Source organism: Eumetopias jubatus, unplaced genomic scaffold (assembly GCF_037043125.1).
Source record: "Eumetopias jubatus isolate StellerSeaLion01/CBP00866 unplaced genomic scaffold, mEumJub1_p1.0 scaffold_2, whole genome shotgun sequence".
Taxonomy (NCBI): Eukaryota; Metazoa; Chordata; class Mammalia; order Carnivora; family Otariidae; genus Eumetopias; species Eumetopias jubatus.
The window spans coordinates 72,062,647-72,206,825 of NW_028274808.1; the positions used below are offsets into that span (position 1 = coordinate 72,062,647).

A 144,179-nucleotide genomic window follows, 5' to 3' on the forward strand; every position below is an offset into this window, starting at 1 on the left:
TCCCAAATAAGGTCATATTCTGATGTACTGGGACTAGGACTTCAACAGATGAATTTGGGGTAACACAATTCAACCTGTAACACTGCTTCACTATGGTTTCCCATGAGAGTTTGTCTGTTTCAGGGAAATCCCCCCAAAAGAACCAAACTCCCCTATGGCAGCCAAGACTACTGAAAAGAACTTCAGGGGCGCCTGGGTGGCTCAGTTGGTTAAGCGACTGCCTTCGGCTCAGGTCATGATCCTGGAGTCCCGGGATCGAGTCCCACATCGGGCTCCCTGCTCAGCAGGGAGTCTGCCTCTCCCTCTGACCCTCCCCCTTCTCATGCTCTCTGTCTCTCATTCTCTCTCTCCAATAAATAAATAAATAAATAAATAAATAAATAAATAAATAAGTAAAATCTTTCAAAAAAAAAAGAAATTCAAGAACTTTGACTGTCATCTCTGAGAAGATCTCAGGTTAGCATGAAAGCCTGTAGGAAGAGCTTTGCCTTAAGACTTCCCAGCTGTTGCCATTCTACCTTAATAAACATTGTGCATCTAGCACACTCATTGCCCAAGTGAACTAACTGAAATTTTAATGATTCACCTGGTTCATGCTCATAGGGCATGCAGATTCCCTTCCTTTGCTTTGAATGTAAATGTACACCTCTGTAACTATTGTCTAAAGAGGGTTGTAAATTTCCTTTAACCCAGGACTGATCTTTGCATCAGTTTGGATAATGAGGTAGACTTGCGGCTGGCAGCCTGATTAGGAAAGTCTTCTCACTTGGAGGAGTACAAGCAACAACTAAGCCACTGTTCAGGCAACTGGCTTTGAACCTCCTTTCTGATACTTGACATGCAAATTCCTCCCTAATTCTTCCTCACTAGCAAACAACAAAATGGAGGACCATTTATCACCCTGCTGAACGTATGATTTTGTCACCATGCTTGTCACCGATTCCCACAGACTCTTCCCTCAAATCCTGTTAATCAGCCCGCAAGACCTTCATACTCCCTCTTCCAGGAAGCCATGTCTCTGTCAGCATCTCATTCTCATTGCCAAAACTGTCAATAACTATGAGGAGTGAGATTTTACTTCGGTTGCAAATTAACAAGTTAAACCACCACAGTTTCATGGATGCTGGGAGAAGACACAAGATTCCTGGGTCAGAGATTAAAGACTTCATTTCTTACAACTATGACAGCAGACAGAGAGCATCAGCTTGATCTTGCACTGGTTCCCTGGGCCCCGATTTCTTTCTTTTTTTTTAAGATTTTATTTATTTGAGAGAGAGGAGAGAGAGCAAGAGAGAGAGAGCACAGAGGGAGAGGGAGAAGCAGACTCCCTACTGAACAGGGAACCCAATGCAGGGCTCCATCCCAGGACCCTGAGATCATGACCATGCCAAAGGCAGACACTCAACTGACTGAGCCACCCAGGCACCCCTGGGCCCCAATTTCTGCAGGACAATGTGAAGAGAACCAAGTGACCCCTGCACATAAAATGGGTCTCATTATAGGAAAGAAGCCCTGAGTTTAGGAACACAGATTTTTATAATGGTCACTAAATATGCCTGCCTTTTTGCTCAAGGGAAACGTCATCTTGATTTTCTAAAGCGGTTTCCTATACAAACATCCTGAAAAGATAGTGTAGACCAAAAGCAGTCCGTACTCCTGTTTCTCTACAAAATACAAAGGCAGTGATGGAAAATTGCTTTTTTAGCAGAATGTAGCTGAGACAAATTGTCCCCAGAGCTTGTACTACTAACCATTACACTTGGATAGACAGAATACAGTTTTATTCTTGTTTAGGTTATTTTTAAAAATTTTGATTTTATGGGTGATTTGAAAACTTTGGATATGAGTTTTATTGAAAATAGGAGCTTTACATATCTAAAGAAATATATTTTGGTTATGTTAATGCCATATTTGACAGTAATTCTTGAAAAGGGATAGCAGTTGTTGGTCCTGTTTTTCCACACTGTTGTGTTGGAGGTTTCTTATATATCGGTAGCAGCAAGATCTACATCAGAACAAATGTGTTTGCATGACTTGGAACAACATTGTTTTACCTGACTCGACAGTTCATTTTTTCTTTTTAAACAGCACTCATTTTAAATTTTAAAAAGGTTTTTATTTAACACTTTTATTACAATATTTATGTGGCAGCAATATCTAACAAGCTTCTGAGACACAGGATAACTTTTTGATAGACTTTGCAACACTGCCAGAAGCAGAACTCAAAATAAATGTGTTATTTAAAGCGACTGTGAAAGTAATAATAAAAGGAGTCTTGTTAGTATCAAGGAGGTTTTCAATGCAAGGTCCAACAGTTGATTCTATTTTACATAGAAGAAAAATGAAAAGAAATAATTAAATTAGAAAAAAAGAAGATACCTGTAGCAATGCACATTTACCAAAAACTGGAGAAAAATAGGTTGATATATTAAAAATTTGCTGAAAAGAAAACTTTAGTTGCCTGTATGCGAAACCCCATGAATCATTCCACAGAATAGGACCAAATAAACTAATTCCCTTAAAAATGGTTTCACCTAAAGAAAAGTCACTGCTTTTTCCCAGTCATACACTTTGCATTTCAAATAGTATTTACATTTTTTCCTCTCTTGATAATAAGTTCTTAAGTTTGAGGGTTCTGCTACCTCACTGGGGTGTTCTAGCACTAGAATCCAGGGAGCCCCCGAAACTCTGGAAATACAGATAAGTCTTAGGGTATAAGGTCATATGCACATTTTAGGATGTACAGTAATGCTTTGTACTTTCATCTTTTATCCAGTTTTCATAGTGATATGGGACTCAGTGAAAATGAAGACCCACTAGCCTATTGTAGCAGTTTCCAAAGTAAAATAAAAAGATGATTCACTGGCGCTAAGTGAAGAAAATACTAGGATTTTTATTTATATTCATTCTCATTTAAAAAATAAAATAAACTTTACCACTATATCATAGTATATCAGATTGAGGGCAACATATTTTATTTATAAATCATAAATCTTAGTAATATTTACATTTATGCTTATGTATTTATAATAGAATGTCAGTGTGCTAAAATATTTTACTAATGGTGTGCAGGAATCCAAAGATTGAAGAACACTGCTCTAGATGAGTGAATATCAAGTTGTCAAAAGATTTTGCAAGCCATCTTTAATTAACATGTGGGAGGAGGTGAAGGAACAGTACATTCTCAAATACTAATATATTTTTATTCACTTCAACTTCCCAAGACACTATTTACTTGGGGAAGAAGGCAGTTAATTGTGATTGAACAGTGCCTAGATGCTGCATATCCCTGCTTCACTGGGCATCACTATTACTGAATGCATAGAATTCCATGACCACTATCACTGTAACTTTCCAGAAGGCTTCAGTTTTGCCTCGTTTATTCTTGCTGTGTAATACATCGGATTGTCCAGCTGCTGTAGCAACATTTTTGTTTCGCTTTGTTTTAATTTCCTGTGAGACTACCTCAGAGTTCTTTCTTCAATACAAATGGATTTGGCAACATTTCAGACTAAACAACCATCTTAGTAGATACTTTAAGGTTTGGACATTATGCAAAGTCATTTCTCTGCCAAGCAAATTTCTTCACAATCTGTCAAGTTTATTTGCAATGTAATATTTTGACATTAAATACTAAAAAATTGAAAGGCAGCACCACCTTATCCAAAATCTTCACCAGAATATCTGGGAAGTCCTAGATCTGCCATCTAAATTTTGTCCTGATTTCTATCCCAGTGTTTAAATCCAAAATATTAATCTTTTCCTGAAACAAAGTTCATTATGGTGGAAAAAGAGTCTGCACTGATGATAAAAGGAGCCTGGCTTTTAGAATATCACCTTTTTTCTCCATTCGCTTAGTTTATTTTTATTTTTATTATTTTTTGAAATGAGATCCTATGCTTTTTAAAAAAATAGTATTTATTTATTTTTGCAGGCACTGAATAGAAGAATTAGGCATAAGAGAATAGCTTTGGATGAAAATGAGTATAGACTGTGTGCGATACAGTCAAAACAGATGCAGGTGTGACAGGTTAAGGGCAAAGCAGCTTCACAGGAAATCTATAGATGGCAACAAAATGTAAAATGTCTGAAGTGGATGAAAGTAACAATACCAAATGAGTGCACATCATCAACATAATAAAAGGAGCACTTAAAAGGAAGCCGCACTTTGTCTAAAATCTGGAAGCAAACATACTAAGAGCAAAAGGAAACAGTGCAACAAAGACGATGGAGGACTAATTACTTCCATAAGCTTATGCTCTTCAGGACAGGAGCGATTCTTCCCCGTCTCACTAGAGAATACGAAGATTTCCCAAGCTTTATGAAGAATCCTAACCACAAATGTACATTTTAACACTGTAAACTTTGATTAAAGTACATTTTGGTGTTCCCAGCTTAATAAAGCAAGCTGGCCCTGCTTTTAGCTTGTATTTAGACAAGGGGATTGCACTTCTCTATGGTCTCTGCAGCATTGTGTTCTGGCTTTGCAGAGGATGGTAAGTCCGTCAACACAGGAATTGTAACTCCTCTGGCCTAGCTCATTCCAGTGACTGCCCTCCCATCTCATACACCCATCATATCCCCCAATCCTTCTACCTTTCAAATCTGCCTTTATTTAACTTTCCAGGTCCAGCATCTAAAGAGTGAAGTAGCACTAAAGTGTGCAGCCAGGCAAAACACACTTTATGCTTTATTATTCAGTAAGGTTAATGATCCATCAAGCCACCCCAATGAGGATGTGTGAGAGATTCCTTTTCACTTTTTAAATAACGATTTATCCAGGTAAAATCCATGCACTTAAAACTACTACAATAACTCATTAACCCATTCTTTTTGGGACTATTAACTGTTGTTTTAACAGCAATTTGAAAGTTACCTTAAAGCATTATATAGCCCCAGACTTCATTGGGACTCTGCATGTAAAGCTCCAGTTGGGCACTTTCCCATTTGGGGAGTCTCAGGGAGCCATGTCTAACCCCGAGACCCACTATGTGGAGTAAACAGTCCCCTTTGTTCACCTCATTCACTTACTAGACCCACCATAGAACACGCTTTCCCATTCTATGACTGCTTCTGACTTAACCATAAGACGTGCTTGGAAGGGTCTACCTGGGCATGACTGGCAATATGAAGTATCTGGAGGAAAGGTTAGTAAAACGTTAAAGCAACTTTTCTTTCCTTCCCACCAAAGGATCTGAAGGACTAATGGCCTTTAGAGTAATATGAAATTCCTATACCAGACACGCCAGCTTTATGTTCATATCTGTGTGTTCAAACTCAGGAAATAGCATGAATCATTTTCTTTTGAGATATGGAAGGAACAAGAAGCCATGGATGGAAACAATAAGACCAGAACAGAAGGAACAGTTCCTGGAATTCCGGGGAATTAGGAAAAACAGGCTGATTGGGAAGCACTCTTGGGACCCACATTACTTTTTCGAAAAGTTAACCTGGCTACAATATTCAGAACCCTCAGCCCCCAACCCTGTCATATACCCTCTCTGTCCATTCTTTCCTACATCCTCAATTTCACTCCTAACTTCAGAGCTGCTAGTTTGATCTCTTACTTTCCTTGAAAACTTACCCTCTAGGCTCTCTGTCCCTGGCTACCATCAGTGGTCTGGATCTGAAAATGTCTCCATAATTGCTACCCTCCAAAGTGGGTAAGCTAGAGAGTAAAAAGGGTTTCCTTAATTTTTTTTAGTATCCACACTGCATTTTGAATACATTCTATCATGGAAATGTATGTTCATTGTAAGATCCCTAAAATATTCCATAATTAATGAGCCTTTGTAGGCTGGCCTAGAGTATCTATCACAGAAGATTTAATTTCTCTGTGAAATTACATTCTTGGTAACTTTTATTTAGGTAAGATTTCAAACTTATGGAATAGTTACAGCAATAGTACAAGGAGTTCCTATATAGCTTTTACTCACGTTTACATTTTCTTCCATTGGTTCTGTATGTGTGTATACAGAGAAAATATTTTTTGAGTTTTAATTAACTTACAAACTTAGAAGACAAATCATTATCAAATGGGGTCTGTTTAAAAATTTGATAAGGAGACATTGTGTTTTATGCTTTTTAATTTCCTTTAATTCATATCATTTTTGCTGTAATAATGGTTCAGTTCCAGAAAGAAAAATGTATTTAAGTTTTTATTTTTCTTTAAAATGTTTTTATTGGGGCGCCTGGGTGGCTCAGTTGGTTAAACGACTGCCTTCAGCTCAGGTCATAATCCTGGAGTCCCGGGATCTAGTCCCGCATCGGGCTCCCTGCTCAGCGGGGGGTCTGCTTCTCCCTCTGACCCTCTTCCCTCTCGTGCTCTGTCTCTCATTCTCTCTCTCTCAAATAAATAAATAAAATCTTTAAAAAAATAAAATGTTTTTATTAACTTCATATAATTATGAGACTATAACTCTATTTTTCCAAGGCCTATGGTACTTTCCAATGATAGGATTGGTATTTAATAAGATACAGTCAGTGCTTCACGAGGTTGGGATTTCATTCACTAACTTGTTGTATCTGTCGTAGTAAACTTGGGATACTAGAGGCCAATCAGTAATCACTTTTTATTCCTAAGGTCACCAGGCTAGTGTATCTATGACTCTGTTAATACTGATTTAAAAATTATAATGTTCATCTTTCTCCTCTTTTGAAATGGAGCTCTTTTTAAAATCAGATCCTTATCCCAAACCAAACTCTGTAGGTTATTTAGTTCTTCAGAGAGCTTAGACTAATATCACTAAAAATAGAAGTTCCAGCTCCAGAAAAATGTTTGAGAATTTTCTTAATGAAATCATAACATCATTTTCTTCATCAATACTAACATTCTCTTTAAAAAATATCATTGAGATCATTCAACTAGATTAAAAACATTCACAAATGTGTACTTAATTAGAGAAAAAAACTTGATGATTCTTAGGACATATATACACACTAAAGTGTCCAACACAAATATTTAAAAATAAGCTATTAGCAAAAAAGAACAAGTCTCATTTCCCACTTCTGAACTTAGATTTTCTCATTGGAACTTTATACGGCTCAGTATGGCAATGCAGAATGTCTGCTCAAATAGATCCAAATTTGTGTGTGTGTGTTTAAATGTTTTACTTCTGGACATTATGGTATATTCCCTGGATTCTTACTTTACTCTCATGTTGCTTCTAATTAAATTAAATTAGAATGATATTATTGCATTTTAATATAGGCTGTAACCCTCTTTTATCCCAAATGTTATGATACAAAAATGAATTAATAGGAATTAAATTGTTAATATGAATTAAAATAGCCTTTACCAAAGTGCAGAATAGAAAAATGTCAAACAAAAGGCAGTATTTATTGATATGACACATTACGTTATGGCAGATATTTTTATAAAACAATCTTTGATATTTATAGAAGAACTACTTTATATTCATATTGCATCTAACCCATAATTGCTTATTTTCTTAAAAAAAGAAAAAGGAAAAGTGCAACAGAAAAAAATACTCAACCTATTTTGTTATATACACCAACAGTGAAATGAAGAAATGTAATAAAATGCAGAGCTGAAAGGTTCAAAGAGCTTATGGTATCAAAGACTCTAATTTCTATTTGGAAAGCTTTTTGGAGGTCACACTATCACAAATGCATTTTTACAACCATGGCATTCCACCATGACACAAGACTGTGTGTCATTCCATCAGGCTGTGCGGGTCAGGACACTGCAATTACCTGATAGATGTACATGTGCTGAATTGTGAGTACAGATAATAAATGGTGGGTATAATAACAGAAATAACCCCCAAATGCCATTTTTGAGGTTTCTTTCCTTTTTTTCTCCCTAAAGACTTGAAGTATCGAAGTAAATACATTTTTGTCATGTTAAGTGGAAGAAAAAGTAGATCGTGACTTAGCTCCTGAAATTTTAATACTGTTCTTAGTCATCTGCAATCGTAAAGTGCTTTTAGAGATTCCACCCATGCTCACAGGAGTCAAAACCCAAGGACTAATAATCAGATATATATTTTGCTAATCTATTCCTGAGGCTTTGCCTAAGAAATTGGCATTGCCATCTTCAACATCTTTCTTCTGGAACCATGGTTTTGAATTTGTTACTGGTTGATAATCTTCCAGGAAATGACAGATTCCAGGAATTTCACTGGGGAAGTTTGGTGGAAGTTCTTCCCTTGATCGAGGGGTAAACACAAAACCAGGGCAGTCTTTGAGTAATCTGAAAAGATTAAAATAAAAGTATTAATAAAGATTAAAATAAAAATATTAATATTAAAATTTAATACTGATATAACTGTCTATGCAAGAAAAAACAACCAAATCAATACTCCTGAGACTACAGATCTTCCTTGACTTATAATGGGGTTACATATTAATAAGTTGAAAATGCATTTAACATACCTAACCATGTAACCTACGGAACATCATAGTTTGACCTGGCCTGTCTTAATGTGCTCAGAACACTTAAAGTAGCCTGCAGTTGGGCAAAATCCTCTAACACACAGACTACTTTATAATAAAATGTTTAATATCTCATATAATTTATTCAATATTTTATTGAAAGTGAAAAACAGAATGGTTGTAAGTGTATTGGTTGTTTATTCCCCTGATTGTGAATAAGAGTGTCATGTGGCATATCGCTAGCTAGGGGAAAGATCAAAAATTAGAATTCAAACTATGGTTTCTACTGAATGTGTATAGTTTTCCCACCATTGTAAAATTGAAAAATCATTAAGTTAATCACCAAAAGCTGGGAACTCTCTGTATTAATAAACCAATCATTTACAGTGTGATTGACAGAAAGATCATAATGATTTTTTTTTAAAGATTTTATTTATTTTTTGACAGAGAGAGACACAGCAAGAGAGGAAACACAAGCAGGGGGAGTGGGAGAGGGAGAAGCAGGCTTCCCGCTGAGCAGGGAGCCTGATGCGGGGCTCGATCCCAGGATCCTGGGATCATGACCTGAGCCGAAGGCAGACGCTTAATGACTGAGCCACCCAGGCGCCCAGATCATAATGATTTAAAAAAAAACACCTTCACAGAATAACAAAGAAGAATCAATTCACAATAACAAAAAAAATTCTACCAAATAATATATTTCACTCATATTAGGAAATAAAATTATAAAATATTTTTGTAAAGATATAACCAATAATTCATATAGCAGTAAATTTACAATAGTGGGAAAAAAACCAAAATAATCCAAAACTCTAATAATAGCAAAAGACCCCCAAACCCATGCATAAACATAGTTTTATAGAATAAGGCTTCCTAAGTTGAAAGAGAAAAGACATTGTCCATTTATTGATTCATTTATTTTGTAAATATTATGGAGAAGTAGTCAAGGGCAAGAAGCTGTAAAAGAGAAGTTCTATGTAAGATATATAGATATAGATATATATCAATAAGATATATATATAATCAAAGAATAACATTTGAATCTCTCAATAGAATTTTTATGAATTCTAGGTTAGTACGACTAAAAGGCGATTTAATTGTACAAACTGACACTCCTCTTACTATCTGGTATTTGAAATATTTCTTCTTAAATGTATCTGTTTACCACATTTTATTATCTGCTACTAACTACGTATCCATTATGGTAAACTCCTTTTATTGTATTTGCTTATTTTTAGTTTATTTTTCACGTTTTTATTCATATCCCAGTTAGTTAACATACAGTGTGATATTGGGTTCAACACTTCCATCGGTGCTCAGCACAAGTGCCCTCCTTAATCCCCTCCACCTATTTCACCCATCCCCCACCCTCCTCCCCTCTGGTGACCATCAGTTTGTTCTCTGCAGTTAAGGGTCTATGTCTTGGTCAGCCTGTCTCTCTCTCCCCCTTTGCTTGTTTGTTTTGTTTCTTAAATTCCACACATGAGTTAAATTCATTTTAAGTTCCAATCCTACTGATGAAGTTACTGGCTCTTCTTTCTATTTGCTTCCCTAGCTTTCTGTCAAATGCAAACTTCATAAGCATTTCTCTAACCTATTATTCAGGCATATGTATTCAGGATGGAAAATGTTGACAGTTCTGGGCCCTAAATCAGCTTCCCCAGAAAACCACTTATATCTGCCCAACCAGACCATGGCCTCCGACTCATCTGTTTGTGATGTCATGCCTAAATGTAACAGAACGATGGTGTTGCATTAGGTTTGGTACCAAGACACCTCTCTACGTACTGAAGAAACCGACCGAATAGAAATCCAGGTTTCAAAAATGACAGACCTCAAGTAGAAAAAAACATGTGAATATTCACTTAGCTAATTTTTAAAAACTCATCAATAAATATGTAATCTGCAAAATAATCAATCAAATGATGCTTTAGTCATGATCCATAAATATTTGAGTGTCTGTTATTTATGAGGCATAATATTTGGTAATATATAATGAGAAGTTACAGAATTCCATAGTATTAAAATTATAAGCTTCTAGGCTGGAATAGCAGCAAAGATGTCAGTTTTCTAGCTTTTAAGATGGAATAATAATAGTACAGGCCTCTTAGGACAGCTGTGGAGATGAAGTAAATAGATTAAACATGATTGGTTAAGCATCAATTAATTATCAGTTAACACTCATCATATTGGTAACATTTAGGGAATAGAAACCTTCATATACTGTTGGTGGGATATAAATTGGTAAGACCAATTTGGACAGCTAATTGATGTTTAGTAAAGCTAAACTGGATATTGCCTATGATCTGGGAATACCATTTGTAGGTATATTATATATATATATATATATAGCTTATTCATACTTTAGAATACATTTTATATCACATGCACATATAGTGACATGCTAGACCTGGCCCATACTGGCTTATGAGAGCCAACAGCTAAACATTCAGGAATTTTATGAGCCAATTAACTCCACCTGTAGCTGAAACCTGCTGTGGTGGGAGTACATACACCATAGAAATCGGTAAATGCTAAAAATCAAAGATTCTCCACTTTACTCCCAATGCTGGTTTACCTGCACACTGCTGCATTAGGAATAGTTTAAATAAATGAACTAGGTTTACAATTCATCAAAAAAAAAATCTCAAAAACATAATATGCAGCAGATTTAAGGCAAGTCGGGAAAGGACATGGATAGGTTGAACGGACATCTATTTTTCTCTGGTGGAACCTAAATGAGAGTTACACTCTTGGCCTCTCTCTGCCCACTTTCTTTCCTGGTAGTGAGTTTGGGAGAAGCTGCTGAGCATGCTCTCCTCAGCGCCTTCCTGCCTCTCTTTGGGAGCCTGCCTGTCTGCGGGAAATGTATGTTCTCAGCTGCTCCTACAAACCCTAAGGGGCATAGAGTCCAACATGTCAGACAGTTGGGGGGGCGGGGCCAGAATATTTTATTTTTTTTATAAAATAGGGATCTGAAACAAAAATGGCAACATACTGACATTTATTAAATATTAGGATTGGTCACATGCGTGTTACATTTTCTTTGATTTTTTTTCTGTAGGTTTAAAATGTTTAAAAATTAATTATAAAAATGCATAAAAATAAAACTAAAAAGGTTTGATAAATAACAATAATAAAATTATAGGTAATTAAGATCTTTCTTTTTTCTGTCCACATCAACCCAGCATCTTCTATTGAATATGGTAATTACAATATTAACTTTACATTTGAGTTCATATAAAATATTCAGCACTTAGAAGTGGCCTTAAAGTATGCCATTTGAATTGAGGTGCCTTGCTCACGAAGGCACATCTGGAGAGCTGTGTTTAGCTGTACAGCATGTATTCTGAATACAAATTCTATGCTTTAAGAAACTTACAGATAAACACAATTAGAGTATCATGAAGTTAGAAATGTTCATTAAATCACCTTCAAGAACAAATCAGATTTTTTTTAAAAGATTTATTTATTTATTTATTTGAGAGAGACAGAGAACGTGCAGGGAGGAAGGGCAGAGGGAGAAAAGAATCTTAGGCAGACTCCTTGCTGAGTGTGGAGCCCGATGCGGGGCTCAATCTCAGGACTCTGAGGTCACCACCCTGAGATCACAACCTGAGCTGACACTAAGAGTCAGACGCTTAATCGACTGTGCCACCCAGGTGTCCCAAAAAGATCAGAATTTTTAAGGAAAACAGTTTGGAAAAATAATACCATTTAGATGAAAGCCTGATGGAAGTCAGACCCAAGAAAAACAACAGTCTCAGGGCAGATGTCCACATATGGTGGGAGTTTTTCTTTATTCTCTCTCGACCCAATACCATTTTCCCCAAATTGCTGTATTAACTCTCCTTTTTTCTGTCATCTCTCCATATTCTCTTTCTTCTCTCTGTTCCTTCCCCTTCTAGAATTCAAGTCCTGTTTCCCTGTTATTAGGTTCTCAGATGTTTCTTGCAAACAGGAGTTCCTGGGTCTACGTCCCCACCCACCCTGGGCAGTATCCATTTATATCCCCCACGAGCCATTTTTGTCTTTAATGATCCCTGGATCACCACATAAACCTGTCTTATTAATCCACTGACCTGAAACTTGGACAATACTTAGTCTCGTCTCCGTTTCCTGCACTGCAGTAAGATCAAACAAGAAGGCAGAACATTGTCCCCGAAAATAAAATTCCTCATGACATTTAGAATAAAGGAATGTATAACTGTCATGACACAGCAACATTTTAAATTACTGATTAGAATTGGAAGTGAAAGGCAAGATTTGAAGTTAAGGACTTTTTGTGCGTGTGGGGTATGTATTCTGTGTCCTAAATTTGCAAGTGTCTCGTAAGTGTATCAGGGATGCTACGTTTGATATTCTTTTATTTTTTGAGAAATGTCACCCTAGATTTCAATGTATTACCAGTAAAGTTCTCCAAAGAAATAATTAGGTTTTATATCTGTACAATTTCTAATGGAGTCTACTGTTTGTCCCGAACTTTAACAGAACTGGAATTATGTCTCTATTTTACAATCCAGTTGTTAAATTTCACAAAGCATGGACTTTTGACTGAATTTAAATTATCTGTTCTCTTTTAAATTTTCCTATCATTTGGAAAAAAAATAAAGTAGTTTTTAAAAGAAAGCCTTTTAAAATGTGGTTACACGTATTTCACATTAAATACTTATTTCTTGCCTAAATAAAGCATTTTAACTACCACTTGCCCTTTAGAGAAGACATAAATATTTCCTATATGAGAGTAAGAGGTAAGTAAATTGAAAAAGGAAAAAACAAATAAACCATACCATATTTTTTTACAAAAGATAGAAATAAATTTAGCAAATGCATTGATGTTCAGTATCAATTAAATATTCATTATCATTTACATAGGTGTATAAAAACACATACTAAGAAATAATGAAAAAACACAAAAATGTGAAGAGTTACTGTCTCTGGATCTGAGATTGAGTTATTTTTATTTCCTTCATAACTTTCCGATATTGTAAATTTTCTAAAATAAGCATATATTACTATTATAATAAAAAATAATTGATTAAAAAAAAGGTGACACTATGTATGGTGTAAAATCCTGTATGTGCATGCCTAATAACATTGACTATATGATGAATCTAAGGATTTAAGCTATGAGCCTTCTCCAGTTGCTGAAAATGTATATCAAAGCGTCATGATCCTCTGTTGGGAAGACAAGAGATCCTAAATAACATTTGGGGAGTAAAAGGAGTAGCTGATATCAATGTCTCCTATCAAGATTTAAGACAACCAGACTCTGAGATATGAAACAAAGGAAAAATTTGGAAAAGTTTTGTCTTATACTGTCTGAAAACAATTAAATAGAAGAAATAGAAAATACACTTTTTTTTATGCAAAGGTTTGGTTTTAAGGATAGATACACAGCCAAGGACTCTTCATGGTGCTCATGCATATATATTATGTTATTGAACATGCAACAGCAATGAATGGATTAGCAAATACTCTTACTAATTATTACTCTCACATCCTCCAGATTATTACTCTCACATCCTCCAGAGAGCAGAGTCCTTTCCTCTAAGGACTTGAGTTCTTATCCTTGCCTGGCTTATGTGGGAAGACTCCAGGGCTATTAACCATTACAACAGTTTCCAAGGACTTTTCCAATTCTCTTGCTATAGTAACTCATTTTCAGATCAAAGAGTGGACTGTCAATCAATCAATACTTACTGCTTTCCTACTGTGTTCCAGGCACTGATCTGGAAAGTGGGGCTATAAAATGTATACGCAGGAGGCTGACACTCTACAAGGGGAGGCAGGCAATAAACACATAAAGAAAACACTGTTTCAGACACAGGTGTGAGCTAAGATGAAAAAATAAAATAACGTGAGGTGTGTGGGATGAAAGTTGTTCCTCTAGCTACGGCAGTTAACTGACCGGTGTGTCTTTGAAGAGGTGACATTTGACTTAAGGTCTAATTCTGAGAAAGAGGAAGACGCAGGATGATCCAGGGAAGAAGTGGAAAGCAGAGGAACAGTCAGTATCCTTGATTCAGGAATGGGTTTAGCAAGTCTGATGAAAAAAAGGAAAGGCAGGGTGGCAGGGTATCAGCGAGTGAAGGAGAAAGTGGAACAAATAAAGTGACACAGGTTGTTGGCAGGACACTGATCAAAGAGGACATTTTAGTCTGTGGTGACATACTTAAATTTTATTCTGGCTGCAGTGGGAAGCCATTGGAGGGGTTTTAATGCAGGAGTGACGAGATCTGATTTATACTTTCGAGAGACAATTTGGCTACTGTGTGGCGGGCGGATGGACGGTGGGGAGGAGTTGTACAAGAAAGCAAGCAGAAGGGTGAGGATGATCCTGGGTTGGCTCTGGTGGGACAGAGGAGGGAGCCTTGCCTTGGGGTGTAGTCCTGAAGGAAGTGAAAAAAGATGTATTCAGGATATAATTTGTAGGTGGATGTGGTAAGTTGTTGGGGGGAGAAAGCAATGATCACTCTGAGATTTAGAGTCGAAGGAACGCGATAGATGGTGGTGCCATTTTAAGGAGATTGATAAAGTTAGTCTGGCTGGGGGGAGAGGATCTCATCGGGCTCTGGTATATGGAAAATCATGTGTTCTAAGATGATCATGTTAATTTTAATTTGTCAATTAGTCATCCAAATAGAAACATAGAATAAGATACACAAGTCTGTAGATCAGTGGAGAATTGTGGGATGGGATAGAGATTAAAAAAAAAAAAAAAAGTGAGTCAGTAAAGTCCAGACATAGAAGACAATGGGGACAGAGCTCTGGACACTTCAAAGGTTTGGTAGGAAAAGAGTAACAACACAAAACACTGAGATGGTGAAGTCACGGGTAATGAGAAAACCAGGTGAATGTGGTGTCACAAAAGCCTAAGAAGAAAACGTTCAACAGAGAGAGTGCTCAAGCTATTCAGTTACCATTGAGATGTTGAGGAAGATAAGGGGAGAGAACTGACCATGATTTTCGCAAGGGACACCGATGACCCTGATAAGAACCATTTCAATGGAGTGCAAGGGACACATGCCAATCGGTGTGAGTCAGAGAGCCAATGGGAGGTAAAAAAAAATAATAGAGATGGTGAGCATGAACAACTTGCACCAAGTTTTGCTGGAAAAAGGAACAGAAATATAGGGGGGTAGCTGAGATGCACTTGGTAACAAGGAATATACTATTTTAAGAGGTCTGATAGTAAGATATGTCTGTATTCTGATGGGAATAATCGTTTCACCAGAGAAATTAATCGTAAAGAGAGCAGGTATTTTCAGGAGACAAGTTTTTGAGAAAGCAAGCGATGTGGCAGCACTCAGAGCAAACCTGGGGGGAGCATCTGGAAGAGGAGCAGGGCGGAGGGCGGCACTGTCACCCCAACAAGTGCCTAAGACCAGGGCCCCGGGGGAGCTAGGTTAATGGGGTCTGCCCTGGAGAAGGTGGTGATGTGCTTATCTGATGCATTTTTGTCTTCTCCTGTGAAATATGAAGTGAAGTTATCGACTTAGAGCCAGGGCTGGAAAGGAAAGGCTGTGGAGTTTTAAGGACAAAGAAAGTGCTATAAAACAGCTGTCTCTGAGAATAAGAACGATAACTTGCTTGGTACAGTTTGGTATGTTAGCTACCACATGTATCTGGAACACGTTTTGTTATTCAACCATTTCCATTGTAATTGGATTCTTTTTTTTTTTTAAAGATTTTATTTATTTACTTGACAGAGAGAGACACAGCGAGAGAGAGAACACAAGCAGGGGGAGCGGGAAACGGAAAAGCAGGCTTCCAGCCAAGCAGGGAGCCCGACCGAGACTCGATCCCAGAACCCTGGGAACATGACCCGAGCCGAAGGCAGACGCTTAACGACTGAGCCACCCAGGCGCCCTGTAATTGGATTCTTAAAATGAGATGAAACGTCTCCCTGTCTGGCACCTGAGCTGAGGGCATGTTGAGGACCATGCTCTATAACTTGTGGGGACCATGCTAAGTCTGGGTGGCTAGTGCCAGGATGGTTCTGCTGTCAGAATAACCATCAAAGTATGGAGAGCATTAATACGTGCTTTGAAAAGAATAATAGTGGGGGGGGGGGGCGCCTGTGTGGCTCAGATGATTAAGCGTCTGCCTTTGGCTCAGGTCATGATCCCAGGGTCCTGGGATCAAGCCCCACATCGGGCTCCTGGCTCAGCGGGGAGTCTGCTTCTCCCTCTCCCTCTGCCTCTCCCACTGCTCATGCTCTCTTTCTCTCTGTATCTCTGTGTCTCAAATGAATAAATAAAATCTTAAAAAAAAAGAATAATAGTGGGGGAAGATAGGACGTGTGTTAAGGGTTACACCTGGGCTACAAATATCTCAGAGTTGTTCTCATGAAGCTGAGTAATTTTAAAAAAGGTGGGGATGATAAAATTATTGCTTTTCTCTTTCTTGTCAGATTATCTAAGCAAGAAAATGTTATGGATGATAATATAAACATGACAACTGTGTATAAATGAAAAGAATAGATTTCAGGCCTTCAATGCAAACCGCACCTGTACGTTGTTGGGCTGACATTGATTTTCCGTGGTACACTGCAGGACTCAAATTTGTTCGCCAAGGTGACATTGTTTCCAAAAAGACAGTAACGAGGCATTTTAACGCCAACGACTCCAGCAAAAACTGATCCAGAGTGCAGTCCAATTCGCATCTGAAAGCCAAAAGTAACACAGTGTCCCCGTCACTGGCAAAATACTTTGCGCTCGTTCGTCGGTACCGTATGAACGCCCTTTACATGATTTTACCCTTCACTGTCACTACACCATTCCACTCTTCCACAAGACTTGCCAACTTCCCTCTACTCGCATCCAATTAAAAATTACTAGTACAAAATCAGTCACACCTCTTAACTCTTCTCCACTACGCACTTAGGTCTGTTCCACAAAGCATCTTTGTTTCAGCTGCCTTCAATGTCTGAAACACATTTCCATGCATCCCTATCACAGTCACCAGAGTGACAAGGTGAAGCGTCTGTGGGCTGTTTACGTGAACCTGCTCTGTCCATCAAGGGAGACAAAATTCCTGGCCCCCAGGGGTTGCTTCCCAACGCACTGTCAGAGAAGGGCAGGAGAAGCCGGCTCTTAGAATATAAAGGATAAAAAGAACTTTATGACAGACACTTCCCCGCTCTTCAGTGACGAACGTGAAAGGAGAAAGGAACTGTGATGTTTAAGTAGAACACATCACAGACAGAGGAAGCAGAGCTGGGGTTGCTTAGACCGGCATCGCAATGACCACAGAGACACTTTTGTTAAACCCGCCCGGATGCAGGGAAAACCAGAGCTGGGCCATTATCTAGATATAAGGTGCGGTCTGGGATATGCTGGGGTAAAAGTTTAGGAATTCTGAAGGTTACCAGTGATTTGGAGAACAATTAAAACAATATTTTAAACTGGCATCTTCTATAAGATCCTAATTCTTGATGATCTCAGGGCATGTACAAATTCTGAAATTGCTGCTACAATACAGTAAGTTAAAGATACAGTAAGTTCAAGTTAAAGTCACATATTTTATATGACAATCGGGCCCCATGTTCATTCGTTTTAAGTCCTCTGTTCAGTTGACCATTCAAAAGAAGTTTCATTAGATATATGCATTTTAAACAAAGGCTAAGTACTCAATGATTTAATGTTGTTCAGAATTCAGAAGACTCCAGTTTAGCTTAGTTTTACAACTGATTTTAGGTATCTCCTAACAATGTTCCAGAATCATTTGCTTATAAGACGTCAAATCATGAATTCTGCACAATTTTCAAACAAAAGCACTATAGTATGAATCAGGAGACCTGCATTCGCAAACAAACTCTGCTAACAATGGATAGTCTGACTTTCTGTGAGTCTCTTTATGTCCCGTTCATTATTTCCTCATCTATAAAATACAGGATTGAATTAGTTTTAGAGTCCCTTCTTTGTCACATTTTCATTTTAATCAGCAAAGCTTAGTTATCCGTTACATCTGGTATTTTTTTCTTTAGGAGAATGTGGTTTTGCACATATACCATCTGATCAATATGAGCAAAAGGCTATCTTCTGTGTATAAATAACAAACACCATTTTAGCACATAAGTTAGATCAGGCTGCTCTCTTTGGGCACTCTCCTGGTTAAACCCGTTTCTCTCTCTGTACTTAGTTATTCTAGCTTTGTCTCTTTGATAAATTTATGATAATTTTTTTTTCTATTTCATAATCAATCAATCCAAACGAGGCAGATAAAGTAAATGCCCCTTGGTTCCTCCCATGCTGCTCTCCCTCCCTCTCTTCCCTTTGCCAGTTCTGAATTTCGCTTTCAATTCCACAGCTTTCTTATCAGGGAACTTCTCAAATTCACCAGCGAATTCACAAATTTCATTTAGAATTCATGAGAAAATGATCCAAAGTTTATAACTTTGGATGCGCAGCACGCCCTGAATGGAAACCTGCTGGGGAAATCTTCCATTTGGGGACCATGTTTGCCACAGCACGTGTCTCATCGTAGACGCCTTGGGAATAGGAAGGGGGGTAACAGGAGTCTGTTTCCAAGTTCAGTTTGCACTTACTGACTTTCCCTGCCACATTCAGCCCTCTGGTTTCTATCAATACTCCACCTGCGGCTTTCTAAGCCGGAGCAGGTGGATGTTAGTAAGGAAATCAACAGTGATAGATGATTTATACATATGGCATGTTGGAGAAACACATAGAGCTTGAAAAAAAGAAAATATTTCCTATTCTTTCACTTTGATTCTATTCCATCGGGTAGCAGGGTAAGAAGGAGAAAAAGGTTGGGCTCAACATATGGCTTCTATTATGAAGAGAGAAAAGGCTACGCTTCTAAGTATTATAGTTTTGTATTTTACATTTTTTCTTTCATTTCTCTATTATTTTATAGCATGCCAGATAGGATTCTATATGACTTCAAAGTTCCATTTCTTTTTTTTAAAGATTTTATTTATTTATTTGAAAGAGAGTGAGAGAGAGAGCATGAGCAGGGGGGAGAGGAAGAAGCGATGCAGGACTCGATCCCAGGACCCTGGGATTATGACCTGAGCTGAAGGCAGATGCCCAACCGACTGAGCCACCCAGGCGCCCTTCCAAGTCCCATTTCTGAAGATCATCAATTGAGAACTGTTCTATAAAAATTAAGTAGCAGATTCACTCAATTAGGACAAATAAAGGTAATCTTCTTGTATTCTATTAAACTATAATGCCAAGCATGGTAATTTTATCTTCTCATCTGTAATAAGACGTTATTCTGAGATAATCTAGAAATTTTAGAGTTTATGTGCTTTGGAAAATATTGGGGTGGATTAGCAGTCAATTTTCATTATAATGTAATGCCCTCCCCTGCAGGGATTGGAAGACTAAAAATGACGTGTTCCAAACTCCCTTGCATTTTCTAGGTGCGTTTCGGTTTGGTGATCAGATATACTTGCAAGCGATTTGGAAGCCAGGCTTTCGGCTATGACTGCAACTCTGCGGCCCACAGTGGCAGCCTCTGGGTTTTCTACGGCAAACTTAGCCCAGTTTCTAGTCCCTCGTCTTGTGAAGGTCATGATGCAGGATTTCCATGTTACTGACTCAAATTATAATACGTGCAGTTTTGTTCTGCAGCCAATAATAGAGGCAGCAGCTTTCTGAACATAGCGGTTTCCTGACTGCGGCTGAGGTGGTATAGTTCTGGAGCCAACTGCTTGATCTTGGAAAAAAACAGGGGCTCTGAAGAGCAGCGTTGGGAGCCATTTTTTGAAGGTTTCACTTATAGATGGCTTTGTTTGTCCTCTTGGTGATTCTGTGAGCCACTGGAGACCCAATTGTAAATGTTTTCTGGCTTCCACCACTTAAGAGATTTTGCTCTCTGCAACCAGACCCTGACGGATGGACTATTCTTTGGATAACTAATTAATAAGCATGTACTCTCCATGACATTTGCTGGGCAGTATATGATCTGCCTTACCTTGATAGGTTCTCCATGGGGAGACATAACTTCATCAGAGAGCTCCATCATCTTCAGGGCCATCAGTGCTATCTGAACAGCATGGGTGTCACTTTCTTTGTGTAATCCCCCAGCCACACAGTATGCGTCACCAATGGTCTCCACCTGCACATAACAGATTTTCCGTATTACAAATACACGTCAGAAAGAAGGAGAGGGAAGGTCATAGAGCAGAAATTGCAGGGGTCAGGCCCTCTGGAAAATCAGAGTAAATCAGACACTCTCAGAAATGGCTTTCTCTTTCACGAAATTCATCAAGTTTAGATGCTTTTACATCAGGCGCTGCTCTGGAGGACAGTGTGGTCCTGTGAGCACAACGTCAGGGGGTAGCTTCTACTCCCAGACTAGCTGCTGACTCAACACAGCATTTCACCTTTTTTTTCCCCCCACCATGTAAAGTGGCTCTGTAGAGGCCAATGATGTAATGTAAAAGATATCTTGTGTTTATGACAAATTGCTTAAAGATACCGGAATCACTTGCTGATTTTATATCCTCCTCGCGTGCAGTGTTTTGAACAGTCACTGCTCAACCAATGTCATATGAAGTTAACAAGAATGTGTGATATGAAAGTAAGACATTATAGTTTTTCGAAAGGATTTGGGGATTCTCAGAGCAACTATAAGTAGGTTGCCATGAGTATCAATCACGAAGTATAGAAATCAAGATGTCAAACGAGGGGGTGCTTGGAAGCCTGTTGAAAATCAAGCTGTTCTACAAATTCCAAGTGTTATCATTGTCATTACAGTTGTTGTAACGGGATTTTTATCTGTCCGTGATGCTGATGACAAAGCTACTGGTTAATTTAAATCCACAAATAATCCACCAAATCTTCATCATTGCGTTTTTCTTCTCCTCTAAATATTTACTGTAGCTAATAAGCTACAGTAAGCTACAGCTAATAAGCTACACATCTAACAAGATCATACCACTTCTCTTATCCAAACCTTCTCGTACGGAGGGAGATGAGAAAGGAAAAAAGAGAGGGAGACAAACCTTCAGTGATTCTCCATTTCACTCAGAATCAATGCTGAAACTCTTAAAATGCCTCCAAAGTTCTTCTGACCTGTCTGCTAATCTCTGATTTTATTTCTTCAGCCTCTCTCTTGGTCACTTTGTCCCAGTGCCATTGGCCTCCTGTTATCCCTCAAACGTACCAAACATGTTCCCATTTGCTATTCCTCGGGCTGGAACAATCTCCTGAAGAGAGCCACTTGGCGTGTCCCTCATTTCCTCCAGTGCCTGCTAAAACATCCCCACGTGAGAAACGCCTCTCGCAACTGCCCTCTATAAAATAGCAATCACCCTTACCTTCTGCACTTCTCCTTCTCAACTTTATCCAGAAGAGCACACCAGTTGGAATGCTATAAATTTACTCATTGGTTCATGTTCCTTCTTTTCCCCAGTAGAATGTTAGCTCTCTCAGTTTGCCTCTTTTACTAACTCCTAAATTTCCAGTGCCCAGTATATTTGCTACCAAGTGAACCAGGTGGCAGTGCCTCTTAAAAGCTTTTCCTCAGCAACGAATATATAAGAAGTGCCTAAAATAATGGCTAACATATCTCATGTGCCCAATAATTGTCACTTAATTAGAAGAAGTGGCGCCCTCACTCCTACTTGGTGTTAGATGCCTATTCTCTACGCTATCACAGAAGCCTGTGTTCTCAATCAGGCTTTCACCTTGTCATATGGAAATCTGGCAGTGGTCAGCCCCTCCCTCCTCTACTCCCACATATGAGATCTTTTCATTCATGCTGGCCAACCCTGGCTGACAGTAAATATGCGCTGAAACAATCAATAAATGAATACCGAATAAACTGAAAAATGAACAACAGACTAAAAGACAACAAGAAAATGAAATTAAATAAAGTCCTGGTACAAACAGGTCCTGGGGGGGCGGGGGAAGCTAGACTATTCCTTGGAAGCCACCACTCACAGGCGAGCAAATGATTACACATTCTGTGCATCTTACATCTATCTCCTGATGAAACCCTTCCTGATTTATTCATAGCTGTCTCCAGGTACTTTCAAGCAGAATCAGAAGTGAAGAGAAAGTGGAAATAAGGACAGAGCAGATGATTCACTATCTAGCTTGGCTTGTGGATGGATTAACCATGGAACTGTGGCTACTATCCATGCGGTAAGGAGCACAGATTCTGAATACTTGTTGGAATAACTGAATTGTTTTAGTTTCAACAAGTAGAAATTTGTAGAAGAGGGCTACTGCCTCTGCTAGCAATCGCAGCAGTTGCAAGCGAGAGTGAGACTTTCTTCTTACAATTCGGAGAAGAGACAATGACAAGATAGAAACTATCTACAAATAAATATAGTAAATTCCACAAGAGGCCATCACGCTTAACCTAACGAAAGCCAATTATTTTATCAGTAATTATACATGGATCTCTCTCCCTCCCCCCACCCCCAGGGGGATCATGGCTCTGTCTGGAATTTCCTGCTGGAAATTCTTAAAAGGAAGGTTTTATTTCTAGTGGCTAGATTGGAACAAAGCAGAGGCTTATGTATTCCCCATAAATAATATTTTTTTCTCCTCAATAATGTATTTATTTCATGTTGAGTGAATCTCTGAAACTCCAGATTGTATGCGACAAACTAAAAGGTGATTCAAGCCACACAAATGAGAAGGGTGCTTTATTCTTAATGCCAGTGGCTAGAATAATGTGAAAGACTTTAAATTAGTAAAAAATAGGTTTTAATTCTAGAAACACAGAATATGAAGTCACTTCATTAGTTCTCTTATGTCGAGTTACATTTATAAAAAGGGCTAGTACTCGTTAAGGACAATTACTGAGCCTCCCTGTGCCTAGAATGATGCCCAGTACGTGGTAGACACTCAGTAAACCCTGCTACATCATGAATAACAGATATTATTTACCATCATCTTCGTAACAGGCCTGTTCATGAGGCTTATGGGACATAAGGTATGTTATTCATGCATCTAAACTCTGTAGGTGGATATTATTTTCTGTTTTAGAAATGAGAAAGTCTATTCCACTTTCTCACCTTACAAAGCAAGTAGAGAACAAGATTTGAAGACTGGCCTCTCTTTGCACCGATGTCTCTGCCCTTGGCCTCTCTTCAATAATGCCTTAAGTCAGTGTTTTTTTCCCTCTTAATCAGCCATACTAAGTATCACGTTAACTCCATATTGGGTTAACCTATTTGACGATAGTTTGTATACTCCTCTATGAAAAGATAGTTTGTATACTCCTACTATGAAAAGTAGTACTACTCCTTATGTTTCTTCTGTACTTTTACAGAGGATAACTTTTCCCCATGCAAGTCATACTTGGAATTATCTCATGCTTGATAATTCAACTCAGTTGCCACAGTCCAGTGTCATGTTCACTGACTTTTAAACGGTACCCGTTCATGGGTCCTACACCCCACTCTCCACTCAGCCTATCACCCCTCCATTCTATGCTTATTCTTTGAGAAGACAATGGGGCAGTTCTTTCATGGAATAATTATCTCTGTTTCTGAGCAGATTCAGAGCTATTTCTGGCTAGAGCACACCCACATGGTTAACGCACAATGCCTGCTCCCAGGATGTGGCTTGCAGAGAAAGCCTTGCATCTGCACGGTACCTCGGTAACTCGGGAGTCCTGGCTACCGTGCTTTTTCTCAGTGTCTTCTGCCTGCCCTCCTCCACCCCTACCTTGTAGACATCCAGCTCGCCGCACTGCTGGTCAAAGCGAGTGTAGAGCGCATTGAGCATGGTGATGACCTGCAGCGGTGAGCTCTGGGAGCAGATGGCCGTGAACCCCACAATGTCTGAGAAAAGCATGGTGACATCACTGAACTTCTTGGCTTGCACAACTTGCCCTTGCCACAGCTGCTGCGCAACCTCGCAGGGAAATATGGAGCACAGGAGATCCACCGTCTTCTTCTTCTCCTCCTCCAGGGCTTGGTGGGCTTGCTCAAGGGTGGCCTTCAGCTTGCCCAGCCTCTTCTTCAGGCCATCTTGCGCTCTGGCCTGCTCCCCTATCAAGACTACATCCCTCAGTGCATTGTGGATCGGGATGTCTGAGAGGTAGAGCCCTCGTCCTGTAAAATCTTCTAATCTGTCCACACAGGGTGACCCCAAAAACAAGATTGCACTGGATTCAACAATGTAGATCATTTGGCCTTTGAGGTCCATAACCTGGGAAGCAAAGGCAAACCAATTGTCGTGGTTTATTTCAGTTTCCAACACCTTTTTGAGACAAAAGGAAAGGCAGAAGATACAGTTGCGATCCCTTTGTGTCTAAACTCGTTTTTTTTCTACCTGCTGAAAAGGAACAAGATGCTTTCTTATAGTTCCAATGTACTGTGCATTCTAAAATGCACGTGGGCATTTGAAGAACGGACAGATTGGAGTAACTCTACATAGAGATCATGATTTTCAATAAACAATGCAAAAAATTCTTGCCTCAAGGCTTTCTCACTAGGGGGAATGCTGATGCTTCTGCTATTATATTCTTTTCATAGTAGCAGATAGCATAAAGGATTGTACCTAGGAAGCCTTGAGAGATGTGAGGTTGTAGGTGATCATCCTGGTTTACTGTATGAGTGAGAACAAATACGTATAAGTGTGTTCCCTGCAGCAAAGAGTCAAAATCAACCCCGATGTCCTTAGGTAGGAGACAAGCATACAATGGAATTGTATACAGTCTTTGGAAAAAGGAAATAGGCTTATACCTCACGACATGGAAGAATGCCCGAAATGTGTTGTTTAGTGAGAAAAAGGAAGTTGCAAGTAGTATTTTGTTTTGTTTCACACACACAAAAATGTATCTAACTAATGTCTTTGATTTTTTGGCTGCAGTGAATATCTTTAAGTATTACCTATTTTGAGCATTTAGTTACATTGCTTTTATGATAAAAAGTGGTAAAACTGTTTTCATTTTTGGGAACAAACTGCACATCTCCTGGAATTATGCACGTTTAAAAGTTATATGCATATAAGCCTGAATATTAGCTTTGCTTGTACCATCAACTATGATTTTGCAAACTCTTTCCTTGAACTAAATAATTACCCAAATTCTCTACCATAAGCACAACCCCCACAACATTCTCTAACAATTAAAAAAGTTATTGATTTTCCATGTCTATTAAATATTGATTAAAAAGTCCATTTAGTTGTCTCCTCTAAGAAACAAGTAGTTTTTGTTTGTTTGTTGCAGAATAATGCCCCTTGTTACTCCCAATTGCCAGCTATTTGATGATGATCGAAAACATATTTTTATATAAATATTTATCTAGTTCGGCTTATAAAATACTCTGAGAGGATTTTAAAAGGTAGACCGCATTCACTAAATATTTGTGAAGTAACGAATCAAGTAAGCAAGCAAATGAATGAGGAAAGGATTTTGTTTTAAATTATTTCAGCCTTAAAATTATACTAGAATTATCTCAAATGTACCAGTGTTTCATCAAAACGTTTGAAGTGATGCCTATCTTCCTACCTTTTTGTTTCTAGTCCTTAAGCAAGAAATGAAATCATTTCTCATATTCCAACTACTATGACATTTTCCTTACCCTTGAAGATTTCTTCACAGAGTTGTCCCACCTCCTCACTCGGACGACAAACTGCATGTTCAACATAGCCATGATTCCACTAAACGTTTGGTTGATTCTGGGAGTCAGAATCTCAAAGTACTCTTCAAAATTCGGCTTTCCTTGAAAGTCTCTCCTGTTCATCAGCCTTCGAATGCCATGGCCAAACTGCAGAATCGTCAAGTCCTTGTCAAACATGAAATGGAAAGGAAAGGTCTTACAGAAGAGGGAAGCGGGGATCACCAGCGAGGACTGGGGTTTGCCCGGGGACAGGGATGGTTTGGTGCTTTTGATGTGAAGGGAGTATAACAGATAGGGCTGATTGACGAACTCGCTGCAATCATTTCGGAAGCAGGGAGGCAGGAGGGACACTTCGACTTCGGTTTCATACAACACGCGCGCAGCAGCCTTAATGATGCCAGGAAGAATCAGGGATGTGGTTTTCTTAGGGAAAAAATAGTACACATTTAAGAAATTCTGATCTTTATCCAGGCACAGAATGGAAGCGTCCTCAAACCCGCCTCTCTTTTCTGCTCCTTGGTAGTGGCCGCTCTGTTTCAGAAGGGTGCTGAAGCTATTTAAAAAATCTTTGAGGGTTCCTCCAACCACACCCAGGATGTGTTCATCTTCCTCGTAACATATTTTGAAAAGCTCTTCCCCGAGAGATTCTTTGATGATCTCCACTGGAACTCCTGAAAGCAAAAAATACCTTTTCTGCCATATCAACTCGATCGTTCTCGGAAGAGCTGTACGGTTAACTACTATTTTTAACACCATTTGATGGGATGAGCTGGTCCCCTTTATGTCTGGTAACAAGAGTTCCAACCAATATTAGTCATCTATATTCAGATTATCTATGTCGGTGAGTTTCTACAATTCTGGAAATGCCAAATAAAAATTCCCCATCAGTTAATTACAAAAGTATGATAAATTAAGTATAATATACAACTTTTAATCTCCCTGAAGAGACTGTTTTTACAAAAGAACAATCAGTATTACAGAATTAGGTTCATTTCAGAAAAAGTTCTCCCATCATTCTGTTAATGACAAACACAGTACATCTTGGTGAAGGGGCACTGTCCCCACTTGGAGAGCCTCCAGCAGTAGGAATGTCAGACAGGAATGAATTTAAAGTCACCAGTGATGAAACTCAATTTTGTCATTTTTTTCTCTAGAGATGATATAAAGTCATTTTTAATTTTTTTTTTAAGCAAAACAGCATTCTTGTTTAATGTTACCTGAATGAGTATTTGGAATTTATTTACTTCCTGTAACTTCTCCTTCCCTAATCTCCTTTATTCTTTAAATTTTGTGTATCATTTTTTTTCTCATCTGAAATTTGGAAGAACAATAGTGCCCTTTCCATAGCACTGTTGTGATGTGGAAAGACTGTGTTTAAAATAGTGCCCAGCTCCCAGGAAGGGCTCAGTATGTCAGCCATCATCATCATCATTAAATTCTTAGTATCTTGTATCTTCAGAAAGATTTAACCCATTGGTCCGTCCATGTCCTCCAACTTTGAAAAGGACAGTACGACAAACTTACCCATCTACTTGCTTCTCTCAAACTAATCATTAATATGAGAACCCTGCTAATCCTTTTTCCCAGGATCACTTCCAACCTTCAAAAAAATTCTTTATTTTACTTTGTTGAATAAAATTTTTCATGAATAAATGAGGAATACTTAGTTAAGTTCAAGGCCAAAGCATGTAAATGTCTATGAGTCAGCTTCCCATGCAACCTTATCTATGTCTCAGCAAATAAACATTATAAAGAAGAGGAAATGTTTTCAGTCAAACAAAAATACACAGCATGAAAAAGAATTACTCTTTATGTTAACACAATACATAATACTGAATACTTCACACTGGAAGTCACCAAAAAATAAATATGAATATTTTAGGAGAAAATTTTAGTTCTACAGGTAAATATTTCTACTAATAGAAAATATTAGTTTATAGGTAAAATATTAGTTCTGTAAGTATAATTACTCCCTAATTACATATACTTAAACAATTCTATTACCTGCTGCAATTGCGTGGTCTGTAATTATTTTTTCCAAGTCTTCTCTTTCCAAAGATTTCCTGAAAATATGTCAACATCTTAAATTATAAACTGACAAATGAATGCTACCACTTCTGATTATAACATACAGACATGATGACAGAAAATAGTTTGAGCTGCCTTTTCTGTAGAGGCAAATCTTGACTATCAAGTTTACAAGAAAGAAGGACATGTGCAACCCCAAAATATACCTGATTTGGAGTGTTTCCTCACTTTTTGAAGCATATTTACCTTGTAAGTTAACTTTACCTAGGCAATACTATAGAGGTTTACACTGGCAGGAAACCAGCGTATGAAATGGGCAAGTAAGTATGGTAATAAAGCCGCCCAGGGTTTTTCTGATGACACAACTAAGAAGAAAAATTTACATACTGATGGATTTCACTTTTTAAGTTCCACTTTTTTCTTTTCTTTTTTTTAAATTTTATTTATTTATTTATTTGACAGAGAGAATGAGAGAGAGAGAGAGAGGGCACAAGCAGGGAGAGGGGCAGGCAGAGGGAGCAGCAGACTCCCCGCTGAACAGAGAGTCCGACTCGGGGTTCCATTTCAGGACCCTGGGATCATGACCTGAACTGAAGGCAGTCGTTTAAGTGACTGAGCCACCCAGGTGCCCCCACTATCTTTGTTCTTAAACAAATACGTAGCATAACTTGCTTCTGAGTTTAAGGTTCTATATAATTTAACTCTCTGGCATTATTACATTGAGCTATGTGTATAAAAATTAGTAACTAAAGAAATCTATTCTTTATTCAATTACTGCATTGGTTTTTACAGCACAGAAGTTGATAATATAATAGCATACATTTTGACTGATAAAAAGTTTTGGTAATTTTGACTAGATAACTTATTGATTCATGTTTGCCTAATTGTTTTTTTGATGATTTCTGATAGTGATGACTTTTTATGACCAAATTACTAACACATATTAAAAGACACCTAAGGTTCCATTTGTAATTCAATTTGCCATTAGATAAGCCATGTTTACAAACAGGCAAAAATCTAAATTTTAAACAGGTTTCAATAAAACACAATACATGTAGAGAAGTTTCAAAACGAAATATTTTCAAGAAGGAAAACTGCTCAGTCCACTACTTTATCACATAAAGGTACATTGCTTATAACTGCTTAAAATGCTAGGTAGAAATATTTCCTTATCTAAATTGGTTGAGGTTCACTATCTAATTTTATATTTAGTTTGAGTCTAAATATCCCCAAACTTCTTGTTATATATTATTTTATGTCAATCATCTTCAGATTTGCTTATTTTTCTCATTTAAGCACTTCCTGTTTTGTTTTCCCAAAGAATGAGAGCATTTCTGCTCAGAGAACGCTAATTCTGCCGATTCCCTGCACCCATGATATGAGATGTGAGCAAAACTGAGAGCAAACAGCACATAATGCAATTAAAAATAAGTTCTCTGGGTGCCTGGGTGACTCAGTTGGTTAAGCGACTGCCTTCGGCTCAGGTCATGATCCTGGAGTCCCGGGATCGAGTCCCGCATCGGGCTTCCTGCTCAGCAGGGAGTCTGCTTCTCCCTCTGACCCTCTTCCCTCTCATGCTGTCTATCTCTCATTCTCTCTCTCTCTCAAATAAATAAATAAAATCTTTAAAAAAAAAAATAAGTTCTCTGTCTTCACCTTAAAAAAAAGAGACTAAACCTGCACATGAGCCAGCAAATGTGTGTGCGTTTGTACACACACACACACATACACACACATGTACACATATACACACTCACACACACATACCAGCCATGCACAGATATGCTGATGTGATCAGAAGATCCCAGGAAAAGAAACAAAGCAAAAGCTTTCTGTGAAACCAACCCAGAGAGATATCACAATGACTGCATTAAAATTCATTCACTAAAAAGGTGGGGAGCAGAGGGCTCCAGTCTTCATTTAGGGACAGTTTATGGTTTAATTTATTGATTTTTTCTTTTCAAATCATATAAGATAATAAACAGTCAAAAAAAGTTATGTTCAGTGGTTGGCAGGCTGACAGCAGTAGAAATGGCAGCTGACTTTCCAAAATGAAGATGGGGGGAAAAAAGGAAACAAAAAATATATCCAAGAGCTAAAAAAAACAAAGCAGAAGAAGCCATTTAGCCTATCAGCAGGCAGTCATGAGAAAAAAGGTTTGTCATCTTATTTCAACAACTGAATAATTATCATTAGCACAATTTAAAAGTATGATCAGCTAAGAAATCAAGGAAATGGCAAAAAAAAGCTTTTCAGATTTCCAAATAAAATGATTTTTTTTTTTTTTTTTTTTTAGTTTTGAGGTATTTTTAAAGAGATACACCACTGGGAATACATCCTACCTGAACCCCTGCAGCCTTTGGCTTGGAACATTTCAGAACACAAAGCCCTGAGAATCAATTTTGAGCCAACTGGCTGCCAAGGACTTAAGCAGACAGACACAGTAGTGTAACTACAATGGCTGGTGGCTATCTTATCAGCGTGACTTAGAATAAAGGTCAGAGGCATTCCGGAATGCTTTTCCTATCACTTGTGTAAACGAAGTTTCTGTCAGACATAGAGATTCACACTCTCTCCTTCTGGACCCCTTCTGACCCATTCCTGGCTTGCCCTCTGTCTGCAGTCTGGGACCAGTTAGTCAACAGGGAAAATGAAGGACAGATAACCCACTCATGAGAAATAGGCAGATGAATGAAAGTATAACATATTCCCGACAACGGTGTTGGTTTGCAAAGCTGCAATGTTCAATTCTGCAAATTTGAACCCAAGTATTTATTCTATTATTTACAAATGAAATAATCCTTGAGATTCCAAGGAATCAAAAACAAGGCCAAATTCCCCGCCAGCAGTAAATGTGCCAAGATGTATTTGAAAAATTAACTCTAGAAAGCGGCTTTAAAAACAAAAACAAAAAACAAACCATCTTATATATTAACCTTTTAAACCCTTTCTTTAAACAAATTTCAAAGACAGAATTCAAGAAAAAAGTATAGATGGAACTGATACTCAGCCAGTGCCTACAAATATAACCAAAGGGGTTACGAAAATGTGGAAACACTTCCTTTAGACTGATAAACAGCTGTTGCTTCAAACCCCTGAGTCAACCTCTCCCTTTTAATTTATTTATTTTTAAAAATTTTATTTATTTATTTGACAGAGAAAGACACAGGGAGAGAGGAACACAAGCAGGTAGAGGGAGAGGAAGAAGCAGGCTTCCCACCTGAGTAGGGAGCCCGATGTGGGGCTCGATCCCAGGACCCTGGGACCATGACCTGAGCCGAGGGCAAACGCTTAACGACTGAGCCACCCAGATGCCCCAACCTCTCCTTTTTAACCACCCTCCCAACTCTGATTCTTTTTCAATCTCCTCCTGCCGCAACAGCTGAAAGTTTAACGTGTGCGGAAGGTGCCCCCCCCTCCCCTGCCCTGGGACCAGGCTGCAGCTTTCGGCAGGAGTCTGTACTGATCATCTGGGATCCCTGCCTTACCTGTGAAGTATTGACATTACCTCTAGTAGGAAAGAATAGGCTTTATAGCTTGTTAAAAGCAGCGGTATATGGCAACATAGTTAAAATCATGAGCTTCTGAAAAACCCAGGCTTGAAACTCAGTTCTACCTTTTCCTGAACAGCTGTAAAATCCTAAACATTTTATATAAATCTGAGCTCAGGGATGTATTCAATGCGAAAAATAAATGCACTTACTTTCAGATTAGTGGCAGTTAAAACACTTAGTCCAGTTTCTCGAATACCACAGTGATTCGAAAAATGTCGACGCATCCACTAAGTGGTGTCTATTTGCAGTAATACCAGTTAAGTGTAATGGGAGGTTCACACAACCTAAAGTGGTTCAATTTTACCTGCTTTCTTTTAGTTTGTGTTTCGCCAATGTCCTCTGAAGTGCAAGGTTCAGACGCTCCAACTAAAAATTGAGAAGAAAAGTTTTAAACATTCCCTTCAATAATTTACTTGAAGATAGATATTTTAAACATTTGTCCTGGAAGTTTTTCTATCAAGCAGAAACATGATTACCTTACTGATGAGTGTGGTGAATTTACGCTTTGGAAACAGAGACTGATTTTCTATAAATTTCTCAACTCTGGGAAGAAACAATGAGCTTTGACTAATTTGAGTTTGGATGATGTGGGTTGTGACTCCCAGGCTTTGCACTTTGTGGGTGGTCTCACTGACAGCCACAAAACAAGGTCAGCCTGAATCGGAATCCAAACAGAAGACTCCAGTTGGTAATGCCAGGTCTTCCACGAAGGAATTGTGAGCACCACTTCCTCTGGGTCAGGAAATCCTCTGGGATGTGCTGCCAATGCTTCAATCTCAGCGTGGCTCAAGCCAAGCAAATTCCTGTTCTCTTCACAAACCCTACACCCGGCCCCCCTGCTGATTTTCTCAACTACAAATGCAAATTTATGTTTCATATTTCATTTACATGTTCTGGCCTAGAAAACTCTGGAGCTATCTCTGTCTTTCCCCTTTTTCTAATACCTTAAATCCAAGCTTTCACCAAGGTCAGTTGATCCCTGATTTGAAACAAATCTTGCATTTACCCAAACTTGTACTAATCTCCTTTCTTTGAACTAATTATTTTCATCAAATACTTACACTTTTACTTTCTTTTATTGATTTTGGAGTATTTCATGAGTTTTTCCACATTATAAGTTATTTGTATATAAGCCTCCGTACTTCATAAATACTTGACGATCTATTAATCTCTGTTGACAGCTTGTTTTCTCTAACTAGTTGGTAAGTAGGACGTAGAGCATTGGTTAGCAAGGCTGCCAATGTTTTGCATTCCATATAAAAACCATATGTATCTATATGTGTATATATAACTGTTGATTCTTTCTGTAGTTTGCCCAGAGGAAAGTAAATTTGGTTATGTTCCAAGTTGGGAAATTCCTTTTTCCCTAAGAACTATTTATATCCCTCTTAGAGTTCCCACTGGTCAAGTGAGGCAGCAGAGTTAAGCAAAATAGAGCAAGCTTCTGTTTTAATAAAATGGTTATGGAAAGAATTTTTAGTTTTAAAGTGCATATAAAGCTTAGGGGAAAAATCTGGAATTTATTGGAGAAAAACAGAAATGAAAAGTTTGCATTGGATGAGCAATAACACCTTTTCAGGCCCTTCTATTCCATTACTCGGGAATGACATATCCCCACTCTAAATCTTCTAAGGATACTTGCCCCCTCCCCCGCCGAGAAAACTCCAAAACAACCCAAAACACCATGACTGCAGAGTTAAATCTAATTATCTAAAACAAGAACTATAATGCTGTCAAATGTCGTTCTGAGTCTCTCCTTTGGGTTGCTGATAGAATTGAAACTAAACACTAGGCTAAGCATTAAATCTGTCCACATAAAAAAGAATCAGTGAAAAAAAAAGTTGTATTTGATCAAAGACATGCTGATGTTTGGACAGTTGATGAAGTGATCTGCACTCATCACTACATAGTCCAAATGCATCCAGCATGTACTGTTATAAGGCAAATGGCCTCAGTTGTCAGAGTTCTAGTCATTAATGCCAAATGTACCTCTTTTACCCCCTAGAGTTCCTACAGCTTTGCCTTCCTTGCTACATGACGCTCTCGTCAAATTTTGATGTTTATTCCTACGGGTTCACAAACACAGATTATTCCAAATGAAGAAAAAGAAAAAAAGGTAAAATATCCTTTAGAGTTGGTATTCAGAATGTTTTTAATATTTTTAAAAATTTTTTGAAGACTTTATTTATTTGAGAGAGAGCACGCACAAGCAGGGGGGATGGCAGGCAGAGGGAGAAGCAGGTTTCCCACTGAGCAGGGAGCCGAATGCAGGCCTCGATCCCAGGACCCCGAGATCATGACCCGAGCCAAAGGCAGATGTCCAGCTGACTGAGCCACCCAGGCAACCCCAGAATGTTTTTAAAAGAGATTCCAATGTGTGTCTGACTTCAATGGCAGGAATTCAAAATTTATGCAACACAATAACGAAGCCAACATGGTAATGACAGGACCCAGGGAAGGCATGGGAGCCCTCCAGCTTTCCCATCCTCACCATCTGCTCATCTCTGTGTGTCTCACTCTGTTCTTGGAAATGAGAGTCCCAACCACTTCCCAGACGATGATGCCAACCAACTCCCTGTGAAGTATGACATCGCTCATCCCAGCCAAAGCTGGCTGTCCAGTAACTGGGGTGGAGTGAGAATAATGAAATATTTCCATGTCAAAGGCCATTAACCAAAGTCCTATTGTGCTAATACTGTATTTGAAGTAAGTTCCCTCAACTCTCTGTTGATTCTAATTTCTCCATCTTCAAGCTTCAGTGCTAGTCCCTTTTTTCTTAGTCACTCTAGCCATACTGTTGACAGGAGTAATGCTCTGCCCTTCGGGAGCTGTGTGACTTTAGTCAAGTCGTTTAACCTAGCTAAGTCCTTCCTAGAAATGCAACAAGATTACCTCTGAAATTCCTTTAAGTTTTTTAAAAGTCAGCAGTCTGTGGTTCTTCAGTGCTCCGCACAAAGGAAAGGGTGGGTGTTGGGTGAATTAAAAATGTTCAGTGGATTATTATAGCTGGAGTCAGATTAGATCAATGTCCAATCTCTCAGATTGAGTTTATATAAAACTGTGAACACTGCCAGAGGGAAGAAGACATCACGAAGACTCGTCAGCTGCTCCCCCTGCAGGGGGAGAGAAGCTCTCCACATATCCCTCTATTCCTAAGATATGTGACTTCATTAGGTACGTGCCCTGTCCCCAGAGTTCTCTTATAGGTGGATTAACAGAAGGTGCTCCAGATCTCGAAGGGTCATGAGGCTACGCAGCTCAGAGAGCTAGATCAAGAAGTGTCCGAGCTAATGTGCAAGCACGGGGCTATGACTCTGACTCAAGGAAACAGGTCAAGCCTGGCTTGTGCAGAGACTTCAGACGCAGAGCTGGAGGAGGAAAAGGGAGATTTTCCCACCTCAACAAATGGCAGGGAACATACGATGCTCTTTGGAATTAGAAGAAAATGGGCAGAAGATAAGTTATTCTTCAAGGAATTTAATTTTAAGATAATAGCTAACAACTAACAGGCACTTATGGTATGGCAAGAGCCATGGATTAAGTCCCTTCATGCTCATTAAAACTCTAGAGAGTAGGTACTGTTATTACTACCATTCCACAGATAAAGAAATTGAGGATAAGAGGGGCTAAGCAGTTGCTCAAAGTCATAAAGCTCATCAGAGTGCAGGCTCTTGTTGAACAGAATTCAAGATCTTAAGCATTGATTAAGATTAAACATAATTTAAGAACATGAAAGCTTTCAAGAAGTGTTTTTATATGTTTCCAGGAAATAGTCCACATTTCTTATAGCCTTGCAAGTGAGAAAGCAAGGGTTAACATTTTCCTTAAAAGATATTCTTTTACAATCTTCAAAATGTCAGTAAAATCTCAAAAGGGCAAGCACTCACCTCGGGAAAAATCAGTTTGCAAATACTCTCCGCTAACGTATGAAGATAGACTCGGCTCCTACTGGTCTTTCTTTGAGGAAGACTTCTTTGTACATTCTTCTCAGGGACATCCTGACAGATGGGCAGAGTTGCTTTGCCACTCTCTGAGCTTCCTGCTATCTCTTCCCCTGGCTCCTTGGGAACCTGCCCAGGTGCCAGTAAGGACAAAGGGCACTCCCCTGTGATCTTGAGATCCTTCAGCTTTGTGCAGAACATGGTGTTAGTAGCCTCTCACTCTGCAGCAGAGCACCTCTGGGTGAGCCGTTCTTCTTATGTGGGACTGCCCAGTGGAAGGCACTAACAGATCAAGGATACTGGTGACTGGGGTGTCTATGGGTAATAGAAAGTCAGAACAGAAAGACACGTGATTTTGTATACTTACGAAAACAGAAAAAGACAGGTGTAAAAAAGCAAAGACCATACATTCATATGTCACTTTCAAATAAGAAGAAAATTGTGGTGGACATGTCAGTTCCAAAATGGATAAACCATTTGGTAAAGGTCTTTATTTGCTATGTGTGCATTTTAGTATCTTAGTGAAATACTTGGTTTTAGTATTTTTCGAATGGAGCATAATTTTCTCCCAAATGTCCCTACCACAAATGACTGATTTCCATTTTTATAGCCCATTTGGGCTAGTTTGATTCCACAAGAGTGGAACTTAATGGTTTTATGACAAAAGCCAAGTATAAATCTATGTCTTAGGGCTAAGTACTAATTCTCATTATGCTCCCCTTACTGAAAAATCAGGATAGCAGAAACCAGTGTCTCCCAATATTTAAAGGAAAAAAATATATATATGTAGTGATGTTCAAGTACATGTTTTTGGATCTGAAATACTGAGTTTCAGATGAAAAAAAGATTAATTGAAATGATTACGGCAAAAGAAGATACTTGTTTCTATAAATAGCAAAATAATTTAAAAATATCATCAAAATGGGGCGCCTGGGTGGCTCAGTTGGTTAAGCGACTGCCTTCGGCTCAGGTCATGATCCTGGAGTCCTGGATCGAGTCCCACATCGGGCTCCCTGCTCAGCACGGAGTCTGCTTCTCCCTCTGACCCTCTTCCCTCTCGTGTTCTCTATTTCTCATTCTCTCTCTCTCAAATAAATAAATCTTTAAAAAATATATCATCAAAATGAAAAACAAATAATTTTTTTTTCAAAGAACTCCTGATCTCTAAGATCATGCCATTGGATTTGCAGGGGCCTCTGGGTCTGAATCTAGATGACACTGGAGTAAACCAAGAAGTTGCTGCTACTCTCTACTTAAAAGTCCTCCCCCAAATCTGTGATCACATGTAATTTATGAATCTTCAAGAAGATACAAGGAAGATCTTATCTATTCACGAGCAGAAGACATTTTCTTCCAGAATAGAATAGGGAGTTCTCTCAGCAGGCTACTGAGTGATCCAAAGATAATTTGGTGATAGAGGGAATGGTTACTTGGGAGTCTGAAAGACCTAGAAATCCCAGGCTCTCAACCACATTTATTTTAAGATTCAATTCTAAGAAAATATATGTTACTCAGTCTTTAATGCATCTGAATGTAACTATTACTATTCACTAACTTCCATTCTCATACATGCTTTAGATCAGTGGACAGTAGACCTTTCTGTAAAAGGCCAGAGAGTAGATAATTTCAGCTTTGTGGGTTTCTATCAGTGACTTAACTCCTGCCATTGCAGCATGAAAGCAACCACAGCTGATATACAAAGGAATGGTATGGATGTGTTCCAATAAAACTTTACTTGCAAAAACAATTTGCTGTGGATTTGGCCCTCAGATTCACCCTTGTCGATTTGGATCAAGCCATAGCTTGCAGACCCCTGGTTATAGAAAGCTGAGCAGGTTAACTGAAGCATTTTAATCCAAACAGAATTCTGCCTATAGGACCAGAGTTACTTCCTCATCTCTACCCACCCCACCTGCAAAATATAGCAGCCTACGTGGATCCAGTTTTGTACAACTTGAAAGTAAAAAAAGGCAGCATAGTAGATAATATTAAATAACTATAAAAATTATAATACCATTATTTTATATTAATTTTCAGGAAAAAGAGCTATATTAACTGAATGCCATGATTTCAGTTATATCAAAAGATAACTATAATAACTGGAAGAAGAGAGTACTCAAAAAAAATAAAGGAAAGCAACAAAAAAAATAAATTTTAGATTGGATCTGATGAAGGTATAGAACTGCTCCTTAAAATAAGTTATTCTGGTACATATCAGAATTTTAGTTTGGGACTTAAGGGTTTGACATAATACAGTTTATGATAAAGTCTCCCACTAAGTTTAACCTTCTCATTAATGTTGGATTTCAACCCTTGTCCCCAAACCCAATATTTTGATTCTCAGCCTCCTATTCAATCTCGCTGCAGAAGAATAAAACCGACCAGTCAACCTTGGAATTCTTTCTTCTCCTATATTGCACAGCACTATAATTTCCAGAAAATGTGTCTAACACTGTTTTTTTATTAAGTAAAAACAGCAACAGGAAACAAGTTGTGCTTTCTTTAAGTTGAGTGTTTAGTCTCATTAAATCACATATGTATAAACAAGCTAATTAGCATTCTTCATCTGCTCAACCGATGAAATTACATTATGAAACAGATGTACTGAGTGCTGATACCTTGGAAACCTATGTTTGTCTTGTGTTTGCCTGCTAGGAATACAGAATACATTCTTCAACTAAACGAGTGATGATTTTCATGTGTAACATTAGCAGTGACTTTGGAAATGGTTTGGTCAGTGGCTGAACTCAGTACATAGCTGGTTGTAGAAATGAGAGTAACATGGTAAGGGGAAAACAAATTAATTAAAGTAATAAACTTGGTGACAAGGCCTTGGCAAGCAGTGGGATATATGTTCTCAGAAACTCGGAGAGGTATTTGCCATCCCCAAGGTTGATGATTAAACAGCCTTCAAATGTATTGAATGCTCTCTGCCTTTTACTAGTAAGTGATTAACTCTGCTATGGTGAGAATAATGACCCAGCTATTGGCCTCATATTAATAACCAGGATGCGTGATTGTTCAGGTAAGGGGGCTGTCCATCATTTCAACTCTAGAGTTACACACAAAATCTTGTTTTCTACTTATACAAAGATCTGAGAGAAAACACCCCATAAGGACTTCGACACAGAAAACCTCTTTTACGACAGCAGGTCTTAAAGAGCAGATTTCAAACTAGAAATTGGGGTGGTGGGAGGAGCCTAAGAACTAAGTCTCTATAGTAAAAGCAAATAGTTATAGCCAATGTCCAATTTCAGACCTAGCACCTAGCCATGCCAAAATCTGTGGTTAAAGAGATGTGTTTTAAGTTCAAATTCCAAAGTCGAAATTTTTAAGAGTAGCTGAAAGGAGAGGAGAACTTAGAAACAAAAAGTGCCTTAGTGAGGGGCGCCTGGGTGGCTCAGTTGGTTGAGCAACTGCCTTCGGCTCAGGTCATGATCCTGGAGTCCCGGGATCGAGTCCCACATCGGGCTCCCTGCTCCATGGGAGCCTGCTTCTCCCTCTGATCCTCTTCCCTCTCGTGCTCTCTGTCTCTCATTCTCTCTCTCTCAAATAAAAAAAAAAAAAGTGCCTTAGTGAGGATAAAGTTTGCATAGAGCAGCAAAGACTCATCACCATTTTCATAAACGGTGTCAAGCTTAATTTTCAGGTAGACCAGAAATCTAAAAAGTCTTTCTTCTTCAAAAACAAACAAACAAAAAACTAATAAAACTCCATAAATCAGCCTTTCATAATATGTTTCTTTTCATTTTTCAATGGGAAATATTTGTAGAACTTTCCCCTGTGATCTATCAGGAAAGCAGGACAAAGTACTAGAAAAACCGGTAAGAATGTCCAAGTCACTCCAGTACTAAGTCTAAAAAAAAAAAAAAAAAGCAAGCCAATGTCAGACTCTTTCATCTCATCCCTGTTCCCCCTTATGGTCACACTTCTTGGAAGATCAGGCCTTAGGTGCTGTGTTCACTTCCTTAAAAAATAATTTATTCCTAAGTCTACCATTCCCTGGCTTTTGCTTCCACTGAGTTACTGACACCCTGACACGATAACCGCTGAAAAGTTAAAGCTTATGAACCTTTTGGCTTTTAACATAGTTGATGAATTCTCGAGTGCCATTTGCCTTTTCTTTTTCATAATCTCTACTCCCACAAATTCTTTGATACTTCTAAGTCATTCACTTTTCATTCTGTTCAACAGGTATTTGCAGTGGCCTATACTATGTCTCAGGCCTTCTTCCAGGCACAGGGACAGAGAAGTGAAAAAAGGACATCGCCTGCCCTCTTGGAGTTCACAATCTGGCAGGAGAACTATTTCCGACATATCAGTTCCACGTGTGATCCATGCTACATAAAGGAGAAGGGCAAGTGAGTGCTCTCAGAGTGCAAATGAGGGATCCAAACCCAGTCCCAGAGGAAGAGACATCTGAGCGTAGTTGTGACCCTGCACCAGGTCAAGAGAGTTCCAAACAGAACAACATGCTTGGGCGCCAAGACAGACCTAGCTATGTTCTAAGGAACTGAAATAATTCCAGCATGGCTAGAGCATGGGGTCAGGGAGAGCAAGGTGATGGTGGAGGGAGCTGAGACAGGCAGAGGTCAAGATTGTGGAGGGCTCTCTAAACCTTGTTAAACAAAGAAAAACTATTCTATGAGCAATCACCTGAAAGACTAAGATGTAAGAATATGAATAGGTTAGATTGTACTTTTAAAGGATTATTTGGAATGGAGAATAAGAAATGTGTTAGAGTTGGACAGGTGGCTGATCTGGGTTGGACTAAAATAATGACCTTAGCATGAAAGAGTGGATCAATTCCAGAGTATTTCAAGTAGAGATCTACAGCCCTTAGCTATTGACTGGATATGGGGGCTGAAGGACAGTGAAGACATATTCCTCTGACTTTACTTCTCCATACCACAGTGAAGAAAAGACTCTAGAGCCCATGGAGAGCAATCAAAAGGGTCCATGATCCATTTCCCATGACTTTGGTTATTCAATCATAAATGAGCCCAGAATTTGGCTTTTCACTATTACATAACACCTTGTGGGAGTCAGTGTGCTCCAACTCTCTTGCTAAAATCTCCTTTTGGAAAGTAATTTCTCCTTCTTCAAAAGCCCAGATGTGGGAAAGCTGACTCCAGTTTATGTTACAGAACAGAGCATTCACGTTCCAAGACTGCATCCGTGTGCAAGTGTAAGGTGTTTCCAGCTATCTTTAAGAAGAGTGTAGGGTACTTACTTTGAATTTTTGTAACTGGAGAGCCCATACAGTCAACCTTCCCAAAACAAAGAACTCAACTCTAAGGGCAATGGCAACCTCAGTTCTAAGGACCAAAATGCCAGAAATTCCCCCTCGCCTGATGGCAACTCACCAAAGCTACAGCATCCATACAACTTATGTTTAATAATAATTATGACAATAATTTTATTTAATACTGATAATTCTAGTTTAACAAACTGTATTTTCTTTTTTTTATGATTTATTTATTTGAGAGAGAGAAAGTGTGAGGGCACGGGCAGAGAGAGGGAGAGAAGCGGACTCCCCTGAGCACAGAGACCCACATGGGGCTCAATCTCAGGACCCTGTGATCACGACCAGAGCCAAAATTAAGAGTCAGACGCTTAATCGACTGAGCCTCCCAGGTGCCCCCAAACTGTATTAATTCTCTATCAAAAATAAGGTGGGTATGATTCACAATCTTTTTTCATTAGACTTGGGAGCAATTCTCTGACATCTTTGAAGTAATAGCAGAGTTTAATATAGTCTATAGTAGGGAGCTTTTAACTCTGAGGTTTCTCAGTTTTTATATCAAAATGTTTATAGAATGTTTTATGCGATTCTCAGCTTTTATATCAAAATGTTTACAGAATGTTTTATAACTAAAGAGCAAAACCTTTGGGACTATAAATCCTAAATCTCTATGTTTAAGACTTTCTAGTGTGACTATCACTGAAATTTGAATACATACAGTTAGTATGTCTTCAAATTAAATATCATTATCACTTACAGTAAGTCACGTAGGTCATAAGGAAATCAGATAAATATTTCAATATTTTGCTCCTGAAATATATAAAACAATTTCCTACAGCTATTTCTGTGATTCCCATCATTGTTTTATTACTAAAATAGTTCCTTAGAGACTTAGTCATTTAAAAATATATTTACTGAACATATGACAATTAGCATGAAAGGAGTTACATGAGAAATGGAATTCCTTTTTACACCATGAAAAGCCATTTTGTTTTTATCTATTTTCAGATAAATCCTGCGTATTTCTGTGATGTGAACTGGCTCATATGCAGTCATAAAGAGGGGAATAATGTCTGTATAAAGTAGCAGTTATGCTGGATCTCTAACCACCGCACGTTCTTCCTCCCAGCTCAGCTGACCTCACGTCCCGTCTTGGAAGTACTTACTACCTTTTTCCTGTATTTTCTTCCTCAGCTCCATAGCTCAGCAGGCTCAGAACTTCCTCATAGTTCCTTCCCATCAAACTACTTTCACCTTTTCCCCTGATGTTAGGCCCATCGTTAATTGCAGTAGTGCACTATTCCTTAGAATTCCTTAGATGCACGCAACCAGTCTTTTTACCTAAGCTGGTATAGCTTTTATGATTGTTATTGCTTTTGTTGGTGTTCATCATGCTGACTGGTTTCACCCTAACACATTTTCTTTCCACAAGTCCTTTTATTTTTAGTGCAGTTTTGCAGCATATGAGGTTTTTCAGGAACGCATATATGGTGTTGTTTTAGAAATGCCTGTACTCTCAACAATGTTTGGTTTAAATTCGCAAGTAAGGCAAAAAGCTGACTTAACTACCTAGAAAAAACACTCAATAAGGTCACATTCTTGAAGAGTCTACAGAGTCCATTATGATATAGGTAATACAGCCCGATGAACCTTTTAAAATGAAAACAAGTCCGTGATGATTAAACAATTGGGCTGATTGATACATTTCAGTTAAGTGGCAAGATAAAACTAATGACCATCTAACATCAGAACTTCTCCATTTTCTTTTCTTTTTAACTTTGGCCAATCAGGAAGACCTGGAAACACATCTTGGATTTCATATACATGCGTACATACACATACATACTTATTTGCCCTCTTGTGCAATGATGACTTTTTTAAGTGTCTGAGATTATGTATTTATATCTATATCTCTGAAGATGATTAGTATGAGAAAGACTTCATGCTTGGAGAGATCAGTTCACACAAATGTTGGGGCCATGCACAGTTGTGCCCTGAGGTAATACAGTTAGTATAGAATGACCGAGCTCAGGCTCTGGGACCAGAGAGTCTGTGTCTGCTTCTTGCTTCTACCATCTACCAGCTCTGTGACCTTGGTTAAGTTCTTAACTTCCACCTCCGCTTTCTCCATCTGGAAAACAGAGATGCTAAGAGCAACTGTCTCATAAATGTGTTATGAAAGTAAACAAATTGATAAATGTAAAGCACTTAGAAAAGTACCTCCTGCCCAACATGTAATGATTAATGTTGACTATCACAATTCCTACTTAGCAGTAGTGCAACACTGGACAGGTTTCTTAATTTCACTGAGTTTCTGTTACCTCATCTCTAAAATGATAAAATGATGATGAAACAGGGATGTATGAAGGATTAGAAAAAAATCTCTGCAAAAGCACTGTACAAGAGAATCATGCTAAAAGAGGTCACTAAATAAAAGACTGACAAATTTATTCTATTTCCTCAGAAAGATCAAGTCATGTCTTATACCTGTGACATCTTTCCTATTTCCTTTCAAAGCCAGTTGAAGGGAACTCTAATATATAGCAGGTGCTTGGTACTCTACAAATTTGGAAAACATTTTCCACTTGAAGAACGTTAATGCATACCAAGAAAATAATACCTATGTCAGTAACTAGGGTTTCTTTTATTGGATTACAAAATAATAGAGTTTACAGCATTACCCAGAAGAGTAAGATTCTAATTTGGTTTTATCTTATATAATTCCGTTAGCTAATAAGTTGCATGCCAAATTTCTTTAATAAAATATTAGAATAAAAATTGATGGACTATGTTAGATTTTAAATCTTTTTCCACTCATGAAACCAAGCCTGTGATATAAATCAAGCAAGCCTTACATCACTGAAGTACATATTATTTTCTGTAAAGCCACATTATTCCCAATGTGGAAAATTTTTTAAATAAAATAAACCTGTAACTGAAATAGAAATTCTGTGGTATCTGATTTTCTTTTCCTAGAATGCTAGGTTGACAAATGATTTGTATTGTTATACAAACAATCTTGCCTTCAATTACTGCTTTCATAAGCTAACTGTTCTCAATATTGATTCAGTGTTAACCCTTTTATGTACTTAACTTCTCAGTGTGCACTTATTTGGTGGAAAGGTTTAAGAGATGGGTAGGGAGAGATTAATTAGCATGTTAATTTTAGGATATTTGTGAAATCAAATTAAGTCACCCAGAGTCTGATTAAAATAGGACATGCCGAGATTTCTAACAAGAATAAAGTGGGTTCTGGTTAGACTGTCACACCTGTAGAGCATTTGAAGTAACATTTTAACAATGAGGAAATATCAAAGTGACCTCATCTTTGATGGGAAGAAAAGGGTGACTGGACGAGCACAGAATTCACCCTCTGGGAGAGGAAAATAGAATTATCTGGGCTTTAACCTGTCATATTTGGAAAGGAGATTCTGGAAGAAGACACAATAATGACCCTCGTGAGTCTTCTAACCCAGCCCTTGAAACTTTTCTCAAGATCTTTGAGAGAAAGGGCTTCAAACTATAAAGCCATGAAAACTTTAAGACTTAACAAGCACCTTCTCTCAACAAAGAGAAAAAACAAGAACAGGAACAAATATATCAATAGTAGAGGCATAAGCAGTGAAGGCAATGCCTACATTGGGCCAGGACTAGGAAGGCCAGATAAAGCTAAACCCCACACTCAGGAAAACATTAGACTTTCAGGAAACCTCCCCCCACCCCGGCTTTTTAAAGAGAAAGAAAGTGTGTGAGAGTGGGCGGGGTGGCAGGGTGGGCAGAGAGAATCTCAAACAGACAGACTCCATGCCAACGTGGAGCCCGATGGGGCAGGAGGGGTTCAAACTCACGACCCTGAGATCATGACCTGAGCTGAAATCAAGAGTCAGATGCTCAACTGACTGAGCCGCCCAGACGCCCTTCTTGGGGCCTTTTAAAGCAGGGGTTGGCAAACAATGGTGAAATCCAACCTGCTGCCTGTTCTTGTTCTGCCCTAGAGCTAAGATGGTCTTTATGTTACTAAGTGGTTGAATAAGCCCAGAGAATACTTCCTGATACACGTACACTATATGAGATTCAAATTGCAGTGTCCATAAATAAAGTTTCATTGGAACACAGCCATGCTGTGACAGAATAAGAAATATATATTTGGCTTCTGCCTGCTGTTTCCTGGCACACAACTGCTGAAACCCAAGGAATCTCCAAAGTGATAAGGCTCCTGGATAGCTTCAGGATGGGGCCTGGTTGCCAGGGGAACCAACCATGTGATTAGAGGGCTGGAATTCTCTCTCCTTTCCTGGGCTCTGGAGAGCAGAGAGTCTGAAGGTAGAGTTAATCACTAACAGTCAATGATCTCATCAATCATGCCTAGCTCATGAAGCCTCCATAAAAAATCCTAACCAGAGGGGTTTTGGAGAGCTTCTGGGATGGTGAACATGTGAAGGTGCTAGGTGGGTAACACACCTGGAGAAGGTATGTAAAGGTTGTGTTTGAAAAAGACCTCCCTCTTCTACAATTTACAATTCACCCAAAAATCCCACCCTGGAGACCCCAGAAAAGATGTTTCTCTGGAAGCTCCTGGGGACATCATGGGTAGTCAGGGGTCTTCTTGGGTTCTCAGTTCAACAGCAGAGCTCTTCTGATTCATGAGACAGAAAATGACCTTCCGTCACCAACAGTGGGATACAGATCCTTGATACTCATGCGGGAACCAGACCAGCAAAAGAAATGCAGCAGGGTCCAGCACAAATTCCATTCTTTCTGAACTTTTACATAATGATTAAATTAAAAGAAATCATTACCAGAAGTAAATTTTGCCTTCTGTATGTGTCTTTTGCAGGTACATATTTGGATACTCACAAAGTAACATGTTGAGAAAGGCCCAGTTCTTTCCCATTAAATCCAAAACCACAACTATATTATTTTAATGCCTTTTTATATCTAATTTATTCAAAATGGGAAAAGTTAAAAGAAGCCTTCCTGTTCATAGTAAACCCTAAGCAAGTTTTCTTCTCCATTTCAGTATCTCCTACATAAAAGTGAACATAAAGTAATAGGCATTTGCATAACAGAAGTTTTGAACTAGAAAACATGTTAGAGACTATGTATTGTAACCCCTCCTACTTGAAGATGGCAGAATAGAAGTCAGATTTCAATGACTTGGCCCAAATCTCAAAGTTACTGAGCTATATGAGTCAGTTGGGAACTCAGGCAGATGGACCACAAGAAGCCCAGAATTTACTCCAATATACAGCTGAACTTTGAAAAACATGAATTTGAACTGCACTGGTCCACTTGTACACAGATTTGTTTCTCAATATATACGGTACAGTACTGTCCATGTATTTTCCTTATGATTTTCTTAATAACATTTTCTTTCCTCTAACTTATTGTAAAAATACAGTATATAATACATGTGACACACAAACTATGTGTTAATTGACTGTTTACTTTATTGCTAAGGCTTCAGGTCAACAGTATGCTCTTAGTAGCTAAGTTTTGGGGGTCAGAAGTCGTGTGGATTTTCAACTGTGCAAGGGTCAGTGTCCCTAACCCCCACATTGTTCACGGATCAACTATACTCTGATCACCCCTTCACCCGAAACGCAGAAAAGCTCTCCTCCTTTTGTGGTTCTCCAACAACTGCAGGGACGGCTTTGAGAAAAATTTAACACTTAGTAATTTTATTTTTCATTTATTTTTATTTATTTTTAACAGTATTTTTAAAAAGATTTTATTTATTTATCTGAGAGAGAGAGTACAAGCAGGGGGAACAGCAGAGGAGAGAGATAAGCAGGGTCCCCGCTGATCAGGGAGCCCGATTCTGCACTCAATTCCAGGACCCTAGGATCATGACCTGAGCCAAAGGTAGCCGCTTAACCAACTGAGCCACCCAGGAGCCCCTTTTTAATGACAATTTTAGTTCAAGTTCCACCCTTAATAATTTTTTTAAAGATTTTATTTATTTATTTGACACACAGAGAGAGACAGCTAGAGAGGGAACACAAGCGGGGGCAGCAGGAGAGGGAGAAGCAGGCTCCCGGCTGAGCAGGGAACCTGATGCAGGGCTCGATCCCAGTACCCTGGGATCATGACCTGAGCCGAAGGCAGGCACTTAACCAACTGAGCCACCCAGGAGCCCCTCTTTAACGATAATTTTAGTTCAAGTTCCACCCTTAATATATTTTTTTAAGATTTTATTTATTTACTTGACACAGAGAGAGAGACAGCTAGAGAGGAAGCACAAGCAGGGGGCAGGAGGAGAGGGAGAAGCAGGCTCCCGGCTGAGCATGGAGCCCGATGCGGGGCTCGATCCCAGGACCCTGGGATTATGACCTGAGCCGAAGGCAGGCGCTTAACGACTGAGCCACCCAGGCGCCCCCCCCCCCTTAATAATTTGAGTTAAAAATACTTCAGCTTAAAAAAAAAATACTTTAGCTTAGTCTAATCAGAGGCTTACATTTCATCCATACATCATTATTAATAATATTAATGAATTAATATTAATACATGCCATCAGACTGCTTTGGCTGTCTGTAGTTTCTACAATATTTCCCCAGACTCCTTTTCATGATTTTCTCATCACATTTTGCAGTTTCTCAAGAAGCTTTCTTTAGTCCTTTTTCAATTCTCTAAAAATATTTTCTAAATAACCTTACTCATGATCCAACCTTTGCCACTTAATTGAAAGTAGGTATGGGGGCGTCTGGGTGGCTCAGTCAGTTGAGCATCCAACTCTTATTTTCAGGTCAGGTTGTGATCTCAGGGTTATCATATCGAGCCCCACTTTGGCTCAGGGCTCAGCATGGAGTCTGCTTGAGATTCTCCCCCCACCCAGTGCTCTCCCTCTCTAAAATAAATTAAAAAATAAAATTGTTTTTTGTTTAAAGATTTTATTTATTTATTTGAGATAGAGAGAGAGCAAAAGAGAGAGAGCATGAGCACGAGCGGGGGATGGGGTGGGGGGGAGGGGCAGAGGGAGAGGGAGAAGCAAGCTTTTGGCAGAGCATGAAGCCTGATGTGGAGCTCAATCCCAGGACCCTGGGATCATGACCTAAGCCGAAGGCAGACGCTTAACCGACTGAGCCACTGAGGCACCCCAAAATCTTTAAAAGAAAATAAAAAGAAAGTAGGTATGTTTCCAGACTTAATCTAACTAGCCAATGTAGATCGCAATTTATTCAATTTTGGACTTCCAATGAGTGTTTTTTTTAAATATTTTATTTATTTGTCAGAGAGAGAGAGAGAGAGAGCACAAGCTGGGCAGGGAGCACGGGGAATGGCAGGCAGAGGGGAAGTAGGCTCCCTGATGAGCAAGGAGCCCCATGTGGAACTTGATCCTAGGATCCGGGGATCATGACCTGAGCAGAAGGCAGGCGCTTAACGGATTAAGCCACCCAGGTGTCCCTCCAATGAGTTACTTTATGCTGTAATTAAATGACAGAACGACTGGCTTGAACTCATCTGTTATAAACATGGAAGGGGTTAGGGTAGCTTAAATCCTTATTATCAAATTCACTCAATTTTTTCATTTTATTTTCACTGGATCTTGTGTATGTGCAGACACAAATACATATATATGTATTTGTATTATACAATACAATGTATTTGTATTATATATATATATATATATATATATATATATAAATGGCATACAGTTTGAGAAGAAAAGTGTTCCAAATGTTTTCCTATATATTTTCCTTTTACATTTTATTCTGTATTTACCATGTTATCTATTTTTTTATTATTTCTTCCCTTTTCTCTTTTCTTACTTATTGTTTACCTTTTTTGGAAAGGAGAAATCTTGTTATAGATAAAAATTTATGAAGTTTACTAAAGTGTGACAAAGAAGCCAACAAGGCTTAGGTAGTCACCTATTGTCTTTTTCCACTTCTCTGTGAAATTAGCTAAGTGAAAAACCATACATGTTTCCTACAGTTCATTTCTTTGTCAGAAGCACTGAGCACAGCATCATATATTATTTGGTATTCAATAAATATGAGCTAATGTCAAAAAAATACACTAATATTAGGCCATTATTATAACTAGTATAAAAGACAAAACAGTCAAAAAGGTATAAAATAGAAGTAAAATGAGGCTAAATTGGAGCTTACAAAATGTGTTGCTTCTTGAAAACAAGTTTTATAATGAGTTATTAATAAATGAACTTATAATTCAATCAATATTTACTGAGTTTCTGAAAAAGATAAAAGTATTCCTTTCTTTAATTTTCTTCAAAGTCTAGTATGGGTGATATATATTTTTGTAAATAGCTATAATAAAAAGTGGAGGATAGGTAGAGACAGAAAGTTAATGATGTTTATAAGAAACATTGCTTTAAGGTAGTGGCAGCAAAAAGGTGATCAGGGATAGCTTCTTGGAAGGCACGCAATTTGAGCTTAGTTTTGAAAATGACTAAGGTTTGGCCATAAAGTCATCAGCAAAAACTCATGCCAAAGAGGGAGAACAGTGGAAGCGAATGCGGGGAGTGAAGGAAGCTGTGGGAAGGGGCAGGAAAGGATGGGTGCTAGAGATATTATAAAATTAAAGTTGACATCACGTGGCAAATGACTAGATCTGAGGAACAAGATGACTTTGAGGTTTGTCTGGAAAGATAATGGTACCATTAACAGAAAGAGGTAACACAAGTAGGCTTGAGAGAAGGGATATTGAATTCTGTTCTGTACACATGGATCTTGAACAATTAGCAGGACATCTAGGTAGAGATACATTTGAAAATTGGAATTTTTAATTAAGCATTAGAGACATGAGTGTGTGGTCCTCCACACTGAGGAAGCTCTTAAAGTCGACTTTAATTCAAACTGTTTAATGTCAAAAGGCTGCAAGTAGAGAGAGAAAACAGCCAAATTCTTTACTCTGGGGGAATATTCATATATAAGAGTTGGAGAAGGATTGTTATGACTAAGATGGAGAAGCAGCAATCAGAAAACTATGATGAGAATGGAAACAAGAAGACACATGTTCAAAAAGAAGTGTATTTTGCAAGTCTGAAAAGGGTAAGGGGGGTCTATTAGTCAGCTCAGTCCGATGTTAACAAAATACCATAGACTGGGTGGCTTAAACCGTCAACATTCATTTTCCACAGTTCTAGAAGCTGAAAGTTCCAGATCAGGTGCCAACATGGTTGGATTTGGTAAAAGCTCTCTTCCTGGCTTGTGGATGGCTACTTTCTCACTGTATCCTAACACGGTGCAAGGAGAGAGAGAAAGAGCAAGTTCTCTGCTGTCTTTTCTTATAAGGGCACTAATCCCATCATGATGGTCTCACCTTCATGACCTCATCTTATACCCAATTATCTCCCAAAGGCCCCCCGCCTCCAAATGCATTGGGGATTTTTAGAGCTTCAACACATGAATTTGGATGGGGACACAATTCAGTCCATAGCAGGAGAACTGAGAAAATATCATCTGATTTTTACATTAGAAAGACATTTATAGCTTTTATGAGACAAATTTCAGTAAGAATAGTAGAGTAAAAGTGAAAGGAAACAAGGAGTTATGGTGAGGAAATACTACAGTGTGATTGATTACAGATTACACTGAGAAACAGCAAGTTTGAAGGAAGGATTTTGAGAATGGGAAATCTCTTGTTCTTTATTTATGTATACTGGTAGTTTTCTATAAACAGAAATACTTAACCACATCTGTATCAAGTTAGCTTAAAGTCAAAGTACAGAGTCTTCACTTCTGATTAGATTATAGAAAATCACAAAAGACTCCTACTCCAATCCCAAGAATGAGAACTAGCTAGACAAACTACATAATCATAGTTTTAAAAATCTATCAGAGGACATCTATATAAACTACAGTAAAAGTCATACCCAAAATTAAAGACTTACCACTTCCTACTATGATCAGAAATAAGGCAAAGATGCCACCACACCTCATCAATTGCATTGAAGTTAGATCCTAATCATTGCAGTAAGAAAGAGAAATAAAAGACACAAAGATTAGAAAGAGAGAAGTGAAACTATCCCTGTTTGTTGTATGTATATATAATTGTTCATGCAGGAATTCCCGAGGGATCTACCAAATATAAGCATATCTCAGAGATATTGCAAGTTTAGTTCCAAACAATGGCAATAAAGCAAAATTGTAATAAAGTGAGTCAAGTGAATTTTAGGTTTCCCAGTGCAAATAAAAGTTATGTTTATACCATACTACAATCTATTAAGTGTATAATAACATTATGTCTAAAAAAATGTGCATACCTTAATTGAAAAGTACTTTATTCTTTAAAAAAGATTTATTTATTTTAGAGAGAGAGCGAGAGGGTGGGGGCGGGAGCAAGGAGGGGCGGGAGGAGAGGGAGAGAGAGAATCCCAAGCAGACTCCCTGCTGAGCGCAGAGCCCCCAGACACAGGGTCTGATCCCACCACCCCAAGATCATGACCAGAGCCGAAATCAAGAGTTGGCAGCCTAACCGATTCAGCTATCCAGGCGCCCCTGAAAAGCACTCTATTGCTAAAAAATGCTAACCTTCATCTGAGCTTTCAGTGAGTTGCAATCATTGATCACAGATCACCATAACAAATGAAAAACTTTGGAATACCATGATCATTCCAAAATATGACATCAAGACACAAAGTGAGCAAATGCTGTTGGAAAAATGGCCCTAGGTGACTTGCTGGATTTGGGGTTCCAACAAACTTTCAATTTGGAAAAACACAGTATCTGTGAAGCACAATAAAGTGAAACCTGCCTGTAACAGCTAGAACTAAGATGTGAATTTAGCAAGGTTGAAAATACAACTATGTATATATGTGTGCTAATCTACAAAAATCTGTTGTAATTTCTGTACTAAGAGTAAACAGCTGGGTAATAATATTTTTTTAAAATCCATATATAATAATATCAATAAATATGAAATACTTAGGAATAAATCTAACCAAAGGTTTTCAAGACCTCTATACTGAAAACTACAAATACCAGTAAGATAAAATAAGGAAGGCCAAAGAAATGCAGAAGTGTATCATGCTTAATATTGTTAATGTACCAATTTTTCCTAAATAGTCTATAAATTCAAAGCAAACCCAATTAAAATCCCAGTTATCATTTTTAGGAGATATTGAAAAAATGATACTAAGATTTAATGGAAGACATAGAATGGCTAAGTCAATACTAAAGAAGAAAAATAACATTGAAAGATATATATACCTTATTTAAAAATTATTATAAAACTAAAGTAATCAAAAGAATGTGATACTGGTTTGAAAGGAGTAACATAGAGATCAATGGACTAACGAGCCCCAAAACAGATCCAGATTTGTGTGTTCAATTATACAACCAACATATCAAGGCAATTCAGTGAGGGAAAAAAAAAAAGTTTTTTCAATAAGTGATGTTGGAACAACTGGATATGCATATGGAAAAAAAATGAACATTGATCCATATTCCATACCACATACAAAAATTAATTCTATATGGATCACAGTCATAAATATAGATGTTAAAATGATAATACTTATAGAAGAAAACAGGAGAAAATCTTTGTGACCTGGTATGAAGCAAAGATGTTCAAAGAGAAAAAACAAATCATGAAACATCAAAGAAAATAATAAATTAGACTTCATCAAAATTTTAAATCTTTTACTCTTCAAAAGATGCCATTAAATAAACAGAAAAATAAGTCACACACTGGGAGAAAACATTTGCCACACATATAACAGCAAAGTAATTAAATCCAGAATATATAAATTTTACTGCTAAATAAGAAAGCAAACAATTCAATTAAAAGTGGGCAAAAGACCTGAATAGATATTTCATTAAAAAAATACATGACTAGCCCATAAATATCTCTTCCTATGTTCAATAATACTAATTGTGAGGCAAAAACCCATTGAAATGTCTAAAATTTAAAAGTTTGACAATGCCAAGACTTAGTGATGATGTGGGATAACTAGAATTTTTTATATGCTGTTGGTGGGAATGTACAAAGGAACTACCACTTTGTAAAACAGTTTGGTGGTTTCTTAAAACGTTAAACATGCCTTCTCATACCAGCCAGTTATTCCATTTCTAAGTACTTACCCCAAAAGAAAGGTAAACATGTTTTCAGACAAAGACTTGAATGCAAACGTTCACAGCAGGTTTTTTTGTTTTTTGGTTTTTGGGGGATTTTTTGGTAGTAATCAACACCTGGAAATAACTTAAATGTCTCTGGTCATGGGAACAAATAAAAAGAGATGTTGTATAGCCACACATGTAAAGGACTATTACCAGCATATACAGGCAACAAGGAAGATAAATCTCAAATTGTGTGAATGAGACCACACATACAAGAATACATTGCTTTCCCATAAAATCTAGATACTGCAAACAAATCTGTAAGTACAGAAAGCAGATCAATGATTGCCTGGGGAACAAAGGAGGAGTGGCGAATTGACAGGAAAAAGACACAAGAAAACTTTTAAGGGGTGATGGGGATCTTTTTTATGTTGATGATGGTGGTGGTTTCACAGGTGTATACATCCATCAAATCATATCCAACTGTGTATTTTAGATACGTGAGATTTTGCATAAGTTACACATTGGCTAAGTTGTTTAAAAAAAAAAATTCAGTGGAGAACTCAAAGAAATCTAAATGAAATAGATTCCAAAATAAATAAATAAATAAAAATAACAGGCATTGGGGGAGATGAGACTCATGGCTATTTTCATCCCAGATGAAGTGGTGGAAGGTGACAGAATCTCCCCCAGGCAGGGGTCAACAAAAGCTGGTTAAATGTTTATGAACCTTTTAACCACTGCAAGTTAGATTAGAACCCAGTGATGCCCCACAATTTATATTGACTCAGTCTTCCACACTTGGAGCTTAATATATATGTGCGCATGTGTAAATAGAGAGTATCCATTGAGAAATGGCAAGCAAAGAAAATGAAACAATTGGAAATGCTAAAAATGAAAACTACAATACAAGCAATAAAGAATTCCATTTAATTGGATAACATCAGAGGAAGGGATCAGTGAACTTGAAGTCAGGTTAATAGAAACAACACCAACAGAATCACAAAGAGAATAAACAGCAACAAACAAACAAACAAACAAACAAACAAAAACACAAAAGAGCACCTGAAATCTATACATGTATTTAGAGTCCCGGGGTGGAGGGGAAGGTGAGGGGATGCAGGAAGAAGAAATATTTGAAATGGCTGGGAATAGTCCATATTTGATAACAGCATTAACTCACAGATCCAAGAAGTTCAGCAAATCCCCATGCATGATAAATACAAAGAAAATCACACCTAAGCATTTAGTTACCAAACTTCTGAAATTCAAAGAAAAAAGGAAAAAAAAAAAGCCAGAGAATCATGGAAACTAGCAAATAATGAAACAAAAAATTAAGGACTGAAGAAAGGAAACAAACCAATCTGTTTCCCTTAAATTATATATCCAACAAAATATTCTTTAAGAGTTAACACATACAAAGAATAGAGTTGCCTAAACATTGCAATCATAACAACTTTAGACTGGTGGAAAATTTAAAGATATTTTATTTTAATTTAACTGAATTTATTTTTTGTTTTGTTTTGTTTTGTTTTAAAGATTTATATATTGGGGAGCCTGGCTGGCTCAGTCATTAAGCGTCTGCCTTCATCTCCCGTCATGATCCCAGGGTCCTGGGATTGAGCCCCGCATCGGGCTCCCTGCTTCTCAGGAAGCCTGCTTCTCCCTCTCCCGTTCCCTCTGCTTGTGTTCCCTCTCTCGCTGTGTCTCTCTCTGTCAAATTAATAAATAAAAATTTTTAAAAAGATTTATTTATTTATTTTTAGAGAGAGAGTGAGTGGGGTGGGATGGGCAGAGGGAGAAGGAGAGAGTCTTTTTTTTTTTTTTTAAGATTTATTTATTTATTTATTTGTCAGAGAGAGAGAGTAAGAGAGAGAGCCAGGCAGAGGGAGATGCAGGCTCGCAGCCCAGTGCGGGACTCGATTCCAGGGCCCCTGGGATCATAACCTGATCAGAAGGCAGACGCTTAACCAACTAAGCCACCCAAGCATCCCTAAGTTAACTGAATTTCTATCAAAATTCTTTCAAATGCATTAATTATCTCCTGTTTCATGCATTTTATTTGGAAGTTCACAGGTCTTTGAAACCTAACTCTAGAGTCTAAGTTGACCACTGTAAAGCAAATATGTTATTGGTCATTTGGAAAATAATTTACAAACCACCAGAAACCCTTTCTATAGCCAGGAAAGGTGGTAAAACATAGTATTTAAGAGGATGGATGCTGCCTAACTACAAACACTGGTTCTACCACTAACAAGGTATGACAGTAAGGCAAATTACTTTTCTGCTCTTGACTCCGTTTCCTCATCTGTACATTTAAGTGATAAGGTAGAACATTTCTCAAGGGGTTCAATAATGCTTTAATTTTAATTCAGTTTTAACAATGCTTGGAATATAATATGTGCTTAATAAATGTTGACTTCTAGTTTCTGAAATTAGGTATAAAATTATTCTAGCGCCTGTATGTTACATTGTTCGAGGCTTGGTTGACCTAAAGCAGTAGTTCTCAACGTGTCATCTGCAGGTTCTTGGGGATGCCCTGAGGCCCTTTAAAGGATATGCAACATCACAACTATTTTCATAACAGTACTGAGATACCAAGTGCCCTTTTCATTCTCATTCTCTAAAGTTATTGAGTGCAGGTTTCCAGAAGCTATACGACATCTAATCATCTAACAATGTCTTAATTTTATCAGCCAATGGAATTTGTGCTTGCGTAGAACTTTCTAAGGTAGTAGATTTCATGTATAAATGTATGTATGTTCAGGGATTAACTCAGTTTGTTCTCAGAACTTCTGCTGTGCTCTTCCCAGAAATCACTGGATATACTTGCTATTATTATCTCTGTAACCTCATCATTGTTCAATAAAGCATCATTTTGAAATTCCCGAGTTTTTCTTACATCTCCATGTAAATACAAAAAATAACTACACTTTGCTATTTTGTTTTGCAATAATATTAAATTATGTTAAGTTTTCTAAATTGCAAATTTTCACTTAAGCTGCTATGTTAGAATTTAATAATATTTATTCCAATTGAAAGGAAAATTTATTTGTATTTTTCATATATTTATGGATGGATTCTTGGCTTGAAAAAATGAGACTGGGAGACTTTCTCAGCCATCACACCATACGTAACAGCTGGACTTTCTACATCTGCCATGGTGAACTCGACAGCTTCCCAATACTTAAAAAATTTTCCGGAGGAGATCAATGGTGATATTGATGAATGTGATTTTTTGATACTACATGATAAAATGTAGAGTGCATCAACCTTTGATAGACCTGGCAAAGCTCAGTGAACCAGTATTTTCCAATGACTATGATGTTACAAAATCGTGCATTAATAAAGATCCATTCACAGAACACAGATTTTTAATGGTTTCTCGTCCCATACTGCAAGTAGCCTTTAGGTTATAATCATGCTTCAAATTTTGAAATTTTTATATCAGAAAAATCCATAGTTATCTGAAAATACTATTAAATCACTCCTCCCTTTTCAACCGTGTATCAGAGTAAGGCTGGAATTTTTTCATAGACTTCAACCAAAACAACCTGAATTTGTTAAATGTTAAAAAAAAATACATTACTTTTGGGGCGCCTGGGTGGCTCAGTTGGTTAAGCGTCAATTCTTGATTTCCACTCAGGGAATGATCTCAGGGTCCTGGGATCGAGCCCTGAGTCAGTCTCATGCTCAGGGAGAAGCCTGCTTAAGATTCTCTCTTTCCCTCTCCTTCTGACCCACCTCCCACTCACACTCTTTCTCTCTCTCTAAAATAAATAAAATATTTTTAAAAAGAAAAAAATATTACTTTTTACTTCAAACAAGTATATAACGATTGTGGGTTCTTTTATCAAATGCATAGTTAGTGCTTTCAATTAATATACTTTAGGTTTATATCTCACAAATCATTTGGGTAATGCCACTTCTCTCTTCCATAGCATTTACCTTAATGTCACACTAATTCTGTATCCACCAACGTATCCTTCTTTCTGATACTGGACAAGACAATGTATTTCCTCTTCAAAGTCTATATACTGCTCTAGACTCCATCACAACATGCTTTCTCCAGGACCTTTCTTTATAATTACTCTAATGTTCCCTTAAAATATTCCCCTTTCTTCTACCTGAATTCCTCAATTTATCCATCCATCCATCCATTCATTCGTTCATTTATCCTAGAAATATTTATTAAGCATCTATGACTACTTTCTAAGAGATGAAGATTCAGAAACCAAAAACAAAAAGAAATAAAAATAAACCAGCACTAGACGCTTAAGGAATGTTTCATGTAAGGAATGGGGTGTGGACAGACTAAAAGCACACACATTCAGTTAAAGTGTGATTTCTCATGACATGTGATGGGAAGACAGAAAATCTGCATCTAAACCTGACATGGTACACTGGTAAATGCTTCCTCAAAAAAAGACTTACGTTGAAGCTTCTAGAATAAGTAAGAAATAACAAGGCATAGAGAAAACAAGAAAGGTATTTTAAGGAGCAGAAAAAGATGTGCAAAAGACAATGACAGAAACAAACAAACAAAAAGAGCTTGGTGACCAAGTACAGTAAAGACAATATGTCCATAACACAGAATCAAGTAAGAGAATAACCAAGACATTGGCCAGCAGAGTTAGACAGTAAAGTAAGGCTGGCAGACTACTTGAAATTATGAACACTGCATGATCTCTACAACACTGAAAATCATTTTTAACACATGGCATGCAGCAAATTCTTGATACTCATACAATGACCAGTGATATTTATCAAGGACAGTTAATGTAAAGAAATGTAGCCAAACACCATTTTACCGTGTGTAAAACAGACTATGACAACCTACAGCTACCAATTTCCACTATGTACTGAAACAGATCCAATATTAAGATAAATATAACTAAATTGATGTTACTCTGATTTGATTTAGATAGATAATCAAGACCACAACATGCTGGTGAGGAAAATGTTCTAACCATCCCCAGTTAGGATAGGGAACAAAAATGTGAAAAAACAACTCTTTTCAGGACCCTAACTTTTTTTAACCTTCCTCTTCCTGTCTGAACACCATATTGTCACCCAAATGTACCCTACTTGTATCTACCTTTCTCATTTATGTCCTACATGCTAGGTCTTTCAGTTTTCTTTTTCTCTTACATTTAAATGTCTACGGTCCAAGAAACCATACTCTTGCTTGAAGGTATAAGGCAACATAATAAATGTGACTTTTGCTATTGGGCAAAAAAGGTTATGCTGTTCTTCTGAGTAAAACAGTTATCCCAGGGCCTCCTAGAGATAAAATCCAAAGGACTACATCAATCCAAAAGAGTTGTCCCTAGGAGAGGACCGGTGGAAGAAAAACTTTTGTGGTAGATGGCCTTACGAAACTCCTCAAATACAACCTTTTTGTCCTTGGCCAAGCCATCAGATGAGTTGTAGGTGGTAACCCAGTCTAAACAGGATAAATTCTTATAGCTTCAAAGGGTGGCAAAGAAAGAGGAGATGGGGCAAGCTAGCAAATTCAGTTCGGATAATTTGCTATCTACCCAAGGAACAGACTCTCTCAAGAAAAGATCACAGCTCTCCTATATACCACTGCTGATTTTTTTAAGCATAAGACAACACAACATAAACTTAAGAATTACTCTAAGCCAGTCACTAGAGAAAAGAACCAGAAATAGATGCATGGGGTATTAAATTGTTATTTGGGGTAGAGGTGGACAAAGAGGAATGTTACTTACAATTAGTGACTGCGAATATTTTAAAACACTTAAAAAATGGAATTTCACCCAAAGACTCTTCACTGGGAAAAGTGTGTTTTCCTAATCACATTTACAAATGAATACTAATCCACTGTAAGAATATCTTGTTTTAAATATTGGACATATCAAGTACTGACAATGTTAATGTGCTTACCCAAATCTCTTCCATATTAGAGTTGTAATCCCCTAAATACTCCACCAATTGTGCTATCTTTGTTAAACTTTATGCTCACAAATATACGACTTAAAAGTTTATATTATACCAATGGAACATTGAAATTCCTTGCCCTGTGTGTTATTAACTTAATAATATAAACCACATAACATTTAACTATTTATAATAGCATCGGAAGCTGCAAAATGATTGAAAATTGAGAACAATCAGCAGCTAATAACTTCAATATCCTACAAATAAAATTAGACTAGTAAAATAACAAAACTTCTTTAACAAAACGAATGGCATTAAAGTTATGGGGGCTCCTCAACCTCACAGATGCAAACACCTGATGCAAGATAAGGAGCCAAATAATTTCCTTGTTAAATCTAGAAAAGCATATCAAATTTTGAATAGTTTGAATTGATTTACAGAGGTCTAATTAAAAGTCATGCATGTGCCGTATCCTGTCCCTAAACTCAAAAAACAAGATAGTTCTACATTACCTAATAAAGCAAAAACTCAGCCTGGTATCCTGGTCTTTTGTAATCTAACCTCTCTTTACCTTAAATCTTTTTATAAATATGCCCCAGCATAACCTCATCACTCCAAGCAGGCCTGTATCATATCACACATTTTTACTGAGTGCTTAGGATCCATGGGACACTTCTATTAGGTGTCTATGAATAGAATGAGAACTAGACAGAAATGGTACCTCCTGCCACCGAATAGGAGTGTACTGGTGAAAACAGACAATTCACCAAGCAATTACAGGGTAGTATAATAATATGATGGGGGAAGCACAGGGCATTGAAGGAAAACATAACAGAGCACTTAACTCAGGCTGGAAAGGTCAGGGAAAGTTTCTGAGAAGTAGAGCCTAATTTGAGATTAAAAGTTTGAGTAGCTATGGGCCTCTCGAAAACTGAGCAAAGGGAAAAGAAATCTAGAAATGGAGGGGGATGGTAGTAATATATTGCACAAAGGAATACTTCAAAGGTGTTCTTGAGGAGACTTGCTGTTGCCCCTTCTCCCTCCATACCCTGGTTCCTCAGAGACATGCACGCACGTGGACGCACACACACACACCCCACTCACCCACTTCCTGTTCTGCGCCTTTCCTATTCTCTGCCCAGAACACCCTTCCCACTCTTCTCTATATTTAAATCCTACAGGTCCTGCAAAGTCCCACATCAGTCCTCTTTTAAAATCTCAACTAAGAGCCAGATCTTCCCTAGAGAGCCTTCAGTATTTCCACCCTGCAAAGCTCTCTCCTTTAAGTTCTTCAGACCTTACTAAAAAGGCACCACTCATATTAAGTTCATTGATAGGTGCTGATGTGTGTAATTCTGAGACTACTTCTGGGTTCTGTTATCTCTACATGCAGACTTTAAATTCCCTCAAGTCAGGGACTGTGTCATAAACTGTGTTGTATGTCGCTCAGTGACGAACACAATCCTTAATAAACTTTATTGCATGAAGTACACAAAAGTGACTGAGCCTCTGAGAAGAGTGTCATAAAATATAAAATAAGCCAAAGCTTTCAAAAATTACAAAATCAAAAAAAAAGTTCTTTTAAATCTTTTAATTTATCTTTCAGATAAAGTGGAGATAATGGCATTTATATTGGTATAGGAAGAGTTCAAGGACTTGAGGGGGACGTGAGGAAATTCAAATGATGGCACAGGACTGGTCAAGCAGAATTACTCTATTTTTGTTTTGTTTCATCTCCATTCCTCAAGAAAATAATATTCATACTGGCAAAAGAAGACCAAAATCAAAGTAATAAATTTAAGGCCCAAGGTATAGAACGATATGAAATGTTCTAAATGAGTTTAAATCTATTCATGTGAAGAAACTGCATGACGAAGTACTGAAAGCATTTGTGGATGAAATAAGGGAATAGTTAAAATCATCTTTAAAAATATTACAATGAAGAGAAGCGTTGATAGAGAAGGAAGAATCCAGCCATTGTCTCAATTTTCAAAATAGAGAAGGTGATTCCATCAACTCCAGCCTAGAGAACTTGACATTCATTCCAGGCATGATTCCCAAGAGATCTGTAAAACTATGGTATGTGAGTATTCAAAATGTGATGTGTTGTTACCTACAAGCTAGTGAACATCGCAGGGAGCATATCATTATATAAAAATAATAACTTGGTATCTATTCTGCAGAAAGTAGAAATGCATTTTCCCAAGGAATTTGACCAAGTCTGTCACAGTATATTCTTGGGCTACACAAAGGAATGTAAACTCCAAGAAAGAGATATTGATGATATATTTGGCTGGACATCCTCATAAAGAGGACTAGTAATTCATAGACTAATGTAAAGCAAGAAGAAGGTGTCTAGGATCTAGGATTGTGCCAGATATTCTTCCAGTTCAGCATTTTGCAGTTACTTGGATGAAGATCTTAATTGTATCCTAATCAAATCTATTAATGCCACTAAATTGGGAAGAATGGCTAATCTTTATCAAGGAATCAGAATCCAAAGATACCTTGACCTTCTGGAACAATAGACTAACTAAAGGTAAAGATTACATTTAATTGCAGTAAGTATTTTTAAAAGTCCCAACTCAAGTGGCCAAATGTACAACTGAGGAGAAATATATCTGCAGAAGAGTACGGACAAAAAGATGCATAATTAAACAATGCAGTGTGGATGCAAAAAAAAAAGTGGGGGAAAAACATATTAGGTTTTAGGATGATTTATTATACGATATCCAGAGGACTTAGCCAGGTATATCTAATGATAGCAGTCCGCTCATCTATGTTCAGCTCTAGGGTCCACACTTTAAGAAAAACAGGAGTGCATCCAAAAGAGAAGTTCCCTGATGATAATGAGACTTTCAAGGCATGTCAAATAAGGATGAGTTGAGGGAACTGGATAGTACCAATAGAGACACAAGAGTTGTCATATATAAAAGCATTTTGTGTAAGTACTCTAAGAGGTAATAATCAGGATATGAATATCACAGAAGATAACTAGTATTGTTCAATATAAGAAAAGAGTTCTTATGCTCAGGACGGGTCAAATAAAGAAATGCCTCCTAAGTTCCAGATGAATCTTGATAAATGATTTGCCTAAATTGGTCTTAATATTCTCTGTGAATATGGAAATAAGGTCATCTGCTAAGAGTGAAAAGAGTAAGGCTAATGTGGGCAGATGGAAAACCTAGAAAAATCTGGAACAAGTATTATGAGGAGACTTGCTCATACTATGAGAGAATTTGATATGGAATTATCCAAGAGAGGATAAACTAACTTCTTAGCACTGTTAACCATCTCTTAAGCTGAAGTTAGAGTGAATCAGATTCTGGTAGCTCTAGTGGCAAGAGATCTGAAGTCTGAAACAGAGTTGACATTGCTGTTCAAGATGAGTGTGGTAAGTAAAGAGGAAAACATGAGAAAATTGGGGGCAGCCAACAAACAATAATGGGAGAGAAGGGTGTTGGGTAGTGATGAGTGAGTGGAATTAGGGGAGGGATAAGAGGTTGTTGGTAAGAAAGACTATGAAATGCTTAGCTTTTCGTTCAGCCAGGACAATCCTGAGTGATGAGAAGGCCCAAGTGGGTGAATACCAGCGGACTCCCAGAGGGAGGTCGAGCAGGTTATGGTCCTGTGAAAGCTGAATCCGTCGATGTTGAATGAAGCCCTGAACAATGACAGCTGATGAAAACCTCCATTATTTTAGATTCCTAAGGAAAGTCGAATGTTCAGGAGGTCAAAAAGCACAGGGTAACACAAGTGAAAGATGTAAATTTAAAAAAACAAAGGGTTATTGGACGATGGTGAAAGAAGTAAGTTTACAAGCAGTTCTGAACAGGCTGAAAGCCAAATGAGAGACGAGCACAGCAATGTCTCTGGATGATCAAGACCATAATATTCCATTGAGCATCAGTGCAAAACAAATATTTCTTTAAAAAATCGTATTCTTGAACAGAATAATTTATAGCATCAAGGCATAAAAAAAACCCTTAATTCAGTAATTACAAAGACAACACAATTAATCTTCTTAGACACCTACTATGTGCCAGGTACTGTGGATCCAGTGATGAGTATCCTGAAAGAGATCTGAGTTCGGTAGGCAATATAGACATATTTACAGGTATTTTTAATGTAATGCCACATAGAGAAAGGAGACATGTAGATAGGTCAGACCTGGAAAAAAAAATTCAGGATTAAGAAGTTTTTTTTGGTCTGCCCAACTTCCTTCCCCCCCCCCCCCCCCGGGGTGTTCACTCCCAAAGCCATTGTCTTCTGTTGGCTTCTTGCTAATTCTTACTATGGTGAGTAGGAGGTGGTGGTATGTGGTGAGTTAATTAAATAGCCTTTGATTTTCTGAAAGGGAGGGTTCATATTATAAAACAAGTATTAATTGCCAGAGCATTTCCGGTAAGTGATATGAGTAACTACAAGCAGTGAAAATCACATTTTTGTGGAAAGGGGTAATCATGCCCCAGAGACCCTCAAGTTTTATAAGGTAATCATTCTTTCCTACTGTAGGCTGAGGAGGGAGCTTACCCAAAGCTCTTCACTCCTTGCAAATAATTCTATTCATGCTCTATAACCCTCATGACTATAGGAAGAGAAAATCTGTTGGTCTGAACCCAGGAGAGAGAAAAAAATATGAAATAGGTCAGACACTTCTAAACGGTTTGAGAGAAATAAGAAAAGCAAATGTGATTCAGGATAGCCAAACATTATTGCAACCCCAAATAAGTCGAGTAGTCCATGGACAGCCAAATTTGTTCATATAAAAACCTAAAAATTGTCAAAAACTCTTCTTGTATCAGGTCAAGGTAGAAATGCTCAAAACTATTGCATAGGCACCTAACAAATACCTACTGAATAAATCTAGATGGTTTAGAGACTAAAAACTAAAATTATTGATATTTTACGAAGAAAAAGATCTTTCTACAAATATACAGAAAAGTAATTAGTAGTATTTAAGAAAAGTAGCTTGGGTGAATATCTATAATTAAATGGTATAAAAATCAGTGCCATAAAAGTTATTTACCCCAGCAAAAAAAAGAGAAGCTAAGCAACTTACTGGCAAATCTGACATACAGAAAATATTCTCAATAACTAATTTCCTCCAAAAAATTTTCCCATCAGTAACATATTTTTTGATTTACTCAAATACTGTTTTAGCTTTCTACTTCTCCTTACCTGGAGAAATTAATTCTTGAGGCTAATTTGATTTTTAACTAGAGATTTTTTCGGTACTGATACTATTAAAAAAATAAACATTTTCCCCCTACAGTCATTATTAATTGTTACAAATGTAAATACAGGATTTAATTTCCCTGATATGATTTCTGACAAAATTCAAGGTTATCCAATCTTAATTTATAAAAAACAAACAAACCTGGTATTAACTAAAGATTTAAGTCTTTTTGTTTGAAAAATATCTATGACATAACAGTTGACATTTAGGCACAAAAATATTTTATTGATATATTCATAATAGAAATAATTTCACTTTAGTTATCATTTCTTTAGTTTTTAGTGCCATATTAAAACAGTTTTTCCTAAATAATGCCTTAAAATAAGATTGTTTCATAAACCATAGTTATAAGAAATATAAGGACTAAGACTTATGAAGTTTCCCACATTTCTTTTTCCTTTGATGCTGCCAGATATAAGTCAAATACCTTTATATTTTCTTCCACATTCTCTAAATGACAGAAAACTATCTTAGATATACTATACGTGGACATCTAAAAACATGGCTTTTAAGGGATAATTTATATTCACACACTTTGAAACAGCATACCAACTATAAGTACTTTATATTTCTGTTGGGTTTCAAATAGTGAAAAATACAATTTTTATTTTCTATGTCATACTAGAAAGAGATCTTACAGCCGAAGAAACAGAATGTACCTATATATTCATCACAAATTTCTACTAAATAAAGTTCCCCTACCTAAGATTCCTGATACATTTAAAAACATACAAGTGGGCCTATCTTATATGAAATGTTTAATTATTATAACAGGAGTTATTCTAGAAATTTTCCTACCATTTTATGTCTGCAGGCTTTATGTAGAAAGCCTATTGTTTTGACAAGAAAAAGTAAAGCTCATATATTTTAACTTTGTGGTTACTTTTCTATTGGGTCAAAGATCCCTTTGGATATCTGAGAACTCTGGACTATCGCCCTAAAAATGCAGCGACTCAAATGTTTAAATACAATATCAGGGGCTTCATGACTCCTTGAAGAAGATCTACCGACCCAGTTGTTTAATAATTTAGCAGAACACAGACTACACAGACAATCTCACTCAAAGAATAATAAAGCTTATACAGCTTTCTGACATATTAAAGTTTGCTTTGGAATTTTAGATTTTCATATTGTTGTTATATTTTTATTGTTACTGATTTTTTACCACTCTTCATAGTATAGCACCTGACATGACCACTCTTGAAGAGAAATATAGCCATTTTAGGAAAAGCAACAGATAACTTCCACATTATGAACTAAGATATAAAAGTCTCTACCATTAAGCGCTTGGACGTTTATGTATGTAACCAGAGGGTTAATGATATTCTCACCAAGACTAGTTCAAGTAAGTAGGTAGACATTTAACGATATCACCATCAGAAGACTGACCCTGAAAAATCCCTACTGATACAAAATAAATGCGAGCGCGCGCGCGCGCGCACACACACACACACACACACACGCACACACACACAATATGGCCTGTTGTATTTAAAACTCAGATGAGTTTTCAGTATGTTGGAAACAAGGTGCCTCTGACCGGTTACCATTAAGGGAGAGGTACAACCTGGATTACTTCAGAAGATACAAACTTCATCCATTGCAAAATGAAGAACCGTAGGATAAAAGTGAGCAAAAGAAAGACGCACGAAATCCATAGCCTGAAATCACATGACCACGATGCAAGGCAGCCCCTCACACAAATGCCACTGTGAGGCTGCTCAGCTCGGTGAGCACAGGGTGCAAGCACAGACGCGACGCGCAGAGACGGTTGTGATCCCCTGCTCACCATCTCCCCATCTCCCCAAGTGCTGCAGTCATAATGAGAACAGAAAATTGGTCTGCCAAATTAGACCGCGCGCGTACACACACACACACACACACACACACACACACACACACTCTCTCTCTCTCTCTCTCTTACTCTTGGGTCCAGCCCCGAGCAGCCCTGCTGGAAGTTTGCTGGATGCTTTCTCTAAGCAATCGAGCGATCGCAGCTGTTTGCTCTCTAAAAGGGCGAATCGCTCGCCTACGCAGCAGCCGGCGGGGTGAAGTTGCGGTGAAGCCCGGGCGCGGCCTCGAGCCCCGGCCGGCTCTCAGGTCCCGGCGGCCCTTTGCTGCCGCAGCTGGCCCTAGCGTGCGCCCGAGGCCCCGGCGCCCCGGCCGTGGGAGAGCAGCGGCCCCAGCGCGCCCCGAGCGTTCTCACGCCCCGGCTCTCCGAGCGCCGCCGCGGGCGCTGCGCGGCCCGGCGCCCACCCCCGTCAGTCCTCTTCCCTCGGGCCCCGCAGCTCCCCCGGGCCCTGAGCCGGGCCCCCCGGGCGCCGTCTCCTTTGCTCCCCCGCTCCTCCCCGGCGTGGGAACCGGTCCCCGGCCCCCAGGGGCTGAGCAGCTGGGAGCGCGCGTAAGTCTTCCTAGCGAGGGGAAGGGGGATGAGCCCAGGCCAGGGGCCGGGGGAGAAGGACTGCCTCTCTGGAGAGCCCCGAGCCGCGTGGGCACTCAGAGACCACTTACTTGATGGCTTCGCAGACCTCGCGGCTGCGTTTCCGGATCTCCGGCAGCTCCAGGGTGCGCCTGGCAAATCCCCACTGCGAACGCAGAGAGAGTGGGCGTCAAGGACAGGAGGGTGAGCGGGAGAGGGACCCTGCAGCCGCACCTGTCAGTCGGGGCGCGAGCGCAGCCACCAAACATGCGACCGCGGTATTCACACTTGGGCTCACTCCGGTCTACCTGCTCAACAGGCTGGGCGGGACGCGACGTGCCTCGCAAACCGGATTCCCGCTCTGCTCCCAAACACTCAATCAGCTCTGGCCGTGGTTCCGCCCTGTCTCCGTTATCTCTCTCTCTTCTGATGACTCCAAAGGATCCCTTATAATCCCTTTCCCTACGGCATTCAAGTTCTTTTCAGAATCCTTCCCCTTCCCAGCACCGAAAGACTGAAAAAGAAAGTAGCGACTAAAACGCACCATGGTGAGGTCACTCAGGGTCTGGGTCCCGCCGATGCTCGTGACGCTCCCCGCCCCCTCTCCCCCTGCAGGTGTCGGTCGCCTGGGGCGGCTCCCCGGCTGCTCTTTGCCTTTTGCCTCGGATTTAGCGCAGCCAAAGTGTCGGAAAACTGCATAGAAACCTGCTTTGGAAAAATCAGCTCTCTGTGTTGGAGTCCCACCCACTACGCTCAGACTAGGGCAGGGGAACTGAGTCCTGGCCTCTCCAGCCGCCCAATCGCCATCCCAGCAGTCACTGTGTGGAGACAGGGAGAAGGGACGGGGACAAAGGAAGAGAAACAAAAAAAAAAAAAAGGGAGGGAACTTAAGGAAAATTTGGCTCACTTAGAAAAAAAAAAAATCTCCAGTACACACTGGTCCAGAAAAACTATCGTTTACAGTAGTTAAAACCCCCAACATTTCTGCTCAGAAGTTAGTACCGCACGGACGGTTTTCTTGTCCTGGTTTACAGGTTTAAAACCAATCTACGCCTTTGCAAATGCAATTCTGCGATTGCAAAGCTTACACATCTTTCCAGTAAAGTCCTAATTCTGCTTGGTTCAGTGCATTTATTTCTTGTGTGTGTGTGTGTGTGTGTGTGTGTGTGTGTGTGTGAGAGAGAGAGAGAGAGAGAGAAAGAGAGCGAGAAAGAATTCCAGCACAGAAAAATAAGTTCTGACATTGATTTTGAGTCAGTTTCCTGACTTAAAAAAAATCTCATTATGCTGTTTCATTGTGAATTCATAATTAATCCTGATTATTATGTGATCCTTCTTCAAACCCAGGAACTCTGAAACAAATCGTTCATGGTTATCTGAAATTCTTATATTTCTTGCAACATACAGCACATGATCTGGTCCCGTGTTAGGCTCACCACATTTGCAAAATTTTCTCCCAGCCTTGTGTACTATGTTCTCCTCATGGCAAACATGAGTGAGAATAAGCAAAGAAGGGGGGAAAAAAGAATTTAAATTTGAAAAAAAAGCATTTAAGTAAACTTTGCCTTAGTATCAGGCAAAAGTTCAGAGCTATAAATTGGCATTTTTTGGTTCTGCCATCTCTGAAACATTCTCCTCCTCTACACCCAACCCATGTTAATGTCTTAAGTCAGTAGGCGTTTGTCCTCACAGCTCTTAGAATTTAAGACCTAGAATAAAAAGTAAAAATAAATACCCAGTGATGCACTGTGCACTAAAATTGCAGTAGGTGACTATGTCAGCCTTGTGTGATTGTCTCAGGTGATCTCAAGGAAAAATCAAGAACAGGAAGAACTGGAAAATCAGTTAAGTAGAGGCATGCAAACAATATTTTTAAACAATCAGATATAATAGAAACATAATGTATTAAGATGACCTAGAGGAAAAAAATAAAAGATGACCTAAGGGTCTTTCTTGTGTCTATTTAGAAAGCAGAAAAACCATTATTTTAAAAACTGTATTATATTTACAACTGTAGTACATTTTACAACTGTATATATATTTTTGCAACTGAATTATAACTTGTGATGTGCAAGTATTTGAAGAACAAAGGGTATGTACCCTTTCTCTTTTGTATCTATAATCCCCTGTAGCTCACAAGCTTTGAAGCAGTTCTTCAGAGCAATCTGAAACACTGTACCAGGCTATAGTCCTCAGGGAGACAATGAATAAGGCATTGACTAACCTACCATGAGGTTGGCTTTCTTTCAGTGGACAGCATAATTGAAAGAGGACCTCTTACTATTTTTTAAAAATAAATTCAATGATGTGAAAGCTCAGAGGAAGAAGAAATATCTTCTGATAGAAATACTTTATAATGGAGCAGCATTAGAGTTAGTACTTAAAAATTTGGCCACTATGAAAGATGAAATAGAAGAGATTTTTCTGTTTTTTTAAATTTTTTTAAAATTAAATTCAATTAATTAACATATAACGTATTATTGGTTTCAAAGGTAAAGATCAGTGATTCATCAGTCTCAAATAATACCCAGTGCTCATTACATTGCGTGCCTTCCTTATTGTCCTTCATCCAGTTACCCCATCCCCCCACCCCTCTCCCCTCCAGCAACCCTCAGTTTGTTTCCTATGATTAAAAGTCTCTTATGGTTTGTCTCCCACTCTGATTTCATCTTGTTTTATTTTTTCCTGTCTTCCCCTATGATCCTCTGTGTTGTTTCTTAAATTTCACACATGAGTGAGATTATATGATAATTGTCTTTCTCTAATTGACTTATTTCACTTAGCATAATTCCCTCTAGTTCCATCCACATCGTTTTAAATGGCAGGATTTCATTTTTTTGATGGCTGAGTAGTATTCCATTGTGTGTGTATATATATATATACACACACATACTTATATATATATATATATATATATATATATATATATATATATATCACCACCATATAAATATATACCACCTCTTCTTTATCCATTCATCTGTCAATGGATATTTGGGCTTTTTCCATAGTTTGGCTATTGTAGACATTGCTGCTATAAACATTGGGGTATAGGTGCCCCTTTGGATCACTACATTTGTATCCTTGGGGTAAATACCCAGTAGTGCAATTGCTGGGTCATAGGGTATCTCTATTTTCAACTTTTTGAGGAATCTCAAAACTGTTTTCCAGAGTGGCTGCACCAACTTGAATTCCCACCAACAGTGTAGGAGGGTTCACCTTTCTCGTTTCCTGACTTGTTAATTTTAGCCATTCTGATTGGTGTGAGGTGGTATGTCATTGTGCTTTTGGTTTGCATTTCCCTGATGCCGAGGGATGTTGAGCACTTTTTCATGTGTCCGTTGGCCATTTGGATGTCTTCTCTGGAGAAATGTCTGTTCATGTCTTCTGCCCATTTCTTTTGATTGGATCATTTGTTCTTTCAGTGTTGAGTTTGATAAGTTCTTTATAGATTTTGGATACTAGCCCTTTATCTGAGAAGACATTTGCAAATATCTTCTCCCATTCTGTCTGTTGTCTTTGGGTTTTGTTGACTGTTTCCTTTGCTGAGCAAAAGCTTTTTATCTTGATGAAGTCCCAATAGTTCATTTTTGCCCTTGCTTCCCTTGCCTTTGGCGATGTGTCTAGGAAGAAGTTGTGGCTGAGGTCACAGTGGTTGCTACCTGTGTTCTCTCTAGGATTTTGATAGATTCCTCTCTCACATTTAGGTCTTTCATCCATTTTGAGTCTATTTTTCTGTATGGTGTAAGAAAATGGTCCAGTTTCATTCTTCTGCATGTGGGTGTCCAATTTTCCCAACATCATTTGTTGAAGAGACCGTCTTTTTTCCATTGGATATTCTTTCCTGCTTTGTTAAAGATTAATTGACCAGAATTGAGGGTCCATTTCTGGGTTCTCTATTCTGTTCCATTGATCTATGTGTCTGTTTTTGTGCCAGTACCATACTGTCTTGATGATTACAGCTTTGTAATAGAGCTTGAAGTCTGGAATTGTGATGCTGCCAGCTTTGCTTTTCTTTTTTAACATTCCTCTGGCTATTCGGGGTCTTTTCTGGTTCCATATAAATTTTAGGATTATTTGTTCCAGTTCTGTGAAAGAAAGTTGATGGTATTTTGATAAGGATTGCAATAAATGTGTAGATTGCTCTAGGTAGCATTGACATCTTCACAATATTTGTTCTTCCGATCTATGAGAAAGGAAGGTTTTTCCATTCCTTTGTGTCTTCCTCAATTTCTTTCATGAGTGTTCTATAGTTTTCTGAATACAGATTCTTTGCCTCTTTGGTTAGATTTATTCCTAGGTATCTTATGGTTTTGGGTGCAATTGTAAATGGGATTGACTCCTTAATCAGAGGAGATTTTTCTTTGTTTTGTTTTGTTTTCAGGCAAAGGGAAACTTGTGAACAAGGGCATGGAGGTGGGAAGGCATGAAGGCCAATATTCAAAACACAGAGGGTGATGCCAACAGGTAGAAATATGAAGTAAATGAAAAAAAAAAGTCTAGGAAGATAAAGTAGAAAGATCAGTTGGGGCCAGATGGCCCCATTGGACTGTCCTCCAGTTGCATGCCATGTAGGCTTGCATAAAATCTGTGTTTTTGTTTTTGTGTTCCTTTACTCTTGTCAATATTCATTTCATCCTGGAACATGACTTGCTTAACTCATTCATTTCTGTCTTCACCATCTTCATAACCCATACCACACCGAAGTCCTTCACAAGTACTACATTTAACCTCAGTAATCTCTGTTCCAGGCTACTCAGTTTTACCAAGGGCAGACTCTCAGCTAGAGAGTGCTTGTATTCTCCTTCTCCCAAACTTTGTGACTGTCAGGCAATATGGTATGTGGGAAAAGTAACCAATCTAGGGTATCGGGTGATCATGAAGCACATGTTCTAATCTAGATGTTTGATATGCCCTGAAAAAGTGCTAAGAGTTTCTTGATGTTAGAGAAGTAATCTTTGCAGACTAAGTGCCAAGCAATGAACATGGTTCATAAGAGAAATTCAATAAAATTACTGTCGAGTGGATGAATGAATATATGAGTATTTCACCGTCTTCCAGGTCCATTCTTCCATCTTATAGATAATGTATGGGTTAATACCCACTTGCTTCCACTTTATTGAGAATAGGAAATTTGTCATGACAACTTAATAAAAATATTAACAAGGACAAGTATTGAGTTTAAAGCAATCCTTGGTAGTCCTGTCAGCTTTGTCAGAAAAGCTCAAGTTTTTCTTCTCAAATGCTTTGTTTTTTCCTGTGCCCACAATTGACAATGGCACAAAAACCATTCAAATGTTTATTCTTTTCACACTTGCAAATGACAATGGCAACCAGTGATGTGCTCTCACTCCTTGCTACTCAAGAGTGTGGTCTGCATATTGGCAGCATTGGCATGACCTTCCTTCTGCCAGAAATATAGAGTTATGAACCTCATTCCAAATTTATGGAATCAGAATATTTATTTAACAAAATCTTCAGTTGATTCCTATGCATATTAAAGTTTCAGAAACACTGATCTAATATCAATGCATTAAGTATGCTAGACTTGGAAACAGGTTGTATGAATGTGTTTAAACCTAGAGATTTTTAGGACCAGCTTCTTCTTTTTTGTTTTTCTGTGATGTTATTACCAAATCGATTTACATAAAGTAATGGGACTAATAGATTTATCTCTACTGGCTTCTTGGTCTAATTCATAAACCAAACACAAATTCATAAACCAAAGGGAATTGTGAGAGAAATGAGGATGGGAGCAATGAAGCAGGAGGGAAAGATATGAGAAACATTGAACATTATTGTATACTTTTTTAATATGTCAGGGACAGAACCTCACTTTATTTTTTTAGCAAACAGACAAACAACTTGACTGTACTGTTTATCAAATAGGGATAACTTGTCAAACACAAGAAAGATAACTTCATTATCTTTTTCCTCTTTATGACTCTTTTTTTCCTCCTTTTCTTCTTAAGGTGATTTACTTTCAATTTGTTTTAAATACAACTAGTTAGATAAACTTCACATTGGTAACTTGTCATTACTGGGATCATGTTAGTACTCTAAAATGTCTCTTTTAGAATGTAAAGTTTCGGGATGCCTGGGTGGCTCACTTGGCTAAGCATCTGGCTTCTGCTCAGGTCATGATCTCAAGGTCCTGGGATCGAGCCCCGCATCAGGCTCCTTGCTCAGCAGGGAAACTGCTTCTCTCTCTGCCTTCTGCTCCCCCTGCTTGTGGGCTCTCTCTCTCTCTGAGAAATAAATAAATAAAATCTTAAAAAAAAAAGAATGTGAAGTTTCAATTAGGAAAAGCAGACCATGTAGAGTAGGGGTCCCTAAATTTCTCATCCTGGTATCTTGGTATCAATATTTATGAAGCAGTTTGGACTCTAAGAGATTCTAATGATGACAGACATGTTCACTATGTTTTCTCAAACTGATGGTGTTTGTTATCAGTAAATAGAATAATGTGCCCTCCCTGCCCCAAGGTGCTCATGCCACCCCTGAAAACTATGACTATGTTATGTTACAAGGCACATGGCGAGCGGAAGTTAAGGTTGCACATAGAATTAGGATTGTTAATCAACTGACCTTGAGATGGGGAAGATTACCCCAGATTATCCATATGGGTGCACTGTAATCACAAGGGTCATTATAAATGAAAAATGGAGGCAAGAGATTCAGGGTCAGAGTCAGAGTCATGCAACGTGAGAAAGACTTGCCCAGGAATCACTGGCTTGGATGATGCAAAGGTCTTACCAAAGCATGTGTGCAGCCTCTAGAAACTGGATAAGGCTGGAAAACCTATTCTCCCTGAGAGCCTCCGGAAAAGAAGCAGCCCTGCCAACACTTTGATTTTAATCTCGTGAGACTCATTTCAGAGTCTCAGTTTGTGTTGCTTTAAGCAACTAGGTTTGCGATTGTTTGTTACAGCAGCAATGGGAAATGAATACAGATTTTGGTACTGGAGCATGAGGTGCTATTGTAACAAATACCTAGAAGTGTGAAGGTAGCTTTAAATGGGGCAATGGCAAATCTTGGAAGAATTTTGTGGAGCATGGTTTTTAAAAAGCCTAGGTTGCTTTGAATGCACTGTCAGTGAACATATGTATGTTAACTCTGTTAGCAAGGACTCCAAAACATGGTAGAGAAGTGGAAGCATGGTAGAGAGAGCCTGTATCATTCTAAAGAATACATAATGTGTCATGATCTGACTGCTGGTTGAATTATGATGTTAAAAGTGCTGCCAGGGACGACATAGCTGGAAATGAGGTATCTGTTGATGGAAACTGGAGGAAAAGCAATATGGCAGGAAACTTAGCTGAATTATAGTCTGCAGGTACCAGAAAGGAGGAATCTGGACATTGAGGTAAGCACTATTACTATATAAACAAAGTGTTGGAAGGCGTGCCTTGGGTTTTTCTTGCCACTTACTATAAAATGTGGGAGGAAAGAGAAATTGAAAAGAAGAACCATTAAACAAAAACAGAACCAGGATTGGTGATTTAGGAAATCTTCAGTTTATCCAGCCTGCGAAAGATGCCATGCCATCCTTTTCCAGGTAAACGTAATGTCCTTATACTTGGGTGAAAATGGAGAGGCTTTATCGATTCTTGTATTTGAAAAATCTGCAGAACATACTGATATGGCAGATCCCCATATTTTAATTTTATGTCCCAAAGTACTATAGTCATATTGACTTTTTTAGCCCTGATATCATTATACAGCACCAGTAGTATTCCAAGAATTGTGTTTTGAAAGGAGGCCAAAATGGTAGTCTATAGACCTCGATAGATTTACTGCTGTTGACTTCAGGAAATCAAAAAGAAAATGTAGAATGGAGACATTGACATGGAAGTCCTTAAGATGAATGGATTAGGATACTGCAAAACAAAGACTTGAAAAACTTACTAAAGATATCTATTGAGTGTAACTCTACCCAGTAACAAATATTTCCCATGAGTAAAAATTGACACATCTAAAAGGAACAGTTCAGCCCTACAAAGATATGATGTCTATAAAAACAAAACAAAAAGTCCATAGCTATGGTTAATCTCTCATTGTAACTTAGCTCAAAACACACTTAGTTTTCACTATTGCTGTTTCTACTCTAGCTTATTCCCCGCCCCCTGCCCTGCTTTTACAAGATTTCTAGGCTTTCCAAAATAATTGACCATATAGAGAGAGATTCTGTTTCCTGGGCCTTTTACTTTTCTATTTTTTAAATAGGAAAACGAATGCCAGCTTCCAAAAAGATTATTTGGGCTATTTGTAATAGCCTCAAACTGGAAACAACTCAAATATCCAGCAGCAGGTGAATGGATGAGCAAATTATGGTATATTCGTATAATGGAACACCACTCAGCAATAGAAAAGAAGAAACTGCTAATACATGGAATCACAAGGCTGAATCTCAAAAACATTGTGCTGGGGGCGGGGGGGGGAGACATAAAAGTATACATACTGCATGATTCCATTTATATGCAATTCAAGAAAGGGCAAAACTAATCTGTAATGACCGAGGGGAGAATAGCAGTTGCTGGGAGCCAGGATAGGAAGATGCCAACAAAGGGGTACATTTTTGGGTCATAAAAATGTTCTATATCATGATTGTGGTGGTGGTTATGAGAGTATATACATGTATTAAAACTCACTGAACTACATGCTTAAAATGAGTGTATTTTATTGTATGTAAATTTATCTCAGTGAAGTTGATTTCAAAACAACATCCACAATCAAAGTCATTAAAAGAAGCATGAATGACTTCTTTTCTGGAATTCTAACATTTTAATGGTCAAGAAGAATCATAATAGTTGGCATGGTAGGATGTTAAAGTTAAATATGTGCCAAACAGTTCTAAGTACTATGTGCATTAGGTCATTCGTTTCTTCCAGTAATCCTTTGAGGTAAGCACTGTTATTATATTTGCTTAACACATGAAAAAAATTGAGGTATAGGAAGATTAAGTAACTTTCCCAAAAGCATACAGCTAGCAAGTGGCAAAAGCAAGACTCAGACTCAGGCCATCTGGCTCGTAATCCTGAGGTATGAATCACTCTGGTTATCCTGCAAAGAGCTTCTTAATTTTGTGAAGTAAAGAGTCCTAGTGCAAACATATTAAATCAAATTCTTTGGGTACTGGTATGTCCCAGGAACCTGCATTTTGACAAGCACCTGTAGATCATTCTGATGGCTGAGTATGAGAAACAGATATTTCAAGGTAGTAAATTTGTCTTATTGAGAATTCCTTGGACGGGTACCTATTCCTGACACAATTATGTAATAGGTTTGGGTTTTCGGCACTTGCACTTCGAACTGTTTATATATTCTCTTAAATTCTTTGCTTGACATGAGTTTAAGCTGCCAAGTAAGGAGCAGAGAACATGAGTTTCAAGAGCTTTAGTTTTTAATAGAATGGTTAACTAAATAGGGGTAGTATGTTTCCATTTAATTATGTATTTATAAAAAGTAAAAGAAAGACACAAAGAGAAGGAAGGAAAGAAGGGAAGGACAAAGCTAGCCAGATTACTGAAGAGGTAGCCAAAGCATTGGAATTATATTCAACAAAGCACCTTACAGAAGAAACTATTAAGGAAAATACACTCAGGTAATTTTCTACCAATTCTTCAAAAGTCATAAAGGTTGAGTTGTTCCTACTTCCTTTCATGGCAGGGAATGTTAAAAAGTAATCATTGATTAAACGAATGCCTTATACAAAGAGTTGGAAATTCTTTAACACTTTTTATGTCTAGGCACTGAACGTGGAAATGACCCCAGGGTTCCTGTGGTTCAAGCTCCCAAGAATCTTCCTCGACAGGATGACAATACTATTTCAGGGGTTTCCTGTAGAGCTGAGTTAAAATAGAGTTTAAAAATATCACCATCCTAATAGACTATAATTTGTAAAGGAAAGCATTTAATCAAAACGAGAATTTTTATATGCAAATATAAATATGTGAACATCTAGTTGCCCTTAAATCTTAAAAAGAAATATTCCAAGGCAGCATGACCTACCGACCTATAGAAAAGCGAGCTCTTTGCATGCAAAGCCATGTTTGTAATTTTTCTTTTATTTTTTTTTAATTTATTTATTTGACAGAGAAAGAGTGAACACAAGTAGGGGGAACAACAGGCAGAGGGAGAGGGAGAAGCAGGCTGATGTAGGACTCGATTCCAGGACGCCGGGATCATGACCTGAGCCGAAGGCAGACGCTTAACGACTGAGCCACCCAGACACCCCCATGTTTGTAATTTTTCAAATAATGGCGAATGAAATGAAAAGTCAGTAAAGCACCCTCTCTCCTTTTAAATATCATAACACATAAAACCTTGTCTTGCTTCCTCTGTTACTCTTTTATAATTTAAACCTGCAAAAGATGATGTGTGAAAAATAATATGCGTCTCGCTAAGCAGCCCAGTGAGAGCATGGCCTGGTAGTTTTCCTAAGTCTAACACAGGACACTCACCAACTGGGGATTTGCTATGCTAATAAGCTATGAGTGTGTGTGTCAGAAACATCTAATGAATGGGTGTCAATTTTGCTTTTGGTTTTCGATTTACTTCCGAAGCCAAGTTGTTTTCTTCTAGCTTTGATTATAGGAGTGTTTCGCATATCTTTCTCCTTCTGGGAAAAGTGAAGCACATAGATCTCAAAAGTAGAAAAAGCAGCCAGAGAGCCCAAGATGCTCTTAAAAGATAGTCCCACCAGACGGGGCCAAAAGGTATGTCCTGTGCCATGGATTAAAAAAAGAAATTGATTCCAGATTCAAAGTAAAGAGAACTCTGTTTTGACATTAAAAAAAAAAGGCAAATTATGCACAGGCAGACTAGTTGAAATCTCATTTGATGAAAATGACACTTACGGCTGTGCGTCTATATTTATATTTATAAAATAATTTCTTTAAATAGTTGGCAATATTATCTAAGGGAAATTATGTCTTACCAAATCCCTTTCTTCTAACTTTTTAAAGTATTCTATTTTGGTCAGATTATAAAAGTAATGCAAGTAATAAAAGGAGGCCTTCCCTTTCCAACACCATAGCAGATGTGCCTAGAAACTCTTCCCATAACAGAACACTGGATGATGCTAGAGAAAAAATTAAACATGATTTTCGGGCTTAACCAGGCTGGATGTCCAGAAAGGGTAACAAGCTGAAACCAGATGCAGTGAGAAAGAAAGGTTTCCCTGGTAGGCAATCACGGTAGTTGGCAGTTGTTTTGAGGTCATGAGCCTATTCATGGTAGGCCAGAACCTGGGTTATGGGGCAACATGTGCAGGGCACTGAGAAGCCAAAACCAAATGCAAATAAGAAGTGATAACACATGTAATAGGAATCTTAGAGGTGGTGTTTTCACAAAGAACTTTTTCTCTCATTAGATATTGACTCAGAATGGAGCAGGGGGTAGAAAACAGGTCTCTCCTAAGGATTCCTGATCCCAAGCCTGAACTTCCACAGTTTGGGATTGGAAATGAATACAGATTTGGTGGCTTAAACATCTGCAGGCAGAACCTTTAGTTTAAAGTGGTGGTGCACACTGAGTATTTACCCTGAAGATACAAATGTAGTGATCCAAAGGGGCAAGTGCACCCAAATGTTTATAGCAGCAATGTCCACAATAGCCAAACTATGGAAAAAGCCTAGATGTCTATCAACAGAAGAATGGATAAAGAAGATGTGGTGTATATATACAATGGAATATTATGCAGCCATCAAAAAATGAAATCTTGCCATCTGCAATGACGTGGACAGAACTAGAGGGTATTATGCTAAGTGAAATAAATCAATCAGAGAAAGACAAGTATCATATGATCTCACTGATAGGAGGAATTTGAGAAATAAGACAGAGGATCATAGGCAAAGGGAGGGAAAAATGAAACAAGATGAAACCAGAGAGGGAGATAAACCATAAGAGACTCTTAATCCCAGGAAACAAACTGAGGGTTGCGGGAATGGAGCAGGGTGGGAGGGATGGGGTGGCTGGGTGATGGACACTGGGGAGGGTATGTGCTGTGGTGAGCACTGTGAATTGTGTAAGACTGATGAATCACAGACCTGTAGCCCCGAAACAAATAATACATTGTATGTTAATAAAATAAATAAATAAATAAAGTGGTAGTAGTGCATTGGGAAGGCTGCAGGAATCTGGCAGAAGCAAACGTAAATCCTCAGTGGGGGGAATCCACTTTGAAGAAGGTCTTCAAATAATTTCTACAGATAAAGTCCCAGGAAAAATAAGCCTATAATAAGGAAGTCACCAAATACATGAGGGAAAATGCAACCATAAGTGATAGAGAGAACTCAATAAATGAGAAGTCAGACCTACAAAAAGACTACAAAAGTAGAAATTATTCAAAGAAGAATATAAAATAAATATGTTTAATATATATATATATCTTTAGATTTTATTTATTTATTTCAGAAAGAGAGAGAGCACAAGGGGGGGACAGGCAGAGGGAGAGGGAGAAGCAGACTCCCCGCTGAGCAGGGAGCCCAATGCGGGACTCGATCCCAGGACCCCGAGATCAGGACCCAAGCCAAAGACAAATGCTTAATCGACAGAGCCACCCAGGTTCCCCTGTTTAATATATTTTATACATCAAAATGCAGTCATTGTGTCAGAAAGGACCTAGAATATGAAACTTGACCCATTTGAAACTAGAACCAAAAGGAACTTCCAGAAATACAAATATAATGATTGAAAATAACCCTTCTGTTGGAAGAGTTGAAAAGCAGATTAGGTAAAAGTGAAGAGAATATTAATAAACTAAAAAAAAATAGATCTAAAGAAAAAACCACATTTTTGGAAATAAGTTGGATGAAAATATGAGAGAGTGAAGATTTATGAAGGATATTACCAAGAAGGAGCAGAGAGTTAGTAGAAGGTGATATTAAAAGGGACAACTGCTAAGGTTTTCCAGAATTTAATTCAGTCACCCATCTTCTTCTTAGTCTAACAATTCAAAAAGGATAAATACAATTTTAAAAAATCTGTTCATGAAGTATTTGATAAAACGACAAAACAAAAGATAAAGAGATCTTCAAAGTGACCAGAAAAAAATGTGGACCATCCACAATGGGATGACAATTAGGTTGACTGCCAATTTTGCCAGTTTCTTCGCAGAAACAATTGAGGTTAGAAGAAAATAGGTTATTACCTTCAAGGTGCTAGAAAGTGCTAAGAGAAAAAGAGCTGCCAATTTAGAATTGTATATTCAACAAAATCATCTTGCGAGAACTGGCAGTAGGGTGAGAAGAGGAAGATTTTATTTTTTTTATTTTTTATTTTTTTTAGGGACTAACACACCTTTTTAATATGTTTTTAAATATTTTTAAGGTTTAAAAAGTGTTTAAAGTTTGTAATTCCTAGTAGGAAAACATTATCTGAATGAATACCCTAATGGCAAACCACTATAGAATGTTTCAGTTGCATGTGGGGCAGAGGGGTAGGGATTCTCTTCACAGCACCCCAGCTTTCTTCATGAGAAGGTCAGAGGTACACTGGTTTGTATTATTGTGACATCCATTAGGTGATCATTGCTTCTCCTTCAGCAAGGTCTTTATTTGTCAGAAGGGCATTATGCTTGACCTCCAAATTTGGCTGACAATTTACTGATGAGATTCATAACCTTTGGATTGCTCTGATATTTTGACATATTCGCTGGGTTCTGGGCCACATCCTGGAAGGCCACCATAACTTCTGGATCCTGCATGGCTGCGAGAACCTCTGGATCACTAAGAATTTCATTGAGCCCAGGCATTCCTGCCATTCCAGGCATCCCCCTTGCCATTTCAGGCATTCCTCCAGGAAAATTACCAGGCATTCCCCCAGGAAAGCCACCTGGGAAAGAGCCATACTGAGCTCCTGATTTTCGTCTGGCTTCTTCCTCCCTCTGGGCTCTCTCACGTTCTTCCCGAGCCTTCCTAACCCTTTCTATTCTTTCTTTGATCTCTCGCTCTTCACGTTTTCGCTCATACTTTCTCCGATGTTCAGCAATTTTCTGGGCCCTCGGTTGAACTTCTTTCAGCATTGCACTAGCATCTTCATCGTAATCCAGTTTACAAGCAAGGGCAAGATCATGTGCTGCTTCTTCCCAATGGCCCAGAAGTCTGTGTGCTTTCCCTCGCCACTTATAAGGCTGAGCTGAATCAGGATTTTTTCAATAGCTCTGTCACAGTCACGAATGGCAGCATTTGGCTTCTGTAATTTGATGAAGACACTGGCTCTCTTGGCATAGAGAATGGCCAAGCGAGGATTCAGTTTGATGGCATCTGTGAACAAGTCAATGGCTTTCTGTAGTTCGCCATCATTTAGGGCATCAATGGCAGCCACTTTTTTATCATTTGCCTGATCCATCATTTCCTCGGTTATCTCTACATTTTCATCTCCCATTTCTTGAGGGGCATCAGTATCTGGTTCAATCACACCTTCATTGTCAATTTCTAGATCACTTTCCTCACTTGATGGTTCATCTGTCTTTGTGTTTTCCTCCGCCTTCTTACTATCTGTTTTTTCTTCCTTGATATTGTCTTCTGATTTAGTTTTATGAGTGGCAGGTGGTATTTTACCCCCCATGCTCTCCACCCACTCCTGCAGGAAGCGCATTTCCTCAGTGTGCACGCTCTGTTTCTTCTTACTGTAATTAGAGCCTGCCCTTTTTTTTCTGCTTACTGACATTCAGGAAAAATGAAAAAATATTTTCTCAGAATCATTCATTCATTAAAACGTTTTTATTGAGTAACAATCATGCAACAGGCACTGCTCTAGAAACTGGGGACTCGGCAAGTATGATAAACAAGGATCCTTGTTGTTGTGGCACTTTTACTATGATGGACAGTTAAAAAGATTAACAAGGGCGCCTGGTTGGCTCAGTTGGTTAAGCGCCCAACTCTTGATTTCAGCTCAGGTCATGATTCAGGAATGTGAGATGGAGTGGGCTCTGTGCTAGGTGTGGAGCCTGCTTAACATACTCTCTCCCTCTCCTTCTGCCCCTCCCTCCAACCCCAAAGAGAGAGAGAAAGAGAAAAAAAAAACATTAACAAATAAAATATATAGGGTGTCAGACAGTGATTTGTGCTGTAGGGAAAAATAAAGTAAAGAAGGATGATGGAGGTGAGGTGGTAAGGAGGAGTTTCAACTCTTCAAATTCAACCAATACTTTTTTTTTTTCGTATCTCAGCTATTGAATATTTAGGTTTTATTGTGACCACTATATCAGAATCTTTTTCTTCAGGAAAACCTAAATCACTTTATGCATTTCAAACAGAAAGAGTGCTAAGAGAACTATTGGAAGGCCTTGAGGAGGAATGTACAGATCAGAGGAAGTATGATCCCATTGATGACGTTAGCTGTCTTCAGGGGGCACCTGGCAGATACAAATCTCACGAGTCCCTTAGTCAGTGCAGGCGCCTGCAGCTGCCAGAGGGAAATAGCACTTCTCTTTTTCTCTGCCATCTGAAGATCACATTCAAACTAAATCCCGCTGGTGAGGGATTCTGGGAACTGTAGTTTCCATGCTCCCGCTTGCATTCCAAGAATATAGGAAGGGGCTGGACTGAGGCTCAGTGGACAAGACTATCTGGTCTAACAACAGAGTTTGAAATAAATTTTATTATTGCAAATACTGCATAAGTGTGTTTTTGATCAATTAGCCCATATAATATATTTGCTATTGGATACTGAATTTACTCATCTAAGATATAAGTAAACCCACCAGTTTTGAGTTAATTAGCCAGAAGTTCAGAGCACAGAGATGGTATTAGGAAAAGAGCACGTCACTCATGTCTCAGAGAAAGGGCTTCCTGGAGCACAGAGGAAATACAAATCATGCGAGGATGGCTTTCAGAGGAGACTGTCCTTGAAGCTGTCCCTGAATTGACAGGTGAGAGAACATGGCAGCCCAGAAAACCAGGCATGGAGATTGATCCTGCAGGAGAAAGGGGTTCATCATGGCAGATGACCTAAATCAATTTCTGTATAAAATATTACCAAGTGTTGAAGGGCTCCATGCTATTGTTGGGTCAGATAGACGTGGAGTGCCTATTATTAAAGTGGCCAATGGTAATGCTCCAGAGCATGCCTTGGGACCTGATTGCTTATCCTCCTTTGCCTTTGCAACAGACCAAGGGAGCAAATTTGGACTTTCAAAAAAACAAAAGTATCATCTGTTCCTATAACACCTAACAGATGGTTCCGTTCAGTTGTTTACCTTGGATGGTGAGTTTCATAGCCAGTAGCAATGCCAGTACTGGACTCGTTGTCAGTCTAGAAAAGGAACTTGCTCCATTATTTGAAGAATTGAGACAAGTTGCGGAAGTTTCTTAATCTGGCAGTGGTTCTGATGTGCACCTTATTTTTATTATAACAGACACAGTATCAATCCAACAATCTTTAGACTACAATAATGCTTGTATCCATGTAGGGCCCCTTTTTCCCCCTTACACTAAAGAAAGAACCTGAGATATAATTTATGGATGGATTGATTATTATCTTTTCTTGTGTAGGGTCTTGTCTTATGTTGAGAGATCTTGGGATACCACAGAAATGGTTCAGTACATCAGAGTTCCCATGAAGTTAAACCCAGTCACCAAATATGCATGAGATTCTGTTCAGTGGATCAGAATCAAAATGGTGCTTGAGCCAGTATGTATTCCTTAATATATAATATGCCCAGGACGGCAGAATGGAAGCAGACACTTTTTATTGCTAATAATAACAAGGACATATTTTTCTTTATATTGTTTTATTTCTTTGCATTGAATGTGAGGAAGATAAAATGGCATGGTAAAAGTAATAAAATCAGTACAACCACAAAAAAAAAAAAAAAGGAAGAAAAAAAGAAAAAGAGCAGGTCAGAGGAGAACATTGTGGAAAGGTGGATTTGAGACTGAGAGGCAAGACAGTTCTGTTGCCATGCCCGTATGAGCTGTTTGGGGGTATCAAGAAAACTTAAAGCATCAAGAGCAATAGGAACATTACTTCAATCAATTATATTTCAGATTTATTCATTAAGTTCACATATTGAAACATTCTACCATTTCAGGAGATAAACTAATGCCATTAATGATAATGCTTCAATTAATTGATTCTTTCACTTGGTTCAATAATATGTCATTAGTTGTTTATTGACCTAACTGTTGGGAATTACAAAAAAAAAAAGTGATCTAATTATGGTCCTCCAAGAGTTCACAGTTTAAAAACGGAAAGGAAAATTGAAAAATAATTGCAATACAGGAATGCAAAAACTAGGATAGACATGTTCACAAGGTGCTTTAATAACCCATGAAGAGTCATGAACAATTTCAAAGAGTCAATAATGTTTGAATCTGAGAATTCAGGGCTGTCTAGTAATTTTCTAAGTGGAAGTGCAGGTTATTATTCCAATTTTACAGAGTAGGAATTGAAGCTCAGAGAGGTTAAGTACCTTTGTGAAGTCATACAGTGTCTAGCATAGTGCCTGACACAGAATAGGGACTACTAATATCAATATTTATTGAATGGATGGAAGGATGAGGGTGATTTAGTATCCAGCGAAATGGGGATGCAGATATTATTTTATTTACTGAAGTTTTCTAAGGTTTACATTTTCAAATTTCAGAAAATGCTCCGTGCTTGATTCAGATTCTTTTTTAAAGATTCATGATGTATTTTTTTTAAAAAGACTAAATTATTGATGTGATCATAACCTAGCAAACAATACCAATAATAAAAGAAAGAACAAAGAAATTGAACCTGCTTAAAAGACATACATAATTATGTTGGATGATCATAACAAAGGGAACCAAGAAGGCAAGGGAAAACCTTTAAGAAAATTCACAACTATATTCATACATTTTAATTATGGTTTTATATAATTCAACAAATACTATTAAGAATTCCCAAATATTTTCAATCTGCTTTCCCTATAAATTTGTAATCTAAGATAGAAATCAAATATATAAAAACCAGGGGCGCCTGGGTGGCTCAGTCGGTTGAGCATCTGCCTTCAGCTCAGGTCATGATCCCAGGGTCCTGGGGTTGAGTCGCACATCGGGCTCCTTGCTCAGTGGGGAGCCTGCCTCTCCCTCTCCCCCTCACTCTCTCCCTGTCAAATAAATAAATAAAACCTTTAAAAATATATAAATAAATAAATAAAAGGAAAGTAAACAAATATACAAAAACCAACTGAGACTGTTGCTTTTACAGAATAATTATTTTATCCTAGAGGCCATGGAAAGTAAATAGCCAGTGTCCAGGCAGTTTTGATGAGTTATCACGTAAAATTAATTATTTTAATCATAGTGGAGCAGCAAGAGCATTTTTATCCTATTACTTACATGCTTTTCTTCTACAAGTAATGACTCTTTTGGGTGTTAAAACGGGTAAATCAAAGTAACTAGAAATTTCATATGTTAAAGAACAATTGTTTCCTAGATAGAAAAACATAATAATAGGGGCGCCTGGGTGGCTCAGTTGGTTAAGCGACTGCCTTCGGCTCAGGTCATGATCCTGGAGTCCCAGGATCGAGTCCCACATCGGGCTCCCTCTCAGCAGGGGGTCTGCTTCTCCCTCTGACCCTCTTCCCTCTCGTGCTCTCTATCTCTCATTCTCTCTCTCTCAAAATAAATAAATAAAATCTTTAAAAAAAAAAAGAAAAACATAATAATAGTAGTAAAATTATGTCTTAATTTTTCCCTTCTAGAATTAGAATGGTCTTTAAAACCATCAGCTGAAATATGGAAATAATTTATAATGCAAAATAATTTAACATATTCGCTCATAAACTTTAACTGGCATTTCTGTATGGAAAATGAGGAAAACGGGCAGGTATAATTAACAAATAAAAAATCTTGGTTATATTAAATTATTAAAAAATCAGAACTGATGACAGGTCCTAGGTTGGCAGGATGACTTGTCTAAACTGAGTCATTTATGAGAATGAAGAGGTTACTAACAATTATTATGTTGGGATAGTAGACATAAAACAAGAATTTCCCTGGGCCAATTGTCCCCATCTCTTTCTTCCATCAAAACTCCTGAGCCCCCCACTTCCCACCCCACAGAATGTGGTAGGATTGTCAGAGGATACATTTTACTGAACACAAACCCTCTGCTCATGTCACCTATATGCTCTTCTAGACTGTCAGATGTTGCAAATTTGGAATCCTTTCTTAATTTGCTATCTCTCCAGTCTTACCACGGAGGGTTCTCTCACTTCCCATCCCACTCAGGATGTCTTCCCTCATCTCTACAATGTCAAAATCATCATGTACCAGTTAGACATTTTATTCTTGTCTATGGTTTTTGCTGTCAGATGAAGTAAGGAGATTAGCAGTAGCTCCATGTACTACATAAATGTGGCTCATAGAGATTTGGGGAATTGTGGTCAATGGATCTGAGGAAAGGGAAGATGGAAGAACAGGGAACAATGGTCTCTGGAGAATGGGATTTTCTGTATTTGAAGTCACAGTCGTGGGTCAGGGAGAGAGAAAAATTGAAATGAGATTGGACATTTTTTATAATATTAAGGAAAGGTATCAATATGAGATAATTTTATAGAAACCAGAAAAATAAAAGAGAAAGTGAAAACCTAATATGACTTTGTGGTTATGCAAATGAAACAGATGATACAATCTGATGTTAGGATGTCCTTCAAGTTTTGGTAAATCATAATGCAGTAGATCAACTGTTAGCATATTATTAATATTACTATTTTACTTATTTTATTTGATTGTAATTTTTATCTTCTCTTGCTTCAATAAAGACTACTGTAATTTGGAATGCTGCCACTATTAACCTTTCTCAAATATTCATTAATTTTCAGTAAATTATTTGTGTTTTACATTGAGCTGTGCGGTTATTTTTCAAAAATTTTAAATTATTCTTGTGAGCTCTTATCTATAACTATATCATGGTTAACAACTTGACAAAGGGCAGGCGCACCATTTTTTTTTTTTGAGTCAAGCCTTGATCACTACAGCAGTGGTTTTATTTCTGATATACAAAGTAGGATATGTAGGGTATTTATTATTTATTTATTTATTTATGTTACGTCACCATACAGTACATTAGTTTTTGATGTAGGCATACCAATTTTTTAATGAGACTGTTAACAAAGTTAAGGTTTTCAGCATGTAGTGTTTTTCATTGCCTTTGGGGTGGGGTGAGGATGTGGTTGAATCATCTCCATAGCTTCTCCATGTTACAAGATTTTTATCATATGAGTATTGTGAAGACATTTAAGGAGTTGGGATAAAAACCAGAAAAAGTATATTCTTTTTTCATTTCTCTCATATGTGTTAGAAATAGGCATGCATAAACCTAAAGAAGAAATCTTCCATTAAGTAGAAAATAAACATCATAACTTCAGATGCCTGTAATTTAACCTTGGTTAAAATTAGGTTGGCAAGAGAGGGTAAAGCTTCAAAAGCAGACACCTTTAACAGAAGTAAAATAGTTACTGATGCTAATTCTTTGAGAACACGTAAAGCAAAGTGCTGGATAAACATTGCCTTTTTTTTTTTTTTAGGCTAGAAAATATTTGTATGCCTGTGTTCACATAACAAGTATAATTTATATCTGTTCTGAATTTTATATCTAAAAGTTGTTTCATTTTATATTCCCTAAAAGAGGCAAAGAATGTTCTTATTATATGAAGTGTTTGTTTCAATACTTTCAAGAAAATTGAGATGTAATTTTGAGAATATGAATTTTGATGTAGAAAACTTTACTTGTTCACTTAGGTATAAACCATGTTTGTCTTAAGGACATTTTACTCACCAACTTTATGACAATTAATATACTGATTATTTTTTTAAAGATTTTATTTATTTTTTTGACAGAGAGAGACACGGTGAGAGAGGGAACACAAGCAGGGGGAGTGGGAGAGGGAGAAGCAGGCTTCCCGCTGAGCAGGGAGCCCCGATGCGGGGCTCGATCCCAGGACCCTGGGATCATGACCTGAGCCGAAGGCAGATGTTTAATGACTAAACCACCCAGGTGCCCTAATATACTGATTATTATTAACTCATCAATCTCCTTTTGACTAACTCAACCAACATAAAAAAGACTGTGTAGTGTGCTTTAAAAATAGGAAATACTTAACAGTAATTCTCCTTGCCATAAGGGAGTTTTGTAAGAAAATAAATGTGACTCTATTAGATGACTATTATAACAGAGTATGGGATCTCCAGTTCCCATGACAGTTTGGAAGCATGATTTGGGGACAGTTAAGGGTGATGGAATAAAACTTGCTCTAAAATTCAATATTTTTTCAGGTGTAGGTAATTCTTACTCCGTCAGATTTTCTTTCAACAGGGCAGGATAACACTTTATACACCTTCTCTAATGCTTCTCTTTCAGAGAGGAAAGAGCCATTGAAGTAACAGTGATTACTATAACCATTAAACAATTCAAGAAGAGGTATGTCTTAAACTTTCTATAACAGTGCAAAACTGCAGTAACTATTGCCCTGAATTAGTAAAACATTAATTAACATCGGATTCTTAATTTAGTCTAAATTTTCTCTTCTGTCTTCCAGTATAAACTTTATTTTTAGAACTTGCTTCATTTAATCTTGATTTTTTTCCATAACTAAGTGGAATGAAACTTTCTAAAGCAGTATAACTTCTTATACTTGGATTCTCTTAAGAGTTATTTAAATATCCTGGCAAATTGAATATACGAAGCACTAAATAGTTATACGAAGATCATCTTCTGCTTCTATCTTAACTGTTGTAAGGAAAGAAAGAAGTTTTCCTGTTCTTTTCAGGAAAGAACATAGCTCAGCTTTTCTAGTGTTTTCTTTTTTCATTGCAGGTGCCCCCCTTCCTCCTCTTATTGGCAGAAATTCATAGTGAAAATACAAAAGTATTTGTATAAATGTCTATTTTTATCATGGACGTTTGGGGTGAGTACTTAGCACAGGGCATATTTTTGTGGTGATAAAACAATTATCAGAATGTTTTAACTCTTTCTTTAGGTCACAGGACATGAATTTTATCATATTGAGAAGCAAAGTTTACTCATAACACAAGAAGGAAGAAAACACAATTATCCAAAAACTTAGACTGTCCAGAGAACAAAACTAACTCACTCAAATTCCTGACATTCATCTTAGTCAACTAAATTTAATCAGTGTTGAATCATCGATCGTACACCTGAAACTAATATAACACTGTATACTAACTATAGTGGAATGAAAATTTAATTTAAAAAAAAAAAATTAAAATAAATACTTTTAATCAAATGAACATTAGCCCTTAAGGTAATTTGAGATCTCCTTTAGAACTTAGTCTTGTTTTAGATATTTGAAAAGAGAACAAGCTGGGACATGGTTCAGTCAGTTAAGCGTCTGCCTTTGGCTCAGGTCATGATCCCAGGGTCCTGGGATTAAGACCCGCGTCGGGCTCCCTGCTCCGCGGGAAGCCTGCTTCTCCCTCTCCCACTCCCCCTGCTTGTGTGTGCGCCCACTCTTGCTCTCTGACAAATAAATAAATAAAAGCTTTAAAAAAAAAAAAAGAACAAGCTAAATATTACTGATACTGATTCTTTTATTATTCATTTTATTATTATTCAACTACACTCATATTCCTGCAACCTAAAGATGGGGCTATAGAATTCTAAATCTGTAGACCATTTTTTCCTTCAACCATCTCCTGAGAATTACCACATGAATTAGTTTCATAGAGCTACCATAACACATTATCACAAACCTGGCAGCTTGTGACAACAGAAATTTCTTCTCCCACAGTTCAAGAGGCCAAGAGTCTGAAGTCAAAGTGTTGGTAGGGAGGCTCTGAGGGAGAGCCCCTTCCATGCTTCTTTCAGAGTTTCTCCTTGCTGAGAAGGAACAATGCTTGGCCTTCCTTGGCTTGTTGCTGCATAGCTTCAATCACTGTCTCCATCTTCATGACATCCCCCTCTGTGTCACCATGTCTTCAACTTCTCTGTTGCTGATAAAGTTACTTGTCATTGGATTTAGGGCCCATCCTACTCCAGGAAGATCTCATCTTGAGATCCGTATCTTAATTACATCTGCAAAGACCCTTATTCGAAATAAGGTCACATTCTGAGGTTGCAAGTAGACCTATCTTTGGGGGGCTACAATTCAACCCACTATGCCAGAGTTATCAACAATTGGAAAGTTTTCAGATAAACTCTAGTTTTGCATGAAGGTTTAGTGAAGGATTTCAGAACTATCTCGTCATAAACACAGAAACCAGGAATTTAGGAAAGGTGACATCTAACTGTATCCCATTCATCGCTAAGATTCTGTAATTGTGAAAATATGATAATAGTTACATATGCATTTGCAGTATTGATGGTCTTATAAAATTATCACTTCATTTTGTGCTGTATACAAACAATAGAAATAAAATCTATTCTTTATCTTTTCCTTTTCAATGGATTTAGTTTATTATTCTACTGGAAAGATCAATGTCATACTCTCACAGAGTATCATAATTTTAAAGAGATTAATCAGCTTCGAACAAACAAGGGTTACAAAATTGAAAATGAGGACAAGACCAAATTTTACTTAAAATGAATATATTAATTATTAAAATTTATTTCTTATTAAAATATATATTCAAGGTGAAAAATAGACAAGAACTTCAGTTTTATTAAAATGTAAAAAAATATTATGATAATGTCAAATCTCAGGCCTGAGCCTTATTTTGCAGCATATTTTGACTTTTCTATTATTTAAAAATAAACAATTTTCTTATATATTTATTTTAGGAATAAAGTTCTTATTTTAAAAATCCCTAAAATTCTAATTAACCAGACTGAACCAGGAAAATCTTGGCAAAAGAATTTGTCTGCAACAAATTCTTAGGTGTCCACTTACAGTGATATGTTTCTTTGTGCATCAGGATAGGTCTCTATCTGTCTATATAACTACATCTATATCTATATATTTATAATATCTATATTTTGCCACATTTGCTGATCAACAAATCAACTAGTGATACTGTGTTCATCATAGACTGAACAGTACTTCTTCTTCAAACCACTTGTTATGAATCTCCTTTTGGACTCACAGCTCACTCTGTGTGTGTGTCTCTGCCTGTCTGTCTGTCTTTCTCTTTCTACCTCTATTTCTCTCTCTCTCTCTCCACATACTATACATAAAACATATTGCATGTAATTATGTAATTCAGTATATGTCCACATATATAAATTTCTATGTTACTATGTATATAACTCCATTATCCATAACATATATGTAGATTTATATATATATATATGTTTGTCTATTTAATTAACATTTTCTCCAATAAAACATTAAACTTCACTAAAGCTTTACCAGAATGGTTTTTAGCTGCTTATTTCTTAAAGGTATTTCTGCAATTATCTTTGAGGTAAGCTTTTAATTTTTTTCCTGGTTACAATGGTTTTCTTAATAGTTCTTGTTTAAAAGCATATTCCCTTAATGTATTACCAGAGAGCCAGATTAATGATTTATCTCTTTCACATTATTTTCTTTTAGGCTGCTAGCATTTTTCTCTGCAATTTTAATAGCAGTCATGTTCAAACAATTGATTTTATAATCTGAGTTGAGGTAAATTGGTCACTTCTTTTAAAGTGAATTTTTGAAACTCCTCTTATTCAACTTTTAAGTTCTTATATTAACCCTTTTAAATATCGGGCCACTTTATATGCCAATGAAAGAATAAATTTGATGGAAAAGCGAAAAGCCAGTTATTTAAATTGCTTTTGATCATTTTAATATCTTTTGTTATATACAAAAGCATTCCAACTTAAATTCTAATTATTTTTATTGGGATAATTAATTTTCAAGAGCCTCTCTAGACAAAGTGGTTCCTACTAATGTGAAAAATCTCTCATATAGTAAATCATAATCCAAAATCATAATCCAAGAGCACAGAGCCTGTGAAATTTTTCACTGGAAGTAATTCCAACAGATTCTGGCTCGCCCTCCATCAGGGGTGCTGGGTTGTGCTGGGAAGGTACTTAGGAAAGGTGACATCTAACTGTACCCCATCCATCTCTGAGATTCTGTAACTGTGATAATATATTTTGGCTATGTCAGCATGTCAGTATCACCTTGAATTTCAATGTAACATTCATTTATTTATTATTTAATAATAATGCAACACAAATTTACTGGAGAAAAAAATGATCAATATAGAGAAACGTAAAAATAAAAATTAAAATCTCATGTAACATTCACCATTCAGAACAAACCTGTGTCATATTTTGGCAGATATATCCTTACTATTTTATTCACTCACATGTCTACTATAAAATTTCAAATAATGCAGAAATCAAACCATATTTCCCTTCTTAAAATGAGATTACATTCTCCTTACTATTAATCACTCTAAATATTTCTAAACACTCATGAGTAATTACTGCAGATAAATTCCCCAGGAATATAACTGCTGGGTCAAAGATGGTTATTGTTTTTAAGTCACAGTTGTTTTTTAAACAACTTAACATGTTTTGAAAGAACTGTTTCTTCTAGCATTAGCAACAGTCCTCATGGGAAAATGGGAGCACAATTGTCAGGTATAATAATGTTGCCATTATAAATATATAATTAATTATTTAGACAATTTTTTGGAATAACACCAAAGCAAGAAGTCTGTGGACAACAGTTGTTCAGAACCCATGCTGTGTAAAGTGCCACAATATGTTTCTACACATGCCATCAGAGGGCATAGAGAATGGAACAAGTTCAAGGCTTATGGGGGTTTCAGTATTCTTGGAACAATACATACTCTATGCAATGCTTTTGGAACACATAAAATAAGATGTGGTATGATATGATATGATAACTGAAAAGGAAATAAAACAGATTTGTAAAACTCTCTGGACATATTCATTTTCTTCACATGAACCTTGCCATTTCAAAATCATGTCTAGTTTTCTAAAAATTTGTAATCTTTTTTTTTCGCCTATCTTGACATATAAAAATCAAAAAAAAAAAAAGAAGAAGAAGAAAAGATAAGGCCAGAGTTGTCTTGACACCACTTTGCCTAAAGAACCAAAAAATCTACACTGGCTCTTCTCATTTGGAACTAGGACAGAATTAAGCTGTAAGGCCCAGATTATCCATTATATGTAATGAATGATCTCTCCTAGGCACCGAGAATGATACTAATTATATAACATTCATTGAAGAATAGGGCTTGCATGGAATCCTGGTGGAGAAAGGCCATCCTATGAGATTTCTGTGCCTATGTGATCCAAGCATAGGACTAAGGCATGAGAATAGGATGGCCACATGGAAATGATAAGGTCACCATGTTAGCCCTACAGACATCCACACACTGGGTGGTGAGGGAAGGAGCAAGCATGCTCTGGCAGCCTGGCCTGATTATCACCAAAGTAACTGGTATTATTCTGACTTGCACAAGGGCCTACCCCTGTGCTTGCCCCAGCCCCACATAAAGAATATCCTTAATTGTGGGATGGAGAGACATGGATTGTGAAAGGGTCAAGTAGCATGTCTTGTTTACCCCTAGAACTGGGGCACAGCAAAGGTACACCACTGGAACTCAGGAAATGCGTTGCAGAGGACAATAAAACATCAGACACCTTAATTCTGCAGTTTCCACAAACTGGTCACCATTTGAGCGTCTGTTTCTCCGTTTATAAAGTGGAGAACATGAGAACATCTACTTTAAAAGATTGCCTCAAGGCTAAAATTAAATTATGCCAGTAAAGATATTTTTGTGAACTTTAGAATTCTAAATAAGGGATTTATTAGAAAACAGCTTCCATGGGGGCCACTTCTCAATAAGAGAGTAAGTTAATATTTTGTTGTCTGGCTAAATTACAGTACACATTTCCTCCCTGACATGCTGTTGTGTAATCAAGTACATGTAATCTATACCATTAAAATATAATTTTCCCCTTAAGATTCAAAAATATGATTTTAATTTTAAATGAAAATAAAATGAATCCCATAAAAAACTTATTTTCCAAGAATAAACTGTTCCAAATAGGTTGTCTTTAGGGGCACCTGGGTGGCTCAGTTGGTTAGGTGTCTGCCTTTGGCTCAGATCATGATCTCAGGGTCCTGGGATCAAGCCCCACATCTGGCTCCTTGCTCAGTGGGGAGTCTGCTTCTCCCTCTCCCTCTGCCTCTCCCCCCCAACTCATGTTCTCATTCACTCTGCTCTTTCTCTCTCTTAAATAAATACATAATCTTAAAAATTAAAAAAGAACCTTCACATAGGTTGTCTTCAGTTGGTTTAAACCATCTAAAGTTGACTGGTTTTATGCTATTGGAAGAATTTTATTTTTTATTTTTATTTTTTTATTGTTCTGTTAATCACCATACATTACATCATTAGTTTTTGATGTAGTGTTCCATGATTCACTGTTTATGTATAACACCCAGTGCTCCATGCAGAACGTGGCCTTTTTAATACCCATCACCACCCTCCCCTCTAGAACCCTCAGTTTGTTTTTCAGAGTCCATTGTCTCTCATGGTTCAACCCCCCCGATTTACCCCCCTTCATTCTTCCCCTCCTGCTATCTTCTTCTTCTTTTTTTTTCTTTAACATAGAACATATTATTTGTTTCCGAGGTACAAATCTGTGATTCAACAGTCTTACACAATTCACAGCGCTCACCACCATAGCACATACCCTCCCCAATGTCTATCACCCAGCCACCCCATCCCTCCCACTCCCCACCACTCCAGCAACCCTCAGTTTGTTTCCTAAGATTAAGAATTCCTCATATCAGTGAGGTCATATGATACGTGTCTTTCTCTGATTGACCTATTTCGCTCAGCATAATACCCTCCAGTTCCATCCACATTGTTGCAAATGGCAAGATCTCATTCCTTTTGATGGCTGCATAATATTCCATTGTGTATATATATCACTTCTTATTTATCCATTCATCTGTCAATGGACATCTTGGCTCTTTCCACAGTTTGGCTATTGTGGACATTGCTGCTATAAACATCGGGATGCACGTACCCCTTCGGATCCCTACATTTGTATCTTTGGGGTAAATACCCAGTAGTGCAATTGCTGGGTTGTAGGGTAACTCTATTTTCAACTTTTTGAGGAAACTCCATACTGTTTTCCAAAGTGGCTGCACCAGCTTGCATTCCCACCAATAGTGTAGGAGGGTTCCCCTTTCTCCACATCCTTGCCAACATCTGTCGTTTCCTGACTTGTTAATTTTAGCCATTCTGACTGGTGTGAGGTGGTATCTCATTGAGGTTTTGATTTGGATTTCCCTGTCGCTGAGCGATGTTGAGCACTTTTTCATGTGTCTGTTGGCCGTTTGGATGTCTTCTTTGGAAAAATGTCTGCTCATGTCTTCTGCCCATTTCTTGATTGGATCATTTGTTCTTTGGGTGTTGAATTTAAGTTCTTTATAGACTTTGGATACTCTCCCTTTATCTGATATGTCATTTGCAAATATCTTCTCCCATTCTGTCTGTTGTCTTTTGGTTTTGTTGACTGTTTCTTTTTAAATGGGTTTATGAAAACCCCCTAACAACTGGCAGTCATATTCATATATGAAAGCTGGCATTTTGGATATAAAGGGAACATCACTATTGCAAAAGTATAGCTTCAGAGATTACATATATTACTAGATCCAAAAAATATCTTCCAAAGGCAGACCCTCTCAAATTCAGTCTTTAAAATGTAAATAATTTTGTTTTCAGAGTAATAAATGCCTTCGTCTCATATATTTAATTTTGACTGAAGATTTAAACAAAGAAGACATTTATGTTCAGCAACATTATCTAACCTACATTTGTTTAGCTGAGTATTGTGATCTTTTATGAAAATTTTAACATTTTAGAATTTGAATGTGATAATTTTTTAAATTAATTTTTTAAAGACTTATTTTTTTTTAGAACAGTTTTAGGCTCATTGCAAAGTGGAAAGGAAGGTACAGAGATTTTCTTTTAAAAAAAAGATTTATTTATTTATTTGAGAGAGAGAAAGCAAGCAGGGGGAGGGGCAGAGGAGAGGGAGAGAGAGAATCTCAAGCAGACTCCCCACTGAGTGCAGAACTGGACCGGGAGCTTGATCACAACCCTGAGATGATGACCTGAATCAAAATCAAAAGTCCGATGCTTAACTCACTGAACCACCAGACGTCCCAAGATTTTCCATATACCCTTTGTGCCTACACATGCATAGCCTCCCCCTTATCAACATGCCCCACCGCAGTGGTACATTTTTTATAATTGATCAACATTGACACATAATCTTCAAAGTCCATAGTTTCACTGGGGTTCAATCTTGGTGTTGTATATTCCATGTAATTCCATATAACAACATATATCTGTTATTATAGTATCATGTAGGGTATTTTCACTGCCTTTGCTGTGCCTTGATAGACAATTTAAATTATTAGACAGCCATTTTAAAGAGGTCCATCAGGGGTGCCTGGGTGGCTCAGTCAATTGTGTGTTGTTGATTTTGGCTTAGGTCATGATCTTGGGGTCCTGAGACTGAGCCTGTTATCGGCCTGGGTGTGGAACCTGCTTGAAATTCTCTCTCTCTCTTTCTCCCTCTATGTCACTCTCCCTCTCCCTCTCTCTCTCTAAAAAAAAAAAAAAAAAAAGGTCCAGCAGTACCATTCTTTTGTCTGACATCTGAAAATGCATCATGTCAATTTCTAACAGCTGTTGTTGAGAATGGAATAAAAGAGTTTTAAGCAGGAAGAACAAAAATTTTAAGCACTTAAAAATTCTATACCCTTTTGCACTTGTCATATACCTGTTCATATTTGGAAAGTGTAAAAATTGCTTCATAACAGCTCTAGCTAAAAATTCAAGAATATCCAAGTATATTCTACTGTATTTAATGCAAAAAATAAGTTGTGCACATATGTTGTAAGTAGATCATAAGTGTTTTACTGAGCTTAATTATACACAAGATTTGAGGCACTGCATTACACATAGGTAAGATTTTATTCCTATGATATTTTTAATTCTATTCTTGAAACTCTATATGAAGCATTTTAACAGCACAATCTCTAAGGCTCAGCTGGATGAATAAATCTTATATTCAAATATATTGTTATGTTATTTATTCAGATGGGAAATGTTAATAAAATTCATTCTAGTGTAGAGGACCACAGGGAAGGGAGGGAAAACTGAACGGGAAGAAATCAGAGAGGGAGACAACTATGAGAGACTCTGGACTCTGGGAAACAAACTGAGGGTTACAGAAGGGAGGGGGATGGGGGATAGGGCAACTGGGTGATGGGTATTAAGGAGGGCACATGCTGTGATGAGCACTGGGTGTTATATGCAACTAATGAATCGTTGAACTCTACAGCAAAAACAAATGATGTACTATATGCTGGCTATCTGAACATAATAAAAAATTAAAATTAAAAATATTGTGGATTTAGCTTAATATGCTTAATATCTATAATAAAACTTACTTCTTTTAATAAAAAAATCATTGTTATAAACAATGCAAAGCATCTTGATCATGCACACCTTGTAGATTCTTTTTTTTTAACTTTTTTTTTCTAATTTATTTATTTGACAGAGAGAGACACAGCGAGAGAGGGAACACAAGCAGGGGGAGTGGGAGAGGGAGAAGCAGGCTTCCCGCAGAGCAGGGAGCCCGATGTGGGGCTCGATCCCAGGGACCTGGGATCATGACCAGAGTCGAAGGCAGACGCTTAACAACTGAGCCATCCAGTCGCCCCTTTGTAGATGCTTTTTTTGAGGTAGGTGGAGATTAGCCATTTTTCTCCAACCTTACCACAGGTAATAATGAAATCAACTCTCATAAAAGTTCTGCTACACAAACATATATTTGTTAAAAAACATTTATTAGCTAACGAGCACAAAAACAGTTATTATCAACCGGTATATAAACTTGATGAATCCCAGTTTTCTTTTCTTTTGGGAGATATTACCTTGTGTGATAGTTTCATTAGTTCTACAAATGCTTGCTGGAGGCCTTTGTAAAAATATTGTACAAGTAGAATTCTCTTACTCTTATAGTTGGCATCAGGCAGCTAGAATACTACCCAGTGATAGACACAAAATTATTTAGAGATGAAGCCTCAAGCCCCACATTGGAGAATCTAGGATTGCCCCGACAAGAGCGGAAAATGTCTGTATAATATCAGGCAGTTCACTTATCTTTCATATTACTGACTTTGCCAATGAGAGTCCATTTCTAGCATTAATTAAAAAGTAGGACGTAGGAAGTAGGAAGACCACAAATACAGGTTTACCCAGGAGTGTCCCACTTGACCTGTGACTATTCTTCTTTATTCTTATAATCCCTTTGTCACAACTGGATTAGTGTCAATATAGATTTCTCATTTTTAAAAATACAGTACTGTTATTAATCTTTGCATTACAATAATCAGGAACCGGTTTGACAAACCTTCCTTTGTGCTTAGCTCCTGCTATGCTGCTCTATAGTACTGGGTATTCTACCGCAATAGAAAGACTTTTCATTTTAATATGTGGATAATCAAAAAGACAATCAGTGACAATTCATCTCCCTTTTCAGGTGCAGTATAACTGGCCTCTTCCTATTAAAGAACACATATAGGGCACTTGCTGTTAAAGTTGTGCGCCCAGACTAGAAATTGCTACTTTGAAAAGGATTATAGGCAATTTTATAAGGAAATAAATATAGTAATAGCATATAGAATAGTAAATTCTTTAAAAATTACCCAGGAACATAATAATAGAAACAGAGTTGGACACAAAATTGACTAAAGCAGGGCGCCTGGGTGGCTCAGTCGTTAAGCGTCTGCCTTCGGCTCAGGTCATGATCCTGGAGTCCTGGGATCGAGTCCCGCATCGGGCTCCTTGCTCAGCAGGGGGCCTGCTTCTCCCTTTGCCTGCCGCTCCCCCTGCTTGTACACACTCTCTCTCTGTCAAATAAATAAAAAAATCTTACAAAAAATTGACTAAAGCTTGTGAATATATAGCCGTTATATTTATATTTCATAATGCTTATGCTATTCTTTATATAAACTTTTCATTTTAGAGCAGTTTTAGATTTGTAGGAAAAATAGCAAAGATAGTATAGAGTTCTGATATACCCCACATCAAATATCCTTTATTATTAAATCCCATATCAACATGATACATTTGATACAGTTGATTAATACTGATATGTTCTTGGGGTGCCTGGGTGGCTCAGTTGGTTAAGTGTTGGACTCTTGATTTCGGCTCAGGTCATGATCTCAGGGTTGTGAGATTGAGCTCCACGTCAGATTCCACGCTGGGTGTGGAGCCTGATTAAGATTCCCTCTCTCTCTCTCCCTCTGACTCCACCCCCCACCTAAAAAATATATATATATATCTATATATCATATATAGAGATATAGATTAGATATATTCTTATTTACTAAAATTTGTAAATTTTAGTGTGAGACTGCAGCTCACACTTAAGTAGTGGAGAATTATGCTGCATTTCTTTGAGGCTGGAGTGTCCACCTCGATTATTTGAAATTCTTCTGTAGGAGAGATTTGTCTCTTCTCTATTTATTCATTTATTCAATCAATTGTATATATCAGTGTGGACTCAGACATCTATGTTATATTTGGGGTTGTAATCCAATACTACTTTATTTAATTACTCAAGTTTTTCCAGCTTTGGCCATCTTTCACATGACTCCTTTGTCTTTTGACATACATCTATCGTTTTGTTTTTCCAGCACCTTTTTATTTTCTGGCAGTGCAAGATGCTACAAGCTAATGTTGTAGTGTTGTGTATTTCCTGCCCCAGTCCTGGATTCAGTCATCCCCAAGGAGGCTTGATTCCTTTTTTGAAGAATAATATTAGGAACCAAGGTCTGGTGTTGGGTCTGTTCACTGATGCTAGGGTGTTACTGTTTTTAGGCTCCTGAGCTGACTTAGCATGGAAATACATGTGTGCATATTAACCACTGTCTGTACTCAAATCTATTAATATTTCCTTATATAACCATCTGTATCTATATCAAGCTAAACATGAGTTCATACTGATATCTCCGACTCTTAATCTGGTACCATGTGGATCATTCTAGTCTCTTTTCCTGGCTTAGCTGTAACTTCCCGCTCCAACAGTGAGAAAGCTGGCTCCCTGCATCGGCCATCCACTTGCTTTACTGCTCAATTCCAGTATACATGTATGGTAGAATCAGAATTATTAATTTTATCCCAATAGGAAACAACTTTATTAATTATCCCAATTATTAATTTTATCCTAATAGGAAACAACTTTATCATAATGTGCATAGTTTCTCTTGCCTCATCTTACAGACTCCACTCATTTCCAAATTTACTTAGGTCAGCAGCTGTTTCCCTGATTCCATTCAGTGAGGCCTTTTCATACATTTGTAATGGAGTTTGATTATTTCATCACTTTGTGCAGACCATCCTGGGATTCTCCATCCTCCTAAATGAATTTGTTATACTTTTCACGCATTAAGATTCACTTTTTGCTTCCCGGAATCCAGAGTCTCTCACGGTTCGTCTCCCTCTCTGATTTCCGCCCCCCTTCATTTTTCCCTTCCTTCTCCTAATGGCCTCCACGCTATTCCTGATGTTCCACAAATAGGTGAAACCCTATGATAATTGTCTTTCTCTGATTGACTTATTTCACTTAGCATAATCTCCTCTAGTTCCGTCTATGTTGATGCAAAAGTTGGGTATTCATCCTCTCTGATGGCTGAGTAATATTCCATTGTATATATGGACCACGTCTTCTTTATCCATTCATCTGTTGAAGGGCTTCTTGGCTCTTTCCACAGTTTGGCTATTGTGGACATTGCTGCTATGAACATTGGGGTATATGTGGCCCTTCTTTTCACTACATCTGTGTCTTTGGGGTAAATACCCAGGAGTGCAATTGCTGGGTCATAGGGTAGCTCTATTTTTTAAAAAAATTTTATTGTTACGTTAATCACCATACATTAGATCATTAGTTTTTGATATAGTGTTCCATGATTCATTGTTTGCATATAAAACCCAGTGCTCCATGCAGAACGTGCCCTCTTTAATACCCATCACCAGGCTAACCCATCCTCCCACCTCCCGCCCCTCTAGAACCCTCAGTTTGTTTCTCAGAGTCCATAGTGTCTCATGGTTCATCTCCCCTCCGATTTCCCCCCTTCATTCTTCTCCTCCTGCTATCTTCTTCTTCTTTTTTTTTTTTTAACATATATTGTATTACTTGTTTCAGAGGTACAGATCTGTGATTCAACAGTCTTACACAAGTCACAGCACTCACCATAGCACATACCCTCCCCAATGTCTATCACCCAGCCACCCCATCCCTCCCACCCCAACCACTTCAGCAACCCTCAGTTTCTTTCCTGAGATTAAGAATTCCTCATATCAGTGAGGTCATATGATACATGTCTTTCTCTGATTGACTTATTTCGCTCAGCATAACACCCTCCAGTTCCATCCACGTCGTTGCAAATGGCAAGATCACATTCCTTTTGATGGCTGTATAATATTCCGATATATATATATATACGGCCTCTTCTTTATCCATTCATCTGTTGCTGGACACCTTGGCTCTTTCCATAGTTTGGCTATTGTGGACATTGCTAGGGTAGCTCTATTTTTAACTGAAGGTTTTAGAGGGGAAGGGTGCGGGGGGATGGGTTAGCCCAGTGATGGGTATTAAGGAGGGCATGTATTGCATGGAGCACTGGGTGTTATATGCAAACAATGAATCATGGAACACTATGTCAAAAACTAATGATGTAGCATATGGTGACTAACATAACATAAAAAAAAAGTAGATCCTCTTGTAGGAAAAAAAATTCACTTTTTGCTGTACATTTCTGAATACACAGTGAAAATTTGAAATGCAAATTTGAAAATGCATAGTGTCATGTATTTACCATTACAATATCATACAGAATAACTCTAAAAAATCTCCCTGTGCTTTATCTATTCAACTGTCCCCCCAAGAATCTACTGTCATTTTTATTGTTTCTAGAGTTTTTCCTTGTATAGAATGTCATGTAATTGGAATCATACTATATGTAGCCTTTTCAGACTGACTTGTTTCATTTCACTTAAGATTCAACCATTCCTTTTTTGGCTTGATAGCTCATTTATTTTATTTCTGAATAATGTTCCATTATATGAAAGCACTGCAGTTTGTCCATTTTGGTTGTTTCCAGTTTTTAGTGATTATGAATAAAGTAACCATAAGCATTCATATGAAGTTTTTTGGGTGAGCCTAAGTTTTCATTTCAGTTGAGTAAATACCTGGGAAAACAATTACTACAGCCCATGGTAAGATTGCTTAGCTTTGTTACTGCCCAACTGCCCAACTGCCTTCTAAAATGTCTGTACCATTATGAATTCCAACCAGCAGTAAATAAAAGTTCATGTTGCTCTTCATTCTCGTCAGCAACTGGTATTATCAGATTTTTGGATTTTAGCCATTGTAATGTGTGTCGTAGTATCCTGCTGTTTTAACTAGCAATTCCTTCATAACAAATAATGCTTAGCACTTTTCTCATGTGGTTATTTGCCATCTGCATATCTTCTTTGGTAAGGTGTCCATTCAGATATTTTGCCCATTTTAAAATTTTGTAATTTTTTTTGTACTGTTGAGATTTAAGTTCTTGTATATTTTATCAGACATATGATTTGCAAGAGTTTTCTTCCAGTTTATGACTCACCTTTTCATTCTTTTCATAGTGTTTTTCATAGAGTAAAACATTTTCTTAAACGAACTTATTTTAAAAAAATAGTTTTATGTCTCTAGAAAACTTCAGGGGTTATTACAGAAAGTTCCCATATACCTCACATTCCGTGTCCCTTATTATTAACATCTCACATTAGTATGGTACGTTTGGTACAATTAGTAAACCAATAATGATAAATTATTATTAACTAAATTCCATAGTGTAATCATATTCCCTCAGTTTTTATGTGATAACCAGCTTTTTTTCCCAGAATCCCTTCCAGCATGCTCCCTTTGCACACTATACACTCTTTTGACATTTTCTTTCTTGTAATGTTTATCTGGCTTTACTATTAGGGTAACACTGGCTTCATGGAATGAGTTAGGAGATATTTCCTCTGCTTCTATTTTCCAAAAAAGAATTGTTGAAAATCGTTATCATTTATTCCTTTTAAGTTCGGTCAAATTCATCAGTGAAACCATCTGGGCCTGGTGATTTCTTTTCTGGAAGGTTATTAATTTTTCACTAGATTTCTTTAGTAGATATAGGACTGTTAATTTTTCCTTGTGTGAGTTTTGGTAACTTGTGTCTTTCAAGGAATGGATCTATCTCATTTAAGTTATCAGATTTGTGGGCAGAGAGTTGTTCATAATATTCCTTTTTCATTTTTTAATGTCCATGTTGATAACCCTCCTCTCATTTCTGGTATTAGTCATTTGGTATCTTCTCTACTTTTTTTTTTCATTTATCTGGCTGAGAGATTTATCAATTTTGTTTATCTTTTTAAATGGTCAGCTTTTGGGTTGACTTTCTCGATTGTTTCCTGTTTTCAAGTTCATTGCTCTCTGCACTAATTTTTGTTATTTTTTCAATATGCTTTCACTGCTTCTACAAATCTTAATAGTTGAATTTTCATTTTACTTAGCTCAAAATATTTTAAAATTTCACTTGAGACTTCTTTGACCCATCATGTTCGGAAAAGTGTTGTTTAATTTCCAAATATTTGGGGAATTTCCAGCTATCCGTCTGTTAATGACTTCTAGTTTAATTTTTTTGTGATCTGAGAAAATATGTCCTATGATTTGTATTCTTTTAAATTTGTTAATATGTGTTCTGTGGCCAAGAATGTGGTTTATCTTGGCAAATGGTCCACATGGGCTTAAGAAGAATGTGTAATCTGTTATTGTTGGATGAATTATTCTACAAATGTCAATAAGATCAAATTAGCTAGTGGTGCTATTCAGGTCAATCTTATCCTTATTGATTTTCTGCCTACTGAATCTATTGATTAATAAATGAGAGATGTTGAAGTCTTTAACAACAGTAACGGGTTTGTATATTTATCCTTTCTGTTCAATCGGTTTTGCCTATTTTGATGCTTTGTTGTTTTGTACATTCACCTTTAGGATTGTTATGCTTTCTTGGAGAATTGACCTTATTATTGTCAGAAGCCTTTCTAGATCCCTGATAATTTTCCTTATGCTGAAGTCCACCCGGTCTGAGATTCACATAGCTACTAGAGTTTCCTTTTGATTAGTGTTAGCATTGTATATTTTTCTCCATTGCTTTACTTTTAGCCTCTCTGTTTATATTATTGTAGATAACATATAATTGATTCTTTTAAAAATCCATTCATATAATTATTGTATTTTAATTAGTGTATTTATACAATTTAAGGTATTTATTGATATAGTTGAGTTAGCATCCACCGTATCTGCAACTGTTTTCTATTCATTACATTTGTTCATTGTTTCTTTTCCCTTCTTGCTTTCTGCTTTCTCTATGTTTAAAGAGCATTTTACACGGTTCTGTTTTATCTCCTATCTTAGCATATCAATTATATTTATGTTAAGAAACATTTTAGGGGTTGCCCTTGACTTGCCAATATATATTTTCAAGCTTTTTAAGTTATCTTTCAACTAATACTAGATTGTTTCACATGTAGTAATGGTGACTTATAACAGAATATTCCCAATGCCTCCTCCCATCCTTATGACATTGATGTCATTTATCCATATGCTATAATCACTCAATATAATTTTACTATTGTTACTTTAAAGAAACAATCATCTTTTAGACAAATTAAACTAAGAAAAAAATACCTTTATTCTTTTTCAACACTTTATTTATGTGGATCCAAGTTTCTCTCTCTCTCTGAAGAACAGTTGCACATTTCTTTTTTTCATTTTCACATTTCTTATACAGGTTTGTTGCCAATGACTCTCTTCAGTTTTGCCTGTCTGAGAAAGTATTTCCCTTTCATATAAAGGTTAATTTTGCTGTATATATAATTCCAGGTGGGTGGATTTTTTTCACTTAATACTGTAAGTATTTGACTCTATTTTCGTCTTGTGTGTTTCTGATGAGAAGTCCAGTATAATTCTTATCCTTATTCTTCTACAGTTAATATTTCCTCCCTCCCAACCTCTCTCTAGTTTCTTTAAAGATTTCCTCTTTGTCTTTGTGGTTTTGCAGCTTGAATATTGTATGCCCAGGTGTCAATTTTTTGGTATTTATCTTGTTTGGTGTTCCCTAAAATTCCTTTATCCGTGGTTTGCTGTCCTTAATTTTGGAAAATTCTCAACCATTATTATTTCAAATGTTTCTTCTGTTCTCTCTTTCTTCCCCTTCTATTATTCCAATTATGTTATATCTTTTGAAATTTTCCCATTGTTCTTGAATGGTCTGTTCTATATTTTCATTCTTATTTGTTTTTGCATTTTGGTTTGTAAAGATTCCATTAACCTATCTTCAAGTTCCCTGATTCTTTCCTTGGCTGAATCCTATTCTAATCAATTAGTCCAAGTCATTCTTCATTTCTGTTATCCTAATTTTTAATTTCAACTCTTTTCTTTTAATTCTTTTTTAAGAGTTTCCATCTCTCTCCTATATCTGTTCTTGCATGTTGTCCACTTTTTCCATTAGACCACTTAACATACTAATTTTAATTATTTTAAATTCCTGGTCTAATGATTCCAACCAACATCAGTGTCGTATCTGAGTCTCCTGATGTTTGATTTGTTCCTTTAGACTGTGGGGTTTTTTGTTTGTTTGCTTTTTTTGTTGTTGTCTTCTTTTGCCTTTTGTCATGACTTGTAACTTTTGGAAAAAGCTGTACGTATTATATTGGGTAATAGAAATTGAAGAAAATAGGCATTTAGTGTGAAAATTTATGTTATGATAAACATTGGACTGTGCTCGATATTTGTTTTAGCTCTGGGTGCCAGGGGCTTCAAATTCCTTTAGTTTCTTGTTTTTATCTTCCCTCTTGACTCTGGGCTTCCCTAAGTACACCTCCTTAGGGAGAGTTTGCATCTTGTGGCAATTTCAGCTGTGATCCACTATTGTTGTATAAGAGCTCTGTTGGTATGGTGGTGAGATGTGAAAGATGGAAAATATTCTATAATCTTATGATTGAATCTCAGTCTTTAATATGTGACATTGATAGTGTTTATCAAGTGGTTGTATGTGTTCCTCCTTTAGGTAATGCAGAAGGTTGGAGTGGGAGGAATACCCTTCCCCCAGATAAGATATGGTTTTGGTAAAACCTTTACCCTAGAGAATAGGTTTGTGTTATGGAAAAGGCAGTGGGCATTTTTCATAATGATTTCTGTCTTTCCCCCTACTGTTTTTTGTGGATCTTCACTATGAGAACCTGGAGAGATGCCTGGAGGTAAAATTCACAAGTATGGGAACTCTTCTAGACTGTGGCTTTCAGGACTTTCTCACTCTCATCCCAGACCATTCTCAAATCTTGTAATTAATCAAAATAATCATTTAAACGTTCCTACCAGTTGTGTCTCTAGTGGTTTCTGCTATTGGCAAGCAGATCCAAGCTGTGGTCCTCTTGATTCTCCTATCTCTTTGGATTTTGGGATTAGGGTTTGCCATGCCACCTCAGTTCTCTGGTGGGTTTAAGAAAGTAATTAATGTTCAGTTTATTCAACTTCTTCTTTTTTGAATGAGAGTGACAACTTCCTAGTTCTACATGTCAGAGCTAAAATTGACAGTTTGGCTTATATTACATTCAAAGTAGTCAATATAAAAAAGATTAAAATATCATTTTGATTTAATTTATACAAATATGTTACTTTTAAGAAGAAAATACTTTTGAGAATAAACAAATTTAAAATTATGTATATAAATCCACAATATACTAAAACTCTCCTAAAATTAAAGAAAAATTAAACATTTCAGAAGTTATATAATTTTAATTACTTTTAGTATTCTCTTGCACTCTCAAAAATGTTTGATTTGGAGTATAAATTATGTGGGAAGACTCAAGCATCTAAAGTTATAAAATCCTGTGCAAGTGTTCAACTATAATGCCTTTTGTTTTGTCTATGAAGACTCACTGTCTAGTTATCATTACAAATGTTTGGTAAACATAAAATCACCTACATTAGCAAAAAATGGTGTAGACTTGTCAATAACTAAAATATAGTTATCTAAGTTATGTACAAACAGCAAACATTCCCGTCAAGTTGATAAGAATGTTGTTTAACATCTATTTCTCTAGATGGAGCAAATAAATTTCTGTGATGAGGGATTTTCTTGGATTTGTTATTAAGTTTCTTTTAATCCTAGGTGGGAATAGATGTTAGCAATAATAACTTTCTTAGAAGTTATGGAAAAGGAAACATCTGACTTCCTCTGTTTATAACAGAAATTTCCTATGCCTCACATTAGAAGGGCCTGTGGCTCAGAGGTCTTTTCTTTCTCAGAAGAAAATTTTTATAACTGCCAAGTTGGATGCATCAAAAGAACAGCAAAGACGAAAAAGTGGACATTAAAGATTTTTCCCTTAAGCCTTACTCTTGAAAAAGTAGAGGCTCCGCCTCCTCGGGCCCTCCCCCGGCTCCATCTTGCTGGCGACCAGCGTTGGGCTGTGACGCTGCTTCCCGGGGTCAGAATGTCATACCCAAGCTATCCCCCAACAGGCTACCCACCTTTCCCTGGATATCCTCCTGCAGGTCAGGAGTCATCTTTTCCCCCTCCTGTCAGTAGGCTTATCCTAGTGGCTTTCCTCCAGTGGGAGGAGGTGCCTACCCACAAGCCCCAAGTAGCAGCTACCCAGGAGCTGGAGGCTACCCTGCCCCTGGAGGTTATCCAGCCCCTGGAGGCTATCCTGGTGCCCCATCACCAGGGGGAGCTCCAGCCTATCCAGGAGTTCTTCCAGGTCAAGGGTTTGGAGCCCCACCGGGTGGAGCAGGCTTTTCTGGCTATCCACAGCCACCCTCACAGTCTTATGGTGGTGGCCCAGCACAGGTTCCACTGCCTGGTGGTTTTCCTGGAGGACAGATACCTTCTCAGTATCCTGGAGGACAAGCTCCTTTCCCAAGTCAGCCTGCTGCGATGACTCAGGGAGCTCAAGGAACAGTCCGGCCAGCTGCGAACTTCGATGCCATGAGAGACGCAGAAATTCTTCGGAAAGCAATGAAGGGTTTTGGCACAGACGAGCAGGCAATTGTGGACGTTGTGGCCAACCGTTCCAGTGATCGGAGGCAAAAAATTAACGCAGCTTTTAAGACCATGTATGGCAAGGATTTAATCAAAGACCTTAAATCAGAGTTTAGTGGAAATACGGAAGAACTGATCCTTGCCCTGTTCATGCCATCTACATATTACGATGCCTGGAGTTTACGGAATGCAATGAAGGGAGCAGGAAATCAGGAACGTGTATTGATTGAAATTTTGTGCACAAGAACAAATCAGGAAATCCGAGAAATTGTCAGATGTTATCAATCAGAATTTGGACGAGACCTTGAAAAGGACATTAGGTCAGATACATCAGGGCATTTTGAACGTTTACTTGTATCCATGTGCCAGGGAAATCGTGATGAGAACCAGAATGTTAACCACCAGTTGGCTCAGGAAGATGCTCAACGTCTCTATCAAGCCGGTGAGGGGAGACTAAGGACAGATGAATCTTGCTTTAACATGATTCTTGCCACAAGAAGCTTTCCTCAACTGAAAGCTACCGTGGAGGCTTATTCCAGGGTGGCCAATTGAGACTTGCTAAGTAGTGTTGCCCGTGAATTTTCTGGAAATGTTGAAAGTGGTTTAAAGACCATCTTGCAGTGTGCCCTGAACCGCCCTGCCTTCTTTGCTGAGAGGCTCTACTATTCTATGAAAGGTGCCGGCACAGATGACTCCACCCTGGTCAGGATTGTGGTCACTCGAAGTGAGATTGATCTTCTACAAATAAAACAGACGTTCAGTCAGATGTATCAGAAGACCCTGGGCACAATGATCTCAAGTGACACAAGTGGAGATTACCGAAAGCTTCTTCTGGCCATCGTGGGCCAGTAGGAGGGATTTTTTAAATAAATGAAGCATATCCTTCAGTAATTGACCTGCATGCAGTAATATCAACCACCACCTAAGCAAAAGAGCTTTTTACCAAGGACTGTGTCAGGGTATTGTGCTTGGTTTGTACATGTGGTTATTGCCTTAATTCCAATGTTACTTTTTCTCTATATACAATCAGTGTGAAGCCATCTCACAATGATGTACTAATAATGCAATGTTTGTAAGGCATAAATCTCACTGCTTTTCTAATCAGGATCCCAAATTGAATAAAAAATCATAACAATTTCTAAAAAAAAAAAGTGGAGACATTTTTCCTTTGGGTATTTGAGATTATACACTAGAAAGTGCAATAGAAAATAACTAAAACATCTGATTTGAGTAGTCTATGTTGAGATTCAGAAGTGAAGGATGCCACTGAAGTAGCCACAACAAAGGAGTGTATCAAAGATAACATTTTTAAATTGGTTTAAGCATATATTCTGATTTATTAAATAAAGTCTAGGCTAAATACACATTAACAAAATACAGGGGTGAGCAAAATAGTTTAATATTTGCCCACTGCTCCATAGTTAGTGAGATGGGAAACAATAGCCAAATATATCATTGAAAACAACCTAAGTGTTATGAAAAAAGAACAGGGAAGTATGAGAACTTATAAATGGGGAATCTGATTTTTCTCAGATGGGAGGTAGAGATATGGTCAGGGAACCTCCCAGGGGGAGTGAAGTTGAAGCTGAGATATGAAGTGTGTTTGGGAATTTAGTGGAGTGTTGGGGAAGGAAGAGTGTTCCTGGCAGAAGGAACAGGATACGCAAAAGCCCTGAGGATGGGAAACAGAGCATGTTGGAAGAGTGAAAGGGAGATGAGTATAGCTGGTATGGAAACAGCAGAGAGAAACACATGGCCTTGGCAGTGTGTAAGAATAACTTCCGATTTTTATATGTGTTTCAAAGCACAGTGGTCCATGGGCGTCTGGATGGCTCAGTGGGTCAAGTGTACTCTTGGTTTTGGTTCAGGTCTTGATCTCAGGGTCCTGAGATGGAGCTCCACCTCAGACTCTGCACTCAGCAGGGAGTCTGCTGGAGATTCTCCCTCTCCCTCCCCCTCTGCCCCTCTCCTTCCCTCTGTCTCTCTCTTAAACATATAAATAAATCTTTAAAATAAATAAATAAATAAATAAAAACACAGTGGTCCAGGGAGGATCCAGAGATCACATTCTCTCATCTCCATATCCACTTTGGACCCATGTTGCTCTCTAGTCTCTTATAAATTTGTATTTCTTCCCAGAAAGTATTGCCATCTGCAGGATGCGGGTAAACTTGGTTCTGTTTTGAGGAAGCCCCAACCTCAGCCCCTTGTAGACCATTCCATGGAGATTTTTTTCTTATATTCCAGAGAGTAGAGAAGCCAAGAGTGGTATTGACATTCATATGGGTCTTTACTCCCTCCCCTTGCTGCTTGAACTTCCTCTAATGTGTGAAGTCTCTCTTTCTATGCCCAAACGGTAAATAAGTTGAGCATTCTTCTTTTCTGTTTTGCTCATATTTAGGATTTAGGATACTATAGTGCAGTATTTTGTTTACATCTGTCTGCATTACTTGACTATGAGCTGTTTGAGAAAGGACTATGTCATATTCATTAGAAATTCATATATATTTATTGAATGGATGAGTAAATAAAGCTTATGTAGTTACTAAAGAATTAGAACATTGACACTGAATTCATTCCCTTTAAGGCTTTACCTAAGATGAATGGCCTAGTTAGCAGAGGGGTCTTCCCTTACAATAATGATGGAAAGGTGGCCAAAGGGGGCATTGAGTTGAATCAGAAACAGCTGACAATGAGAATCTGCTGCCCTAGGACTTTTGTGTTTTTTGTTGTTGTTGTTGTTTTTCTCTTTCTTATTCTCAAACAAAAGTCTGAACTTCCTTTGACTAATCTGTATTTGTGAGTCTAATTCATTTTTCAGAGCAGACTTCCTCTTTTTTAGTGTCCCCAACACAAAAAAATGATGCGGGCCATGCCCCCCATTCCTGTGGGTCTACGTCTATTAAGGACTGTGGTACAGACAGGAGGGGGCGCTGGTTAGGTGGAGACCAGGGGTGCTTACTATGATGTCATTCCTCACCTGCTACTCAAGAAAACACTTTGAGATGCAAATGACAGTGCCATTGTTGTAGGGATAAACTTGAATCTACTTTATGTTTCAAGCAAATCTTGCATATACTTGAGGATTTTGCTAAAATTAGCCAAATTTTGAATGCACAGCCAATCTTAACAAACTATAATGTTGAACTTCTAACTCATTTGATACAGTCACTCTGAATGGAACCTAGTACATTTTCTCTTAGGAAACTTAGGGCTAATCTTGACATAAATGTGAGAATCATATTAATCATCAAAACCATTAATCAAGACATTGACATCAAGCCATTTGCAGGCTTTTGGGGCTGCTGAAGGTTGTGTAAGTTGCAGACTGCACAGCTCTGGGAGTACCAGCCACATGCACCATTCAAGTGTGCAGCTTAACTCAGAGCTATACACAGTCTCTGTGGGCCTTCCCAGGGTATGATGTGATAATGTCATTCCCAAGTTACCAATCACTGAGTAACCAATATTGGATTTCAGACAGTTCCAAGTCCATTCATTAGATTAGTTTCCTACAATTTATTGATGAGAATATCATTTGAGAAGAATTCAAATTATTGACTATGATCTACTTAAATATATCTGTGACTATATTAAGCTCTTTACTTAAATTTCAAGTAGTTTTTTGTTTAAATGATTGCCATATACTGACATTTCACTAGTTCTATTGTTATCTAATAAAATCTTTATAGCATGTTATGGAGTTAATTGAGAATACCTCAAATTATTGATTTCTGGTTCTGAGAGAGGGAACATACATCTTCCCTGACCAGTATGTTTGAATCATGGAAATTGGACCTGTTAAGTGTTCTGGGGCTTATCAATGTCACACAAATTGTAGCATATGTCATTTTAATTCTCATTTGAGGTATGTGGTTATTCAAGAGACATTGAAAATGCCAATGATCCAGCCCATGGATATTTCTGGGGTGGCATAATATTTTCTATAATAGGATCTATATAGTTCTTTCTACTCAATTGCTTTACAGCAGGTGACTTGTTCAATTAATTTTGTCAACAAACAAGTTAAGTAGATGAACCAATCTTGCTCAAGTTTTTTTGAACAGACTGATTATTTGACTTGAAGTTCCACCAAACTATAAACTCCTTGAAAATAGGAACTGTGTTTTACTATCTTTGTATCTCTAAATCTGGTGGAAGAAGAGGTATGTGGTCGGTGGGTGAAGTTTTGGGTATATGTGAGAATAGGCATGTATATTTTCAAGAAATATTGCAAATAAAAATCACTTAACATTGAGTGAATTAATATATCAGTCCATTTATTCAAGATGTTTAAGTAGTGATTTGCATAAGTAATCTAAATGTATTTTAATGACTATACTACAATGATACCACATGCATGACAAAAAAATCAACAAGCATCAATTTATGATAATTATAATTATTATTATTTTTACATAAAGATCCTTTGATAAGTAGCCATAAAATATTTTCATAGCAAGGATTTATTAAGTTGATTCAAAGTGTGTTTTAAATGGGGACTCTCTAAGAAGATATATATTAAGTGTTGGTACAAAGCCAATATACTAAGATGTGCTTTTAAGGAACCACATTTCTAAGATTTCACATCATAATGCTATAGACAATGAGATATTATTACATTTTTTCATAGCAGTTGGAAATCTATTTGATGCTGTCAACAAAGAACTGTGCATTATAATAAAGTTCCCAAAGGCCCAGCCAAGAGGTACAATGTAACACCAAACAGCTTATTACCTACATCAAAATTACAAATATCAGACATCTATCGTTAAATAAATAATAGCTAAAAGATGAATCTGTTGAAGATCTGAATTGAAAAGGGGACAAATATAAAATGTGGTCCAACAGGTGGAATATTTAAAATAGAAACAGCTGTTTACCTTCAGTCAACCTATTTTCTTTAACAAATGTCATTTCTCAGTCACTAAAACACTTTTTTCAAAGCAATGTACAAAGTCTGAAATAGCTATTTTGTCAACACACATCTGCATGATCTCAAAATCTATCTGGTGTGACTTTACAATGCAATTAGTGGAGTTTCATTTGGAAGAGTCCAAAAGGATGTAAAAAAGAGGGAAACGCCTTTCAATAAGAGGCAAAAGGATGTATTCCAGAAGAATAATGGTAACTTTCCACATTAGTGTATAATAAATGTCCATTTTGTTATTGCTTTACAAATAGTAATGAAAAGATTAGTTGAAATATGAAAAAAGTAGGTTGTAGTCATGGAAGTGATAAAGAGAAGTTTACATAAGATTTTCCTAAATTAACAGTTTATTTGAAATGAGTGCAGTGATAATTTCTAAATAAGCATTTAGTGATTAACAATAAGCAAACACTTTATTATTTCTGGATGGTATGAAGGGTGACAGAATGGGTACTGGTAAAAGAGGAATAGTTTATTATACCATAAGTAGTGTTAATACCTGTAAAAATAGTTGTATAAAAATTTCATGTTTATACTATAATTTAAGTTACAAGAAAGATTTTTTTTACATTCAAAGATCATGGCTATATACAAGATATATCTACTACAAAGTAGGAAAAATACATTTGTGTATTGGCATATATCCCTGAGACTGTTGGTCTCAGAGTGGCAAATCAGTTTCATCTTCTTTGCCAATCCTAAGTGACTGGAAGCGGCTGCCTGGGGCATTGTGTTGAGAAAAATTCTGAGGACTCACTGAGAAAACATATAATGACAGGTTAGTGATTTTGGGGGTAGCTGTGGTGAGTGATGGCCCATATACCTAATATATTTTATCTCTAGAGCTAATACAAGCTAGAAATTAACTGCAAAGATCAAAATTTCTATCGATATATCCCTGAATTTAACATTTTATTCCACAAAACTCAAATTTAATGAAATGTATAGTGAAGTTTTATTTCCTTTTCTCTCTAAATCACAGTACTTTCTCTGGTATATACTAACTTCATATTGCTTTCATATTTGGGGCAATTTTTGGTTGTGAAAATAAAACAGAGATTACAGTAAACTAAAAGTATAAGTCCTACTCTTGACAGAGTATTTAAAATAACACTTAAAAAAAAATAACACTTGAGGTGCCTGGGTGGCTCTGTCATTAAGGGTCTGCCTTTGGCTCAGGTCATGATCCCAGGGTCCTGGGATCAAGCCACATCCTGGCTCCCTGCTCTGCGGGGAGCCTGCTTCTCCATCTCCCACTCCTCCTGCTTGTGTTCCCTCTCTCGCTGTCTCTATCTCTGTCAAATAAATAAATAAAATCTTAAAAAAAAATAACACTAGACATACAACCAAGAGTCCAAACCTTCTTATAAACTGCTTGGATAATGAGTACCAAAGAGTTTTTACATTGGAGTTTACAGGAACAAAACACATAGACAATGACAGTGAAGGTTAGCTCTAATCTAAATAAACAAAAATTGTTGAAAAAGAAGTTGTAATTACGCTTTGAAAATGGAAGTTATAGAAAACACATTCACTGAGCCATTGGCAGTGCAAACACTCAGCTGGTTTCTCATCTCTAGACGAGTCTTCTGGAATTAATTTTTTTTTTAAGTGTAATGATGTTCAAAGTTTTTGGTTAATATGGAGAGCTTCACAAGGAAGATTGCTGATTTGGTAACATAAATGGAAAATTTAACTATTTTATTACCATTCAAATGTATCCACCTGAGGGGAAAAAAAGACAAAGATCAGGGTTAAGGTTAGGGCCAGAGGTCAACTCATATATAAGTAACAGACACCTCCAAAATGAGCAACGTGAAAAACAACAGCCCTCACACGGAAAAGACTTCTTAAAAGTTTTGTTTTCCTTAAGTTTCTATTTAAAAGGAGCTGACCCTTATCTGATCATTGGTTTTCAAAGGAAGAATGAGTCATGTCAGAAATGTTGTCAATTTTTCTTTTATGAAGTTTGGCAAAGAACTTTCTATTTTCTCCATATTTTATGAGACCTCAAAATAGATTTAGGAATTTCCCCTCTTGAGAGTGCACATTATAATACCAACTTGCATTTCGAGATAGTTTTTGGCTTCCAAAGAACTTTCGTCTATACTATTCAGCTTTGCCAGTCCTGACAGCCTTGCTCAGTGTGGAATAGAGGTGTTAGCATCCCTGTGTTGCACAGGAGAGAATTAAGCCAGGGTTGATTAAGGGGTTTTCCAAGGGCACATGGCTGCTATGAGCAAAGCAGGGAACTGAAACCCAAACTGTGGGACTCACTCCTGAATTGCTCTTCTGACCACTATACGTTGAGTGCTGTGGGCCACCCTGAGGAAGCACCTATGGCCCTTCTTCAAGAGCGAAGGCCCTTCCTCTACCAGTCTACCGGTAGACTCATAAAGGTATGGGAAGCGTGCTTTAAATAAAGGCCACAGAAAAATCTCTCCACGAGAAAAAATGTTTGTGTTGTGCTGCGTTAGTTTTTAATCCTTTCTCCTTTCATACCATCACCCTGGATGACAGTCATTCCTTAGCTTAGTTTACAAACAATATCCTGACAACTCCCGTATTTATCTCTCTGGCTTGGATTTTCCTTCCTCCATAACTTTAGATCTAAGTGTGTACCTGTCTACTGGATACTTCCAGTGGAATGCCTTCTAGAAGTACCACACTCAAAATGTCCCAAACAGATTTTCCCATCTTGTTCCCAAACCTGATCCCTTTCTGTGCTTTCTATGTTTGGATTGATACTGCCCTACCAAATGAAACAAAACTTGGGCTGCATCTTATTTCCTTCCCTGATCACCTCTCATATCCAAGAATTCTCCAACCACTGCTGAGTCAGTTTTCCAAACACCATAAATCTTTTTTTTTTTAAACACCATAAATCTTAGTGGCTTTTTCCATTTCTTCTGTTTTTGTTCAGGTCTCGTGATTTTTCACATGGATTAAGGCCCACACTTTTTTTTTTAATCTTTTTTTTTTAGTTTGTGTTATGTTAATCACCATACATTACATCATTAGTTTTTGATGTAGTGTTCCATGATTCATTGTTTGCCTATAACACCCAGTGCTCCATTCAGTATGTGCCCTCTTTAATACCCATCACCAGGCTAACCCATCCCCCACCCCCCTTCCCCTCTAGAACCCTCAGTTTGTTTCTCAGAGGATTAAGGCCCACACTTTCTAACTGACTCCTCTTACTGCAGTCTGGCCCGTTTCCAATCTAGTTTCCATATTCCAGTCAGCCATCAAAGGCTACCCAAAACATTTATGATAAATTTCTCACTTTTTAATTAGCCTTTAGAGCCTGCCTAATCTGGCTGGTGCTTGCTGACTAGCATTATGCCTGATCACTTTCTGCTTCATCATCTAAGCTCAAACTAACTGAAATCGATTTAAGTCTTAAGATACAGAAAATTCTGTATTGGGTCTATCCCTTTGTTTATACCATTGACAGATGATTTAATTCTTCTGCCATTAAGTCTAGTTCTCAATATGATTCCCCTCCCTGCCCATTGGGAGATTATACATTGTTGCCCTGTGGATTTGGCCACACAATTTGCTTTGCCCAGTGAAATGTAAGCAGAAGTGGCATGTGTCACTTTTGGATGATAACTCTAAGAGCCATCTGTCTTCTGCCACAGACATGCAGTGTTTTAGCTGGGGGATGATTCATCGACTTGTGTCCAAGAGAAAAGAAGACGTGGAGCAAAGCTGCAACCAACCTATGATGGACACATAGAAAGAAAGCAAAACAAGTCTTCGTAGTTGTAAACCATTGACACTTGGAGATCTTTCTTGTTATCTCAGCATAATTAGACTACTTTTTTGATACATCTGCCTGGAAGAGACTTCTCCCTCTTTGTCTATCTAACTCTTCTTGTTTCAGCTGAAATTTTATTCTTTTCATAATCCATTTCTATATTCTTGAATGAGTGCAAACTCTTGTGTTTCTATAGCACTCTGTACTTCCGATAATAATAATGCTTATTGAATTGCATTGCAACTATTTGGTTATTGTTCATGTCCCCTACCAGATGGTCAACTCTGTGAGGACATGGCATTCTTTCTTCTTCATCATTTCATTTCTCTTTCTTAGTACCTAGTGCATAAATGATATGCAATAGTCATGTCATATGAACGAATGATAAATAAATCAATGAAGGAAAAGTAGTCCAAGCAGTTCTTGCATCCCTAAGTAGTGTGGAAGTTTGTGTGAGTGCCAACGATACATTTTCTTTCCTGTGGTGACAGATGGAATTCTAAAAGGAAAATGTGGCATCACTGACCTCTTAACACACACCAGTCTCATTTTCTGTTTACCACACATTTTCAAACTATAGAACTCTGTGAAAAGTTTTAGTCATAAATTGTAGCCTGGAGTACATTATTATCCGATGAGTCCCCTGAGTATATTCAGTTTCACTGTGGTAGTCATGCCCCCTAACAACTCCAGAAGCCATGAAGGACAGTTCATCCTTGGGTCACACATGTGAGATAGCAAGGCCATTCTATTTCAGACAGACCTATAGAAGTTTTATAAGAAGATTTTGACAAATCACCATCTTCCTTAATCTGCTTTCTTCTTTATGATGTGTGTTTTCATCAAAAATGTTTGGCAGTCTAATTTTGGTCTAGAACTATGATAATTTTAGTTTTACATTAAAATCACAGTGCAGTTTTAGGTTCATGTTTGTGATATATGTTGTTGACTCTCTAGAATAGTGCCATACGTGCAATAGGTTTTTAATAAGTACTTTTTTCCAATCTACCTCTTGCTACTACTTATATTTTTTCTTTTCACTATCAAATGTCTTAAAAAGATTAAAAGAATAATTTATGTATTTTTACCTTCATTTTCTAACATTTCATTCACATTTTAGCCCATTGCTTTTTAGTTTATACCTTTAGTAGTCTACCCAAACTAGCGTGCACACACACACATACACACACACACACACACACACACACACACAGCAGCCAGGTCAAAGATTTTAGCCTGAGATCATGAAGATCCTATGAGAAAATTCTTCTAAGAGAAATTCCCTAGAATCTTTCTCCAACTCCTATGTATTTTTCGCCCTTCTGCTTCTTTTAGATTGGTTTGCATAGTCTAATTGGCTTCTGATTCAGATTCTTCCTAAGATGATATCTTAGATTATCCTTCTGTGGCTACACATGGCCGAGATAGGGAGAGATGCCTATCCTATAATTGACCCAGGCTCCCAGACACTGTACCTCAACTCTGGCTCAGCATTTCAGATCCTGATTTCTTAGGAAGGGAAAATTGGAGAATGACAGGCTCTTTCACTCCCCTTCAGCAATCTTGAGCACCACTTGGGGGGCTTGTTGAGAACTCTACTTAAATCTAGGGGCATCTGAGAATTTAGCTTTAATACCATCATCTGAAAAACAGGGTCATCTGAAGAAAGGTCATGAAGTGTTAGGAGTAGGAAAGATCCTTTACCACACAGCCTAATGCCTCATCTCATAGATGCAGTCATTGAAAGCCAGGGGATGTTTAATGGTTTACTAGAGCTAATTATTGGGAAGTATGGAAGTAGAACCTGGATCTCCTGAAGTTTTATTAGGTACTCTTTTATTTACAGTATTTCTTTCTCTCTTTCTTTCTCTCTCTCTCTCTCTTTCTTTCTTTCTTTTTCTTTCTTTCTTTCTTTCTTTCTTTCTTTCTTTCTTTCTTTCTTTCTTTCTTTCTTTCTCTCTTTCTCTCTTTCTCTCTTTCTCTCTCTCTTTCTTTCTTTCTTTCTCCTTCCTTCCTTCCTTTCCTTCCTTTCCTCTTCCTCTTTTCTTTCTGAACAATTTTCTTATACCAAACACAAAAATAAATTCAAAATGAATTATAGACCTAAATGTGAGACTTGAAACCATAAAAATCCTAGAAGAGAACACAGGCAGTAACTTCTTTGACATTAGCCATAGCAATTTTTTCTAGATATGTATCCTGAGGCAAGGGAAACAAAAGCAAAAATAAACTATTGGGACTTCATTAAAATAAAAGGCTTCTGCACAGTGGAAGAAACAATCAACAAAACTAAAAGGCAACCTATAGAATGTGAGAAGATATTGCAAATGACATTTCTGATAAAGGGCTGGTATCCAACATATATAAAGAAGTTATACAGGCACCTGGGTGGTTCAGTCGGTTAAGAGGCCGACTTTTGATTATGGCTCAGGTCATGATCTCAGGGTCCTGGGATTGAGTCCCGCATTGGACTCTGTGCTCAGCAGGGAGTCTGCTTGAGGATTCTCTCTCTCCTTCTCCCTCTGCCCCTCCCCCTGCTGTCTCTTTCTCTAAAACAAACAAATAAATATTTTTTTACAGAACTTATAAAACTCAACACCCAAAAAATGAATAATCCAATTAAAAATAGGCAGAAGACACAAAACAGATATTTCTCTAAAGAAGACAGTTGGCCAAGAGACACATGAAAAGATTCTCAACATCATTGACCATAAGGGAAATTCAAATCAAAACTACAATGAGATATCACTTCACAACTGTCAGAATGGCTAAAATCAACACAAGAAACAGTAAGTGTCGGCAAGGATATGGAGAACGAGGAACCTTCTTGCACAGTGATTTGGCTGGTGGGAATGCAAAATGGTGCAGCCACTGTGGAAGATAATATGGAGGTTCCTTGAAAAATTAAAAATAGAACTACCCTATGATCCAGTAATCTCACTATTGAGTATTTACCCAACGAATATAAGAACACTAATTTGGAGAAAGGATATATGCACCCCTATGTTTATTGCAGCATTAGTTACAGTAGCCAAACTATAGAAGCAGCCCAGATGTCCATTGGTAGATGAATGGAGAAAGATGTGGCATATATATATATATATATATATATATATATATACACACATATATATATATATAATGGAATATTACTCAGCCATAAAAAAGAATGAAATCTTGCTATTTGCAATGACATGGATGGAACTAGAGAGTATAATGTTAAGTGAAATAAATCAGTCAGAAAAGACAAATACCACATGATTTAACTCATATGTGGAATTTAAGAAACAAAACAAATTAGCAAAGGGGGAAAAAAGGAGGGGGGGGCAAACCAAGAAACAGACTCCTAACTATAGAGAACAAACTGATGGTTACCAGAGGGGAGGTGGGTGGAGGCACGGGTGAAATAGGTGATGGGGATTAAGGAGAACACTTGTGATGAGCACCAGGTGTTATATGGAAGTGTTGAATCACTATACTGTCCACCTGAAACTAATATTACACTATGTGTTAACTAGCTGGAATTTAAATAAAACAAAAACAGTGCCCGTTTCTCAAATAGTTTCTGAAACTCATTGGACTTACCGTTGACATTTCAAACAAAACCCTTCAGAGGACCTGTTGCAGAGCCCAGGCATTCTGCACATGGGGTGACTAATGGATAATAAATTAAATAAACTCATATCTCAGATGAACAAGTTGGAAGAGAACATAGGAACTAAAGCAGTGATTTATTAAGAATTAAGACCAACTCAAGGTAGAAGGCTGACATTATGTATATGCTTGGGATAATGTGGTATTAAGGTTTTTTAGGAGAAAGGAGAGGGAAGATTATAAGTTTAGGGTTAAATATATTGAATTTGAGATGACCGTAATTTATGCAAGTAGAAATATATAGCAGGCTGTGGAGACTAAAAAGAAGAAGAAGAAAAGTCAAGGCTTTTGCAAGATGTAGGCTAGTAGAGGTATTCTTTAAGTATTGAGTGTGACTCTGAAGAGAAAACTTAGAGACAGGCAAGAGAGGGGAGGCTATGCCTACAATTAGCACTTCTAGCAAAGGAAGCAGAGAAGACACAGCCAGAGGCATTCTCCTTCTCTAAATAATAGTGAAATAGTTTCCTGGAAACCAAAAGTGGAAAGATTCTGTGGAAACAGTCAAGACTGCAGGTAGGAGGAAGCACGGTAATATGTTTGGCTTGTCCCTCAGATGCTCTCTTGAGGAGTGACTTTTGACTCTTGAGGAGTGACACTTTGACTCCTACACAAAGAAGCTTGGAAATCGAAATAAGCAAGGTGTCTGGAGTGTGAGAATAACAGACTGCTTTAGCAATGGGAACTGGGCAGGCAGTGAATCCTGCTGCCAACACCTCTTTGTTCTTGCCAGGTTTCCGGGGCAGGTCTACAGCTTCCCATTGATCATGAGGTCCCTGACTCTGTTAAAAATTCTCTTTCTTATTTCAGATGGCAAGCACCAGATTCTGTTTCTTGCTACAAAGCACCATGTCTGACACACAGGGTGACTTCATATTATTTCTGGGAACATAGAGAAGTATTGATTTCTGCAAGTCGTCCTGGCGGTGGCAAGGAGGAAGAAGGGGACATATTTAAAGTTAAAGAAGTCATTGGTGATCTTAAAGGGGTCAAGTTTAATAGGCTGTGGAAGGTTAGATATTACCCTGTACGGGATCAGGGAATGAGTAACTGGTGAATTAAAGGAGGCCCTAAGTACAAATAAGTTTAGGCAATTTAAATATTATGAATCTTCAAATTTATTTATGGGTAGGATGTGCAAGTATGACAGGTGGGGTACAAATGTCATGAGGAGAAATATGAGAAAATCAAACATGGCACACTTAGGGTAAATCAACCAAACGTGTAACCAAGTGTGTTGGTGGGGGTGGGATGACAGGGTGAAAAAGGAAAGCATTATAACCACAGAAGTGAGTAGAAGTATTTCCACATATTAAACAGTAACGTGATGGGATTTTACTATTATAGTCCTCATTTATACCAATATCACAATTGACATAAATTATGTTACTCTAGGGAAGAACAGTCGATAAATTGCTACAATAAACCTATTTGATCATCCCTATTGTTGACATGAACCCAAACGTCAAGGAAAGGAGGCCCATGATTATTGCTCAAGAAGGCATTTTTTCCCCAGTTTTTCCAGATATCCTAAATTGTGAAACACTCTTGACATCTGAGAACCTTTTACCTGGGATTAGGGAAATATTACCAACTAGTGCATGAAAATCATTGTTGATGTACTGATTAATTTCCTCAACATATTTTAGTTGGTCTCATTTATTTTTCCATTGGAAATCATGTTTTGGTCATACAGAGCTTTAGAGGAAATATGATTAGATATAGAATAGCTTTACTTTTTTTCCCTTTGCCATTATTACAGATAGATTAGCCATATTGTGCGTGGGGGGGGGGAATGATTAGCAAATTTCACAGTTGTCAACAAGTTTATAAAACATTGCTTTTAGTAACTTCATAAAAAGATTTTTTTCTTTTATGTTTCAAATATATTTTGAATTAATTTGAAGTAAAGAAATTCTAAAGTCCAAAGAAGATTTTTTAAAATGTTATTAAATTATAGAATCTAAACAAACACTGGAAGGACACATTGATTCTTTCGGTTAATTTCTTGACAGGAAACATCAACATATGTGGCGGTATACATAGAGTAGACTCCATAGAGCCCCTAGTGCCTGTTCACCCTTCTACTCTTAGCACCTGGCCCTGAGCTCGGCACATGGTAAGCACTCAATAAACACTGGTGAGTTAGTGAATGAACGGGTGGATGAATGATATAGATGGAAAATGCCTTGATCATATGACTTATATGTAACTAGTTTCTATAATTTTAACTCACTACACAAAAATGCCAGGGACAGAACAAGTAGTAATCTCTGTATCTCCACAAAATTGTGAAGTTTGAAGTATACCAAACAAGCTAATACTAAGAATCCCTGCATCTGGCATGAAATGCTAACCTTTCATTGGGAGGCTTTTGACTTTGAATTAGTTTTAATTAATAGATCTACATCTGTATATATCTATATTTATGTCTATATCTATAACATCCACATGTATATCTATATTTATAAAATATATATTATACTTAATATATAGATAATATATATACAGTCTCACACAATTTAAAAAATATATGAAGCTAAAAAAACTCGTTGAAGGATCCTGTAGATGCTCTGGATATGATAAGTTAATAAAAATAAACATGCTTTTTTTGATAGCTTAAGAATAGCCTAATTTTTGTAATAGTAAATTTTTTGTGTGTATGACAATTATTATTTCATGACCCAGGACACTATACATATAAGAACAAGTCTGAAGACTTTTGAGACTGAACAAGTTCTTTATTTTTTAAAAAAGCATTTGCTTTTCTGTGAATTGAATATTCTTGAAATCATGCTATTATTTGATCAAACTGAGTCAAGGAGATATAATGAGGAGGAAAAGAAAAAATGCCATTTGATATTGTTCTAAATTTGTTGAAAAGCTATGATTTGATACTATCTTAAAGAAACATAGCAACTTGTATTTTTCAAAATGTGGTTCGTCATGATGAAATTTCCACAAAACCACATGTCATAAGATTAAAGATATTATCTCTAGTCTAGAAAAAAATACAAGACTACATGTCTACTACATGTATACCTGTTATATGCACTTTATTTTCTTGTTTTCTTATATACATCTTATTTTTATTCCACGTAGCCTCCTATTATCTCCAGTAGTGGCAGTGAGGACTCTGCTGACTTTGACATGAATACAATTTCAACAGCATCATTAAAAGACTGCCATATCCAGGTCATGATGTTAAATGTAGAAAGACATTTAAATATGGTTCTCCTGCCCTCCCCCAACAGCAACAAAAAATGGATGGTTTTGTTACTAGTATTGAAATTGCTCATTTCCCAGCCACATTGTCAGATCTTTAGAGTATAAGGATAACATAGAAAATTAAATAACCACAAACAATGGCTTACAATTGTTATTTTATAACTTTTTTTGGAACTTACAGGATTGGGCGATAAAATACTTCAATTCCAAGACAGAGGAGTCCTTTAAAGGATTTCATGGGTTACATTCTTTCCAACATCATAGTACCTTCAATATCCTCAATATCCTTCCAATTCTGCATTCTCCAAATATTTATCCCATCTATAGTATATAGGAAGAGGCAAGGCTAACCAAACAAATTTTCCTAAGGACCGGTTTTCATTTTTATATACTATATTAAAGAGAACTTACATATCAATTGCATTTAAGAATATTCATGACTGAACTAAGGGTCAGGCTACACTATTATGATCGTATCTAAAGTAGGAAAATTAGTTTTCTGTGGAAAAGAAGAGGCATCATAGTTATAGAAAATATTTAATTACCTAGAGGAGATTTTTAAAGTCAATTAACTAGATAAAGAAAGAGAGAGGAGGAGCAAGATGGTGGAGGAGTAGGAGACTTAAATTTCCTTGGTCTCAGGAATTCAGCTGAATAGGGATCAAACCATTCTGAACACCTATGAACTCAACAGGAGATCGAAGACAAGAATAGCAGCAACTCTCTGAACAGAAAAGCGACCACTTACTGGAAGGTAGGACGTGCGGAGAAGTGAATCCGAGGAGATATTCGGGAGGATAGACGGCGGGGGAGGGGCCTCCGTCGGCCGCTTCTGGCAAGTGATAGAGCCGCGGAGCCCCAAATCGGAACTTTTAGAAGCCGGCTCCGCTGAGGGACGTCGCTCCAGTGGCTAAGCGGGGGGTGGAACCCTCGCGGATCATGTGGTTCAGGACCCTCAGGGTCACAGAAAGACTGGGGATGCCTGAGTCCAGCAGATCTCCCAGGGATCAGAGCGGGGAAGCCGGCTGCAGATACGGAGCAGAGTCGCGGGCTCTCAGCTCGGGGTTGCCATAAACCGTGATCCGCGGCACAGTCGGGCCACTGCTCCTCCAGCAGGGACCCAACAAGCGGCAGGTCCAGGGACACCCTGGTCCTCCCCCCGGGAAGGGCGGCACAGGAGCGCACCGCAGGGATCTGCTGGGTTTGGAGACTCCACACGGGGTCATGAGCCAGAGATAGAAATGCTTGGTCACAGGCTGGGTGAGCACGGAGTGTGGCTGGAGACTGGGGAGATGGGAGTGATTGACTGCTTTTCTCTGGGGGCGCACTGAGGAGTGGGGAGATTGGGATGCCGCCATTTTCACTCTCATCCTCCAAAGCTGTACCTGAAGCTTGCAGGGAACAAAAGCTCCCGAGAGCAAACCCGAACAGATTACTTAGCCGGGACCCAGCAAGGGTGGGGCAATTCTGTCTCCGGCAAAGACATTTAGGAACCACGGCAACAGGCCCCTGCCCCAGAAGGTCAGCAAGAACCCCCAGCCAGGACCAAGTTTGCCGAACAATGAGAATGGCAGAACTCCAGCACTAGGGGAATACAGCAAATAGAATTCATGGCTTTTTCCCCATGATTCTTTAGTCTTAAAAAGTTAATTTTTTTAAATTTTCTCTTTTTTTGGAATTTTTCTTTTTCCCTTTTTCAATCCCTTTTTTAAAATTTTTTTTTTATTTTTCATTTTTAGAGTCATATTCTATCCCTTCATAGTAGTTAACCTTATTTTTGGTTTGTATATAAGTTGTTCTGTCTTTAAAATTTTGGGATATAGTTTCTTCTAACAGACCAAAATATACCCTGAATCTCTAGTGTATGACTCTGTTCTAGTCTCCTCCCTGATCACATTCGCTCCCTTTTTTTTTTATACCTCTTCTTTCTTTTTTCAACCGACTTCTTATCTTATCAATTCCTTTTATAAAATCTTTTATAATTTTCATCTTTACAGTCATATTCCATCCCTTCATTGTATTTACCCTTATTTTTGTACATATATCAGCTTTTCTTGCTTTAAAAAAATTTGGGGAGGCAGTTTCTTCTAACAGACCAAAATACGCTCAAAATCTAGTTTGTGGCACTGTTCTATTCACCAGCCTGATCATATTTGATCATATTCTTTTTTATATATATATTTTTTCTTTTTTCTTTCTTTCCCTTTCTTTTCCCCCAGTTTGAGGTCTCTTCTGATTTGTTTAGTGTATATTTTTTCTGGGGTCATTGTTACCCTGTTAGTATTTTGTTCTCTCTTTCACCTATTCTCCTCTGGAAAAAATGAAAAGACAGAAAAAATCACCTCAACAAAAAGAACAAGAGGCAGTACCGACTGCCAGGGACCTAATCAATACAGACATTAGTAAGATGTTGGAAATAGAGTTCAGAATGATGATTATAAAGATACTAGCTGGGCTTGAAAAAAGCATGGAAGATATTAGAGAAACCCTTTCTGGAGAAATAAAAGAACTAAAATCTAACTAAGTCAAAATAAAAAAGGCTATTAATGAGGTGCAATAAAAAATGGAAGCTCTAACTGCTAGGATAAATGAGGCAGAATAGAGGATTAGTGATATAGAAGACCAAATGATAGAGAATAAAGAAGCTGAAAAAAAGAGAGAGAAACAACCACTGGATAATGAGGGCAGAATTTGAGACATAAGTGATACCATAAGATGAAACAATATTAGAATAATTGGGATCCCAGAAGAAGAACAGAGAGAGAGGGGGGCAGAAGGTATATTGGAGCAAATTATAGCAGAGAATTTCCATAAATTAGGGAAGGAAACAGGCATCAAAATCCAGGAGGCACAGAGAATCCCCCTCAAAATCAATAAAAATAGGTGAACACCCTGCCATCTAATAGTAAAACTTACGACTCTCAGAGACAAAGAGAAAACCCTGAAAGCAGCTCGGGAAAAGAGATCTGTAACCTACAATGGTAGAAACACTAGATTGGCAACAGACCTATCCCCAGAGACCTGGCAGGCCAGAAAGGACTGGCATGATATATTCAGAGCACTAAATGAGAAAAATATGCAGCCAAGAATACTATATCCAGCTAGGCTGTGACTGAAAATAGAAAGAGAGATAAAAAGCTTTTAGGACAAACAAAAACTAAAGGAATTTGCAAACATGAAACCAGCCCTACAGGAAATATTGAAAGGGGTCCTCTAAGCAAAGAGAGAGCCTAAAAGTAACATAGACCAGAACAAGGAACACAGAACATATACAGTAACAGTCACCTTACAGGCAATACAATGGCACTAAATTCATATCTTACAGTAGTTACCCTGAATGTAAATGGGCTAAATGCTCCAATCAAAAGGCACAGGTATCCAATTGGATAAAAAAACAAGACCCATTGATATGCTGTCTGCAAGAGACTCATTTTAGACCCAAAAACACCTCCAGATTGAAAGTGAGGGGGTGGAAAACGATTTACCATACTAATGGACACCAAAAGAAAGCTGGAGTGGCAATCCTTATATCAGACAAATTAGATTTTAAACCAAAGACTGTAATAAGAGATGAGGAAGGACACTATATCCTACTTAAAGGGTCTATCCAACAAGAAGATCTAACAGTTGTAAATATCTATGCCCCTAACATGGAAGGGCCAATTATATAAGCCAATTAATAACAAAAGCAAAGAAACACATCGACAACAATACAATAAAAGTGGAGGACTTTAACACCTCCTGACTGAAATGGACAGATCATCTAAGCAAAAGATCAACAAGGAAATAAAGACTGTAAATGACACACTGGACCAAATGGACTTTACAGATATATTCAGAACATTCTAACCCAAAGCAACAGAATACACATTCTTCTCTAGTGGCCTTGGAACATTCTCCAGAATAGATCACATACTAGGTAACAAGTCAGGTCTCAACTGGTACCAAAAGATTACGATCATTCCCTGCATATTTTCAGACCACAATGCTTTGAAACTAGAACTCAGTCACAAGAAGAAAGTTGGAAAGAACTCAAATACATGGAGGCTAAAGAGCATCCTACTAAAGAATGAATGGGTCAGCCAGGAAATTAAAGAAGAATTTAAAAAAATTCATGGAAACCAATGAAAATGAAAACACAACTGTTCAAAACCTTTGGGATGCAGCAAAGGCAGTCCTAAGAGGAAAGTATATAGCAGTACAAGCCTTTCTTAAGAAACAGAAAGGTCTCAAATACACAACCTAACCCTACACCTAAAGGAGCTGGAGAAAGAACAGCAAACAAAGCCTAACCCAGCAGAAGGGAAATTATAAAGATCAAAGCAGAAATCAATGAAATAGAAACCAAAAGAGCAGTAGAACAGATCAACGAAACCAGGAGCTGGTTCTTTGAAAGAATTAATAAGATTGATAAACCCCTGGCCAGACTTATCAAAAAGAAAAGAGAAATGAGCCAAATAAATAAAATCATGAATGAAAGAGGAGAGATCACAACCAACACCAAAGAAATACAAACAATTATAAGAACACATTATGAGCAACTAAATGCCAGCAAATTAGATAACTAGAAGAAATGGATGGATTCCTAGAGATGTATCAACTACCAAAACTGAACCAGGAAGATAGAAAACCTGAACAGACCTATAACCACTAAGGAAATCGAAACACTAATCAAAAATCTCCCAACAAACAAAAGCCGAGGGTCAGATGGCTTCCCAGGGGAATTCTACCAAACATTTAAAGAAGAATTAATACCTATTCTCCTGAAACTGTTCCAAAAAATAGAAATAGAAGGAAAACTTCCACACTCGTTTTATGAGGCCACCATTACCTTGATCCCAAAACAAGATAAAGACCCCATCAAAAAGGAGAATTACAGACCAATATCCCTGATGAACATGGATGCCAAAATTCTCACCAAAATACTAGTCAATATGATCCAACAGTACATTAAAAGGATTATTCACCACGACCAAGTGGGATTTATCCCTGGGCTGCAAGGTTGGTTCAACATCCACAAATCAATCACTGTGACACAATACATTAAAAAAGAAAGAACAAGAACCATATGATCCTCTCAACAGATGCAGAAAAAGCATTTGACAAAGTACAGCATCCTTTCTTGATTAAAACTCTTCAGAGTATAGGTATATATGATATTTAGGTATCTAAATATCTTAAAAACCATCTATGAAAAACCCACAGCGAATATCATTCTCAATGGGGAAGAACTGAGAGCTTTCCCCCTAAGGTCAGGAACATGGCAGATAGATAGATAGATAGATAGATAGATAGATAGATAGATAGATAGATACACAATGGAATATTATGCAGTCATCAAAAGAAATGAAATCTTGTCCACTATCACCACTCCTATTCAACTTCTAGTACTATCTAGAAGTCCTAGCCACAGCCATCAGACAATAAAAAGAAATAAAAGGCATCTGAATCGTCAAAGAAGAAATCAAACTCTCACTCTTTGCAGATGATATACTTTATGTGGAAAACCCAAAAGACTCCACCCCAAAACTGCTAGAACTCATACAGGAATTCAGTAAAGTGGCAGGATAGAAAAATCAATGCACAGAAATCAGTGGCATTCCTATACACCAACACCAAGACAGAAGAAAGAGAAATTAAGAGTCGACCCCATTTACAATTGCACCCAACACCATAAGATACCTAGGAATAAATCTAACCAAAGAGGCAAATAATCTGTACTCAGAAAACGATAAAATACTCATGACAGAAATTGAGGAAGACACAAAGAAATGGAAAACTGTTCCATGCTCATGGATTGGAAGAACAAATATTGTGAAGATGTCAATGCTACCTAGAGCAATCTACACATTTATTGCAATCCCTATCAAAATACCAACCACTTTTTTCAAAGAAATGGAACAAATAATCCTAAAATTTGTATGGAACCAGAAGAGACCCCGAATAGCCAGAGGAATGTTGAAAAAGAAAAGCAAAGCTGGTGGCATTACAATTTTAGCCTTCAAGCTCTATTACAAAGCTGTAATCATCAAGACAGTGTGGTACTGGCACAAAAACAGACACATAGATCAATGCAACAGAATTGAGAGCCCAGAAATGGACCCTCAACTCTATGGTCAACTAGTCTTCGACAAAGCAGGAAAGAATGTCCAATGGCAAAAAGACAATCTCTTCAACAAATGGTGTTGGGAAAATTGGACAGCCACATGCCGAAGAATGAAACTGGAGCATTTCCTTACACCACACACAAAAATAGAATTAAAATGGTTGAAAGACCTAAATGTGAGATAGGAGTCCATCAAAATCCTAAAAGAGAATACAGGCAGCAACCTCTTCGACCTCAGCCACAGCAACTTCTTCCTAGAAATATCGCCAAAGGCAAAGGAAACAAGGGCAAAAATGAACTATTGGGATTTCATCAAGATAAAAAGCTCTTGCACAGCAAAAGAAACAGTCAACAAAACCAACAGACCACCGACAGAATGGGAGAAGATATTTGCAAATAACATATCAGATAAAGGGTTAGTATCCAAAATCTATAAAGAACTTATCAAACTCAACACCCAAAAAACAAATGATCCAATCAAGAAATGGGCAGAAGACATGAACAGACATTTTTCCAAAGAAGGCTTCCAAATGGCCAACAGACATATGAATAAGTGCTTAACATCACTAGGCATCAGGAAAATCCAAATCAAAATCTCAATGAGATACCACGTCACACCAGTCAGTAGGGTGAAAATTAACAAGTCAGGAAATGACAGATGCTGGCAGAGATGTGGAGAAAGGGGAACCTTCCTACACTGTTGGTGGGAATGCAAGCTGGTGCAGCCACTCTGGAAAACAGTATGGAGGTTCCTCAAAAAGTTGAAATTAGAGCTACCATACAACCCAGCAATTGCACTACTGGGTAAGTACCCCAAAGATACAAATGTAGTGATCCAAAGGGGTACATACATCCCAATGTTTATAGCAGCAATGTCCACAATAGCCAAACTATGGAAAGAGCCAAGATGTCCATCGACAGATGAATGGATAAAGAAGAGGTGGTATATATATACAATGGAATATTATGCAGCCATCAAAAGTTATGAAATCTTGCCATTTGAAATGACATGGATGGAACTGGAGGGTTTAATGCTAAGCGAAATAAGTCAATCAGAGAAAGACATGTATCATATGATCTCACTGATATGAGGGATTCTTAATCTCAGGAAACACTGAGGGTTGCTAGAGTGGTGGGCGGTGGGAGGGATGGGGTGGTGGGGTGTTAGACATTGGGGAGGGTATGTGCTATGGTGAGCGCTGTGAATTGTGTAAGACTGTTAAATCATAGACTTGTACTTCTGAAACAAATAATACATTATATATTAAAAATAGAAGAAGATAGTAGGAAGGGTAAAACGAAGGGGGCAAAATTGGAGGTGGAGATGAACCATGAGAGACTATGGACTCTGAGAAACAAACTGAGGGTTCTAAAGGGGAGGGGGGTGGGGGGATGGGTTAGCCTGGTGATGGGTATTAGAGAGGGCATGTACTGAATGGAGCACTGGGTGTTATATGCAAACAATGAATCATGGAACACTACATCAAATACTAAAGATGTAAGGTATGGTGATTAACATAACATAATAAAATTAAAAAAAAAAACAAGGAAAGAAAAATCTTTAAATACCAGTCCCTACAACAATTCAGACTTGAACACGAATATCAGATACTGTGCACAGAAAAGGAAACAATCAACACAACTAAAAGATAACCTACTGAATGGGTGAAGCTATTTGCAAATGACATATCTGATAAAGGGTTAGTATCCAAAATACATAAAGAATGTATACAACTCAACACCCCAAAAAACAAATAATTCAATTAAAAAAATGGACAGAAAACATGAACAGACGTTTCTCCAAAGACATGTAGATGGCCAACAGACACATGAAAAGGTGCTCAACATCACTGATCATCAGAGAAATGCAAATCAAAACCACAATGAGATAGCACCTCACACCTGTCAGAATGGCCAACAAGTGTTGGCAAGGATGTGGAGAAAAAGCAACCATTGTGCATTGTTGGTAGGAATGCAAAATGGTGCAGCCATGGTGGAAGACAGTAAAGAGGATCTTCAAAAAATTAAAAATAGAACTACCCTATGATCCAGTAATCTCACTACTGAGTATTTACCTAAAGAATATGACAACATTAATTTGAAAGGATACATGCACCCCTATGTTTATAGCAACATTAATTACAATAACCAAATTATAGAAGTAGCCCAGGGGTCCACTGATAGATGAATGGATAAAGATGTGAAGTATATGAATATTACTCAGCCATAAAGAAAGAATGAAACCTTGCCATTTGCAACAACATGGACGGAGATAGAGAGTATGATGTTATGTGAAGTGAAATAAACCAGTCAGAAAAGACAAATGCCCTATGATTTCATTCATATGTGGAATTTAAGAAACAAAACATACAAGTGAAGAAAAAAAAAAAGAGACAAACCAAGCAACAGACTCTTAACTATAGTGAACAAACAGATCATTACCATGGTTACCAGAGGGGAGGTGAGTAGGAAATGGGTGAAATAGGTTAAGGGGATTAAGAGTACACTTATCATGATGAACATCAAGTAACATATGGAAGTGTTGAATCACTATATTGTACACCTGAAATTAATATAATACCGTTATAATATATAATATAATAATGCTAACTACACCGGAATTTACATTTAAAAACATAAAAAATAAAAGACTATCAGACACCTGCTTTGGACACAGAGAAAAATGGAAAAGATGCCATTTTTTTGAAGTCAGCATACTCTAAATAATTGAATGTTAAGTTTCTACGTGATTAATTTTAAGATCCTAAAAATGGGAATTAAGCCTTTGAGGTTTTCTTAGCCTTCATTAATGGTATTAGACCACTGAAAAGGTCCTAAGAGTTCCAAAATCCTTAGTATTTTCCTCCATTACACCAATACACTGAATCCTTGGTTCAGATGACTGGCAATGATGAAGACCATTGAAGATCATTTATGAACATATACTTGTGCAGGATACTTATGTCCTTTAGGTTGTTAAGGATTTGGTGTGTGTTTATACACATGTATGGTGAAGGACAGAAAGGAAAGTTACTTGCTGAAGTAAATTTGGGCAACAGTGGATTAAATAAAGTTAAAGCGTTTGTTTAGCAGAGGAAATTTTCAAACCATTAGTAAATTAATAGCATTTCTAAATCATCTGTAATCATAGAACACTGTTCCTGCAAACACTCAACCCCACCACTATAGAATCACCTGAATATTTCTGGGAACTTCAGTGTTTCACTCACCTCCTACTTGGAAAATGTTGACACAGAGACTAGCCAGCTGCTTGCCCAGTGTTGTGTCTAGCAGATCTGCAAAACCAGAAGTCTTCTTGCCCCATAAAGGAGACTTTTGACATATTTTCTGGTTACTGCTATTCTACCAAATGAAGAAGGCAAACCTGAAGCAATGTTGAAATAATCCATCCATGGGTAGTGCCATGTTCAATTCCATTATGCAGGATTAGACTGTCTTGCTTCTTTAGCCCCCCAGCTATTCTCTACCTTCTAACAAAAGCATCACAGATAAGTTTTTCACTCTGTTCTCTTCTGATTTAGGAAATATAATTATTTCTTAAATTCCTGTATTTTCTCTTTGAGACCAACAAAAAAATCAACAAGACATTTGGCCCTTTCAAATCTACCCTGGAAAAATTACAATTTCAAAGATTTGTCTGTGGTCCATTTTCTAGTATCCTATTTCTTATTGGTTATTTATGAAGGAAAAAGGTGTATTTTTCAAGATCGCTTGATATTATCTCCCACAAGTTTTGTTGTTGTTGTTGGGATCTTCCCATGACCAGGAATTTTTGCTCAAATGAAGTGGGAGGGGAAAAAAATGACTAATAAGAATAAAAGTCAGTCGTAGGTTGGAGTTCCTAATTACTTTCTCACCTAAAAAGGAAATGATATCTGAAGTTGGCCTTTCATCAGGTTAACTGGCAAAATGACTGAATTAACCACGGTAAGCGTATTGTTAAAATTACAATTTGTTCGAAATTAGGCTGTGGGAAAGAGGATTTTCTACAGTAAGTTAAGCCAAGTTAAACAGAGAAGGAAAAACATAACTGTTATTCCCTTTACTCCAAGTCTGGGTTAAAGGGTTGATTATGTGGGAACATGCCAAAGGGTCAGATATTCCAAACCCATGGAATCTGGCTTCTTGACAAATTCCCAAATATAACTTATGGCTTTAAGTACTTTTTTCTGTTTTCTTCCATTAATTTGGAAATTCTGATATAGATCATTATCAAACCCCAAGAAATTAGTGTATTCTTCTTACAAATGATTTACATATTTACAAATTAGATAAAAAGTTAATGTAATACATTTCTGCCTACATGTGTGTATGGTTTTATAGACATCATATTTTTCAGATGAAATATAATAGGCTCATTATTAATTACCCTTAATACTTTTTATACATGCATAATATCATGGTTTCATTCAATCTTTACAGAAGATTCTTAATGGAATATACCATCATTTCATATAAAATTCTGTAGTATTTTCTTTAGTTTAAACATGAAGCTACATTAATTTGACATTCTTATGTATTAGGAAAATTACTTAAAATGGTATCATTTAATCATGTAAATTATTGAAACCAAACTGTGGGAAGAATTGCTCCATCCTAAATCTGGTGTCAGTTTGATGATATGGATCTATATTGTTATTAATGGAAGCTTACATTGTAAATAAGCTTCTGTGCTCAACCATAAGCTGTGTTGCTTTCTTTTAGCATGACTTTGGTCCAATATATACACTGCTCAATTGCAACATCAATATAAATATTATAGGATTGTTGGTATAGTCGATCCCTCATATATACTGATTATTTTATTTAAAAAAAAAACTTGATTCTTTTCCAAGAATCATAGAACTGTTATTTTTGGTTAAGCTTTACGTTCCTTTGGTTGTGATTTTTATACTTGAAAGAAATCCCTTAAACTATCTTGAAACACAAAACAATTTTTTCTTTTCCTTTTCCTCCTTCCAACCCAATGTCTTATGGCTTCCTTGATTTAAATCTGTTTTGAATTAATTGTTTCTTTGACCAAGAGTTAATAATTTCCCCCATAGTCCATTCACCCTACTTTAGGAAGTTCAAGATGTTTCTGGAAAGGCCTGAGTAGTTTTTCTTTCCTTGCTAAGCAAGGATTGCGGTTATTTATCCTCTGATGGTAAACAAACAGAAATGTCAGTGAATGTGGAGTCATGATCAGACCCTAGGTTAACAACTTAATGAAAACAAACAGGACATACACATTGTCTTACTAAAAAATCTTCCTTCAGCATATTTTATTTAGGCTTCACATGTTGCTACTCTGGAAAATGTGCAAAAGGATCTGGTCTTTTATAATATATGTTAGCTTCATTGAAATAATGCAGTTTCAAGAATGACTTATTGACTCTGATATAAAGATGTTTTTTAGATAAAAGTAATAACTTCAGTTAGGAGAAATGGAAGAAATTTTAAATTTTAGTTGGGTGGAGAGAAGACAATTAACAAGTAGCAAATTCTGTAGTTAATTGTCTAGAATCTGTTTTTCTGTTATGAAATAGAAAAGTAAGGAAGTTGGAACAGTCTCCATTCTAAAGGTAGATTGCCTAATCTTCTAGCAGGTCTGAAACTCACAAGAGAATCTGACATGCGATTTCTTTTTGTGATGATTTTGTATAATTTATTTATAGACAATACATGGAGTTTAACAGATAATTGACTTCTAGTTTTTTTTTAAAAAAATTTATTTATTTGACAGAGAGAGACACAGCGAGAGAGGGAACACAAGCAGGGGGGAGTGGGAGAGGGAGATGTGGGGCTCGATCCCAGGACCATGGGATCATGACCTGAGCCAAAGGCAGACGCTTAATGACTGAGCCACCAGGCACCCCATTTTGACTTCTAATTTTTGTCAATTTTGAAGTGTTAGAAAATAATCTTCAATGAATATAGTAATTTAAACCTCAGAAGACAAAATGGTAGTAAAAAATAAAATAAAATTAGTTTATATGGCTTAATTTTTACTTCCTCCTTACAAAAAATATAATTTCTTTAGAAAGAAACATAAACTACTCTTTGCCACCTGAGTAATGTCTATCGTTCATTAAAAATCTTGCCATTAAAAAAGTTAATAAACATTAAGCTTAATTAAAAAAACCTTTAGGAGGAGCTGTCCCCCTAAGGTCAGGAAGACAGGGATGTCCCCTATCACCACTGTTATTCAACATAGTACCAGAAGTCCTAGCCATAACCATCAGACGACAAAAAGAAATAAAAGGCATCCGAATCAACAAAGAAGAAATCAAACTCTCACTCTTTGCAGATGATATGATACTTTATGTGGAAAACCCAAAAGACTCCACCCCAAAACTGCTAGAACTCATACAGGAATTCAGTAAAGTGGCAGGGTAGAAAATCAATGCACAGAAATTAGTGGCATTCCTATACACCAACACCAAGACAGAAGAAAGAGAAATTAAGAGTCGACCCCATTTACAATTGCACCCAACACCATAAGATACCTAGGAATAAATCTAACCAAAGAGGCAAATAATCTGTACTCAGAAAACGATAAAATACTCATGACAGAAATTGAGGAAGACACAAAGAAATGGAAAACTGTTCCATGCTCATGGATTGGAAGAACAAATATTGTGAAGATGTCAATGCTACCTAGAGCAATCTACACATTTATTGCAATCCCTATCAAAATACCAACCACTTTTTTCAAAGAAATGGAACAAATAATCCTAAAATTTGTATGGAACCAGAAGAGACCCCGAATAGCCAGAGGAATGTTGAAAAAGAAAAACAAAGCTGGTGGCATCACAATTCTAGCCTTCAAGCTTCTATTACAAAGCTGTAATCATCAAGACAGTGTGGTACTGGCACAAAAACAGACACATAGATCAATGGTGTATTTTTTAAGATTGCTTGATATTATCTCCCACAAGTTTTGTTGTTGTTGTTAAGATCCTAACAGATAAAGGGCTAATTTCCAAAATCTATAAAGAACTTACCAAACTCAACACCCGAAGAACAAATGATCCAATCAAGAAATGGGCAAAAGACATGAACAGACATGTTTCCAAAGAAGACATCCAAATGGCCAACAGACACATGAATAAGTGTTTAACATCGCTAGGCCTCAGGGAAATCCAAATCAAAATCTCAATGAGATACCACCTCACACCAGTCAGAATGGCTAAAATTAACAAGTCAGGAAATGACAGATGTTGGAGGGGATGTGGATAAAGGGGAACCCTCCTACACTGTTGGTGGGAACGCAAGCTGGTGCAGCCACTCTGGAAAACAGTATGGAAGTTCCTCAAAAAGTTGAAAATAGAGCTACCATACGACCCAGCAGTTGCACTACGGCTATTTACCCCAAAGATACAAATGTAGGGATCTGAAGGGATATGTACATCCTGATTGGGGGGATGGGTTAGCCTGGTGATGGGTATTAAAGAGGGCACATACTGCATGGAGCACTGAGTGTTATACACAAACAATGAATCATGGAACACTACATCAAAAACTAATGATATAATGTATGGTGATTAACATAACATAAAAAAACCCTTTAGATCAACACAAAGTAAGTGTTATAAAGAGGCAATGCTGAAATAGAAAATTCCTTAGATTGAAAATTTTAGACTAATGTGAAGTTATTTTCTTGCCCTTCTTGAATACACAAAAGCAGATCAAAGAAATTATTCAGTTAGTAGTTTTGAGCTTGTAGGCTCTGAATCTTATTTGTGTCCTTACATACCAGTCCTCCTCTTTTTAAATATATATATATATTATTTTATTTATTTTGTTTTGTGAGTATAGTTGACATGCAATGTTACATTTACTTCAGGTGTACAACTTAGTATTTTGACAAGTTTGTCAACATTATGCCATGTTCACTACCCGTATAGTTATTATCTGTCCCATTACATCACTATTATAGTATCAGTAACTGTGTTCCTTTTGCTGTGCCTTTTATTCCCATGACTTATTCATTCCATAATTGGAAGCCTGTATCTCCCACTCTTCTACACCCATTTTGCCGAACCTCCACCCCCACCCCTCTGGCCACCATCAGTTTGTTCTCTGTATTTATAGACCTGATTCAGCTTTTTGTTTGTTTATTCATTTTTTTTTCTTAGTTCCCACCAATGAGTAATCATATGGTCTGATGACCAAGCAAGATGGAACTACCATTGTTTATTTTTCTGGTGCATTGTTATCAGAAATATGTCCACATTGTCAAGCCAAAGTATCAATGATAATGTTAACAAATATTTAATTATTTAAAGTTAACAAATATTGTCATTTCTTCCTCTGACTAGACAAGTCTCTGGAATTTCTCTATTGGTGGAAAGCCTCAAGTCCGTCAGAAACAATTAAGGCTAATGTTCTTTAGGTTTGCTTGTAAGTTTAAGGTCCCATAGCATTACTTGGAGAAAAATCTAATAACCTTACTGGATTAAGAAGAACTAAGCCAATTTTTGATAGAGCACAGCATTTATCATCAATCCTTTATATTCTCTGATACACCTTCAAAAATTTATTTATTTATTTTTAGATAGAGAAAGAGATAGGGGGTGGAAGAGGGGCCGAGGGAGAGAAGCAGACTCCCTGCTGAGCATGGAGCCCAACACAGGGCTTGATCCCAGGACCCTGAGATCATGACCTGAGCCAATACCAAGAGTCCACACTTAACCGACTGAGCCACACAGGAGCCCCATCTGATACACCATTAATGTTTAGTAGCAACCACCATTGAAGAAGTAGAATTATAGAAGGTATCATCCTCTCTAAATACATTGTTTTGGAATTTCCACACGTGCTGGATGAGACAAGTCTTTTGAATGGCATATGTTTTACAGTAGTGGTTGAAGTGAGAAGAGAAGGAAAAGAAAAAGGAAGTTGGACATGGAAAAGATAAGCTGGAGAGTAGAAAGAATAGAAAAAGAAAGGTAAAGTCAAATGTGTGGTGAAAAGAGAGAGCAGGAGGAAGGGAATATTTAGTGAGAAAAGGAGAGGGAAAACAAAAGAAACTAAAGGGGAGAAAGAAATACAAGAGAATAATTTGTTTGAAGACATTTGCTGCTGAAGTGATCACAGAAGATTGAAACTATAACTCCATTCCCACTGAGGATAGTGCTACTCTTTGTGACTTTGACCTGAGTTAGGGAGAGGAAAAGTTGGATCCAGGGAAGTTGGATCCTCCGGGTATCTGTGATGGGGCTGGCTTCTTGTGGTACTTCCTGTCATGAGCACTTGGGTCTGGGCATCTACTTCTTAGCTATGTTTCCAAACTAAACAGCACTACGAACAGACTAGCTCAACTGCCAGAAATCTTGCTCAGCAGGGAAAGAAAATTCTCTATTGCTAAGGAGAAGCATGAACTGAAATATGAGCCCTCTGATTTGCCTTCACACACATATGGTGCCCTATGCAAAAAAAAAAAAGAAAAAGAAAGAAAGAAAGAAAGAAAGAAAGAAAGAAAGAAAGAAAGAAAGAAAGAAAGAAAGAAAGAAAGAAAGAAAGAAAAAGAAAAGTCGGCAAATATAAACAAACAGGAAAGGCAGCTCATTTTTACTATGGCTTGGGATAATATGCATAATCATCTTAAATGGATTTAACAATAAACAATTAAAGTCAGAGTTATTAATATCCATACTTTCTGTACTTCCATGCTACAGTCATTGCAATGTTCATAAAAGGTCTTTCCAAATATAGGAAAACATTTGAATTAGATCCCAAACCATCATCAGCAGGTTGTCTTCATTCTTGTAGGGAGAACTTGGTCTTGATGACTCTTAGCCAAAAAACAGACAAATATTTCCAACTCTGGCATAAGAATATAAGAGTTTTCCTGTATCTATGATCAAGAACTTTGCCACCGGCAAAAAAATGACATTTTCTTCCAATCTGATTTACTGATAAGCATTAACAAAATCTTTCTCATACTACTCAGGTCTTATCAGGAAAAAAGGAAAGAACAGTGAAAAATTACAGTTAACATATAGGTCTTTTTAAAATTAATAAATCTTAAGCAAATAATTTGTTAAAAAATTAAACAATGTGTACATGTAAAAGAAAGAAAAATAATAGCTGGCATATTATAGTAGCTGTTGAAATTGGTCTGTGCAGTGTTTAAGCTTCAGTGAGTCAGTGAAGACTAAGTCACTTAAGTATAGCTATCTAGGAGCCATGGCAACTCAGATTAGAATTTATCCTGTTTGTTCCAAACTATATATTTATCCACCCTTATAAATCTTCCAAAAATCATGTCTTTTCAAATCATTTTCCTGACAAGTTTTGATTTGTCTCCCTGTCCTTCCAAGCACCCCTGTCAACATACAATCTATCTGGGATGCCTGGGTGGCTCAGTCAGTCAAGCATCTCCCTTGGGCTCAGGTCATGATCGCAGGGTCCTCAGATGGAGCCCTGCATTGAGCTCCTTGTTCAGCGCAGAGCCTGCTTCTCCCTCTGCTTGCCGCTCCCTCTGCTGGTGCTCTCTCTCTCTCTCTGTCAAATAAATAAACAAAATCTTAAAACAAACAAACAAAACATACGATCTATGTTGAGCATTTTAGCATTCTTTTGTGTGCATACACATAGGCACAGAAAAGTGAGATGAAATGTACCTTCCTTTTCCACCTGATAATGTTAATGCTTTCCCCTTCAGTCTCTCTCTTTAGTTTTGAGAACAGACCACTTAACTGCACATCACGTTTCTTCTGTGGTTGTCATCCAAGCTGAGTTATGAAATGCAGGTTCTGAGAAGCTTCATAAAATCAGACTGATCACAGAGTCAGAGTTACTTTAGATAATATGGATTCTTTCTTCATTTTACACATGAGGAATCTGAGAACTAAAGAGGTTAAGTAACTTAAACTGTGAACTGCAATTGCTCCATGCTTTTGGATTAGGTCCTTAAATTTTGCATGGAATTATTAAAAGCTCAGATAGACTGATAACCAAAACTATATGTCTATACAGTCTTTTGGTTATTAGTAAGATTCCGCATCTGAAATTAATATTAAAATGAAAAGCTCAGTATTATATTTAATATTGTAAATTGTTTATTTTTTTTATCAAAGAAAAGGCAGAAGCTATGTTCAAAACCATCTCTTACCAGATCATCTCTGAGAATGAATTCCACTGTATTAACTTCATTATTTCAAAATGGCTGCTGATGGACACAGAGATGGAAAATGAGAGAGGCGAGGAGCAGAACCTGACTGAAGGATTCTTATGTCATTAATAAGATGTCAGATTTATATTCTTTCCTGTCAGATGTACAAATCAGAAAATTTTCATTGATCACAGGCTCACTGGTGTTCCAGGCATATATTAATTGATGGTTATGAATGAGGGAGACTGTGTGTTGCTGAGCACTCTAGTTAAAATGCCATCACCAGAAAGAGAGGATGGGCCTTATTAGAAAAGAAAGAAGGCTTACTTTTCCTGATACTTGGAACCAAGTCATGATGAAAATATTTCCACAGACATGGGATACCACCATTTTCCATCTCCATCTGTGTGAAAATTTGGGAGAAGGGAATCTTGTTTACAAGGAAGAAGACAAATTGGGATCTAAGACAGGAACACTCTGGAAGCCATCTCATTCTTAGCTCCCCCAATATATATTTCCCCCCTCTTCTCTGAGAACAGAGTCCTGAATATATTTATTGAAGCATTGTATCTTGGTAAGATTTCATTTATTAGCTTCTCTTGCAGCTATAGATAGTTGAGAGAGAGAGAGAAGGAAAGAAAGAAAGACGAGAAAGAGAAAGAAAAAGAAAGAGAAAAACAAAGGAAAAAAGAAAGAAGAAAAGAAGGAAGAAAGAAAGAAAGAAGGAAAGAAAGAAAGAAAAAGAAAGAAAGAAAGAAAGAAAGAAAGAAAGAAAGAAAGAAAGAAAGAAAGAAAGAAAGAAAGAAAGAAAGAAAGAAAGAAAGAAAGAAAGAAAGAAAGAAAGAAAGAAAGAAAGCTCTTTAAAACATGCGGAGATATCTGGCACCTTCACCTCTCTCTTTTGAAGTATTAGTTTTCTTTGTTGAATAACAATTACCAAAAGCTTAGTGTTTTAAAACAATACACATTTATTACTTCACAGTTTTTGTGGGTCAGAAGTGCAGGCTGGCTTCTCAACTGCAGGGTCTCACCAGGCTTCAATCCAAGTATCGGCTGGGATCATGGTCTCACTAGAGGATCACAAAGGGATAATTTTCTTTCATGCTCCCTCAGGTTGTTGGCAGAATTCATTTCTCTGCAACTGTAGGACTGAGGGCTTCAGTTTCTTGCTGGAGACCACCTTCAGTCCCTAGAAGCTGTCCACAGTTTTTTTCCACATGGGTTTCTCCAACATGGCTGCCTACTTTATGGCAATTTGCTTCTCCAGTGTAGGTGAGGAGGAAGACTTTAGAGTTGGTCCGCTTTTCAAATGGAGTATAATATAATGTATCATGGGAGTAACAACCCCTCACCTTTGCATATTCTATTGGTTAGAAGCAAGTCACAGGTCCTGCCCACATTCAAAGAGAGAGGACTGTACAAGGGTGTGGATCCCAGAATACAGGGATCATGTGGGTCACATTAAGCTCTGTCTCCTACGATGTGGTAATGGTCACAACTTCCACAACTGTCTTGTGATCTTAAAGATCAGAGTTGAGTGGTAAGGATCACAAATTTGAGTTCTTTTAGTATTTCATGGAGATGCTAAACCAAGTTTAGAATGCCTACCTCTGGTCTTCTTATAACATGAGAAAATTAATCTCTATAATTTGTATAGAGTCCTCTATTTCTATCTCTGGCATTAGTTGTTGAACACAATTCTTTATTGATTCAGGAATTAGCTTTTTATTTTATTTTTTTTTATTTTTATTTTTTTTAAGATTTTATTTATTTGACAGAGAGAGACACTGCGAGAGAGGGAACACAAGCTGGGAGAGTGAGAGAGGGAGAAGCAGGCTTCCTGCTGAGCAGGGAGCCCGATGTGGGGCTTGAACCCAGGACCCTGGGATCATGACCTGAGCCGAAGGCAGACACTTAACGACTGAGCCACCCAGACGCCCCAGGAATTAGCTTTTTAAAACCACTTTTTCACCTGCATGTTAGACATTTAATTATGTACAGCATCTCATTTCTTTTCTACAAAAACCTGAGAGGCAGGTGTTCTCCTTATTGCAGATGTTCATATCCATTATAACAGCCACCATTCCTAACCATAAGCTGATTAGTCCCAAAATGATATCTCCACTACCTTCACTGTAGATCTCTGGATTTCTTAACTACAATATGCTAAGGCACTTCAAATTCAAGGGCATTTTCTTACCAGTTGTCCAAGTCGGAAACTTGGGGATAACCCTTCGGTGTAATTAGGCATAGCTCCTCCAAGGTTTAAGTGAATAGTACTTTGTAATGTAATTCAAAACTGAGAAGGAGATAAATGCCAAAATTATGCTTGCAGGGGCAATCAACTCTCATCTGTAAAACCAAATGGATCATTGGCCAGAGACTATCTTTGTAGTGGAAGAGTTTTGTTATTTCTAGATGCTCAGGCAAGACTAAAGAAAAGTAGAAATCAAAAGAAAAAGAAATCTGTGGGTCCAAGAGCAAGCAAGCATATTCCACGATTTGAAATACACTTTTTGCAACCCACCAGCATAACTGAGAGGAATAGTCACAATATATCTTACCACGGGAGCAGCACTGTCCAATATGGCAGCTGCTAGTGACAAGACTTGGCTTGAAATGGGGCTAATGTGAGTGAGGAAGTGAATTTTTAATTTTATTTAATGTTAATTAATTTAGACTTAAATATCCATGAATGGTTAAGGGTTAACATATTGGAACACATAGCTCTGGAGACTAAGAAGTTTCCTTTGACATGACAAGGGGTTGAAGGCTTGCTAACTACTAGAGAAAGGGCCATGAAACAAGCATGACAGAAGTCTCAGGTGAACAGAAGAAATGAAAAGGTCAAAGCATTTGATTAAAGTTAGAAGAGAGGAGCATTGAGGAAAGAAGAGTTCTACCCTGGACTCTTTGGAGAGGAAATTAAAATAACTTTGGTGGCAATTATGCATATATTATTTTATTTTATTATTTTTTGAATTTATTTAAATTCAGTATAATTAACATAAACTGTATAATTTGTTTCAGAGGGAGAATTCAGTAATTCATCAGGTGCTTATGTGTATATTATTTTAATGACACATAATTAAACATCTAAAATACAAAATGAAACCAAAAGAGCATGTGGTTCTTCCATGAAAGGGTTTTTTTTTTAAATAGCATTTTAATAAATTACAAAATTAACATGTTTATGATAAAAGATTTGGAAGATACAGAACATTATAAGGAAGAAAATAATCACTGGTAATCACATCACCCGAAGTTAACTTCTGTTAAATTTTGGTATGTAGTATGATCTTCTAATTTTTTTTCCTTTAATATCTATGTAGGTGTATGCATGTGGGTATAGTATGCATCTGCATATACATATTTACACAAATATATATAAGTATATAAAGGCATATATATGACATTTCACACACATATGTGTTTGCATTTAATACAGTTGATATAATACTGGTTTGTAAACTGCTTTGCTCCTTTAACAAGAGATCATGAATATATTTATATGATTTCTCATTTGTGTGCAATACGATTTCAAATGGGGAGCAACATGTTGTTGTTCTTGACCACCTGGACTCTGGAGCCAAACTACCTGGGTTCAAATGCAAATGATTTATCTCTTGTGTGATTTGGGAAAGTCTCTTAACCTTTCTGCATCTCAGTTTTCTCACTTCAAGAGGTTACTATGATAGGTTAAGTTATTATATGTAAAGCATGTGTTACAACACCTGGAACAGAGTAAGGGCTCTATTTTTTAATTATTATTATCAGTACTAATGGCTGAACACCGTCTCATCTTATAAATGTATGGTAATTTGAACAAATGATCTCAAAATATTTCACATCTATAAAAACCTCTTATAAACTTATAAAAACCTCTTTAATAATTATAAAACATAACAGATTATACCAGCATTTCTCAGAGTATAGCTATAGTCTTGACACATTGAAGTAGTGGTTTCTGTCACAAATGATCAGAAAAAATTGTAAAT

The 144,179-nt window shown here is 37.5% G+C and overlaps 1 protein-coding gene and 3 pseudogenes across 4 annotated transcripts; 2 read left to right on the forward strand and 2 right to left on the reverse strand.

The window, feature by feature from the left end:
• Nucleotides 1-7,318: 7,318 nt before the first annotated feature.
• GUCY1A1 (guanylate cyclase 1 soluble subunit alpha 1) lies at nucleotides 7,319-67,081 on the reverse strand. Of its 4 annotated transcripts, none has more exons than XM_028104446.2 (10): nucleotides 66,855-67,081; nucleotides 66,403-66,476; nucleotides 35,427-35,795; nucleotides 31,844-31,905; nucleotides 27,962-28,020; nucleotides 25,919-26,628; nucleotides 24,057-24,542; nucleotides 20,344-20,487; nucleotides 16,911-17,065; nucleotides 7,319-8,215 (listed from the first exon to the last, which is right to left on the reverse strand). In XM_028104446.2, the coding sequence occupies exons 3-10, from the start codon at nucleotides 35,679-35,681 to the stop codon at nucleotides 8,014-8,016; spliced, it is 2,073 nt and encodes a 690-aa protein (XP_027960247.1). In that variant the 5' UTR covers nucleotides 35,682-35,795; nucleotides 66,403-66,476; nucleotides 66,855-67,081; the 3' UTR covers nucleotides 7,319-8,013. The 4 variants fall into 4 exon arrangements, with proteins under 4 accessions (XP_027960247.1, XP_027960249.1, XP_027960245.1 ...); XM_028104448.2 differs by lacking the exons at nucleotides 66,403-66,476; nucleotides 66,855-67,081 and adding exons at nucleotides 62,689-62,822; nucleotides 65,459-65,683; XM_028104444.2 differs by lacking the exon at nucleotides 66,855-67,081 and having other exon boundaries at nucleotides 66,403-66,694.
• A 12,802-nt stretch (nucleotides 67,082-79,883) lies between these two features.
• On the reverse strand, nucleotides 79,884-80,983 carry LOC114210129 (hsc70-interacting protein pseudogene; annotated as a pseudogene).
• A 1,271-nt stretch (nucleotides 80,984-82,254) lies between these two features.
• Nucleotides 82,255-82,630, forward strand: LOC114210055 (ragulator complex protein LAMTOR3 pseudogene; annotated as a pseudogene).
• Nucleotides 82,631-106,771: 24,141 nt separating this feature from the next.
• LOC114210201 (annexin A7 pseudogene) lies at nucleotides 106,772-108,483 on the forward strand (annotated as a pseudogene).
• The last annotated feature ends 35,696 nt before the right edge of the window (nucleotides 108,484-144,179 follow it).

Excerpts from the sequence above, each read along its gene's own strand:
- GUCY1A1 (XM_028104446.2), bottom strand. The coding sequence starts at position 35,681 with ATGTTCTGCACAAAGCTGAAGGATCTCAAGATCACAGGGGAGTGCCCT. Across the intron at positions 31,906-35,426 it reads GCAAACTGATTTTTCCCGAG|TTGGAGCGTCTGAACCTTGC; the intron begins GTGAGTGCTTGC and ends CTCAATTTTTAG. Across the intron at positions 17,066-20,343 it reads CCCATGGAGAACCTATCAAG|ATGCGAATTGGACTGCACTC; the intron begins GTAAGGCAGATC and ends TTTGGCTTTCAG.